The 144,179-nt window shown below is 41.3% G+C and overlaps 1 protein-coding gene across 1 annotated transcript; it reads left to right on the top strand.

The window, feature by feature from the left end:
• Positions 1–43,775: 43,775 nt before the first annotated feature.
• Positions 43,776–135,691, top strand: LOC145397150 (glutamate receptor ionotropic, delta-1-like). The gene is made up of 10 exons (XM_080270347.1): positions 43,776–43,936; positions 92,058–92,185; positions 92,602–92,776; positions 96,277–96,429; positions 106,715–106,800; positions 107,251–107,435; positions 111,286–111,522; positions 133,246–133,424; positions 133,656–133,812; positions 135,557–135,691. Exons 1-10 carry the CDS (start codon positions 43,776–43,778, stop codon positions 135,689–135,691), a joined length of 1,596 nt encoding a protein of 531 aa, XP_080126473.1.
• The last annotated feature ends 8,488 nt before the right edge of the window (positions 135,692–144,179 follow it).

Raw genomic sequence — 144,179 nt, 5'->3', positions numbered from 1 at the left:
GGTGGTACATGTGAATCATCTGTGGCAGCACCATGGGTCAGGAAAGTACAGCTGGGACCTTTCCAAGGAATCGTGTTCTCCCGCAACCGAGGATGTTGAGGAGAACCAACGAGCTGAAGTACAAGAGGATGGTGACAGTTTCCCAATGGAAGAAGTGCATCAAGAAGAGGAGCAAGACATTCCAGGAGTGGACTGTGTGGAGGAGCAGGGACATCGTCGAAAGTGGCATAGGAAAAGACCTGATAAGTTGAATGATTACTTTGTGTATAACTAAATGTTTAGTTTGGATTAGGGATTATGTTTGTATACGTTGTGCAGTGTTGTTGGGATGACAAAAGGAATAGGGAGGGTGTAGTGTTGAGAAGCGGGATTTGCCAGTTTGGTAGTGCTAGAATACTCCCAATATTTCTTGTATCGTAGTTCCATTACCAGTCAGAGTTGCCAGTTAGCCTGCTAATTGTGAGCATAGTTATTTTGTAAGTTGCATATTAAATATTATTTTCCTTTTCCCTTTAACGTTTTATTTATGTGACTTAAATTATGTAATCTTAGTTTGAATACAATATAATTTAGAGTGTTATGCACTGTCAGAAAACTCTGGATATTTTGGATATCTCCGATTTGGCAACTGTAACTTCTCCTAGAATGTAGATCATTCTTGAAAAATGCAAGCTTACATAAGGATGGGAGACACTAAATCAGTTTTCAATTCAGTCTGAGTGTAGTTCAGTGTCAGTGCAGTTTGTATATCTTTGGTACTTGTGAAAATAGTGAAGTGTTGTTGGCAAACTCTGAAGTATTTTTGCAGTTAGTGATGATCGTATATCTTCAGTATTTGTGAAAATAGTGGAGTTGGCAGGCATTAAGTGTAATTATTTGAAAATAAAGACAGTGAACTTAAGAAGCCAGTATTTATTTGTGATGCCTGAGCTGATCCTGTGTATTATACACCTAAAGGCTGCCGCTAAGAAGAATAACTCACTGGGCAACGGTCTTCCTATACTGAATTACTGCTGTTGAAGCCTGTGGCAGTATGAGATGGGGACGTAACAATAGTGATTATATTAATAATAGTAATAATAATAATTATTATTATTATACTGATAGTTATAATAATAATAATAATAATAATAATAATAATAACAGTAATAATAATAACCATATTAATACTAATTATAGGTATACTACTACTACTGATAATAATAATAATAATAATAATAATTACTATTATTATCATTTTTACAGCAGTTACATAAACACTCACCAGTGGGTGAAGATTGGAGTTCGTTTTGTATGCGTTATTCTTCCGATATCCATAAACAGGTCCAGGTCATCAACAGTAGAGGCATTCTTGTGTATGTGTAATCCATTCGTTATCCATTAAGAGATCCAGGTCGTCAACAGTAGGGCCAGATGTCATGGTGTTGGAAGCATGGCGCTATTCCACTGGCACCTAATCCATGAGAATATTGTCTGGATCTTCCAGTGCCTCTTCTGTGTCCTCCTCAGTGCCACCACCTGATTGCCTAGGGGTATCCAGGTGGTCAAGGAGGGCAGTAAACCAGCCTTTGGCCTGGTCAGCAAGAAGCCCAGTCAGAACACGTAGGTCTTGGCACTTCTCCCCTACAGCAGATGGATATGGGGGGATTAGCAGATGAGCTGCACAATGGAGAGGTTGAAACGTTGATGACTCCAGGCACCCCTCCCTTTCATCAGCCGGATTTTCTTGAGGTCTGCAGGAACATCGTCCAGGTTATAATGATTTCTGATTATGTGGCCTTCAGCGTAGGTGTTGGCCACAACCAGCTGACATGCCTAACCAAATCCTGGGGCACTTCATTGTGAAATGACTTCCTAGAGTGCCTTGACGTTCATGAAGTCGTTACATTGCATTGCAACAACTGGGAACCTCTTCTTCACGGCTGATCGAATAATCTCCATGTATTCCTCTGGTGTGACAATTTACTCCACCTTCCTGAATTTTTCTTCTTTTGAACCGAAGGCTCGGTCACAGGGCAGGTAAGAGTGGCCACTTTTCATGAAAATGAATTCTACCCTGAACAATCGGCTCCAGTGCACCTGCTGTAGTGCCAGGAGGACCATGTTAATATTCTTGTTTTGGCCAGTGCAATTAACACAGAATATGCATAGATACGAAAAGTTCTGCTTTTGTATGTCCGTTATCCAATATAGCCACTTCAGCATAGAACTTGCCATCTCGTTTGACCTTCGTCCTGCCGCGACCTCATCCCAAACATAGTGCCCTCCTTCTCACTGAGGTCGTATAAACAAAAGTTGTACACCCACATTTTCCTTTTATAATAGGCAATGCCAGTACAGACACGAGAGCATGGCAGAGTTTGCTGGAGGTCAGTGCAAACCACCTTGATGTTCTCGTTGCCACTATTTGCTGCAACTTGCTCTTGCTGGAGGAGTAAGTCCAGTGGCACCTGTGCAATGGCCTTGTGCTCCCTCAGACTTGCCTCCAGGTCTGCAGTTTTTTCCCTTGTCTCCTGCTGCATTTTTCATCATCATCTCATACTTTGCACAGATGTTGCAAACGTCGGTTCTAGGTGGCTGAAACACAATGTTGTAAAGCTTTGTGAAGATGTCATGATAAAACCTCTTAGACACCGTTTCATCACCTTTGTAGTTTTCATTCATCCACACCATGTACATTCAGTTCACCAATGTTGCCACAACCTTCCAGGTATTTGTGGTGTGGGGTACAACACCGAGAATAATGGCTAGCAGTGACAGGAAGAGTTTTGATGTGCTCGTGGAGACGTGCTAACCGATCACCTGTAACGGCCCTACCTAAGGGGTGATGGCCATGCTTATCAGGAAATGGATGTACTATGTACAAGCAGCCTCACATTCTTATCAGTGAGGCCATGGATGGAAATGAACACTTTCTAACACACAGGAAACTCCCTTTGGTTCACTTTTACACAATACACATAGTGCACTGGCCTCTGGCTGATTTCTGCCGCAGTACATTTAGGTTTCATAGTCTCCCTGCATATCAGATAGTGTAGATACGCATTTTGTGCATTGTAATCACTCACAGCCCTGGAACTTTTAACCCGCTGCATGCCAGTGCTGTTTTAAAATGGTCTGACATACTTCTGCGGCCAGTGCCCAGGCCGTTTTAAAACGGTCTAAAATAAAAAACTTCACTGTGACCACATTTTTCAAAATTCACGGGTAAAAATTGGCAGGCATGTAAGGTAACTGCTCCTCGACCATCCCCCAGGCTGTCAAGGTCATACACTGGCTCGCTCCCCCTCTCATGCTCACTCTGCCTGTGTGCCTCACCCAGTACTGTACATAGTGAAGGCATTTTGTAAATATTTTCATGTAAGTTGTAAATATTTTCTTGTATGTGTAAGGAATATATAATGAAGTCAAGTTGTAAATACCTTCTTGTAAGTGCCATGACTGTACATAATGAAGTCAGGTTGTACCTATCTTCAAGTAAGTGTAAGATAATGCATTCACATTGAGAAAGACATGCAAATTGTGATAGATGCTGAAGTAATAAGTAATCAGAAAAGTGTACGGAACATTGCTATACCTCCCCAGCATAAATAACTGAGTATACCTTACATAGAAAACGGCTTTCTCTCACGTTCGTGGTGAGCGTGAGAGAGCGGCTATACCTGTATACAAGTATGCTGGACTGAATAAAACCCATTTCCAAGCCTCAATAAGCATTTTAACGGCAAAATTCGTTGTTACCACATCAAAATCTATCATTTTTGTCAAAAAAAAAAAGGTCGAAAAATGGCCGGCATTGGGGTGACCCATAGGGCTAAAAACAGCTGGCATGAAGCGGGTTAAAAATGCTGTTAATGTTCTGCCTCCCCACCTTGTCAAAACCCCCATCAGGACGTGGAGCACTGAATTTTCTGGCCACTACACGTTTTTTCATGGAATGGCTAATGTACTCTTGGTCAAGATTGCAGTGTTATTTGCCACATTCTGCTGCCATGCCTCCACATTCCTCTTCCTCATTAGCCCTGTTTTCTCTTTATGCACCACACCTCTGCCACCCACACCACCAAGATTGCCCCTTGCTTCTACATGGCCACACTCACCACCAAGTTCACCAACACAACCATTATGTGTGACACCACCATAAACATTATCATCACCACCACCATCGCTTCATCACTCACTTTCATAGTAGATGGGACAACTACTACTAATATCAGTAAATCCTGGCACGTATGTGGGGTCGTCGGGGTCAGAATCACTGTACTCCACTATGCCATACAATACATGCTTGCTTAGGGTAGCACTGTCTTCACCACTCGAATCACTTGCTTTGGAAAGACCTGATGGCCCCGCAACACTTTCATCTTGATCGTGGTTCTGTTTGGACGTTTTTTGCAGAGATACAAACAGGTAGCACTCGTAATTAAAAAAAAACAATGTCAAAGTTCAGAGCATCCTTGCTGTGTCTGCAGTTGGAAACAAAACAGAAGGGACTGTCATGGTTGCCATATACTGGGCTCCCATTGGCTAAGGGCACTCATGTGATAAGAAGAGGAGTGGTCTCATTGGCTGGTACAGCCCTCACGCCAGGGAAGAGATGCTCATGGGATTGGCCACCTGTCTAATAAGGGGGATTACCTCAGAAAATTTCTGAATCATATGGGCACTCGTAATTCAAAGACAATAATGCCAAAGTTCAGAGCATCCTTGCTGTGTCTGAATCACATGGGCACTCATAATTCAAAGATAATAATGCCAGAGTTCAGAGCGTCCTTGCTGTGTCTGCAACTGGGAACAAAACAGAAGGGACTGTCATGGCTGCCATATACTGGGTTCCCATTGGCTGAAGGTAGTCACATGATGGGAAGAGGAGTGGTCTGATTGGTTGGTAGAGCCTTCATGCCAGGGAAGGGACATTCATGGGATAGGCCGCCTGTCTAATAAGGTTGATTGCCTTGGAAAATTTCTGAATCATATGGGTTGCTCATCACATATAGCACCTCTATTCTGACGGGATGAAGAGCCCTTCCAATATGTGTTTTTGTACTCCGTACGGAGAGCCGGCTGCATTGAAGGTGGAGAGTAATATTTTGTTTTTAGTGATTTTCACCCTTATATGCAGTGGGAGAATGGATGCTCATCCACTCCCAAGTGAAAGTAGATACCTCAATATAGTGCTATACAACATAAAAAACAGGTTCTGGCGGGGGTGGCTTCAGCCGCCCTTCTTATACACAAAGCCTCATATTGAATACAGCAACAATAATGGTAGGAAGGTCAGTTATGGGAAAAAAATATATAAAGGAGTCATGGCCATTAACAAGTAAACAAACTTTATCAATATTTTTAAAGTGAGGACAAAAGAGGACTAAGCCTAACTTCTGTATGTATCCTGCTTTTTCCTCGCAAATAATAATAATAAAAAAAAAAATCATAATGATAATAATAATAAAAATAAACAGCATAGTATACAAGATACCCTGTAGTGGTTGCAAAGCAGCCAACTATGGAGAAACCAGTAGGGGCATAGAAACGAGGCTGAGGGAGCATAAGGCTGTTGAAAGACATCATCGGATAACTAGTGCCGTGGTCAGATACATAGATGATAAAACATCATCTGCCAAAATAGGGTGAAGCAGAAATATTGGAGAAAAATCTTACAAAGGCACAAAGAAAAGCTCTGGAGGCAGTCTATGTAACAAACAGTATAAATAATAACAAAAGAGTAGGTAACATGGTGTGGTCTTACATAGCAGTGCAGATGTTCAGGTCAGAGAGGGAAAGGTAACGGACCAATTAACGACCACCAGACCAAAGATTAACCAACTGTGTGATACAGCAGCCAGCCAGCCATATACTGTAAGTCAGACTGACCTGGAAGAATTTCATTCCCCTGTAGAAGCCTCTGTGTGAAACTAGTTAGGAATAAACTTGTGTCTCAGACTCGTGTTTCTCTACATTATTCATATACATCTATCATAATGTCTCAATAATAATAATAATAATAATAATAATAATAATAAAAATAAAACTCACATTACGCAGGAAATTTCTTTAACTGGTTCACCATGTAAATGTCTCCTCTTGACTGACATGTACAGTAGATGACCAAGAAAAATGACACCCTGAGTCTCTGCTATGTTGATATATGGTATGGGATATATGAACTTTAACTTCATAAGTCACTCTTTCCGGTGGTCAGTTTCCTTCCCACGCAAAAATGTCATTTATATACTTTTGGAACAGCAATGAACCTCACATATTATAAGCTTTATTCATTTTTGTTATTCATATGATATCGTACGTCATATATAAAATTTATTCGAATAATTACTGAAGTACCTGTAATTGAAAAACTAAATATACAACATTATTTTTGATAAAGATTGGACTGTTAAAAGTTCAGGCAGTAGCGATGGACCATTTTATGGGAGTAGACTGTAGCACAAGTTGAACAGGGCGGTACTCCCGAGGTGGATGGCAAGCTGGTGACAGGGAGAGCTGGAGCTCCCGTTTCACCATCCTGCAGGATTTGTTCCTGACCATCTCTCTTTGCTGTACCTTTTCAGTATTTTCACTAACACAATGAGTAGGCCAGCATACTCTTATAAGCCTCTACCTCCAACTGTCTATACCACACTACATGGACACTAGATATCACACCTTCTGTTTCCATCACCTTATTTTTATCAATGGAGGACTCCTGTAATCTGGTGTATGGATTATTTTTTACTTGAATTGCATTTCCTAACTCTATCCATCTCCTGAAAGAAAGAAAGATAGGTGGAGAGCAACTCAATTTAGTTGAGATCGTTGAGGATGCAAATAACTAAACAATAATTAAGGTGATCATATTTTCACTGCTTTTGACAAAGATATACCCATGTATTTCAATCGATTTCCCTTTACTGATATTCAGTTGTTCCATTCTGTTGATGCATACAGGTGAAAGGTGATATCCTGTCCCAAATTACCCATTTTGAGGCTTAGAATTATGAGGTTTGACTGTGAAGAGGACATAAAAACGAAGATGGAAATGACACCAGTGAGCAATCAGATCCTTCCAGTTGAACGCGCCAAGATTTTGTGGTTGTGGCTGAATGGGTATTCCGCAAGAGACATCTCAAAGACATCTTGTGTGAGTGTATCAACAGTGTATCGGTGGATCAGGCGGTGGCAGGAGGAGGGCACGGTGGAGAACAGGCATTACCATGGCCGTCCCAGAACCAAAATAAACCATGGACTTCCATATCACCTTCTACAACATTTCTACCAGGCAGTACTTGGCAATGTATTCCTGCCACATACATATGTACGAGGTTTTGGAGCCACTGGCCACAGTGAACACTACTTGGATGCACCAGTCATGCTCCACTTACATCCTCCAGTTTGTTCTCAGCAATTTGTTCCTGATGACAGATTGGAAAGGTATGTGAATATCTACAGAAGACAGCGGTGGTCACTGCCAGTCTGAAATAGTTCCTCTATGATGACATATTTTACATCTTGTTATCCCTTCCTTGAAGTGATTTTATTCAACTGACAAACCTCTTCGTGGAGGGGATAACAGGATACATTGCTCCTGAGGGTGATTGTGTTGCAAGATCATAAAATGCTGTCAAAAAAAAAAAAAAAAAAAAATGAATATAGAATGTAATGCGAGGTAAGGAAAGTAGACATAGACATAATATGGTTCATTATCAATACTTAACATTTTCGGGATCTCCTCACAGTTACTGTAAAGGGCTGTTGCTCTGGCGTCAGTTCTTGGGGAACTAAACCTCCATAAATTATCAATAATCTTTTAATAATGGGTTCCATTCAGGAGTGTGATGCGACAAAACTAGGCTCTTAATCTGAAGTAAGTAAGCCAAAAACCTTTCAGTAAATTTATGAAGATGTCGCTATTCTTTCCAAAACTGAGACTATAAATGAAAGTCCCTGATAGTGTGTCAGACCTTAAAGTGTGTTAATTCTTGGGTAATAGCATTTCTGCTGTCTCTTTCCCACCGATATTTTTTTTTATATATCATTCTTACTAAAGGCAGATTACTTTATTCACGGTAGAAAAGATGTTTCAAATTGGATAGGTTGGAAATTGCTTCTATGGGACTCTTTACTTTGTAAGGGAATATAACAAGAAGTTTTATCATGTATATATATATATATATATATATATATATATATATATATATATATATATATATATATATATATATATATAATAGATAGATAGATCGATAGATATGAAGAGGATCACCAGACAGAACACAAACATCATGGCAAAGTTAGGGTCTTTATTTGCTGACGTTTCGGAAAATGCTTATTCCATCTTCAGAGCAAAATCTATAATCGAGAAATATACACAGTTAAGATTATTATATCTTATAACGATCAAAACAAGACTAAAAAAATATGAAAGTAATAAAAACGAAATCCATTAAAATACCGCATTCATAAACCAATAAGTAATAAAATCTAAAATGAATGGGGTAGGAGTAAGAAAGCAAAACGTATCTGTAAAATAGTAAGTGCAATACTGTAAAAAACTTACCTACTGTGGAAAACAAAACAGTTCACAGGAAGCCATGTCACTGATTGAAGGGTTAAAGCGATATTGGTACAAACCCAAAGAACCATCCAGAGTTTCTTCAAGGTAAAAGACACCATTCCCTCACACTTACAAGCATCCGTTGTTTGCCTCTTCACATGTGCTAGCTGTAGGGCGGCATATATAGATAAAAAGACACCTGAAGACACGAATCCATGAACATTTAGGTCGTTCAGTTCGAACAAGCCAGTTAATCACCAATCCACCATACTCAGCAATACGGGACCACTCACAACAACACGACCATCCTTTCTCTCATTTCCACTTCACAGTTCTTGGTTGTAGCAGCAATGACATGGACCTTCCCATTATGGAAGCTTTGTACCAATATCGTTTTAACCCTTCGATCAGTGATATGGCTTCCTGTGAACTGTTTTGTTTTCCACACTAGTAAGTTTTTTACAGTATTGCACTTACTATTTTACAGATACGTTTTGCTTTCATAGTCTTACCCCATTCATTTTAGGTTTAATTATTGGTTTATGAATGCGGTATTTGAATGGACTTCGTTTTTATTACTTTCATGTTTTTAGTCTTTTCATTGTTATAAGATATAAAAATCTTAACTATGTAGATTTTTCGATTGTAGATTTTGCTTTGAAGACGGAATATGCATTTTCTGAAACGTCAGCAAATAAAGACCCTAACTTCGCCACGATGTTTGTGTTCTGCCTGGTGATCTTCATATTACATCTGCGATTTCCACGCTCCAAGTCTATATCTATCTATCTATCTATCTATCTATATATATATATATATATATATATATATATATATATATGTATGTATTTCTTGTAGGCTGAATGCTAAGCTGTATTATAATATGTAATAAAATAATAAACGTAAAACAAAAATCTCTCCCAGTGATGTTTTTGTTATTATTACCCTTTCTGGAAACCATGAGCAGCATTAATGTCTCGTCTTTGAACTCTGAGTGTCCCATACAGGTGCTTCAAAAGTTAACCTTGAGCAATTACTTCTGGAAACTTTCCTGTAAGACTTGAATCAGTAACTTGAAAAACTAAGGTATGATGTATGATAACCTGTTTCTGCCTGAATCAGTGTGACATGAAAAACATCAGCTGATGTATCTTTAGAAAAGAAAGGGGGCAGTAGAGCTGACCTGATTCGATGTGTACTGAACAAAATCTACCTAATAAGATAAACGTTATGTGGGTTTTTGAGCATAACTATCAAGCCAGCTCTGAAAACAGTATCTTGGGACATGCAATTCTGTTACATTTCCTGTGGAGGGCAATTAGTCTGTTCCTGAAAATTTAAAAGATGAGGAATGGAATGACATAGGTTGTAGTATTAGAAGATTCGGTGACACATTCCAAAAATTATCTCGTATTATATTTTCACTTACACCTTCCTGTCTGGGTGTCATTTTTACATTTCCTCCTGGGATTGTCCAGCTGACACGTACTGTATACATGATCTAGTGTTTCACGGCATTGTGGGTTATTTCCACCATATGCAGCCACTGGCAATCCTCCAGCACCTATCTGAGTCATGATCCAGTCACTTGTGTACCTCCGTAATGGAAAGTCTTACACAAAAAATTTTCCTTGCGTCCAGATCCTTGGCAGAGTGCCTGCTGCCACCAACTTCAACACCAATGAAGTCCAAAAGCCAGAAAAGGAAAGGCCTTAGTGATAATGCGATAGGGAGAGAACTCGAGGTGACATTATTGCCAATTGTGAGTGGAGAGAGTGACTTTTCCTCACAGGCAAATGACCGCCATAATGAGTGTCAATATTTATACGTCATGTGAGGAGGGTGGAGGACGTGACTCCATTGTGCAACCATCATTTCCCCGTGTACGTTCATCTGCTACTTCCGATGATGATAATGGTTCAAAGAGCATTGACAAGGCTGGAGAGTGGGGTATTGGCATGGATGAAATGGAAGAGGTGGTAGGGAGTGGAGAAATGGAGGAGGTGAAAGAGGGAGGGAGATAGGAGGAGGATACGAGGTTTGTCGAGCCTCACGCCACCCCTCTCTATTTACGTGAATAATGGAATCAGAAAGATTGTTTCATGATGAAATCAGTGCTTTATTTTTTTTTACTGAAAGCTTCCGTATGTGTATATTTATTATGATGAAAAAGTCTAAATCACATGAAAAAATAATTCTGATGTAGTGGAAAAACTAGTATATCTGATTATGGACTACATGTATATCTATTTTGTTCACAATCTCTTTATTAGGTTCTGTGTAGTAGTATTAGTAGTAGTTGTAGTAGTAGTGGTATTATTTGTAGCAGTAGTTGTAGTAGTAGTAGTAGTATAGTAGTACTAGTTGTAGTAGTGGTAGTTTTTTTTTTTTTTTTTTTTTTTTATGTGTCCGACTCTGGGCAAAGGCTCAGGGCCTATTTCTTGGGGGCAGTTGCCTATCCCAAGGCCCAGTAGTCCTCCTACACCTCCACATAGTTGTAGTAGTAATAATAATAATAATGGTATTATTATTAGTTGTTGTAATACTCAGACTTCTAGTCGCACAACAGTGCCAAAATCGACAATGCAAGCCAAACATACGTCTCCTTGTGTGTGTGTGTGTGTGTGTGTGTGTAAGGCATCTGGGTATTATGCATAAGTTAGTGTTAGTTGTGTACATACCGATATGTCGATTTTTGTGTAATTCGAAAAAATGATTTTACTGCTCTATGAAAGTTTGTTCCAAGATAAAGTCGTTGCCTTATTTTATACTGAAAATATTTTTTATACATATTTGTTATGATGAAAAAGTACAAATCACAGGAAAGAAAAGGTCATAGTGGCAAGTATTTCCTATTATGGACAGTACGTAAATAACTACTTTGTTCACAATATATATATATATATATATATATATATATATATATATATATATATATATATATATATATATATATATATATATATATTTTAGTAGTACTTGTGGGAGAAGAAGTGGTAGTATGTGTAGTAGGTGTTGTAGTAACAGTAGCAGTTGTAGTTGTGGTAGTTGTAGTAATAGCAGTGGTCGTACAGTACTAGTGGTAGTTGTAGTATTAGTAGTAGTAGTAGCAGCAGCAGTGGTGGTAGTAGTTGCAGTAGTAGTAGTAGTAATAGTAGTTGTTCGAGCAGTGGTAGTTGTACCATTAGCAGTAGTTGTAGCAGTGGTAGTTGAAGTAGTAGCAGTAATAATAGTATTATTTGTAGTAGTAGTAGTAGTAGCAGTAGTAATAGTATCATTTGTTGTAGTTGTCCTAACCAGATTTCTAGTTGCACAGTGGTGCCAGAATCGAGCGACAATGCAAGCCAAACATATATATATATATATATATATATATATATATATATGTGTGTGTGTGTGTGTGTGTGTGTGTGTGAGAGAGAGAGAGAGAGAGAGAATGTCTGTCTGTCTGTCTTTCTGTCTGTAAGGCAGGGTGGTGGTGAGACGAGCAGGCAGCCTGTTTCAAGGTCGTTGCTATGGTTAGTGGCCTCCCAGCACCAAGTTCGACTGATTATGGAAAATTTTTCACGTAAATAGTGTTTGTGGTAGATTTTAGTCTTCTGGAAGTGTTATCGAAGTATTATTATTGTGGAGGGCTAGTCTAAGCCTTAGCTGTGTCACCGAACCTCTGCCATGCATATGGACATCGACAAAAAACAACAAAAATTGCCCCCACTCCCCACTCACTCTCCCTATGTGCACTTCATGGACCATCTGATGCAATCAGCTTGAAGGCAAAGGATTGATGAGTATTATGACACCTTGTTTCATATATCTGTTTAAGAATTAACTAAGATATGAAAGGTTAAAAATAGACGATTTTCACAATTTCTCTCGGGAATGCCCAGCTGTGGGAAGGATTCGCAGGAACATCTGCAGGACAGGATGGGTTAAAAGGCAAACAAGAAAAGTATGATCACAGTTTCTGTAGTATTATTTTAATTATAAATGAAAGCCTACAAATAACAAACAGATGAAGACAATCTAGATATACAATGCAACGCCACCAACTGATGGGTGAAAAACCATATTTTTCGTTTTGAGGACATAAGAATGTGTGTGTGTGTGTGTGTGTGTGTGTGTGTGTGTGTGTGTGTGTGTGAGAGAGAGAGAGAGAGAGAGAGAGAGAGGGAGGGGGAAAGGGACTGGAGTCATTTGTGAATAAATTGGCATGAATTCTGCTTAAGACATTGGGAGAGCTTTGGACACTAGGAATTAGAGTACAAACATTGAAATGCTACTATAATTTAAAAAAAAAAAAAGAATAAAGGAACCGTCTTATGGTGGTGAAAAACTTCTTCCAAAATAGAAAATGAAGGAATTCTATAGAGAAGTCAATGGCAAAACTAACAGTGTAGGGATCAGATCGGGAAGGAGCCAAATGGTAAAACTGTCTGACTATCTATTTATACCCAAACACCTTTATCCCGTAAAGGGTGGTCATAAACAAATCGCTTCCATGTCGCTCTGTCCCCTGCCTTTTCACTGAGATTTAACCCGCCCCGTCCCGTCAACGTATGGGTATTTTGCAACATTTTGCATATGCCAGTCCCAACGACGTACTGGTACGTTGTGCAATTGCAAGGTCCCTAATTTGCACAATTTTCAATTTTCGCGCGTGATTTTTTGTATGTATACACGGGACACCGTCCTCTATTCCTCTACAAGATGCCAAGCAGGTACAATGCCTTACACTGCATAACCTCCCCCCTCTCATTGTCTCGGCAATTCACCTGTTACCAGTGACCTGGCCAATAAAGACATTCAGGGCCAGAGTGATTCCCCAATCGATGACAATGTGGAGGACAAAGTTTACATAACATTAGAGGAAGAAACAGTCAGAAATGATGATCAGGTAATGTGGCAAAAGAAGGTCAGGAATGGTGATGAGTTAGTGAGTGAAACAATGCTTATAATGCCTATATTACTGTTTGAAAACCAATATACTCTCGTACTACATATAAATTTGTACCAAATAAATAAATAAATACCGTTTATGAGTGGTGTGGAATAGTTATCCTCCCATAGAACTCGTTTTCTTTGCAGCCAGCCTGATAGAAAACCCTGTAAGATAAGGAGGTACTCCTACCTGTATTGAGTATTTTAAACCTCAGGTGAGCGATTTCTCTATGAATTTTCGATGTTTCTCACCAAAAGTGGAGGTTTTAGCCAAAAAAAAAAAAAAATCCAAAAATGCTCGGGACTGGGGGGTGTCGGAGGTGCGAAAGTTCTTGGGACGTGATGGGTTAAAACTTTGTAACTTGGTCCACCTTCGGTTTGTCCTTTCAGTCATTGAAGGTCACATCTTATGGTGCCAACAGAATCTCACAATTGACTTCCTTTGTAGAGACCAATAGTAACCATGTGCCTATCTCTCACTGACTGGCTGATATAACCCTTAGCCGCCGGGGTGTTCACGGCCACAGCACACTTCTCCCTATGGGCGATTTCCGAGATTTTGGAAAAAATACCCTTACTTCAAACCCTTATATCTGCCAAACTATAATAGCTAGAGAATTCAATGAAAGTTCATAAGACTCACCAACTCTTCCTCTTTCCAATGAAGGTATCCTGAGATCTTTAGGTGGTCCCGTCGATGAGTAAGGATGAGTTGAAGATGAGTGGTTTTTCATGTTTTGGCGCCCGGCTCCGAGCGCGGGCCACTGGCCGTGGCATTGGCTCAGCCGGCTAGCATTGGCAGCACTGATTGGAGTGGTGATTGTAACACTACCCGAGTGTCCTTGGAATGCAGAATACTCCACTCGCTTTTTCTACTCCTTACTCACCACCGTGAAAATGAGTCCTCACTTGGTTCATGTGGCTCACCCATAGATTTACCGTCTACACCACCATGCCACTAAGCACCGAGGTATGTGGGAAAAGAAATATCTCATCGTTTTTCTGTACTTACTTCTTCCGTAAATAACCATATTTCTCCTTTACTAAGACACTTAGAAATGCACTTTACATCACGATTATGGGTAATTGCACTATGACAAGTAACTGCTGTTGCTCTTTCATGCATTATCGTAGAATATGAGGTAACTATTTGTACTGCAAATCAGACTGCTTTGTACTAATCAGGGTTATAGTGAAAATCATATAAATGTTTCACACAACTAACATTATTTGTACTTCACATCATAGATACACTGATGCTCATATTTGGCACAATCTCCCTGAGTACTGAGTGAGATAATTTCGGTATACCGAGGCAGGTATAGTTCATTGTGGCCCGCTCACAAGTGGTTTTCTTTCAGGTAACAGGTAGGCAAACTCAAGGTATATCCAATAATTTTCTAAACAATATCCAATAAACAGTATCAACTCCTGTACTGCACTTACTATGAATCACTTATATGCACTTGTAGAACTTATAAAAGACATATCTTAGCACTTTCTATAATTCACTTACAATATCACACATTTCACTCATTTATGAAAATACACAAACTTCTGCACTGCTGTACACTATTTACTCTTCCCCACACACCTGCTCAGTACTCATACCACTCCCGAAGGGCCTGGTTGTGGAGATTCTGCCCTTGAAGTGGTAGGCTGAGGTATGGGGGAGCGCAAGCAGGCGGCAAATAGTGTGGGGGAAACGGCTGCGGCGTTTTTTTCCGCAGATGACCGCCAGGTCTGTGTCACTTTCCCAATGTACTGGGTCATCTTACACCTCCTCATCACCGAAATCATCACTCTCATAGACTGTCCCTTCCTCCTGGAGAAGTCAGAGAGCCCTCTTTGGCGTCGGAGAGCGAGTAGGGGTTGGAGGGTGAGAGAGCTCACTCTCCACATGGGAGCTTTTTTTTCTCCTCAGAGGACATACTCACGCTGAGTATATGAGAGGAGACAGTATCGTCAAGGGCACATCCTATGGCACTATCACTAAGCCCTTTACCTGGCAAAAAGAGCTGAACTTTTGCGAGGATTCATGAGGCAATCGGCCCTTCATGCGGTGGGACAGAATCGGACAATGTCAAGGAAGATGACATGGCTCCTCTCGCTACCACTGCTGAGTACAAACTGAACAGCACAACCGCAGGGTACCTGGGGGTCCTACCTACCCCATAGGTATCACAGAAAATGGGCCCTTGCCCGTCATGTCCCGAGGTTTTCTGCACCTCCGACATCCCCCAATCCCTAGGTATTTTCGGAAAAATCTTTTTTGGCTAATACCTCCGCTTTTGGTGAGAAAAATCGAAAATTCATAGAGAAATCGCTCACCTGAGATTTAAAATACTCAATCCAGGTAGGAGTTCCTCCTTACCTGATTGGGCTTTCTAACATGCTGGCACCAAAGAAAACGAGTTCTATGGGAGGGTAACTATTTCACACAACTCATAAACGGTATTTATTTATTTACTTGGTACGAATTTCTATATAGTATGAGAGTATAGTGGTTTTCAAGCAGTAATATAGGCATTATAAGCATTGTTTCACTCACTAACTAATCACCATACCCGACCTTTTTTTGCCACATTACCTGATCATTATTTCTGACTGTTTCTTCTTCTAATGCTATGTAAACTTTGTCCTCCACATTGTCATCGATTGGGGAATCACTCTGGCCCTGAATATCTTTACTGGCCAGGTGACTGGTAACAGGTGAATTGCCGAGACAATGGCGTGAGGGGGGGAGGGGGGAGGTTATGAGGTGTAAGGCATTGTCCCTGCTTGGCATCTTGTAGAGGAATAGAGGAAGGTGTCCCGTGTATACATACGAAAAATCACACGCGAAAATTGAAAATTGTGCAAATTAGGTGCCTTGCAATTGCACGACATACCGGTACGTCGCTGGGACTGGCAAATGCAAATCATTGCAATGTACCATACGTCGACGGGACGGGGCGGGTTAAACAGTGGCGGGAAGGTGAGTGCGGTATATCAAGTCAACCGGCGGCCCTCCACTCCCTGAATCCTGTCGTGCATACACGTCAGACGGCGGATAGGGGTTAAGCAGTCAAAAAATGTGGCCTTGACACTGACCCTTCAAGGACACCCAAGGTCAAATGTAATGTTGCCAATAGAATCCTCATATATGATTTCCTATTAGTGATTATGAGTAACCATGTGCCTATCTCTCACCATTTTCCTCGTATGGCATTTTGAAAATTTTATTTCCTATCTTTATCGTTGGTCCCCAAATTTGGGGCACTCCACTCCCACCCTTACCCTTGGTGGATTTTCACCAAAGTCAAATCACTTCCTCAGTTCCACATACCCAAAACCTGAGCAAACTTTGAAGGTGACCTATTCATTGGTTCAAGAGATAATCGATGCAGACTCACAATAAAATAAGTAAATAAATGCCCACACCCCTTCCACAATGAACTGTGAGCAGGGTGAGTGAAATACAGCCTCTCAAGAACAGTAAACAAAGCACCTCAAAAAAAAAAAAGGTTGGCAACCCCAAAAGAGCTATAATACAATTCCAGAGAGTATAGATTTAACCTGCCGCATGCCAGTGCCATTTTAAAATGGTCTGACATAACTGCGTGGCCAGTGCCAGTGCCATTTTAAAACGGTCTAAAATAAAAAACTTCACTGTGACCGCATTTTTCAAGATTCGCAGGTAAAAATTGGCATGCATGTAAGGTAACTGCTCCTTTACCATCCCCCAAGCTGTCAAGGCCATACACTCACTCACTACCCCCCTCATGCTCGCTCTGCCTCACTCTGCCTGTGTGCCTCACCCAGTGCTGTACATAGTGAAGGCATTTCGTAAATATTTTCATGTAAGTGTAAGTTGTAAATATTTTCTTGTAAGTGTAAGGACTATACAGTGAAGTCAAGTTGTAAATACCTTCTTGTAAGTGCCAGGGCTGTACTTAATGAAGTCAGGTTGTACCTATCTTCAAGTAAGTGTAAGATAATGCATTCACAGTGAGAAAGACACGCAAATTGTGATAGATGCTGAAATAATAAGTAATCACAAAAGTGTACAGAACATTGCTATACCTTCCCAGCATAAATACCTGAGTATAACTTACATAGAAAACGACTTTCTCTCACGTACATGGTGAGCGTGAGAGAGCGACTATACCTGTATATGAGTATACCAGACTGAATAAAACCCATTTCCAAGCCTCGGACAGCATTTTAATGGCGAAATTCGTTGTTTCCACATCAAAATCTATCATTTTAGAAAAAAAAAAGTCGAAAAATAGCCAGCACTGGGGTGACCCATAGGGCTAAAAATAGCCAGCATGCGGTGGGTTAATGCTACAGAAGAGCAGGAATATAATCATGGGAGATATCAGACAAGCAGCAGAACTAAAGAAAACCATAAAAAAAATAAAAACACTGAAGTCTGAAATCTTCAAATGGTTTGAGGAGGTCTGATGGCAGCTATGTGCAAGGTTAATGCAGAAAGAAACTGGCAAACTAACAAACAAGACAACAGGTGATGATGGCCAGCTCTAAGCAGACCAAGCTTTGTCATCGACCAGAAGTGAGTTTCAGTACTAAAAGTAATTTGTATCTGGAGGTACTCCAGTGCAAAAGTCCACCGAAGAATCATGGCCCTGGCTTCATAACCTTCGGAGCTTTAGCATTTCTTGTGAGGAAGGTTGTTACTTTAGTGCTTTTCTCATTTTTTGCACTTGATGACCCTTGACCCCCTAACCTGGTGGATATAGGTCATGCATGTACGAACCACATTTGTAGTACTCATTAACGTCTATAAGCAAGCAAAGTTTCATTCGATTCCATCTACCCACTGTGGAACTAGGGAACTTGGCAGAATGGTCCACCAGAGGTGCAAATTCTAGGTGACACTGCCAGCAACTGGAAGTGAGTTTCGACATTTAATGTTAGTTTTGTATAGAGGTACTGCAGTGCAACATCCCATCCAAGAATCATGACCCTGGCCCAAAAATCTTAAGAGCCTAAGCATTCTGCCTGAGCATAGTCATGATTTTTACTGTTTTCACCATTATTGTATTAAATGACCTTAGACCCCTGACCTGGCCAATGTAGCACATAGTTGTACAACAGAAAGTTGTAATGCTAGTTGATGTCTATAAGTAAGCAAGGTTTCGTTCAATAGGAGGGACATTAAAAAAAAAAAAAAAACGGTATTGGTTGCTAGGGCTGTTGAGGCCAATCTTCCTAGGGTTGCCACTCGAAAGATAGAGGAAAGAGGGGAAATATGGATGGTACACTTCCAACAGGGAATGACCTCAAGATTACACCTAAAAAAGTCAGAGCTCTCTACACCCATTAGCAATACTTTTTCAGCTCATAACAGGAAAAGTACGAAAAATGCGCTTTTTCGGCTAATGTTAGGCAATGAGTGGTTGTCTAGCAACCAAAACCATTTGGACACAACTAGGCCATAGGCTGGTCATTGTGTCCAGGTTTGGTAAGAATTGATTAATTCTGAAGGGTAGAAGTGTCTGCAACAATTAAACAAGAATATATGAATACAAGACTACAAGATAGAAAGAGAGAAAAAATGCGACTAACAATAAAGGCAGGATGGAGCTGCTCAATAAAATGATAAAATAACAGACATATTCTAAGTAGGACTTTAGTCACAAGATTGCCCAATGAAATGATAAAATAACAGACAAATTCTAAGTAGGACTTTAGTCACAAGATCGTGTCCTAAGAATTAGCTCAGAATAAGGGATGGAGTTGAATAATGTGATTCCCAGCACTGTCACAGAACAGAATTATTTTTGGTAAAGAAGGAGGTGGAGATGGTCTCATCATCGACATTACTAACTCACTGTGTCCGGCATATATTTCTGCTGACCCTTCTCCCAGCCGGCATTTCTGTGAAAATCACCTTTTTTTAAACCTTCATATCTCAGTTAATACTTAACCTGGTGCCTTTTGGCAGATTTTTCACCAATGACCCTCCCCCAATCCTGGCAGACTTTTGAAAAGCCTTTTTGGACTGAAACCTCTGCTATTTATGAGAAATATTGGAAAATACCAAAAGAAGTCCTCAGCTGAGCTTGTATGATCATTATACAGGTGTCCCTCCGAACACCTGGTACCGTCTTTCCTGGAGCTGCACTACTGTTGTCATGTGTTCTGTAGTAGGAGTAACTATTGAAAACCACTTAGAATAGGTAGATTTTTGTTCATTTGGTACGAATTTATATGCAGTACAAGAATATCTTGGTTTTCACACAATAATATAGATGATATAAGCATTGTTTCACTCACCGAACCCATCAACATACCGCACCTTCCTTGGCGACGTTACCACATCATCACTTCTGCTCATTTCTTCCTTTGGTGCCAAATAATCATTGTCCTCCACATCATCATCGATTGGGGCATCACTCTTGCCCATGAGGGCATCAAGGGCGGCTTGAATTTCGTCGTTGCAGAGACCGCGGCACAACGTCTTTACTGGCCAGGTCACTGCTAACAGGTGAGTTGCAGGGGTCATGCAGGGTCGGGGAGTGTCCCCACCTAGTGACCGGTAGAGGAAGGTCTCCTACATATGCCTACCAAATATTACCCACAAAACTTGATAAATGAGCAAATGATGGACCTCACAATTGCAGAAGGTACCGGTACATCAACGGGTCTCAGTGTGAAAAATAGTTCTGATGTACCCATATGTTGATGGGATGCTGCGGGCTAACCAAAGATAAAAAACTATGTATCATAATACTCACCAATCCTTTAACTTCAAGCTGATTGCCTCACATTGTCTGTGAAGCTCATGTAGTCAGACAGAATGAGCTGGGAAAAGGGGCAACCTTTGTTGTTTTTTTGCTTGTGCCTGTATGCATGGCTGAGGTTTGGTGGCACAACTAAGGCTTATACTATCCCTCCACAATAATAACATTTCCAGAAGACCACAATCCACCACAAACACCATTTCCATGTAAGTTTCTCAAAAGTGTGGCGTGAGCGCTCCTGGGAGTCCGGTAACTATAGCAACGACCTTGAGGCTTGCTGGCTCAGCCCACCTATAGCCCAGTGCACCTTCTTGCCCCACCACCACTCCACCATCCCTCCACCAGTGCCTTAACCCCTACACCGCGGGCATGTTTACCAATGTTTTGCGTGTGCCGCTGGGTTATTCGGGCTCCGACACACACTCAAAAAATATTTGCCAAAAATCAGTTATTAGTCCTAGAATATTAAAATTATATATGCTTATGGCACATACCTTCAGCTTTCTCCTGGAATGTTTGTTGAGCCTTCGTCGTTACCGTAGGACTTGTGGAGACCTCTGAAGTTGGGTAACGAAGTCTCCACTTTACACTTCCCAATAACCCGTAATATGATTACCACAGCCAGATATTAACACTATAAACACTACTCTATGATTTTCAAGTAGTTTGGGATCCATACTCCAAAAAAAAAAAAAACTATGAAAGCAATGAAAATTACGAGCGCATCTGACCGTCGCACTTGCGCTAGTCCGCTCTTGGTACACTGTCATTTATTATTCATAAAACCCCTCACACTTTATATTTCTATCATTATATACCACTTATATATATCTACAGTCTTTATCCATAAGTTTCCTTCAGTAGTATTAGTTTATTGTCACTGTAGGGATTCAATTTCTTTCAGTAAAATACATAGCATTCACTTTCTCGTCCTGTATACTAGCATTGAGAGTGAATGTCACTTTCAATTTCCCTCTCATAACTCACAGTATTCAGACATGCTAGAGTGAAACTTTCACTTTCATTACTCCTAGGGTATTTACTCGTATTCTTATAATACTACTTATTTACATTTCTATTTACGTTCTCTATTTTATTTACGTTATTTACATTTCTATTTTATTTATACTGTGTTATGCACTGTCACTTGAAGTAACTTGTAAAACTATTTTCCACTGTTCACGTATATTTACATTCATTACTTTCACTTGCTGTTTACACATTATTTACAATTCCACTTGCACCGTTTTACTCAATAGAAAGATCGTAGTTACTCTTTTATCAAATGTCAGCCCTTTACCTCTTTCTACACGAGGTTTAGTAGGGGGTAAAGGTCACAGGGCCCTTTGCATGGGGGTGGAAAGGCCCTGAAGCTAGCAAGAGCGAACAGACGTACCCCCACACTGGAAGATGAGAGTGAACTGATAAGGGTGGGCCGGGGTGGAGGCCTACCTAGGGAAATCAGCACTGCCAACGTTTAGCCTCTTGACACAGCTATTTATAGCAATGAAATGATTGGCAGGAAATCTAGACAATACATTATAAATTAGGTAGTTCCAGGTGAATGTAAATATCACTTAGGCCTCTCCCTTCCCTCCTTATATGTATATTTATTACGAAAATAGATTATACGGCATATTTCAAGAGGGAATAGCGAAAATGAGCGAACGAGTGCACGTGAAGTGTTGTCAGGTGATAATTAGCCAATTCCAGGTGTATGGCACTCTCACTTACCTTATTTCTTTCTTGTATATATTATTTGGTATAAGAATAGGGCATAGGGCTTATTTCAATGGATGAAATCAGTGAAAAATTCCAGGGAAGATTTACTTAGCGTAGCACGGCCAGGCAGGCGAAAGGATAGGGTAATGGAGGGGGGGTAGGGAGGGGAGTCAAGAACAGGGAGAAATGGCTAAATCGTCAACAATGGATGGGAGTACAGATGACATTAGGAGTGCTGACTAGTGTTGGACATTGGCAGTACTGATAGATGATACAAGCCCCCACTTGGAAGCCCGAGTGAATTCAAAATAACACAGAATCACAAAAGCGATGCCCCGCGGTATGATCCCTTGCTCCCAAGCATCACGAAAGTGACACCCCACGGTTAAAGGGTTAACACACACACACACACAAACGAGGTGCCAAGCAGGGTGGATGCACGTCATCATCACTCCGAACTTGGCCAAACCTGGCCAGTGACCATACCTAAATTAGTATCTTTATATGAGTCAAGCTCTGTACCAGGTTAGACTAAATGGTGTCCTAATATAAAAAGAAGTTTTAAGTAAGACTGTTGTTCAATTAGTAAAGAAAACAAAGAATCGCAGGAATGCGCACTATCAGTCGATCAGTTGTTTTGTTTGCGACTCAGCGCCAGGGAATGTACTGTAAGTAGAATCTGTGCCCTTAGTACTGCATAATGCCCACCTTCTTTAGTAAAGCAAATTTGGAAAAGAAAAGGGATAAAGGTAGAAAGCAGGATGATGATTTATACCAAGAACTGGATGAAATGGAGAAACACAAAAAGCTAGTAGAACGAGTAAACAGACTAGAGATGGCTTTTCAGAATGAAATGGATGAAATTAAGAAACAGTTGCACTTGCAGAAGGAAGAAATAGAAAAATTAGGAAAGGAAGTCAACAAGAAAGACACAACATAGATGAGCTGACAGTAGAGGTGGGTTCACTTAGGAGGAAAATCAGTGAAATGGCAAGTACAGTAGTCAACCATGAGAGTATTATGGAAGAGTTCAAAAATGATACAGAGACAATTAGGCAAGTAAGCAATCTGACAGATCAGAGCAATGATATTGAGGAGAAGATAACTGGTGAATGAAGTGGTGCAAAGCCGCAAATATGATGTGGAAACCACTTACGCTGAAATGGTGAAAGTAAAGGAAGACCTCGAAACAAGGGTGGAAAGAAAAACCAGTAAAAAGGAGGTGAAAAGAATAAACCAAAACAATCCTAAATTGGTCAGAGATTCAGCAGATATCAACAAATCTATAGTAATCACTGGTATAGAAGAGGAAGAAATAAAAAACAAGATCTCGAGAGACAAAAAGAGATGGCAAATGTAATGAGCATATTGAAGGAAGTATCAAAGGAAATCTGTAATAAAGACATAGAGGAACACAAAAGATTAGGAAAATATGAGAGAAATAAGTCAGGGCCGCTAAAGGTAACCTTCCAGAGTGTAAACACTGTGGAGGAGATATTAAAAAATGCAAAGAAACTCATGGAAAAAAAGGAATTCAAAAATGTATGGATAAAAAATGCCTAACTCAAGACGAACCGCAATTACTAAAAGAGAAGAGGGAGGAAGCAAAAACAAAGAATGAGGGAAGATCAGAGGAGGAGAATACATCTTTTTTTTTTTTTACAAAGTAATCGCACTGCAGGTTCGAAAGTGGTACATAAACAGGAGGGAATAAAAAGGAGGAAGGTAGTAGAACCAAGTCACGACAAGTATGTAAAAGTAGATGAAATAGTATCTAAATTATTAGAGATGAACGATTATATCAGAGAAAATTAACCACATATAATATGTCTAATTGAAACAAAATTAACACCAAGGATATCAAATGACATCCTAAACTTAGAGGAATACCATATATGGAGAAGAAACAGGAGCTTTAAAAAGGGAGAAGGAATTATAATATTAACAAAGAAAAATCTAAAAGTCAAAGAAATAGAACTAGATACACCATTGCAAGTAGAACTGATTGCAGCAGAGATCAGTACATCTGAAGGGAAAGTAATTGTAGCAAATTTATACATGCCACCCAGGTCAAACACATAGGAAAGTGGCAAATATGAGGATCTGGCAGAGTACAATTCAAAGTGTAAGAGCATTACTACATACAATGGAAGAGAAATCGGAAAGAATTTTACTAAATGAAGATTTTAACACAAATATAAATTGAAATACTCTTGATATAATAAGCCAAGAAAGCTGTTGGGCCCAAAAGCCCCTGGATCTCGTGCTGGAGTTTTTCCTAACGCAACATGTAAGGGAAAGCACCGGGAAAAGAGGACTCGATGTACTCTCAGTGCTAGATCTTAGATTTACTAGGCAAGAAAACGATATTCACAATTTAATGTTTCACCCTCCATTCGGCAAAAGCGGCCATGCAGTACTAAATTGCAACTTCAGGAGTGCATGACATAGTTAACAGCAATGAAAGTTTCAAAAAGAGCCTAAATTATAAAAAGGGAAACTACCATGACCTAAAGAAGTACTTCTTAGAAATTGCTTGGGAAAAGGATCTTAGAGGACAAGATTTAAATGCCATATATAAAAAATTATGTGAACTTTATGAAATAGGAGTCCAGAAGTACATTCCACAACACAAAGAAGCAGAAAAGAAAATAAGGAAATGGTTTAATACAGAATGTAAAAATTCAAAAGAAAGAAGAGATTTGTTGTGGAATAGATACTGAAGACACAATAGTGAAAGGGCATATAATAATTGCAAACAGGCAAGAAACGATTATACAAGAATAAGGAGGGAAGCCCAAAAACAGTTTGAGGAGGATATCATAAACAAAAGTAGTGATCAACCGAAGCTATTTTACAGCTACATCAGAAGCAAAAACAAGGTAAAAGATAAAATACAATCCGTTACGGATGAGGGGATCACCTGTTCACAAGAGAAAGATATTTGTGAAGCACTAAATAAGAATTTCTAATCAGCTTTTACGGAAGAAAAAAATTTTGAGAGAGATGATATGGAACATGCATGCCCACAAATAATACCAGATAAACAAAAATAAAAAAAAAGAAATACAGGAGGAGTTAAGTAAATTAGGCAAAGGAAAAGCAAATGGTCCTAATGAAATTTCATGTTGGGTGCTACATGAATGTGCAAAGGAGTTAAGTAAACCATTATCTTTAATTCTCAAGAAATCCTTGAGACAAGGTAAACTACCTGATATTTGGAAGAAAGCAAACATTGTTCTCTTATTCAAGAAAGAGAATAGACAAAATCCACTGAACTACAGACCAGTGTTGTAAGCAAGATATTAGAATAGCTGATAAGAAAAGTTTGGGTAAATCATCTAGAAGAACACATTATGATAAGAGAAAGACAGTTTGGTTTCAGTAAAGGGAAATACTGTGTTACTGATCTGTTGAGCTACTATCATAGAGTAACAGAAACATTACAGAACAGAGAAGAATGGGTGGACAGTATCTATTTCGATTTCAAGAAAGCATTTGACAGAGTACCGCACCAAAGACTTTTATGAAAAATGTACCATCAAGGAGGAATCTGAGGCAAACTTTATTGTTGGATGCAAGATTTCCTCAAAAAAAGATAAATGAGAACAGTAGTAAGGGGAAATTACTTATCATGGAGGGAAGTGACAAGAGGAGTTCCACAGGGCTCAGTGTTGGCACCAGTCATGTTTTTAGTGTATATAAATGATATAGATGGCAACACTGGAAATGAAAGCTATCTAAACATGTTTGCTGATGATGAAAAAATACAAAGGACAATTACTAATGCAGACATCTGTAGAGCTACAAGTAGAATTAAACTTCATAAATGGAGCAATACATGGCAAATGGAATTCAATGTGGACAAGTGTCTTGTAATCAAGTTTGGTTAAAGTGGAAAAAGACCTGATTGGGATTATAAGTTAGGAAATAAAACTCTACACATATCAGAAAGAGAAAAAGACCTAGGTGTGATTAATAATAACAGACTATCTCCGGCTGACCACGTCAGTGAGAAGGTACGGAACATGTATACACTGCTTGCAAATATGAGAATAGCATTCACATACATAAATGAAGACATGCTACGAAAGATAATAACATCATTCATCAGACTAACCCTGGAGTAAGAATCAGTAGTCTGGAGTCCTCATCTCAAAAAAACAGATAGCTAAGATTGAAAAAGTTCAAAGGGCCGCTACGAGATGGATACCAAGGTTAAGGGATCTAAGCTACGAAGAAAGACTAGAAAAACAGAATCTGCCTACATTACAGGAGAGAAGGAAAAGAGAAGACATGATTATGCTATATAAATGCATATCAGGGAAGGAAAAAATAGACATAAATGATTACATATGGTTTTGCATCAGCAAGAGGACACTGAAAAAAACTGTATAAAAAGAGAGGTAATAAAGATGTAAGGAAATTTAGTTTCTCAAACAGAGCAATTGATCAGTGGAATGCACTATCGAATGAAATAGTGTGTGCCAACAATTAATAAATTTAAGGATAAGTACGATAAATATGGTTTAAGACACGGGACAGTACGAGCTTGACTCTTTCCTGTAAAGATACAAATAGGTAAGAACAGTTAGGTAAGAACAGTTAGGTAAGAACAAGGAAATGTATGAATGACTTGCATTGTCACTCGATCTTAGCACCGCTGTGCCACTAGAAGTCTGGGTATTACTACAACTACTACTACTGCTACTACTACTATTGCAACAACAACATCTACTACTACTGCTACTACTACTACTGCAACAACAACATCTACTACTACTGCTACTACTACTACTGCAACAACAACATCTACTACTACTGCTACTACTATTACTGCTACTACTACAGTACCACTACTACTACTACTACTACTACTTCTACTACTACTACAACTACCACCACTACTACCTACTACATGAAATCTAAATAATGATATTGTGAACAAAATAGTTATGCACATACTGTCTAAGATCCACTACATTTTCCATTATAACAATTTTTTTTCCTGTGATTTGTACTTTTTCTTCATAACAAATATACACACACAAAAACTTTCAATAAAAAATAAGGCACTGATTTCATCATGAAACAAATTTTCTCTCTCTCTATCTAGTCCCAGACGCCTTAATCCCTTATACGGGGTGGTCATAAACAAATCGCCTCCACGTCATCCTGTCCCCCGCCATTTCACTGCCCTGCTCCCAATTCACATCCCCCTCTCTCATATACCTCTCCACTCCATCCCTTCATCTCATCCTTGGCCTTCCCTTCCCTCTCTTCTCCTCCACCTCACTCACATACACTCTCCTCGTCAGTCACTTACTCTCCATCCTCTCCACATGGCCAAACCGCCTCAGTGTCTTTCTCCTAATGCTTCCTATCACATCCACATCCACACCACATCGCTCCTTCACATCCTTAATTGTCAGTCTGTCTCTCCACATGACTCCACAGGCTCCTCTCAAATAACTCATTTCCACTGCTGTCACTCTTGACTTGTTCCTCCAACAACGTCCAAGCTTCACTTCCATATGTCAGAGTTGGTATCACAACACTGTCATGTAATAACTTTTTCAATTCCATGCTCACTTCCCTGTTTCTTATCACTGCCTTCAAGGAACCAGCAACCTTTCTTCCTTGTTGTACCCTTTCAAGCACTTCACCCTCCAAACTTCCATCCTTACTCATCACACTACCCAAGTACTTAAATGTACTCACATTTTCCATTTCCTTATCATCCAACCTCACTGTACATTCACTGAATTCACCGCTCTCGAAAACGATCGCTTTACTCTTCATTCACCTTAAATTCCGTTTCTTACACACTCTCCCAAACTCATCCACCAAGCTTTGCAGCTCCCCTTCGTCTTCACTTAACAACACAGTATCATCTGCAAGCATCAGAACAGGGAGTTTCCAAACACTGCCCTCTCTCATTAGGGCCACTCCAACGTCCACTGCCCTACCTTGTATCCCTTTTATAACCCCATCCATATACAAATTGAACAACCACGAAGGCATGACACATCCCTGTTTCAGCCCAACCTTCAAAGAGAAACACTCACTCAGTTCACTATCCACACGCACTGCAGCCTTAGCACCCTCATACATACTCTTCGCAGCATTCAACAATTATATTCTTAATACTTTCCACAATCCTTGACTATCCACCCTGTCATATACCGTACTTTCTTTAAATCCATGAAGGCCGCATACAACTTCTTTCCCTTCTCTAGACACTTTTCCACTAAAGATCTAAGAATTAATATCTGATCTACATAACCCCTTCCCTTCCAAAAGCCTCCCTGTTCTTCTCCAAATAATTCCCCTGTTATTTCCCTAACTCTGTCAATAAGTATTCTACCGTATGCTTTTCCTATTACACTAAGAAGACAAATGCCCCTATGATTACCACACACTTCTTTTTCCCCTTTCCCTTTGTACAAGGGAATAATTATACCTGACTTCCAATCCTCCGGGACTTTACTTTCCTCCCAGGCCACTCTGCACATCTTCCACATCCATTCTACTACTATCTCTCCCCTATGTTTCAGCATTTCACCACACAATCCATCAATTCCTGGGGCTTTCCCAATTTTGACTTTATTGCTTCCACAACTTTCATCCTATTGATTTCTTCCTGTCTTCTCACCTCCCTCCTTCTCCCAGCCATTCCCCAACCACTAATACTTGCATTACTTTCATTCTTTATGTTCAACAATTCATTAAAGTGTTCTCTCCATCAGCTCACTTTTCCTCAACTAGTAATCTACACTTTTATCTTTCGCTCCCCTACTAACTTCATTGCCACCCTGTCTTACTCTCATCACCTCTTTCCAGAACATTTTCTTACATTCCCTCTACTTTACACTCAAATTCCTTCCAAATTCCTCATCCACTCTCTTCTTACTCTCTCTTACTTATCTTTTCAACTCTCTCTTCCTTTCTACATATAATACACTCTTCTGTCTCTTAACTTCTTCCACATCCCTATTTCTCATCCATTCATTATATGCTTTCTTCTTTTGTGCCATAGCCTGTTTTACCTCTTCATTCCAACATGCTGTTCCTTGCACCTCTTTTGTCTTCTCTTCACCCCACACACCACCTTACATGCTGCACATTATTCCTCTGTGAATATCTTGCACACCTCTTCCACGTCCCCCATCTGCTCCAATTCATATTTACCTAATCGTTCCTACACATCTCTCTTATATTCTACCTTTTTCTCATACTCCTGTAACCTTTCCACTCTCCTAACATCTACTCCTTCCTTCCGTCTTTCCCTTCTTCTCTTTCTCCATTTTACTTGGACCTTGATTCTGACCACCACTTGGTGGTGGTCAGAAAGTCCACTCCCCCAACCTCTGTATGCTCTTGCATCCATTACACATCTTCTCATCCTTTCATCCACACACACATAATCAATCATTGTCTTCCTTTCATTCAGTTCACCGTCCATCCTTCTCGTCACTCGCCATGTATACCTGTGGATCATTTTGTGCCTCAAGAGGGTATTAACTATCACCAATCCCCTCCCGGCTCAAATATACACTAAAGCACTGCAATTCTCATCTATCTCAGCAGGCACACCCCACTCACCAACTACTCCATCCACCTTCTTTTTCCCTACTTTACCATTCATATCACCAATCACAAACACTCTCTCATTCCTTTCAAACTTTTCCATGTACACTTCCACATTTGTCCAGAACTCTTCTCTCATTCTGCTTGCACGATCTTGGGTTGGTGCATACATGCATAAAATCACTCACATTTATAGTCCAACTTTCAGTGTTACCCATACAATCCTTGAACCAACTCATCCATACTCTCTTACATTCTCCTTCCATCTGTTACTCACAACAATGCACACTCCTTCTTTTTCCCTTTCATTCTCACCTACTCCTGCACATATACTCCATCCATACTCCCATTCTGTCACACTCTCTCCCCCCCTCCATTTAGTTTCAGTTAATCGACATGTATCCACTTTCGCACCCTCAAGCACCTGGACAATCTCTCTCTCTTTCACCTCATCATTTGCACCCCGTACATTCCAAGTCGCCATCCATGTCATGTCCTTTGTTCGGTCCTTAGTCATCATCTTTTGGTCAGTCCTGGTCAGAGGCTTCTTGTTCGTATTTTCTGCTTCCATTATTCACATAAATATACACAGTGCTGGTACAAGGCTTGCCCTACCCTGCGTCCTCCTCCCTCCGTCCTCCACCTCCTTCCATTCTACACTCCTTATCTCCTCTTCCATCTCCTCATCCATGCCAACAGGGGGAAACGATGGATGCACAGTGCAGGGCTCATGTGATCCATTCTCCTTATGTGATGCATAAATATAGAGACTCATCCTGGCAGTCGCTGTCCTTAGAGGAAGAGTCTCTTTCTCCACTTATATTTGGTGATAATGTTACCTCGAGTTCTCTCCCTATTGCACTATCACTAAGGCCTTTTCTGGCCTTTGGACTTCATAGGTGTTGAAGTCGGTGGCTGCGGGTGCTCAGCCGAGGATCTGGACACAAGGAAAACTTTTTGCATAGGTCTATCCATTACGGAGGTATGCAGGCAACTGGAGCATGACTCGAATGCATGCAGGAGAGTTGCCAGTGGCTGCGTGTCATGGAAATAACCTGTGGAATATTCAAACAACGCCCCGAAACACTAAATCATGTATATATGCCACCCGGATGTCCTCGGGTCATCATGTTTACATATCACCCGGAGGCGATGGGTTAAAGATGTGTGTGAGTTTGTAATTAGTAAACTAACAAAACTACTTACAGAGTACTTATAAGTCCAAACAGTATCCCAGCCATTGAAAACTATGTATATAATATGGGTTCCCTCCACCCAATGGAAGACGATTATACATTTTTAAAAAGCCTCGCCAATATGTCTTTTCCCACTGTGCACTTTTTTTTTTTCTTAAAAAACTAAAAAAATAATTAGTCATAAACTATATGGTAACCAGCAAAGATAGTCAATTTCTAAAATGGTAACAAGGCAACAGACCATCATCAAATTATTAGCCCCGTGACTGAGAAAATTTAATGGGTGTAAGAGACCTATGTCCATGATATTCACAGACTAAGAAACTTACGATTCAGAAGAAACAAAACCAGTTTCTGAGCAGCCAGAGTAGAAAGTGCAGAAAAAGTTATCCAGATATGATAGAAGACATTCAGTGAAGCAGAACTACTACCATAAAATTCTATCATCACCGTCAGAAAATGCGAATGCAGCAAGGTGTTAGAAAAGAAGGAACAATTTTAGCCCTCTTAATTAGTAAATGGGGAAAAGGACATTTTCGGAAGTTTAGAATGAGATGTCACATGTCTTCATATAACCTGTGAAAAACATCTAGAAAGGAATTAGAAAAAAATAATAGTTGAGCTGAACAGGGCCTGAAAAAATAATAAGATAAAAGTAATATGAAGAACATGAAAATTATGTTTAACAGATATTCAGTCCCTTCTACTGAATAGGGGTGAAGAACTGCTATTTATTATATAAAATATGCCTAGGGCAGGCAGTGCAGGAGGCTGAAGTTCTTTACGAGGGAGTTAAGTGAACTGTTGAAGTGGAATGTAGAGTAAATGGTAAACGAATGAACATTAAGAATGATAAAAAAAAAAAAAAATGCTGTATGTAAAGAATATGGGTACATAATGAGTGCTTCCTTCCTTTTCTGGCCTATGGAAGGAAATCTTTGAGTACAGCAAAAACCTTGGATATAAAATTATTAGAGAATTAGGCAGGATTATGTTACGTATGTTATGTGGCAATAAGAAAGCTTCTTAAACAATGGCACGGATAAAGATGAATTTAATCACCACAGTTAAAATGCAGGTGGGCAGGATAGAGTTTTTTCAGCTCAGACAATACATGGTCTACCAGAATAACCGAATGGAAACTTAAATAGGGAGTGGGAAGAAGGAGGCCAAAGGAATACCAAGTGAAGAAATTAAATCTGTTAATTCAGTGTGGTTGGCTGCAACAGGCTGGCAGCCATGAGGTTAGAGGATAGAGCGATGTGACAGGTCTTCGTCCGTCAGAATGCTTCTTTTAAACACACACACACACACACACACACACACACACACACACACACACACACACACACTGACCAAGCTCATATTCCCCACTTCCCTGCACACCTAACCAAGTGCATAACGTCCCACCCCCCAAATAACACAGAGACATTAAAACTTAAAATCAGTTATATGGAATAGGGAAGTACGACAGGAAGTAAAAAACCACCACCATCATTATCATCACCCCAACCACCACCTCCATCATCACTACCGACACCATTACGATCATCATCATCATCACCGCTACCATCATCACTACTGTCACCATCACCATCATCATCACCGCCACCACCACCACCATCATTATCACCATCATCATCATCATCATCATCATCACCACCACAACCATCATCATCATCATCATCATCACTACCACCATTACCATCATCACTACCACTGTCAATAAGGTATATATTGCCACCAGTGCCAATAATGTGGATTTGCCACCAGTGTCGGGATCATAGAGTATAGTAGATTACAGCTGCTGCCAAATGTAGATAATAGTCGTAGCTTAGGAGGCTGGGAATCTAGTTGTAGACTGGCGAGGCACCTATGTCACCAGTAGATGTAAAGAGCCATGAGACGTTGGATAGCGTGGAATTGTGTATTTGTGGGTTTTATCTCTCTTATCTCGGGGGAGGTCTTTCTCTGTCCCACTCCCCCCTTCTGTCTATCTTGTTTCATAAGTGAAGGTGAGGTAGAGATACTCTGGGGTTAAGGGGTTTTATTGTGACAGAGTTATAATGTTCATTGTCTACCCCTGCAGTTGTGTGATGGACAGTAACGTGACCCACTGATTGATAGGGTGACAGCTAATCTTTTACTCGCTGCCAACCTCGTGCTCAATCCCGTACTCTCCCCAGTCTCCTTCTCCTGATTCCTACACCTGATTTCTGGGTATATATTACTGCCTGGTTTCTAGCTGGCTGATGTGTGTGTCCGTAAAGTGTCTAGCATGCTTCCGTCACGTGGCTAACTGGCTTCCGTGAGCTGCATCGTGTGATTGACATACATATGTATTTTGACATTCTTGGTATTCTAGGACCAGGGGATGTTTGTGATTTTCTTCCTGATGCACCATACATCCACCTGCTTATTACATATTGTGCCAGTGTTACATACTGTGCTATTATTACTTTAATGCCTATAACTCTATAACTATTGCATATTGTTCTATGACTATAATTATTAATGCCTATATATCACTCATTCATGCCAGATTGTTGTACCTACGACCTATCTTTGTATTACGGTCTACACAGTGTACAGAAATATTGACAAAATTAAGCTAAATTCTAATGTAAATACATGGTATTCATCAAAATATTGTAAAATTAAATGTAATAATCGTACAGTAAAACATATCTATCTATCCATGTATCTATCTATCTATATCTATCTATCTATCTATCTATCTATCTATCTATATATATATATATATATATATATATATATATATATATATATATATATGTATATATATATATATATATATATATATATATATATATATATATATATATATATATCTATATATATATATATATATATATATATATATATATATATATATATATATATATATATACACACACACGCATGAGGTGCTACCCAAAACTTCCAGTAATTTGAACAGAGGGAGCCAACTGTTTCCAGTTTTGCCTTTTGCCGCTAGGAGGAGTCAGCAGCACCCTTGTGCATCGGTGTGACCCCAGCCGTGTCTGTGAGTGGACGTGTTGTTGAGCTACGCTTACTATTGTAACATGGTGTGTAGGTGGTTTGACGGTTTTGCAATGGCGGACCTCACGGAACAAAGAACCTGAATCAAATTCTGCTTCAAGATCAACAACACGGCTTCAGAAGCTCACCGGTTGCTTCAGCAAGCCTTTGGTGACAATGCCATGTCTCAAAGCAGAACATTTTTCTACAAGCAGTTCAAGGAAGGACGAACGTCCGTCGATGACGATGATCGTTCTGGACACCGTCAACAGCAACGACACCAAGAAAATTTCGGAAATGTTCATCAGGCTATCCTTGCAGATCATTGACGAACTTTCCATGATGTTAGTGATATCATTGGACTGTCATACGGGAGCATGCAATGCATTTTGTCAGATGTGTTACGCATGAGATGCATCACTGTTAAATTTGCGCCAAGACTGCTCAGTGACGAGCAGAAGGCACATTGCGTTGCAGTTTGCAGGGAGCTCAAGAGATGAAGCCACCTTCATCTCCAAGGACATGATTGGTGATGAATCATGGGTTTATGGTTATGACCCAGAGACAAAGCAGCAGTCATCACAATAGAAGTCCGCCTATTCACTAAAGTCGAAAAAAGCACGTCAAGTTCGCAGCAATGTCAAGTCAATGTTGATCGTTTTCTTCGATATCCAAGGGATTGTTCGCAAGGACTTTGTCCCACCCAGTCAATCTGTCAGCAGAAAGTTTCACTGTGAAATTTTGCAGCATCTGAGGGAGAACATCTGCCCCAAACAATGGAAGAACAAGGACTTGGTCCAGCATCATGACAACGCCCCCACCCACACATCAATTGTTGTCTGGCAGTTCCTGGCTTCCACTAACACGGTAGTCATTCCCCATCCACCCTATTCACCTGACCTTGCCCCCTGCGACTTTTTCCTGTTCCCCAAGCTGAAATTACGACTGAAAGGGCGTTGATTTGACTCGATTGAGGAGATCCAGACAGAATCGCAGGAGGTGCTCAAGACCATCATGCCTGAAGCCTTCAGGGAACGCATGGACTCGTGGAAAAAAAGCTGAGACCACCGAATGCATGCCCAAGGGGTCTACTTCGAAGAAGACAGTGAGAAGCAGGAGGTAAGGTAACTTGTTTTCTTACAATATTCAAATTATTGGAGCTTTTGGGTAGCACCTCGTGTGTGTATACTGTATATATATATATATATATATATATATATATATATATATATATATATATATATATATATATATATATATATATATATATATATATATATATATATATATATATATATATATATATATATATATATATATATATAACAAGACAATAGCAAGTATTCAATAGTAAATCGTATCAAGAATCGGTCATCTTTGATGTACACTACTTGCTATCCATTTATATGAGACATAGTAATTTGATTACATAATATAAAATGGATTCATGTATACTGGCTTCACTGTGTTGCACAGATTGTATTCAAATTAATACTATACTATTTGTAACCCCATATTTTTGTATATCGTCATCATCATCCGGATCTCCTTTCCCACCCTAGGACAGGGTGAGTAGCACGTCCAGACAACCTAAGTTTGCCCAATCCAATGGGTCACGCTTCCATCACTCATCATTCAAGTCCCCGGAATCCTGGCTCTTTCTGATATGCCAACAACATTCAGCACATTCTGTAGCTTCACATAAACGTATCCGATAGAGTAAATCCGGACGCTGTCACATTAAAAAGGGGTGCCAAATCCCTGATCATGCACATCTCACAACATTCATCCAGCCAGCTTGATGTCTTGTCAGTCCCCTAGCCTCACCGACTTCCATACCTCTCTTCCCCAAACACTCATCCACCATGTCCTTCCACCTTCTCCTTGGCCTACCACGCCTCCTTCCTCCTCCATATTTGTTCAGATATACCTTCTTCACCACTCTATTGTTATCCATTCTCTCCACATGTCCATACCATCTCAGTACACTCTCTTCGATTTTGATGTCCACAGGCTTCCTCATTCCACATCTTTCACGAATCACAATATTTCGTATCCTATCCACACTATACACCACATACAGTACATTCCTCAGCAGTTCCATCTCCACTGCTCTTACTCTTGACTATTCATGTTTATGCCACACCATGGTCGCACATCCATAATAAAGTTGGCACTAACACTCCTTCATGTAAGCCTCATGCTGCTGCAACACTGAAGCCTCTGTTTCTTATCAAGGTCTTCATAGCACCAGCTACTCTCCTTCCTTGTGTCACTCTACTTTCCAGTCCTTTTGCACATTTTCCTCTCTTTTATGTCACTGTATCCAGGTATTTCAACTCTCTCACCAATTCCCTGTCTCTCTTCATTCACTGTAACATCACACTGGAATTCCACCTTCTCTCGCAATAACCATCACTTTACTCTTTTTTTTTTTTTATATATATAAAATATATTTGCAACATTTACATCACTTACACAGTTGGTCTCATTTGTAATGCATAGTTTTTTTTACTATTGTTTCCAAGTTTTCAATCCTACTTGCATTCTGCGCACAGCCAATATTAATATATGAAATATGACGGAGAAAATTATAAGGATGACTGGAGCTTGGCTATAAACATATTATGGAATGAACATAATCGTATATTCCTCTCTTGATTGCATTCTTCGACTGATCAGTTGCGTGTTTTCAAACTCAGGTGGAGTTAATATGAGTACCCATATTTAAATTAATCGTAGGTAATGGGTGGATGAACTTACCTGTGTCGTTTAGAACAGCATAGTTGTTTCTAGTAAGTAAGGTGGACAAAGAATGAGTTAGTACTGAACAGTGATGCGGCGATATGTATGTTACAGTGAATTTGTGTAACCAGTGATTTCATGAAATTTGCAGGGAATTCGTGAAATGCGTTTACATTAGGATGGGTTAATTAAGGTTATGTTAATTTAGGCTGTGGTTAGGTTAAGCTGGGATAACCTAGGTTAAGTTTAGGTTACGTTAGGCTAGTTTGATTACTTTAGCTTAGGTTTGGTCAACTTATTGTTAAGTAAAGTGTGCATTTAAAATAACCTAACCTAATCTAACTACACTAGCCTAACCTAACCTAAACTTAACCTTGATTATCCCAGTCCAACCTAACCACAACCTAAATTAACCTAACCTTATTTAACCCATCCTAATTTAAAGTCATTTCACGAATTCCCTAGGACTTTCATAAAACCACTGGTTACACAAATTCCCGTAACAGGTGTAAACCAGATACTGATGTATGGGTCGGAGGTGTGTCTCCGAAAGTTACGAAAACTGATGAATATTGAGTGAAATAGAAAAACTGCGAATGTATCGAATGCGTTGATGATGGATGAACTTATCAACTTTATCTGCAGCAAATGGGAAGTTGCAATGATGATCGATGTTGTGATTCTTTATGATAGCCATTTCACAAGGGACTGTCTCAGCTGGCTGAAACGTGAAAATATGCGCAGGACAAAGGTGAAATGCATGTAATGATGTGCGACATTTATGCTCAATTGTTGTTTCACTAGCGAAGGTGACAGTGTCTGTTTTCTTGGAGACCATGATGACTTTTGTGATGGTGGTAATGGTGACTAATGAGTACTCATTTCTAGAGGGAAAAGGGTATATTTGGTAGACCGTGAAAAATTCATCTATCATGAATGAAAACTTCATCTATTATGAATAGGACATGAATTACCATTGATGTTGGTGTGGGTGTTGCTCTGAGTATTGAAAATATAACATCTGATTCCTTTCCTCAAACAAAGGCTTCAAATCATGCTTAATTACGCCTTGACTGATAATTTTTTTTTTTATAACAGAATGGAGGAAGGAAAAACAAATGAATAAAAAAATAACAATCCATACACCAGATTACTGGTGTCCTCTGTTCATAGAAAATCTGTAGCAGTTAGACTTGAACAGATGTGGGTTGAAATTTGGAAGGAAACAATTCTGGAGAAGCGAGTTCCAGAGAGATGCAGTTCGGGGAATGAAAGAATTCTGATAGGCAGAAGTTCTGCAATATGGCTGAGTGACATTCCAGTCATGAGCGCTACCAGATGCCCGAGTAGCACGAGGGAAGGCATGGAGAGGTGGCACCATGGACGCAACTTCGTCTGAGCATTTGGCAAAAAAATATCTGTAAAATAATGCAAGAGAGGCAACATTCCTTCTTACTTGCAGGGGAGGTAGTTTATTTGTAATGGCAGGGATGCTAATAATTCTAACAGCTTTGTTCTGAATTTTATCTAGTTGTTTTAATGCAACCTCTCCACGTCCATTCCACAAGGGTGAGCAATATTCAAGCTGAGAGCGCACATGACTCTTGTAAAATATAGCCAACAACTCATCAGCGAATAAGTTACGGACTCTGTACAATAATCCAAGAGTCGGTTTTAGCAAGTGATCGAACATGAGAGGTCCAGCTGAGGGCATTGTTAAGTGAGACGTCAAGAATTTCAGTTCTTTTAGAGATGGGAATATTAGTGGCACTAAAGGTAATGTACGAATCTGGCAATATCTGTCTATTAGTAAATTGTATATATTTAGTTTTACTAGCATTAAAAGAGACAAGGTTGTTTTGTCCCCATTCACTGATCGTAGATAGGTCTTGATTTATGGAGATGGCTGTACTGAGTTGAGAGGTAGAGATATTTGACTTTGTAAATGGGTGTCTGAGTGTGAATGAACAATGTAGTGTTGAGTCATCTGCGTATGAATGGATGGGATTGTGAGTGACAGATAAGAGATCATTAATATGAACCAGGAATAGGGTTGGCACCAGAACTGACCCCTGCAGCACACCGGCGTTAATTGAGTGGAAATTGGAATAGACATCATCTACTTTTACTCTTATTATCCTGTCACTAAGATATGAAGAAATCAAAGGAACAAAAGACGTTAGTCCATAGCAAGGGAGTTTGGACAGCAGGGAACGGTGCCATACTCTGTCGAAAGCTTTAGAAATATCAAGAGCTACTGCATGAGTTTCTCCATGTAGGTCAATTGACTTATGGATGGTATGAGTTAGGAGATTGAGTACCGTATGTCAATGGTGGATCTTTCGTGGCGAAAACCATATTGTCTATCACTAATTAAGCTGTTGGACTCAAGATGTTTAACAATTGCTTATTCATTAAAGTTTCAAATACCTTACCAGGAGAAGATGTGACAGCTATTGGTCTGTAATCAGAGGGGTCAGAGGGACTTCCTTCCTTCGGAACTGGGTGGACATTGGCCTCTTTCCATGAATTTGGGAATAAAGAAGTACGTATGCATAGTCTGAATAATTTGGCTAGAACAGAGGCAAGTTCAGGGGAACACTTTTTCAAAACAATTGGCGGAATTCCATCTGGGCCTGGAGCTTTGGTGGTAGGTAAATTGTCTAGGATGGATTTTACGTATCTTGTCTGTATTTTAAGTGGGGCAATTTCGGGAGAGTCAAGTTCCAGTACTGGGACTTTCTGGATGGTATCGTCTATGGTAGAGTTTCTGGCAAATGTACTGGCAAAAATATCTGCTTTCCCATGCGGGTCATTTGTAATGTTGCCATCTGAAGATTTTAGTGGGGGAATGGATGATGACTTGTTAAAGCTGTTATTGAAAGAATTAAGTGTTGACCAGAATACTCTATTGTCATTGGGGTTGTTAAGTAGTTTTGATGCTTGCTTTTGAAGAATGTGTGATTAAGCTAAATTTAATACAGCTTTTGCATGATTTCTAGCAATTTTAAATTGAGAGAGTGATTCAGATGTTTTTTATTTTAAGTAAGAGTTATATGCTAATGACATTTGGGCTGTTGCTCTGGCACAGTTGCCATCGATCTTTTAGTGAACTGTTGACTTGGTATGAATAAATCCATACCAGCTAGTATTAAGTCGCAAATGTGGGACTGGGTGGAACTGGGATCACTAGAGAAGAAAGACTGCCATGGAATGTCAGCAAGATAATTTCTAAATCCATCCCAGTTTGCCCTATCAAAGTGCCATCGGGTCACCCTGACAGGTTCAGAATGGGGAGGCGTGGGGTGGTTAACTAATGAGGCTTTGATGAGATTGTGGTCAGAGGATCCAAGTGGTGACAGTGCCTCTATCCTGTACTGATCTGAATTATTTGTCAAGAATAAATCCAAGAGATGGGCATTATGGTCAGGATTATCAGGTCTTCTGGTTGGTTGCTTTACCAGCTGGGTGAGATTAAATGATTCTGCAAACAGCTCGCACTGTAGACCAGCGTCGTCAGTCCTGACATAGATTATGAATGGTAAGTAAATTAATGGTGATCCTCCCATTACCATTATTAGCATTGCCTTTCATGAAAGCTTTATAACGAGATCCAGTATTGTCTGACTGAAGAATTATTAAATCAGTATGTTCTATGACCACTGAGAACTGTTGGAAAAGTATCTTATTCCCTTCCAGTGCATTTACTTTCTCCACAATTTCTTGAGTTGATTTCTCTGTCTTCCGTAGGTTCTTTACAATCGTCCTCATTACACTGTTTTGGGAATCAGCTAGCTAATGTTGATATGAAAGAATTTGTGCAATCATGTTAAATTTGTCATTTATTTCTTCTAGATCATATTCAATAGTCAATCCAAAAATGTTACCTAGAATTGCTCAACCTACATCGAACAAACCACGTTTATCACGTGTATGTGTGTTTCTTTCCCTGCTTATTATATATTGTGCTAGTGTTACATAGTGTGCTATGATTATATTTATACTTATAGCTATTACATATTGTGCTATGACGATACTAATGCTTATACCACCACCACCATCAGCAGCAGCAGCACAACCATCACCACCATCATCACTACCACCACAATCATCATCAACGTTGCACTATTGAAACTGCTCCATCTGACCAAGCACATACCCCCCCCCCACTCCCCTGCACACATAACCAAGGGCATAATGGCCCTCATCCCTCCTCCCCTTCTGTATAACACAACGACGTTAGAACTTAAAAATTTCAATAGTTTATCCATGGTAAAAATAGATTACTTGTGCAGGGCACACTGAAATCACATTTTTTTCATTATTTTCAAAAAAAGTACTTAAGGCACAGCATTCTGACTATCAAAAGGTACCGGTTCACTATAAGACATAACTATGTGAAAATGTCATGACTCTATAGTAAAAACTTCCTGAATTTTGCTCCAGAAACAAAATCTCTAAGCCTTTTTACTCTTTCATTATCAAAAATTAAAGAACACTTAAGTCACAGCATTCTACCTATCAAAAGGCACCAGTTCACTATAAGACACATAACTGTGTGAAATTTCATGACTCCGTAATTAATACTTTCTGAGATTTGCTCCTGAAAAAAAAACTCTACACCCGGCTAGCCGCCAAGCCGCCCTACTCTACAGACGGACACCAGTGATAACAATATCCTCCTCAGACTTTGTTAGATGGAGGGTAAAAAAGCCATGATATAAATCAGATTAGTCACATAATGCAAAGCACATCAAACACTCCTTTTTTATGATGGTGACAAGACTTCACCGTCCATTGCCACTGCTAAATGGCAAAGGTGTGTCCTTTTATACAAGGAATCAATGACGAACTTCTGGTTTTTACCAGGTTCAGCAGTAAGTTATTCTCTCTCTCCATATTCTCCATCTATATCTATTCTTAGTATTGCAATTATTTTTACACTCCACTTGACAAAGTCAGACGAGGGTATTGTTATCACTTGTGTCTATTTGTAGAATTAGGCAGCAAGATGGCTAGCAAGGCATAGAGATTTCGTTCCCGTAGCAAATCTGAGAAAGTATCAACTATAGAGTCATGAATTTTCACATAGTTATGTGCCTTTTACTGAACTGGTGCCTTTTGATAGAGAGAATGCTGTGTCTTTAGTAGTTTTTCTTTTTAAATAACGAAAAAGTAAAAAGGTATAGAGGTTTTGTTCCCGGAGAAAATACTCAGAAAGTATGAACTATAGAATCATGAAATATTCATAAATTTCTGTGCCTTATAGCGGACTACTGCCTTTTGATAGGTAGAATGCTGTGTCTTAAATAGTTTTACATATATATATATATATATATATATATATATATATATATATATATATATATATATATATATATATATGTATTATGATAATGAGACAGGGAAAATCTCAGAAATTTCAATGTGCACTATGCAAGGACTCTGAAGGGATTAGGTTCTGTTAACCTGGGATAAACTACTGAAACTTTTAAGTTTCAATGTCTCTGTGTTATATGGGGGGGAGGGGAGGTGATGGCCGTTATGTGTTGGGTTTGGTGTGAGGGGAGGTGGGGGGGGTATGTGCTTGGTCAGGTGGAGTGTTGCAACGATGATGATGGTGTTGTTCGTGGTGGTGATGATGATGATGATTATAATGATGGTAGTTGAGATGATGATGGCGATTATGATGTTGGTAGTGTTGCTGGTGGTAGTGACTGTAATGATGATGATGGTGATGGTGGTAGATAATGGTGGTGATGATGACAATGATGATAGTGGTGGTGATAGTTGAGGTGATGATGATGGAAGTGGTTGTGTTCATGGAGATAATGATGGATAGTGGTGGTAGTCGAGATAATGCTGATGATGATAGTGGTGGTAGTAGATGATGAGGATGACGATGATGATGATATTGGTGGTAGTAGATGGTGATATGAATGACGATGATGACGATAGTGGTGGTAGTAGAATATGATATGGATGACGATGATGATGATAGTGGTGGTAGTAGATGATGATGAGGATGACGATGATAAGGAGGATGAAAGTAGTGATGGTGATTTATTTAGATGATGATGACCATGACGACGATAATGGCGGTGGTGGTAGTAGAGTTGATGATGATGATAATGATGATGATGATTTTCTGTCATCTTTTTAAGTTTTAATATCTCTGTGAAACCATTTACTACGCTGGGTGGTAACCATATAACCTGGGTTTCTGGCAGAGTTAAGTGTCCCCCAGATTCCCCTATCCAAAGTCACTTAATCATGGCAGTCGTTTCAGAGAGCCTCGGAGGGCCCAATACCCGCCCAGGGCCCCAACCAAATGGGCAGACTCGTGTGGCCATGTGGAATGTGAGAGGTGTGAATGAGGAGAACAAGAAGGTGGAAGTGGTGAATGTGTTTTAGAGGTATGTATGTGGAGTACAGAGGGTGGACAGGATACGAAATGGTGTGGAGTGAGGAAGTCGGTGGACACCAGAATCGAAGAGTGTCCTGAGATGGTATGGTCATGTGGAAACAATGGATAACAATAGAGTGGTGAAAAAGGTTTACCTGAGCGAATTTGAAGGAGGGAGGAGACGAGGTAGGCCAAGGAGAAGGTGGAGAGATATGGTGGATGAGTGTTTGAGGAAGAGATGTTTGGAAGTCGGTGAGGCTATGGAACTGACAATATATTGAGCTGGCTGGATGAATGTTGTGAGGTGAAATGCATGATCAGGGATATTGGCACCCCTTGTGAGCATGGCAGCGTCCAGATTGACTCAACCAGATACGTTTGTGTGAAGCTGCAGAATGTGGTGAATGTTTTTTGGTGTATCCGGTGGAGACAGGATTCCGGGGGCTTGAATGATGAGTGAATGGAAGTGTGGCCTATTTGGCTTGGGCAAGTTTGTGATATCTGGACATAGCTACTCCTCACCCTGCCCTTGGGTGGGAAAGGAGGTCCGGATGATGATGATGATGATATCTCTGTTCTATACAGAAGGAAGGGGGATGAGGGCCGTTATGCATTTGCTTATTTGTCCAGGGAGGTGGTCAGATGGAGGGCTGCCTATGTTTTATATACTCGTATAGCCCCCCAAAATTGTTTGTGATTTATGTCCATTCATCTGTATCCTTCTCTGTGATATGTTTCTCCTCCCCCACCCTTTTTTTCAGACAAACATGGAATTCTGTTATAACGGAGTGTGGTGGTTAATGGTAGCGATATTTACAATGGTGGTGAACGCAATGACAGTGAGTGGGCAGGACGTGGTTGTGGGTGTTCATGAGCTGGGCGTGGAGCAAGTGAGGGAGGTGTTGGGTCAGGTAATGGAGCAGCACCTCACCGGCTGTCATCTGGTGCTCCTTACCACCACACCACATTCACCTGTTGTATCAGCAGTTGTCAGGTAAACAGTATGTTGCTGATAGTATAGTATAATGTTGGTTGGTTGTGATACTGCTCTGCCTGTAATCATATATAATGTAATCCTGGACGTGTGTGTGTGTGTGTGTGTGTGTGTGTGTGTGTGTGTGTGTGTGTGTGTGTGTGCAATAACTGACTGATTAATTAAACTAAATAATATACTGGTGGTGTAACTGCCAGTGTCGCATACCGCCCGACATCAAGGCAAAAGTTGACAACAAAAAGTATAATCAGAGAAGCATGTAAAACATGATTTTAAATATAATATAAAAAAACACCAAACTATGTAAAAACACCAAACAGAAACAATAAACGACTAAAACAAAACACCGAATACTAAATCTTATGAAGCAGTCCAGCTGCCTCCACAGAGCTGAACGTTTCCACTCCCATACAACAGGCAACCTCCCCAAGCACCAACAAAATATGGTACAAGCTAACACTCACCTGGTACTCAGAGAGGTTCTGATGGCATAAATTCTCAAGACTGCGGCACTCCACCAGCAAGTGCCCAACAGTAAGGAGAATCAAGCAATCCTCACATAAAAGAGAGGAAGTGCCCTCCATTAAAAATCCATGAGAAAACCGGATGTGGTTAATTTGCAACTGGCATAAGTCCGTCTCCCACTGGCGAGACAAACCTCAGTAGATGAAGAAGTTTACTGTGCCACAAAAAGCACATACTGTGTTAGCCCTCAACTCATCCCAGTGGTCTTACCCACAGCACCAAATCTGTCTTGAAATAAATGGGTAAATATCATATGCAGGCAGCCAATGCAGAGGAGGATGGGATCCCAAAGTAGCAGCGAGCGCGAGCCAATGCTTTGTTAACCAACAGATCAGCCCACTCATTCCAGGACATTTGCGCATGGGCAGGACCTCAAGAAAACTCCATTTGACTGCCACAACAGCCAAGGTAATAAAGCCATTCTAATCCAAAAGATGAGATGAATTAAAAGACTCCATAGCAGACACAGCATTGCAGGGGTCACTAAAAAAACTGTTGAGAAGAGTACACATAATTTGGACAGCAAATAAAATTGCAGGCACTTCCACCATAAAAACAGAAGCCATACCTGGAATGCTACCACCCCAACTGAAGGAAGACAACACCAAAACCTACTCAAGTATCAGTCTTAGATCCATTAGTATAGATATGGACAGAGCTCTCATGAGTAGAGGCATGGTCTAAAATGTGAGAGTGGGACACCTGAGGGAGAAGTGAGCTCTTTTTACCAACAAATGACGTATAGGCTGCCACACAAGTGAGTAGCCAAAAACCCACCCTCAGGATTCGATGCAGACAAACTACCAGCTTAGGAAGCAAGAAGGCTAACATAACACACCAGACCCAGTAACCAAAGGGCTTCGCTAAACCTGAACGAGTGTCATAAAAGAAGATTGGGAATTCTGGGAGATCAGGGCGCAAGACACTGAGTCTGGGAGACAGTGAAGATGATATCAACACATCATCAATGAATGATAAGGCAAATCCATAGGGAGGGTATCAGCATTCAACAACAAACTCAAAATCGGGGATGACAAGAATGCTCCAGTTGCTGGAACAACAGCATGATGCACCGAATCTCACATCTGGAGACAGGCATCTGTAGCAGAGTAGACCTCACATCTATATTTGAGTTTAAAATGAATAAGGGATCTATGCAAGTGTAGGAGGGTCACCACCCTAGAAGGCATGAGCAAAAACCTTTAGAAGGCTGAAGGCCTTAATAGAAGCTTCCTTAACATAACAAATATGAGGAACACAGGTCGGTCTTCTATAAAAAAAAAAAAAAAAAAGACCCAAATACCGAGTTTCATCCACACAGGAGATTCTGTGACCATGGAGATGCAGGTCAGGGCCTGGATGAACACCACAAAGATGAAGAAAAATGTATAACCACAGTCCCACATGTAACTTTATTAACAACCAGCTGCAACTTCTTTTCAACCAGAGACATTTAAGATGCAGGAACGGAAAATGAGAGGTCACCCACTTACTGTATAGTGAGCCAAGTAATCCATCTGGGAGTACAATGATTGGACTGTTGACGGACACAAATGAAAAAGTTACGTTAAGGATACTCCTCTGCTGCACCTCATCTTGAAGTTCACGGGCATTAGAAAGCAACCTGTTACCCCACTCGGACCCTTAACCCACTGTGTGCTGGCTATTTTTAACCCTATGGGTCACCCCAGTGCCGACCATTTTTTGACCTTATTTTTTAGGCTAAAATGATAGATTTTGATGTGGAAACAACGAATTTTGCCATTAAAATGCTCACCGAGGCTCGGAAATGAGTTTTATTGAGTCCTGCATACTTGTGTACAGGTATAGCCGCTTTCTCACACTCACCATGTACGTGAGAGAAAGCTGTTTTCTATGTAAGGTATACTCAGGTATTCATGCTGGGAAGGGAATAGCAATGTTCAGTACATTTCTCTAATTACTTATTACTTCAGCATCTATCACAATTTGCATGTCCTTCTCACTGTGAATGCATTATCTTACACTTACTTGAAGATAGGTACAACCTGACTTCATTAGGTACAGTCCTGGCACTTACAAGAAGTTATTTACAACTTGACTTCATTATATAGTCGTTACACTTACAAGAAAATATTTACAACTTACACTTACATGAAAACATTTACAAAATGCCTTCGCTATGTACAGCACTGAGTGAGGCACACAGGCAGAGTGAGGCAGACCGAGCATGAGGGGGGAAGAGAGTGAGTGTATGGCCTTGACAGCCTTGGGGATAGTAGAGAAACAGTTACCTTACAAGCCTGCCAAAATTTACCCACGATTCTTGAAAAATGACGTCACAGTGAAATTTTTATTTTTAACCGTTTAAAAACAGCACTGACACTGGCCGCGGGATTATGTTAGACCGTTTTAAAACGGCACTGGCACACGGCGGGTTAAAAATGGTCAGACAAAAACAGCTGAATAAAAATTGGCAAGTGCCATTAAAGACAAAACTCATGAAAAGACTGTAAAATGCCATGAAGCTGGGCAGTCATACGCCTACACCAGACTGAAGAAGACTGTGATCTGGTGTTGGTAATTGGAGGAAACCTCATGGACAGAAAATTCCAAGGATGGTAGGAAATCAGAGGTAGGCCACATTTTACAAAACCATGTTGGACAAGATATAAGAAATTTCCTTCCTCAAAAAACCATGCAAGCCAATCATTGACCACCTTTTACAAGACCTTACACATACAATAAGTCATAGAAATGGGCCAACAATTTGATGCTTGTTGTTGATCTTCACCTGGCTTGGAGATGGGGATAACTACAGCACCATCATAACAAGTCGGAAACTCGACAGTACACAAGATCTTGTGTAACAATGACAGCAAAAACAAAAGGGGCTCATCAAGCAGGTGACGTAAAAAGGCATAAGGAGTATCATCACAGCCATTAGAAGAATCCTGGCTCAGTGACAAAGCTGCCTTAGGTTCAGAAACAGAAAAAGGGATATTAAAAGTTTCTCCCCCAGAAGAGGCAAAACTGAGACCATGAGACTAGGTGTCGACAGTGGCATATTGAAGGTGAATCCCATCCTTCTGTGAAACACTGCCAAAATGATAGACAAGCAACCCTGCAATAGCAAAAGGATCAGTCACAGCCCTACCTGCTACAGATACAACAGCAGGGGAAGAAATGGCAAATTTCCCTCACCAGGTTCCACACATGAGTGAGGAAAGTCCTCGTGTTGATGGAGGAAACATAACCCTTCCAGGATAAATGTCTGGTCTCTTTTAAAACCCGATGCACATGAGCTTGCACCCTCTAATACGCCACCAAATACTGATGATCCCCATGGTAGCAACAAAGCCGAAAGAATGCAACTCGTTTGGCCCTCACTGTGAAACTGTATTTAGGGTTCCACCAAGGAAGTGGATGTTTAAGAAACTGACAGTTTAAGATATAGACTTCCACAAGGAAGTGGACATTTAACCCTTTCACTTCAAAGGTGGAGCGTAAATTCTGGCTGTGCATGTAACTCTTGCTCGAGAGCTTTCAGAACAGTCACATAGAGATACTTAACTTCTAATGCTCGTAGGAAAGTTACTATTCATCATAGAAAGGCCACTTTGGTCTCAATTTGAAGATGAAGACTTTTACTTTGTCGTACATTGTCCAAAAAGACAATATATATATACAAAATAAAATGCCAAAAAAGTGAGTAAAAGTTAGCTGACACGCTAAAGTTTTACCTTGTCCTTTAAAAAAAATATTTGCAAAAAAAAATATTCAAGAAGTAATTATACTTTTTGCCTCAAGTAGCAGAATAAATATCCTTTCCAAGAATGCATTATTTGTTGTTTTTTCTTAAATAATAATGTCGCATATATACGTGAGAAGAAGGAACATAAGTGTTCGGCGGGAGGTCAAGGGGTGTACATCCTACCTGTCAGGAACCTCACACCACACTGAGCCAAGCAAACCAAGTGAGCACACTCACACCAGCTGTGGCAGGCTTAGCTCTACCCACTTTTGCCTGTTACCCAAAAAAATTTACGACACCCTAAATATTTCTTTAGAGATTATATTGGATGACGGGCAAAGTCGTCACACTGACGTCAGAGGTTGACAAATGCATTGACGACGCAGGTTGTCATTGGTATGTTTATGGGTTAAGAAAGATAAGAGGGCTGCTGAGCACAACACATAAGTGAAATAAGACACTTTCTTATTAATCCTCCCTTTCTGGGTGACATGTATACATGTCCTCCCGGGGCCATCCGAGGGTCATGTATACATGATCTAGTAATTCACGCCCTTGTTTGAATATTCAGCTGATTATTTCCACCACATGCAGCCACTGGCAACCCTCTGGCAAGCATCCAAGTCATGCTCCAGTTGCCTGTGTGCCTCCATCATGGATAGGCCTACACAAAAAGATTTTCTTCTGTCCGGACCCTCAGGTGACCGTCCACAACCATTCACTTCAACACCGATGACGTCAAAAGGCCCTAAAAGGAAAGGCCTTAGTGATAGTGCAATAGGAAGGGAGTTGGATCTACCATTATCACAACTAATGAATGGGGAAAGTGATTCATCCTCTGAGGAAAGTGACATCGCCATGCTGAGGGTCGAAATATACGCGACAGAGGAGGAGAGTGACCGTGAATTTTCCACTGTGTAGTGATATTTTCCTTCTACACGATTATCAGTCTTTTCTGATGATGAAGAAAGGTCAGATTTATTGATGATCCTGCAGAAGGGGACAATCACACAGTGAAGAAGGTAGAAGGGGAGGTAGGGAGTCAAGAATGGTAGGAGGTGGAGGATGATGGGAGGAGGAAATGCCACAGGCTGAGCTATGCACCAGAGTGGCCTACCGTGGAAATTTCCACCCATCCTCCATCAACACTAGCCTCTCCCACATGGCCTGCATCTGTACAAACATCACCATGTGCCTCACCCTGCCAGCCTGCCTCACTACATGGCTTGCCATGCCAGCCTGCCTCACCACATGCCTCACACGCCGGCCTGCCTCACCATGTGCCTCACCACGCTGGCCTGCTTCACCACATGCCTCACCACACCTGCCTGCCTCACCACGTGCCTCACCATGCCGGCCGGCCTCACTACATGCCTCACCATGCTGACCTGTCTCATTATGTGGTTCACTATGCCGGCCTGCCTCACTATAGGTCTTGCCACACTGGCCTGCTCACCATGTACCTAATCACCACATCCAAGTATGTCGGGCTATGTTGTTGCATTCATTCATTCATTCAGTGAATGCAACAACATAGCCCGACATAATTGGATGTGGTGATTAGGTACATGGTGTAATGGAGATGAGGTGTCTGAGGAGTATGTGTGGAGTGACGCTATGGATCGGGTGCGAAATGATGAAGTGCGAAGGAGAACTGGAGTTGTTCAGGAGATGGCTGGTAGAGTTGAGCAGAGGTTGTTGCGATGGTTTGGGCATATGGAGAGAATGGATAATGAGCGATTGGTGAAAAAGATAACTAGATCTGATGTGAGAGGTGTAAGGCTGAGAGGAAGACCACGAATAGGATGGATGGATAGTGTGAAGAGAGCGCTGGATGCGAGAGGGATGTCTGTCGAGCAAGGAAGAGTGGCTGTGCGTGACAGAAATAAATGGAGAGAAATTGTGAATAAATAAGTGATGACGCAGCCCTGAGGGGATATTCTCCCGCATTTGGTCTGATCAGCTAGTCAGGTCAGGTGCGGGTAAGGGGATGGGTATGTTATGATGTGGCAGGGGTAAACCAGCTCTGCTGTCGGGCCCTGCTGCGGATGTCACTGATTGCATTGCGCAGTTGACCCTTGTGCGGTGTGGTGCGGTGAGGATCTGTCCGTTCTCCCCTTTGGGGCTAAGATGTGAATGAATGTGTTTAAATGGATGAGTGAATGGAGAGTGTGTCGTCCTGTCTCGGCTACCTCCCTTTCCTTGGGGGAAGCAGCCTAGGTATATAGATAGATAGATAGATGTTGTTGCAGGCGCACGCTGACAGGCACATGCCCACCCATGCCTATCATCATCACCATCACCATCACGATCACCATCACCTGCCTCATCTAGTGGTGAGTCACTGGACTCGCCACCACGCCGTCATGCTAGGGGTTATGGCAGGACATGGGGCAGGCCATGTGCACAGAGAAGGCAGGAATCACGGGTGGGTAGATTGGAAACTTTTCCCCGGGAGGAAGGGATGGGATTTCAGCCCAAGGTGCCTGTGTTTGATAACAAATGCAGGTATGCAGTCAGAATTCCCCTGTAATCAATCTTCTTCTGTAGTGGAATCCTTCCTTGCTTTTTTCAAAACATCAGTGATGGCCTTCATTGTGAAAGAAGTGACTGCTTTCAGGGAATTCTGCTGCAACTGGACTGAAACCACACACCTAAGAGAGAGTGCAAAGAAGAAAGAATGGACAGTGAGAAATGTCAGCGAGATGTTTAGCTAGCATTGACTATGTTGATGCCTCACGTAAGAAAGCACAATATACACGATTATTGGCTCATGGATGATATTGCAGCTACCCCCATATTTGGTAAGTTATGCCACGGGATCGGTATCTTGATGTCCTCAGGTACCTGCAATTCTCCACCAATATGGGCGCACATCTGAACGACAGGCTGTGGAAGATTCGCTCGATTCTGGAAATATTGAAGGAAAATTTTCAATCCTTTTTCATGCCATTCCAGAAGGTTGTTATTTATGAGTTGCTTGTTCTATTCAGGGGACGTCTTGCCTTCATTCAGTACACTTCCTAAAACAGACATCATTTAGGAATAAAGTTTTTTGTTTTGTATAATTACAAGACTGGGTACATGTTTGATTTCATTGTGTATACTCCAAGTGATATGGTGTTGTCAAAGGATGATCCCCATGGTTTATTGGCTCAGTTGTCAAGAAGCTGATTGACAGGTACTTTGGCGGCAACCATATCTTGTTCACCGATAATTATTATATAGCACCAAGTCTTGCAAAAGTACCTGCAAGAACACAAAACTGCATTGTGTGGCACTGTCTGTGCAAAGACGACGCATTGGCCACCCTTTCCTGAGAGCACCATGAAGGGGGAGTACAGGACCTTGAAATCAGGTAAACTCCTTGCAGTTCACTGGCATGGGGGTAGGGTTTTTTTTCAAGACTACTCCCCCAGTATCCCTGCTTGTCGTAAAAGGCGACTAAAAGGGTTGGCGGAGGGTTAGTGCCCCTCCCCGGAAAACAACTAAAAAAACAAGCAATAAGCCTCGGACAAGGACTGACCAAACGATGACGACCAAGGACCGGACAAAGGACATGATTATTGGAACATGGAATGTAAGGGGAGCAAATGATGAGGTGAAAGAGAGAGAGATTGTCCAGGTGCTTGAGGGTGCGAAAGTGGATGTATGTGGAATAACTGAAACAAAATGGAGAGGAGAAATTGTGAGAGAATGGGAGTATGGATGGGGTATATGTGCAGGAGTAGATGAGAATGAGAGGGCAAAGGAAGGAGTATGTATAGTTGTGAGTAAAAGATGGAAGAAGAGCATAAGACAGTATGGATCAGTTGGGTCTAGGATTGTGTGGGTAAAGTTGAAAGTTGGAATACAAATGTGGGCAATTGTGTGTGTGTATGTGCCAACGCAAGATCGTGCTAGAAGAATGAGAGAAGAGTTCTGGACAAATGTAGAAGTGTGCATGGAAAAGTTTGGAAGGAATGAGAGAGTGTTTTTGATTGGTGATATGAATGGTAAAGTTGGGAATGTGAAGTTGGATGGAATAGTTGGTGAGTGGGATGTGCCTGCTGAGATAGATGAGAATGGGAGTGTGTTAGTGGACATTTGTGCTGGGAGGGGGTTAGTGATAGCCAATACCCTCTTCAGGCATAAAATGATCCACAGGTATACATGGCGAGTGATGAGAAGGGTGGGTGGTGAACTGAATGAGAGGAAGGCAATGATTGATTATGTGTGTGTTGATGAAAGGATGCGAAGATGTATAATGGATGCAAGAGTTTATAGAGGATGGGGGATTGGACTTTCTGACCACTACTTGGTGGTGGCCAGAATTAGATTTCAAGTAAGATGGAGGAATAGAAAAAAGGAAAGACGAGAGGAAGGAGTAGTGGCAAGGAGAGTGGAAAGGTTACAAGAGGATGAGAAAAAGGCAGAGTATAAGAGAGAAATGGAGGAACGATTAGGCAAATATGAACTGGAGCAGATGGGAGACGTGGAAGGTGTGTGTAGGATATTTACAGAAGAAATATGTGCAGCATGTGATGTGGTGTGTGGAAGGAAGAGAAGACGGAGGGGGGTGCAAGGAACAGTGTGGTGGACTGAAGAGGTGAAACAGGCTGTGGCACAAAAGAAGAAAGCATACAATGAAAGGATGAGAAATAGGGGCGTGGAAGAAGTTGAGAGGCGGAAGAGAGAGTTATATGTAGAAAGAAAGAGAAAGAGAGAGGTGAAAAGATTAGTAAGAGAAAGTAAGAAGAGAGTGGATGAGGAATTTGGAAGGAATTTGAGTGTAAAGTGGAGGGACTGTAAGAAAATGTTCTGGAAAGAGGTGAAAAGAGTAAGACAGGGTGGAAGTGAAGTTACCAGGGGAGTGAAAGATAAAAATGGTATATTACTAGTGGAGAAGGGAGACAAAGTGAGCAGATGGAGAGAACACTTTAAGGAATTGCTGAACATAAAGGATGGAAGTAATGCGAGATAAGTGGCTGAGGAATGGCTGGGAGAAGGAGGGAGGTGAGAAGACAGGATGAAATCATTAGAACAGAAGTTGTGGAAGCAATGAAGAAAGTTAAACTGGGGAAAGCCTCAGGAACTGATGAAGTGTGTGGTGAAATGCTGAAGTATGTGGAAGAGATAGTAGTAGAATGGATGTGGAAGATGTGCAGATTGGCCTGGGAGGAAGGTAGAGTCCCGGAGGATTGGAAGTCAGGTATAATTATTCCCTTCTACAAAGGAAAAGGGGAAAAAGAAGTGTGTGGTAATCATAGGCACATTTGTCTTCTTAGTATAATAGGAAAGGTGTATGGTAGGATACTTATTGACAGAGTTAGAGAAAGTACAGAGAAATTAGTTGGAGAAGAACAGGGAGACTTTAGGAAGGGAAGAGGCTGTGTAGATCAGATATTCATTCTTAGATCTTTAGTGGAAAAGTTTCTAGAGAAGGGAAAGAAGTTGTATGCGGCTTTCATGGATTTGGAGAAAGCATATGACAGGGTGGATAGACAAGGATTGTGGAAAGTGTTAAGAATATATGGAGTAGATGGTAAGTTGTTGAATGCTGTGAAGAATATGTACGATGGTGCGAAGGCTGCAGTGCGTGTGGATGGTGAACTAAGTGAATTTTTCTCTTTGAAAGTTGGGTTGAAACAGGGATGTGTCATGTCTCCATGGTTGTTCAATCTGTACATGGATGGGGTAATAAAAGAGGTACAAGGTAGGGTAGTGGATGTTGGAATGTCCCTGGTGAGAGAGGATAGTGTTTGGAAACTCCCTGTACTGTTGTTTGTAGATGATACTGTGTTGTTGAGTGAAGACGAAGGGGAGCTGCAAGGCTTGGTGGATGAGTTTGGGAGAGTGTGTAAGAAACGGAATCTAAAGGTGAATGTAGGGAAGAGTAAAGTGATGGTCTTTGAGAGAGGTGAAGTCAGTAAATGTACAGTGAGGTTGGATGGTGAGGAATTGGAAAATGTGAGTACGTTTAAGTACTTGGGTAGTGTGATGAGTAAGGATGGAGGTTTGGAGGGTGAAGTGCTTGAAAGGGTACAGCAGGGAAGAAAGGTTGCTGGTTCTTTGAAAGCAGTGATAAGAAACAGGGAAGTGAGCATGGAAGTGAAAAAGTTACTACATGACAGTATTGTGATACCAACTCTAACGTATGGAAGTGAAGCTTGGACGTTGTTGGAAGGACACAAGTGAAGAGTGAGAGCAGTGGAAATGAGTTATTTAAGAGGAGCCTGTGGAGTCACATGGAGAGATAGGCTGACGAATGAGAATATAAAGGAGCGTTGTGGTGTTGATGTAGATGTGATAGGAAGCGTTATGAGGAACACACTGAGGTGGTTTGGCCATGTGGAGAGGATGGAGGGTGAAAGACTGACGAAGAGAGTGTATGTGAGTGAGGTGGAGGGGGGAAGAGGGAGAGGGAGGCCGAGGATGAGATGGAGGGATGGGGTGGAAAGGTATATGAGAGAGGGGGGTGTGAGTTGGGAGCAGGGCAGTGAAATGGCGGGGGACAGGGCGACTTGGAGGCGATTTGTTTGTGGCCACCCCAAACGGGATTGAGGCGTCTGGCAATAGATAGATAGATAGAGAAGAGAATGGTAAATGTCCTCTCCACGGTCCATGAAGGTAAGTTGATTGGACAAGGTCGATAGGACAACAAGGCAACCAGTCTTCAAGCTTGATGCCGTTATTCGACTATAACATGAACATTCGATTAATCGATAAATCTGATATGCCAATCGGCACCATCGACTGTCACCTCTACAGTTCCATTACAGGGCAACGTTTATGGAAGCAAGTATTGTTTATTACTTTAATCCATTAATAGGAGGATACTTGACCGACCTGGACGAAGACGTTTCGACACAGGCCGTATAGGTTGTTTGATAATACATATTCTGTTAGACTGGTTCTTTTACCAGAGCAAGCTAGATTGGCTCTTGGAGTGGGAGACACAAGAATGGGTACCAGTTTAGTGCTAAATGAAGTGGCAGATGATGCTGTGATCTCACACCAGCAACCTCCACCACATCCATGGTAAAGGAACCCTGAGAAGCTGCAGTGTTAAGGTGCCCCCAACTGGGTGTCCTGGTAAGGAGCTAACTTGGTGAATCCTCCACCAAAAGAGACTTGGAAGAGGCCCAGCAGACTTACTCTAAGCAGAGAGAGGCATGCGTGACCTGCAACGATGGGCAGACTTGGACACCACCCCTAATGGAGAGGCATTATCCCCCTATTCAAAAGAGAAAGAAGTTGGCTCAAGCTCTGGAGAAGATGAAGCACATAATGGACATGATGACATGAGAATTGCCTCAACTTGTTACAGTTACAACAGTTACAGATGGCTTAGAAGAAGCCGAGCCTTCAGAAAATGAGGAAGCAGCACATTCAGCAACCTAGGACGCTGTAGCAACATTGGGTATTGGGGAAGACTTTGATGACATTGCAGCAGTAAAAACTGGAGGATGCAGGCTTAGTGAGAGTGATGCATACGTAACCCTTTCCCAAGGCAACAAGGTCATAACCCTTGTCTGGGTCCCTTGAAATGAAATTTTCTCATTGGCACCAAGGGAAAGGCCTTCCATCTCAAGTTTGTATATGTCACAAGCCTTTGAAGAAGCAGGATGGAATTCACCACAGTGCACCCAGACAAGACGGATGAAACACTTGAAATCCTCGTGGACACCCACACAGTAGACATATTTTTGACAGGTGACTGTTTAGGTGCCTGGATGCATGGCTGACGTGACCAAAATGTTGACATTGATAACGCCTGGAGAGAGGTACATACTGCTTTACTTAGTAGTGATGCCATGCAGCAATCAAAACATTTGGCAAATAGACATTTCATATTACGTAAGAATGAGGGTAGATGGTGAAGACACAGTACCAATAATGTTCTTATGGATAAGCTCCACCTTCATCACACTCTGATCAGCTAATTCCTGCTGAGAGACTTTTATGCTATAGCTGAGAAGTTCCTTGCCATAAAGCAGTTCCATGGTACTTACTGAGAAAATCATAAGGCCAGCATGAGACTGGGAGAATATCAGTGTCTTTAACATACTGGAGGCATTCACTCTTGGTAGCATCTGCAATCTCTACCAGTAGAGTGCCTCCAGCCTCAAAGACAACCTTCAGAGTTGCATCACATGCCCAAATGAGAGTATAAAATATTTGAAAAATATCCTGCTGACACAGATCCTGGACAGCTGAACTATGGACAACAATATGCTTTGCAAAAAAAAGGGCCTCAAAAACACCACACATCATCTCAGTAACATAACTCGAGGAATGAGTAGGGCATCAGGCACGCCGATGGTTACCAGCTTGGCAGTGGTAGGCAGGGACATATGGCTCCAATGTGTCTACCATGGAGGAGCCAGAGCCAGAACATGCAGGGTTGTTAACTGGTGGACTGTTTATGGGTTTAGAAGTAGCCATATAGGAAAGAACACCTTCACTCCCATCCCCCACTCACCATGGAGCCCAAGAAGGGGAAGCCCAAGGGCAGGGTATTGAGCACCCGTCAGCCCTAGGAGTAGTGACGACGTACAGTAAATGCAGGTAACCACTAAACAAGAACACCTCCAGGACAATATGAGCCACCAGCACTCCCATTGCCCACTTGACCCTAACCAGCAGGTGACCAGCCGATTGACTTGGTCAGGTCCAAGCAGGCTATCTGTCTAGCCAGAATAAATCAAAGATGTGTGTTGCTAGCTACTGGGCACATAATGGAGGATCACTCAACCCCCAGAACTCCTGTTTCCCAGCATTACAGGATGCCATACACAGCAAACATTTGGGAAAGCAAAAGCCCTGCCAAAATGCAGGATGGGCAGGAATGAGCAACATCAGTAGAAGGCCTCCTCTACCAGTGATGCATGTGGGGGGTGGAAGAATGTGTGGTCCACGAGACTGACAGATGCCGAACCAAACTAAGGTAGGGACACATCAAGCCCCACCACCATGTCAAGGTGACCCCTCCTTAGCATGTGTGTGTGTGTGTGTGTGTGTGTGTGTGTGTGTGCGTGTGTGTGTGTAGTACAGCTAATACTGGGGGTAGGGTTTTTTTTCAAGACTACTCCCCCAGTATCCCTGCTTGTCGTACAAGGCTACTAAAAGGGTTGGCGGAGGGTTAGTGCCCCTCCCCCGAAAACAACTAACTAAAATGATGAACAAGAAGCCTCGGACAAGGACTAACCAAAAGATAACGACCAAGGACCGGACAAAGGACATGATAATCGCAACATGGAATGTAAGAGGTGTGAATGATGACGTGAAAGAGAGAGAGATTGTCCAGGTGCTTGATGGTGCGAAAGTTGATGTATGTGGAGTAAATGAAACTAAATGGCGAGGTGAGAGTGTGAGAGAATGGGAGTATGGATGGGGTATATGTGCAGGAGTAGGTGAGAATGAGAGGGCTAAAGAAGGAGTGTGTATAGTTGTGAGTAAAAGGTGCAAGAAGAACATAGGAGAGTGTGGATCAGTTGGGTCAAGGATTGTGTGGGTAAGATTGAAAGTTGGAATACAAATATGGGCGATTGTGTGCATGTATGTGCTGACGCAAGATCGTGCAACCAGAGTGAGATAAGAGTTCTGGACAAATGTGGAAGTGTACATGGAAAGTTTGGAAGGATTGAGAGAGTGTTTTTGAACGGTGATATAAATGGTAAAGTAGGGAATGTGAAGGTGGATGGAATAGCTGGTGAGTGGGGTGTGCCTGCTGAGATAGACGAGAATGGCAGTGCATTAGTGGACATTTTGTGCTTGTAGGAGGTTGGTGATAGCCAATACCCTCTTGAGGCACAAAATGATCCACAGGTATACATGGCGAGTGATGAGAAGGGTGGGTGGTGAACTGAATGAAATTAAGGCAATGATTGATTATGTGTGTGGATGAAAGGATGCGAAGATGTGTAATGGATGCAAGAGCTTATAGAGGCTGGAGGAGTGGATTTTCTGACCACTACGTGGTGATGACCAGAATCAAGAACAAAATAAGATGGAGAAATAGAAGAAGGGAAGGACGGGAAGAAGAAGTATTTGCAAGGAGAGTGGAAAGGTTACAAGAGGATGAGAAAAAGGCAGAATATAACAGAGAAGTGAAGGAACGATTGGGCAATTATGAATTGGAGCAGATGGGGGACGTGGAAGGTGTGTGCAGGATATTCACAGAAGGAATATGTGCAGCATGTGATGTGGTGTGTGGAAGGAAGAGAAGACGGAGGGGGGTGCAAGGAACAGCATGTTGGAATGAAGAGGTAAAACAGGCTGTGGCACAAAAGAAGAAAGCATACAATGAATGGATGAGAAATAGGGGCATGGAAGAAGTTGAGAGGTGGAATAGAGAGTTATATGTAGAAAGGAAGAGAGAGGTGAAAAGATTAGTAAGAGAGAGTAAGAAGAGACTGGATGAGGAATTTGGAAGGAATTTGAGTGTAAAGTGGAGGGACTGTAAGAAAATGTTCTGGAAATAGGTGAAGAGAGTAAGACAGGGTGGAAGTGAAGTTACCAGGGGAGTGAAAGATAAAAATGGTAGATTACTAGTGGAGAAGGAAGAAAAAGTGAGCATATAGAGAGAACACTTTAAGGAATTGTTGAACATAGAGGATGGAAGTAATGTGAGTATAAGTGGCTAGGGAATGGCTGGGAGAAGGAGGGAGGTGAGAAGACAGGAAGAAATCAGTAGGATAGAAGTTGTGGAAGCAAGAAAGTTAAATTGGGGAAAACCCCAGGAATTGATAGAGTGTGTGGTGAAATGCTGAAGCATGGGGGAGAGATAGTAGTAGTATGGATGTGGAAGATGTGCAGATTGGCCTGGGAGGAAGGTAGAGTCCCGGAGGATTGGAAGTCAGGTATAATTTTTCCCTTGTGCAAAGGAAAAGGGGAAAAAGAAGTGTGTGGTAATCATAGGGGTACTTGTCTTTTTAGTATAATAGGAAAAGTGTATGGTAGGATACTTATTGACAGAGTTAGAGAAATAACAGAGGAATTACTTGGAGAAGAACAGGGAGACTTTAGGAAGGGAAGAGGTTGTGTATCAGATATTCATTCTTAGATCTTCAGTGGAAATGTTTCTAGAGAAGGGAAGAAGTTGTATGTGGCTTTCATGGATCTGGAGAAAGCATATGACAGGGTGAAGAGACAAGGATTGTGGAAAGTATTAAGAATATATGGAGTAGATGGGAAGTTGTTGAATGCTGTGAAGAGTATGTATGATGGTGTTAAGGCTGCAGTGCGTGTGGATGGTGAACTGAGTGAATTTTTCTCTTTGAAGGTTGTGTTGAAACAGAGATGTGTCATGTCTCAATGGTTGTTCAACCTGTATATGGATGGGGTAAAAAAAGAGGTACAAGGTAGAGTAGTGGACGTTGGAGTGGCCCTGGTGAGAGAGCGTAGTGTTTGGAAACTCCCTGTACTGTTGTTTGCAGATGATACTGTGTTGTTGAGTGAAGACGAAGGGGAACTGCAAGGCTTGGTGGATGAGTTTGGGAGAGTGTGTAAGAAACGGAATCTAAAGGTGAATGTAGGGAAGAGTAAAGTGATGGTCTTTGAGAGAGGTGAAGTCAGTGAATGTACAGCGAGGGTGGATGGTGAGTAATTGGAAAATGTGAGTACGTTTACCTACTTGGGTAGTGTGATGAGTAAGGATGGAGGTTTGGAGGGTGAAATGCTTGAACGGGTACAGCAGGGAAGAAAGGTTGCTGGTTCCTTGAAAGCCGTGATAAGAAACAGGGATTAGGGAAGTGAGAATGGAAGTGAAAAAGTTACCACATGACAATATTGTGATACCAACTCTAACGTATGGAAGTGAAGCTTGGACGTTGTTGGGAGGACACAAGTCAAGAGTGAGAGCAGTGGAAATGAGTTATTTAAGAGGAGCCTGTGGAGTCACATGGAGAGAGACTGACAAGTGAGGATAAAAAGGAGCATTGTGCTGTGGATATGGATGTGATAGGAAGCGTTAGGAGGAATACACTGAGGTGGTTTGGCCATGTGGAGAGGATGGAGGATGAAAGACTGACGAAGAGAGTGTATGTAAGTGAGGTGGAGGGGAGGAGAGGGAGGGGGAGGTCGAGGATGAGATGGAGGGATGGGATGGAGAGGTATATGAGAGAGGGGGGTGTGAGTTGGGAGCAGGGCAGTGAAATGGCAGGGGACTGGGTGACGTGGAGGCGATTTGTTTGTGGCCACCCCGAACGGGATTGAGGCGTCTGGCAATATATAGATAGAATATTTTTCGATGATGTATATTCCAGTTTCCACTCAACTAATGCTGGCGTGCCGCAGCGATCAGTTCTTACGCCAACACTGTTCCTGTTTCATATTAATGATCTCTTAACTATCACCCACAATCCCATCCATTCATATGCAGATGACTCAACACTTCATAGTTCATTCACACTCAGACACCCATTTACAAAGTCTGATATCTCTAACTCTCATCTTAGAACAGCCATCTCCATAAATCAATGCTTATCTACAATCAGTGAATGGGGACAAAACAACCTTGTCTCATTTAATGCTAGTAAAACTAAATATATACAATTTACTAATAGACAGATATTGCCAGATTCGTATATTACCTTCACTGATACAAATATTTCCATCTCCAAAAGTATTGAAATTCTCGGTGTCTCACTTAACAATGCCCTCAGCTGGACCTCTCATGTCAGATCACTTGCTAAAATCGCCTCAGAGAAACTTGGATTATTGTACAGAGTCCGTAACTTCTTCGCTGACGAACAGTTAGCTATAATTTATATGAGTCATGTGCACTCTCAGCCTGAATACTACTCTCCTTGTGGAATGGGTGTGGAGAGGTTGAATTAAAACAACTAGAAAAAATTCAGAACAAAGCTGTTTGAATTGTTAATAACCCTGCCTTTTCAAATAAACTACTTCCTCTACAAGTAAGAAGGAATGTTGCCTCCCTTGCGTTATTTTACAGATATTTTTATGGCAAATGCTCAGACGAAGTTGCGTCTACGGTGCCACCTATCCATGCCTTCCCTCGTGCTACACGGGCATCTGGTAGCGCTCATGACTGGAATGTCACTCAGCCATATTGCAGAACTTCTGCCTATCAGAAATCTTTCATTCCCCGAAGTGCATCTCTTTGGAACTCGTTTCCCCAGAGTTGTTTCCCTCAAAACTTCATCCTATAGCTGTTCAAGGCTAACTGTTACAAATACTTTATGAACAGAGGACATCAGTAATCTGGGATATGGATTAGTTTTTTTTATTCATTTGTTTTTCCTTCCACTTTTCTGTTTAAAAAAAATGGGTCACGGATGGGCCCATTTCAAATTGATGTCAATTGAAATTTTTTAAAGGAGAGTTTTGGCCCCTAATAACTGTTCGCATTGGTGTTATATTAAACGGGAAATGCGACGAGCCATTTCTGTGGAGTTTCATGCATTTTTGCAGAAGCAATTTCTTTGTTTTAGTGCTTAAACCTTTAGTTTCGAGAAGAGCAAAGCACGGTTTAGAAACGACTCTAATTTTTCCAAGCATTGAACTGCCTGATAGGGTCTCATGTTCTTGTTGTCTCTAAACAGTAGCACTGTAACTACATTCTTAATCAGTCACAACTTTTTGCATGTGTAACTGCTCAGCTCTGTTAAGACTTTAGCAGTGCAGTGGGCTGGGAAAGAGTAATTTCTGGCTCCGAGTGAATGTAACTTTTGCAGTTTGGGGAAAAAAATACAGATAAAAATGAAAGAAACTATGTATTAAATTAAAGAATTTGAACAACAAAGGCGTTACATTAGCCTATTGCTGAAAGGAGAGTTGTGAGACTTTGTGTGAGCTGGTGCAAAGAAGCTGAGTGCAGACTTACGTAGACTAGGATAACAGTAATCAACGTGAGGTGGTATATTATCATTTCATCTGAACGATGCAGCAAAGAAAACATCAAAAAAAGAAAAAAAAATTGATGCATGAGGTTTTTGGAAGTGAACATAAAATGCTTTGACTAAAGAGGTGGTAATGGTTTGGAGGAGGTTGAATGCTAGGTGGGAGATAGGGCAATAAAAAGGGTGCCTGAGGTAAATGAAAGTATATGTGGCACAGGGAGTGGATGTGTAGTAGGCACTGCCTGATTTTGCGATGGTAGACAGGCACATAAAAGAATGGTTGCTTGAGATGATGCTCATAGAGGGACAGCAAAAGAGACTAAACCACTTCACGGAAGAAATAGTTTAAGTGCATAATGTCTTAAGCTGAAATGGAAGCATTGGGGAAGAGCAGTATAAGTAGGCAAACTTTCCAAAGGGATGGACATGTTGATATGCCCTGAAAATAATTAGATGAAAATGAATAAATATAAATATGTATAATTTTATCTGTCTGTTTCAGGCAAGCCGGTTTTGGAGTGGTGGTGATGGCAGGGTCAGTGGAGAAGAAGGGCCTCCCCCAGGGGATTTGGGGGGATACAAGGACCACCTGTCGGTCACTCATTATACAAATAAGCAATAATAATAACTCCACCAACATGGCTCTAGGGTAATAAACTTTAGCTGTATATAATGGTTGACAATGATGTAGGTGTGTGCCTAGTAATACTTCAACACACTTCATTGTACATTTGTATTATGTGAGATGATGTTGTTAATCCCCTCATATATATATATATATATATATATATATATATATATATATATATATATATATATATATATATATATATATATGTGTGTGTGTGTGTGTGTGTGTGTGTGTGTGTTGGTGATAAAAGAAGCCTGACTGATTATGTGTTCCTATAGAGGCCGATGCTCAGAAAGGTTGCTGATACGAGGCCCGTGAGAGGACGTTGTGCAGGTCTGTCAGATCTGTGGTATGTAGGATCAAGCTGAGAGGAGTGAGGTGGACCAGGAGAGAGAGGAGCAGTCAGAGAGAGAGACTGAAAGTCGAGAAACTGAGGATCAAAGAAATGGCAGGTGAATACAAAACCAAACTAGGAGAGGTATTAAAATCAGCGAATTGGAATTAAATGGATCTGGACACCCTGTGGCATGCATATAATGACTGCTTGGTTAGGAATGCTGAAGTGGTGTGTGGTGTGGCATGAATAACAACAAAGAAGAAAGGTACGGCATGGTGGGATAAAGAGGTTAAGAGAGCAGTGGAGGTAAACAGGAAGAAGTGGCTAGAGTGGTTACAGAATATGGGTTCAATTGAAATAAGAACTGGATATATTTAGAGCAAGAAGGATGTAAAGAGACTAGTGAAGTGGAAAAAGAAAGAGGTTAATGATGATCCAGGAAGAAAAATGAATGCAAATTACTCTGATAATGGGAAGTAATTCCGGAAAGATGTGCGGAAATGTAGAAGTGACAGCGAAAAGAAATGTGAAAGTGTGAGGGATGAAAGTGGTAGATTATTAATCCATGGGGATGAAGTAAGGACCACATGGAAGAATACTTTGAAAGTGTGATGAATGGGAATAGAGAGAGCAGAACCCCTGTAAACATGATTCGTTTTGGGGGTATGCAGAGAAGGAACGCAGTGCCAGGAAACGTGACACTCGCACAGGGGAAGAACGCTTTTAAACGGCTGAAAAATGGGAAAGCAGCTGGGGTTGATGAGGTGTATGCAGAGATGATTAAGTGTAGTGGAGAGTGGGGAATGAAGTGCCTGTTAGAGATATGTAAGAAGGTATGGATGATGGAAACTGTGCCAGCAGAGTGGAAATAGGTTATGATTGTACCCCTGTACAAAAATTAAGGTGAGGGAAGTAAGTGCAAGAATTATCGTGGCATAAACCTATTGAGGGTGGTAGAGAAGGTATATGGAGGAATTATTATTAAGTAATAGAGATATCAGAAGTCCTAGTGAGTGGTGGCTCCAGGAGTGGCAGAGGATGTGTGGATCAAATATCTGCAGTAAGACAGATAGTGGAGAGGGCTTGCGAGAAGGACTATAAGGCGTTTATGGCATTCATGGCAATGGAAAAAGCATACAACAAAGTACAGTAGACAGAGAAGGATTCTGGAAGGTTTTGCGCATGTACAGTGTAGATGATAAGCTGGTACGTGCCGTCAAGAGTTTTTATGATGGTAGTGAAGCATGTGTTGGGACAAATGGGCATCTAAGTGAATGGTTCGCGATTGGTGTGGGAGTGCAACAGTGTTGTGTGATGTCCCATTAGTTCAATATATATATATATATATATATATATATATATATATATATATATATATATATATATATATATATATATATATATATATATATATATATATATATATATATATATATATATATACATATATATATATGGATGGGGTGATGAGAGAAGTAAAAACACGAGTAGTGGAGAGGGGGATGGCGTTGAAAAATGAGTGGTGGTGAATGGAATATCTCGAACTTGTTGTATGCTGATGATGCAATACCGGACAAGAACTTAGTAGACTACTGCAGAGTATTGCTGTTGTCTGTGAGCGTCGTGCCTTGAGAGTAAATGTAGAAAAGAGTAAAGTGATGGTTATTGAGAGAAGGTGACTCCCAGTGTGATGTTACAATGTAGAGAGAGAGAGCCTGGAATTAGTGAGAGAGTTCAAATAACTGGGTGCACTGATTAAAAAGAGAGGCAAATGCACAAAAGAAGTGGCAAGTACAGCGACACAAGGGAGGAAAGTAACTGGTGCAATGAAGGCCTTGATAAGGAACAGAGGCTTGAGAATTGCAGCTGCGTGAGGCATACATGAAAGAGTGTTACTGCCAACTTTAACATAAGGATGTGAGGCTATGGCGTGGCATGAAAATGAAAAGTCAAGAGTGAGTGCAGTGGACATGGGACTGCTGAGGAATGTAAGTGGAGTACAGAGAGTGGATAGGATACGAAATAACGTGATTCGTGAAAGATGTGGAGTGAGGAAGTCTGTATCGAAGATAGTGTACTGAGATGATATGGTCATGTGAAGAGAATGGATAACAATAGAGTGGTGAAAAGGTATATCTGGACGAATTTGAAGGAGGGAGGAGACAAGGTAGGCCAAAGAGAAGGTGGAAGGATATGGTCAATAAGTGTGTGAGGAAGAGAGATTTGGAAGTCGGTGAGGCTAGGAGACTGACAAGAAATCGAGCTGGTTGGATGAATATTGGGAGGAGAAGTGCATGATCAGGGATTTGGCAACCGTTTTTAACGTGACAGCGTCCGGACTGACTCTTTCAGACACGTCTATGTGAAGCTACAGAACGTGGTGAATGTTTTTGATGTATGAGATACAGTCAAGATTCCGGGGGCTTGAATGGTGAGTGAATGGAAACGTGACCCATTGGACTGGGCAAATCAGAGTTATCTGGACATTGCTATATCTCACCTGTCCTAGAGTGGGCCTGGAGGTCCGGATGATGATGATGATTACATATATATATATTGTTACGCTGTCCGCCTTTCCGTTCCCACGGGTGCAGCCGTTACAGCTGGGCTAGGGGATTATGCAGTATGTATCCGTGTCATTCGCGGAGTTTACATTAGCGAGTGTTACAAGTTCTTTTGTTTCTTTCGTTCCTGCCACTGAGGGCAATTTTATTTAATACCATGCTGAGGATGCATTTGATTATTTTGATTGTCGTGTGTGAGCTACCAGTATATTTAATGATGTTTTGCTTGCATTTGAAGTACCAATTCATTGTAGAGAGAGAGAGGGGCACGAATATAAGTTCTTATTAATTAATTTGATTATGCGTTCGCGCTTGGCCGTGCGCGAGCCTTGATCAGAGTCAGTCTCTTCCCAGCCAGCTTTAGTATCGGGTGCTTGTACACTCTCTCTCTCTCCCCAGTCATTTTTATGCCGAGCTGGCGTTTTCATTTAAGTTTATTTTTATTCTTTTGTTGCTGACTGAGGGAAGTAGTTATTTTATTTTTGTAACCGTGTTGTCTTTGGAGGGCCAGTTTGGCTCACCGTGGTCTTCTCGCTGCCTTTGTTAACGTTCCCCAACACACGTACATACACACACACACCCCTACCCCCTACACAGTTAATCCCATCTCTTTGCTCAAGGCTAGTGAGAATCATCGTGAGCTATTAACTGCGTTCCCCCTTGGACACGGGTTAAGTAGAAAGTCGTCACCACCGGAAGTAAGTGGGAGGTGTTCCTGTAGGCTGTCTCGGGCGGTATTACTTCCGGTAGTGACGATAGTAGGCTAGATCTATAGGTAGGCTGTTCCGTTTATTATCAAAGTACAGAGTGTTGCGTTTTAGTTTTTCCGTTGCGCAGTTTTTCTCTAGTTTGCGGAGTGTCAGTGCCGGGGTCTGCGTTATTTTTGCAACGCAGTGGAGGCCGATCATCTAAGGCTGACTTGTTGTCTTTTTTGTAATAGCCCCGGGCTGGCGCTACCGTAACAGTGGCGACCTCGCATCAGGATATCCTAACAGTGCCTTCTTCTTGCTAGGATATCGTTACCTTGGCGTTCTCTGTGCTTTGAGGTGAAGTTGATGTGTGTGTAGTTTCTCAGTCAGCATTAGTATTTCATTATTTAGTACTGCCATTGATTTGTCGCCATGGAGTCACGCGTGTCTACACCAGATCGCGTACGTGCTGAGTCACCTGTGGATATGGAACAACGAGAGGCACATAGCAAAGGTACACCCCGTGTGAGCCCTGAGTTTGACTATGGTGCTGAAATGCCTCGTTTCGCTACCCCACTATTACCATCTATGATGCCGCCGAGCCAGTTTAGAGCAGTTCCCCCAGGGATGTCTGGTGCTTTCCCTGGAGTTGTTCATTCCACTCCCATATACCCTGGAGCCTTGTCACCGGAGGCTCAGTTGCAGTTGGAGTTGAAAAAGATGGAGATGGAAATGCAGCGTGCAAAAGAAGAGAGGGAGATGCAGCGTGCAAAAGAAGAGAGGGAGATGCAGCGTGCAAAAGAAGAGAGGGAGATGGAAATGCAGCGTGCCAGAGAGAAAGAAGAGAGGGAGATGGAGATGCAGCGTGAAAAAATGCGATTTGAGCTGGAGAAGACTCGCTTGGAGGTGACTGCTAATAGACCAACTTCAGATACCCAAACCTCAGGCCGTGCAGAGGATAGGGAGAGTTGGTTCTCAAGGAGTCTAAAATTAGTGCCAGCATTTGATGAGTTGAAGGTGACAGAATGGTTTGTCAGGTTTGAGAAGAAGGCTAGGGAGTTTGAGTGGCCAAGGCAGCGCTGGGTGGGGTTGGTATCTAATGTGCTGAAGGGAAAAGCCTTGGAAGTGTATAATAGGTTGAGCCCTGAGGATGTAGATGATTATGATGAATTTAAAACAACCATCCTGAAGGCATATGAACTTAGACCAGAGGCTTATCGGTTGTTGTTCCGTGGTGCTCGGAAAAGGCCTGCTGACACCTATATGGCCTACGCTAGGTATCTGGAGGAGAGGTTAGACGAGTGGTTGCTGAGTGAGAGCGCCACTTCGTATAACGAGGTGCGTGAACTGCTTTTGATGGAACATTTTACCAACATGGCTGACAAAGAAATTGGTGTTAAAATTAGGGAGAAGAGATTTAAGACCGTGAAGGAAGCAGCGACGTGGGCTGATGACCGGGTGTTTGCCTTGCGGAGTATGGGGGTCAAGTACGCTAATTTTCAGTATTCCAGGGAGAGGACTGTGGGTGGCCCTGCCTGGGATAAATCTCCCGTGAATCAGTCCAAGGGAAGTTCAGAGGAGAAAAAGAATTCAGGGAGAAAGAGCCCTGTATCCAGTTCGAAGCTAGTTTGTTACTTTTGCAAACAGAGTGGGCACATCAAGCCTAACTGCCCTAAGTGGAAGGCCTCCCAAAATGCCAAACCAGTGGCACTAATTGTAGGTTCGAGTCAGGTGAACGAGAGGAGTTGGGAGAGTGGTAACGGTGAGGGAGAAGTCTGTGGAAAGCTGGAGTGCAGCCGGCTGTGCTCGCTGCCAGCTCAGGCTGAAAAGGTTACCCAACATGCTACGCCACCTCCGGATGAACTGCCTCAGAAATCGTCCCTAGACTGGTGTAAACCTTTTATATGTCACGGCACAGTGAAAATTCATGGGATCAGTTATCCAGTTACTGTGGCTCGTGATACCTGTGCACAACAGTCTGTGTGCAGAAACGTGACTGGAGGGCCTGTAAACTCAGGGAAGTATGTGCTGTGTAGAGGCATGAACTCAGATGAATACTATGATTATGTTCATGTGGAACTCGATTGCCCCATTGTTCAGGCTGCAGCTCAAGTAGCTGTTGCTGATGTAATGCCAGTAGAGGGGATTGATTTTCTGCTGGGGAACGACCTGGCTGGGGAGAAAGTATTTCCATCTATTCCCCCACCAGTTGTTGTGGCAGAGAAGTGTTTTGACGCCCCAGAAATTGGTATTGAAGTTGATGCAGAAGTGGAAGCCATGTTCCCGGTCTGTGCAATTACACGATCTATGGCACAGGTTGCAGCCCGGGAGGAAGAACTGGTGAAGTCACAGGTTCTTGGGGTCGACTGTGGTGAGGCAGGGCCACCAATGGAGGAACCTAGTGAGCAGAGTGTTGCTGTGGTGGGTGAGGAGAGTGGGAATGCGTGCATGGGTGCCGCCCCACTTCCCACTCAGGACACTAGAGGTGGTGCTGAGTATGTCTGTGTGGAGACTGAACCCAGCCCACCGACTGAATTAGAATTTCAGGACGCTGGGGTCGACTGCGGGGATGCAGGACCTCCGTCAAACGCGCCTGAGGAACAGAGTGTCACTGTTGAGGGTAGAGGTGATGATGTCAGTGTGGAGTCTGACATTCCTACCCCTGTCGAGTGTACTAGAGGTGACGCTGAGATTGATCGCCCTTCGCAATCCAGTGTCCCGACCAGTCCCTTATCTCAGTCCTCAGTAGAGCTGGCGGGTGTTGGGCCAGCAGAATTGAGGGTGAAGCAACAGGAGGATGTAACATTAAAGCCCTTGTTTGCTCGAGTAGGGGAAGAAAGAAGTATGGAGTGTGGTAAGGAGGAGTTCCTGATTAAAGATAATGTTTTACATCGCCGATGGACGCCCACTGGCGCCACGGTAGATGGAGGAGTGAGTGAGTTAGTGCAGGTGGCGGTGCCTGTGCAGTATAGGGTGCCGTTAATACAGTTAGCACATGAGGGACCTTTAGCAGGTCACTTGGGAAACAGGAAGACAGTGCAGCGCTTAAGATATAATTTTTGGTGGCCAAGTATGCCGGGACAAGTTGCTGCGTACATCAAGAGCTGTCACACGTGTCAGATGGTGGGCAAGCCTAATCAAGTTCTTCCTGTGGCCCCTTTGACTCCCATTCCTGCAGTTGAACCTCCGTTTACCCGGGTAATCATTGATATTGTGGGCCCTTTACCTCCTACTTCTGCTGGAAACAAGTATTTGTTAACCATAATGGATGTTACAACGCGATACCCAGAGGCTATACCAATCAGAAGCATGCAGGCGAAGTCAGTAGTCAAGCAACTTATCCTGTTCTTTACTCATTTTGGCCTGCCCAAGGAGTTGCAGTCAGACCGTGGAGTAAATTTTACATCTAATTTATTTAAGCAGACAATGACAGAGTTGGGCATCAAACACATTTTGTCCAGTGCCTACCATCCGCAGTCACAAGGTGCCCTGGAGAGGCATCATCAGACCTTAAAGACCATGCTGCGCACCTTCTGCTATGATAGTGGAAAGGATTGGGACCTAGCGGTACCCTTTGTTATGTTTGCAGTGAGAGAGGTACCAACTGAGTCGTTAGGGTTTTCACCCAATGAGTTAGTGTTTGGGCACAGAGTTCGTGGTCCCTTGGATGTGGTGCGAGAGGCCTGGAGTAACAACAAATCTGGCAACCAGGAATCCATGCTTGACTATGTCTGCCGCACTCGGGAGAGACTGCATTGCGCTTTAGAGCTTGCCCGTGACCATCTAATCGGGGCTCAAGCGAAAATGAAGGCTCATTATGATAAGAAGGTCAGAAGTCGTGAGTTTAAGCAAGGAGATGAAGTTTTGGCACTGCTGCCCATGCAAGGAAAACCTCTGGCGGCTAGATTCAGTGGTCCTTATATTGTGAAGAAGAGAGTTGGGGAACTTGACTATCTAATTGTTACCCCAGATAGGCGGAAGAGTACTCAGTTGTGCCACATTAATATGTTGAAGCCATACTACCGCCCAGTTGATTCTCATTGTGGGATGACTGCTGATGTCTCTCACCTGGGATGTGAAGGACGGGGAAAGGAGGACGTGGCATCAAAGGAACGTGCTGTGGAGGGAGCTGTTGGTGCCGGTGATGTGAGTAGTGGACCAGGGTTACAGCCACAGTCCCTGGAAGGTGACTTTGGAGTGGACGTTGAGGGAACCAGGGATAAGAGCGCTCCTGTAGTTTTGGCGGTTGGTAGTGAGTTGGAGGAGCAGGAGGAAGTGCTTAGTCGTGGTGAGATGTTACCAGCTGACCTATGGGAGGGCAATGGTTATGCAGCTCTGGTGGAGAAATTGCGACACCTTGATCCAGTAAAGCGAGAAGAGCTCTGCAACAGATTATGGAAACATCCGAAAGTTTTTGGAGATTCACCGGGATTGACAACTTGGGCTACTCATGACATTGACGTTGGGGATAGTAAGCCTGTAAAATTAGCTCCCTACCGCATCAACCCTATCAGACAGAAAGCTCTCGATAATGAGATCAAGTATATGTTGGACCATGGATTGATCAAGAGGAGTTTCAGTGAGTGGAGTTCACCAGTTACCTTGCAGCCGAAGCCAGATGGGAAGGTTAGGTTGTGTGTGGACTTCCGGAAAGTTAACTCACTGTCTAAGAAAGATGCTTATCCCTTGCCTCGGGTCGATGACTCCGTGGACAAGGTGGGAAATGCCACTTATATCACCAAGCTTGACTTAGTAAAAGGATACTGGCAGGTCCCGCTGACGGAACGGGCTAAACAAGTGGCTAGCTTTGTTGTCAGTGGTGCAGTATATCAGTGCCAGGTGATGCCTTATGGATTGAAGAATGTTCCAGCCACTTTCCAGAGGCTTATGGATAAAGTGGTGGATGGCATACCTAATTGTGTCGTTTACATCGATGATGTCATTGTGTATGACACCAAGTGGGAGGAGCACCTTGATCATGTGGAAATGCTCATTAAGCGGTTGGAGGAAGCTGGCTTAGTAGTCAACTTGGACAAGTGCGAGTTCGTACGTGCTAAGGTCCAGTACCTTGGATTTGTTGTGGGACATGGGCAAGTGGCTCCACCTCGGGCTAAGGTGGATGCCATTTCCAACTTTGCAGCACCCCAGTGTCGCCGTGCCCTCCAGCGATTTTTGGGCATGATCGGCTATTACAGACGATTTATTGGGAATTACTCCACAGTGCTTGCCCCTCTTACTGACTTATTGCGCAAGGATAAGAAGTGGCAGTGGACAGCCGAGTGTGAGCAAGCTTTTACTACTGTTAAGTCTCTGCTGTGCCACCACCCTATATTGCGTGCACCAGATTTTGACAGATCTTTTGTGCTGGCAGTTGATGCTAGCCGAGTAGGGGTAGGAGCAGTGTTGATGCAGCCGGATGAGGGCCAGGTTGAACATCCCATATCATACTTCTCAAAGAAGTTTAATAGAGCCCAGAAAAACTACTCTGTCATAGAGCAGGAGTTATTAGCGATTATCCTGGCCCTGCAACACTTTGCTGTCTACCTGCCCCCTTTTGGCCCGGTGATCAAGATTTATTCAGACCATCATCCCCTGCAGTTTTTGAACAAGTTTAAATTTAAGAACCAGCGTTTGACCCGCTGGAGTTTGCTTTTGCAAGAGTACAATTTAGAAGTTAGGCATATTAAAGGGACTGATAACGTAATTGCTGATTGTTTGTCCAGGGAGGGGTCAGGGTCATGATTCGAAAATTTTGATCCAGGGCTCAAAATTTTCCTTTGGGGAAGGGCGTGTTACGCTGTCCGCCTTTCCGTTCCCACGGGTGCAGCCGTTACAGCTGGGCTAGGGGATTATGCAGTATGTATCCGTGTCATTCGCGGAGTTTACATTAGCGAGTGTTACAAGTTCTTTTGTTTCTTTCTGTTCCTGCCACTGAGGGCAATTTTATTTAATACCATGCTGAGGATGCATTTGATTATTTTGATTGTCGTGTGTGAGCTACCAGTATATTTAATGATGTTTTGCTTGCATTTGAAGTACCAATTCATTGTAGAGAGAGAGGGGCACGAATATAAGTTCTTATTAATTAATTTGATTATGCGTTCGCGCTTGGCCGTGCGCGAGCCTTGATCAGAGTCAGTATCTTCCCAGCCAGCTTTAGTATCGGGTGCTTGTACACTCTCTCTCTCCAGTCATTTTTATGCCGAGCTGGCGTTTTCATTTAAGTTTATTTTTATTCTTTTGTTGCTGACTGAGGGAAGTAGTTATTTTATTTTTGTAACCGTGTTGTCTTTGGAGGGCCAGTTTGGCTCACCGTGGTCTTCTCGCTGCCTTTGTTAACGTTCCCCAACACACGTACATACACACACACACCCCTACCCCCTACACAGTTAATCCCATCTCTTTGCTCAAGGCTAGTGAGAATCATCGTGAGCTATTAACTGCGTTCCCCCTTGGACACGGGTTAAGTAGAAAGTCGTCACCACCGGAAGTAAGTGGGAGGTGTTCCTGTAGGCTGTCTCGGGCGGTATTACTTCCGGTAGTGACGATAGTAGGCTAGATCTATAGGTAGGCTGTTCCGTTTATTATCAAAGTACAGAGTGTTGCGTTTTAGTTTTTCCGTTGCGCAGTTTTTCTCTAGTTTGCGGAGTGTCAGTGCCGGGGTCTGCGTTATTTTTGCAACGCAGTGGAGGCCGATCATCTAAGGCTGACTTGTTGTCTTTTTTGTAATAGCCCCGGGCTGGCGCTACCGTAACAATATATATATATATATATATATATATATATATATATATATATATATATATATATATATATATGTATATATCTATATCTATCTATCTATCTATCTATCTATATATATATATATATATATATATATATATATATACAGCCTTCTCTTTACACCCAATCTAAGCGAACGACATCTAAACATTTTTTTCATCCTTCCAGCACCTTTCCTACTTCATTCATTCTAAACTTCACTTCTGCATCTATTCTTCCATCCACAGCAACATGTGACCTTAAATACTTAAAACATTCTACCTCCTCAAGCAATTCACCATTCAAAACTATATTCATCCTCCTACCATCTACCAACCTCTCCTTGACGGGCTTCAGATGCCCGTGTTCATACTATTTTAAGAGATGGACGAATCTATACAACAAAAACATCTACCAACCTAGTACTCTTCATCACTTTACTCTTATTCTCATTTACTCTCAATTTCCTCCTTTCACACACCCAAACTCCTCTACCAACTGTCTCAATCTCTCCTCTGAATCAGCGACTAGTGCAGTATCATCCGCAAACAGCAGCTGATTCAGATTCCACTCTCTACCATTAGCATTCACAAGACTCAAATCTCCAACTAACACTCTTTCATTCACCTTGCTTACAACACCATCCATATAAGTATTATATAACCAAGGCGACATCACACATCCCTGCCATGGCCCCACTTTCACGGGAAACCAAACACAGTATTTCCCACTCTTACACACGACCTACTACATAAAAACTTTTCACTCCTTTTAGCAACCTACCATCAAGTCCAAACAATCTTAGAACAAGTCCACAAAGCCTCCCTATCAATTCTATCATACGTTTTCTCTAAATCCATGAAAGCCCAAAACATATCCTTACATTTCACTAAATATTTTTCACACTCCTGTCTCACAGCAAACACCTGATGCACACATCCCCTCCCTCTCCTAAAGCCACACTGCTCATCAACAATCACTCCCTCTGTACTCTCTAACTCTCTTAATTAACACTCTACTATACACCTTACCTACAACACTCAACAGACTTATACCCCTAAAGCTAGTATATATAATCAAACATATCACCCTTACCTTTATACAACAGAACCACACAAGTACTTGCCCGGTCAATTGCCACTATACCCCTCACAAAACACATTTAGCAATTTACTAACCACTGAACAAAAGTCGCTCCACCACCTTTCAGGCATTCCACAGTCCACCCATCTATAGCAGCAACTTTCCCTGTTTTCATCTCCTTTACTTCCTCCTGCACCTCCTCCATCGTGATCAAAGAATCATTCAACTCTCCCAACACATATATTCTTTACACCTTTCAATCTGCCACAAACTCAGCCTTCCTTTCCTCCTCTATATTTAACAATCTTTCTAAATACCCTGCCCATCTCTTCCTTACTGGATCCATCTCATTAACCCGCCCCGTCCCGACCACTTTTCCACCACTGACACCCCCCAATCCCAACCGTTTTGGAACAAAATTTTTTTGACCCAAACTTCCGCTTTTGCTGAGAAACAATGGCCAGTCACAAAGAAAGTGTTCACTGGGGTCCATAAGTGGCCTAAACAGGTATACCTTCGTTACACCTGGTACCGTGTTCTGTGGAGGTGGTCTGTTGCTCTCACGTTTTCTATGGTATTATAAGTCTGGAAAACCAATAAAAGTAGGTAGATATGTATTTATTACAAAAAAAAAATATGTGGTACAAGAGTAAATTGGATTTTATACAAAAATAGAGGTGAAATAAGCATTGTTCCATCGGGCGAACCTAGCGAAATCGCCCAAATTGTTAACCGATGAATTGCTAACATTGCTGATTCATCATACATATCATTTTTTCAACTTACATAATACATCTCCAATAGCATTATACCCTTTTCCACTTTAGAGAACTGTTTTTATGTATTTACAGGCCTTTCGATAATATTTACCATTATGTTAGCGGATATTTACATAGTGAGTGAACTCGCTGTGACTGTTATGTCAACTCGCATTCTCTTTTTTCAACCTACATAATACTTTTCCAATAACATTATACCCTTTTCCACTTTAGAGAACTGTTTTTAGATAGTTTCAGGCCTTAAGATAATATTTAGCGTAATAATAACGCATAATTACACAGCGAGTGAAGTCGCTATGACTATTGTTTCAACTTACAACCTATTTTCCTACTTATATAATACTTCTCCACTAACATTACACGTTTCAATTTTATATAATTGCTATCACATATTCGGAGACCTTACTATTCTACTGAGGATCATATTATCGCATATTTACACAGTGAGTGTGATCGCGATATCATTTGTTTCAACCTACACTATTTTTCGACTTATAAATTACTTTCCCACTAACATTACACCCGTTTCCACTTTTATATCATTGCTATCACATATTTACAGACCCGACTGTTCTACTGAGCGTCATATTTTCGCAGATTTACACAGTGGGTGTACTTGTGATATCACTTGTTTCAACTTACACTATTTCTCAACTTATATAATATTTTACCACTAACATTACACACGTTTCAACTTTATATAATTCTTATCACATACTTACTGGCCTTACCACTATACTGAGCATCATATTACCGCACACAGTATATACAAGCCTTACTTCTACAATGAGTGTCATATTATTGCTATCACACACAGTATCAGTAGTGTAGGTAGTTGTGATATTCTTTGAAACAGGGCTGAAGGCACAACGCAACATTGCACTCTGCACACTCGTACCTTGTGTCTTTTCTCTGAGTGGCTGGTCTTACCGTCGAGTGCTTGCATACATGGCAGCGTCGCTGGGGTTTACGACGGTTTGGTTGGGAAGGGATAGTGCTCGGGTAGTGGTGTCCTGCGAGGCATAGGGGAGTCTGGGCAGCCATGGGGGTGCGGGTGAGGTGTGGGGGCCTGTCTTGTGCGTACCTGGTGATAATTTCACAAGACAGCTCCCTCACAAACCCCTCAAAGGTCTCAGAGATTCCCGTTGTCATGGATTGGAGGTAGTGTGCGTTGAGGACCGTGATGTCAAGCAAGTGGAAGAAGAGCTTTTGTACCACTTCATCGTGGTCCTGTTACAGTCCACACTGGAAATCATGGAGTCTGACTGATCCATTTGCCTCATGTTGAGATTGTAGTCCAGTACTGACTCAGGTTTCCAGACGTGGCGCCTCCTCTCACTGCAGTGATCAACGGAGTCTGTGTGGTGCATCAGGGGGCTGTGTACAGTCGACAGGAGGCAAACTTCCCTGTTGTGGTTCCACAGGGTGGCAAGGATGTTATTTGCCTGGAAGAAAACCACCTCGTTCTTGTCAAGTTTCCTCCCTACCTTGACCGATGATTTCCCTTTACTGTACCACAGACTCCGGTGTCGTGTTGGTGGAGGAACTGAGCGAAAAGAGGGCTAGTGTGCCAATTGTCAAGGTACAATACATGACCACGATGAAGGTACTCCTCTATCATTGTCTTCACCACGGCCCCTGAGAGTCCAATACTACGATCTTCTGTTATGTCTGTCTGTGCGCCCGTGTACAAGACTATGTCTTGCACATAACCAGTCTTACAGTCACACATAACAAAGATCTTGAACCCGAAATGGTGTCTCTTGCTGGGTATGTACTGGCGAAAGGAGATATTGCCTCTCCACAACACAAGACTCTCATCTATGACGAGGTCTATGTAAGGATAAAATGCTCAGAAAGGTTGCTGATACGAGGCCCGTGAGAGGACGTTGTGCAGGTCTGTCAGATCTGTGGTATGTAGGATCAAGCTGAGAGGAGTGAGGTGGACCAGGAGAGAGAGGAGCAGTCAGGGAGAGAGACTGAAAGTCGAGAAACTGAGGATCAGAGAAATGGCAGGTGCATACAAGACCAAACTAGGAGAGGTATTAGAATCAGCGAATTGGAATTAAATGGATCTGGACACCCTGTGGTATGCATATAATGACTGCTTGGTTAGGAATGCTGAAGTGGTGTGTGGTGTGGCATGAATAACAACAAAGAAGAAAGGTACGGCATGGTGAGATAAAGAGGTTAAGAGAGCAGTGGAGGTAAACATGAAGAAGTGGCTAGAGTGGTTACAGAATATGGGTTCAATTGAAATAAGAACTGGATATATTTAGAGCAAGAAGGATGTAAAGAGACTAGTGAAGTGGAAAAAGAAAGAGGTTAATGATGATCCAGGAAGAAAAATGAATGCAAATTACTCTGATAATGGGAAGTAATTCCGGAAAGATGTGCGGAAATGTAGAAGTGACAGCGAAAAGAAATGTGAAAGTGTGAGGGATGAAAGTGGTAGATTATTAATCCATGGGGATGAAGTAAGGACCACATGGAAGAATACTTTGAAAGTGTGATGAATGGGAATAGAGAGAGCAGAACCCCTGTAAACATGATTCGTTTTGGGGGTATGCAGAGAAGGAACGCAGTGCCAGGAAACGTGACACTCGCACAGGGGAAGAACGCTTTTAAACGGCTGAAAAATGGGAAAGCAGCTGGGGTTGATGAGGTGTATGCAGAGATGATTAAGTGTAGTGGAGAGTGGGGAATGAAGTGCCTGTTAGAGATATGTAAGAAGGTATGGATGATGGAAACTGTGCCAGCAGAGTGGAAATAGGTTATGATTGTACCCCTGTACAAAAATTAAGGTGAGGGAAGTAAGTGCAAGAATTATCGTGGCATAAACCTATTGAGGGTGGTAGAGAAGGTATATGGAGGAATTATTATTAAGTAATAGAGATATCAGAAGTCCTAGTGAGTGGTGGCTCCAGGAGTGGCAGAGGATGTGTGGATCAAATATCTGCAGTAAGACAGATAGTGGAGAGGGCTTGCGAGAAGGACTATAAGGCGTTTATGGCATTCATGGCAATGGAAAAAGCATACAACAAAGTACAGTAGACAGAGAAGGATTCTGGAAGGTTTTGCGCATGTACAGTGTAGATGATAAGCTGGTACGTGCCGTCAAGAGTTTTTATGATGGTAGTGAAGCATGTGTTGGGACAAATGGGCATCTAAGTGAATGGTTCGCGATTGGTGTGGGAGTGCAACAGTATTGTGTGATGTCCCATTAGTTCAATATATATATATATATATATATATATATATATATATATATATATATATAAATATATATATATGGATGGGGTGATGAGAGAAGTAAAAACACGAGTAGTGGAGAGGGGGATGGCGTTGAAAAATGAGTGGTGGTGAATGGAATATCTCGAACTTGTTGTATGCTGATGATGCAATACCGGACAAGAACTTAGTAGACTACTGCAGAGTATTGCTGTTGTCTGTGAGCGTCGTGCCTTGAGAGTAAATGTAGGAAAGAGTAAAGTGATGGTTATTGAGAGAAGGTGACTCCCAGTGTGATGTTACAATGTAGGGAGAGAGACTGGAATTAGTGAGAGAGTTCAAATAACTGGGTGCACTGATTAAAAAGAGAGGCAAATGCACAAAAGAAGTGGCAAGTACAGCGACACAAGGGAGGAAAGTAACTGGTGCAATGAAGGCCTTGATAAGGAACAGAGGCTTGAGAATTGCAGCTGCGTGAGGCATACATGAAGGAGTGTTACTGCCAACTTTAACATAAGGATGTGAGGCTATGGCGTGGCATGAAAATGGAAAGTCAAGAGTGAGTGCAGTGGACATGGGACTGCTGAGGAATGTAAGTGGAGTACAGAGAGTGGATAGGATACGAAATAACGTGATTCGTGAAAGATGTGGAGTGAGGAAGTCTGTACCGAAGATAGTGTACTGAGATGATATGGTCATGTGAAGAGAATGGATAACAATAGAGTGGTGAAAAGGTATATCTGGACGAATTTGAAGGAGGGAGGAGACAAGGTAGGCCAAAGAGAAGGTGGAAGGATATGGTCAATAAGTGTGTGAGGAAGAGAGATTTGGAAGTCGGTGAGGCTAGGAGACTGACAAGAAATCGAGCTGGTTGGATGAATATTGGGAGGAGAAGTGCATGATCAGGGATTTGGCAACCGTTTTTAACGTGACAGCGTCCGGACTGACTCTTTCAGACACGTCTATGTGAAGCTACAGAACGTGGTGAATATTTTTGATGTATGAGATACAGTCAAGATTCCGGGGGCTTGAATGGTGAGTGAATGGAAACGTGACCCATTAGACTGGGCAAATCAGAGTTATCTGGACATTGCTATATCTCACCTGTCCTAGAGTGGGACTGGAGGTCCGGATGATGATGATTTTTACAGATATATATATATATATATATATATATATATATATATATATATATATATATATATATATATATATATTGTATATATCTATATCTATCTATCTATCTATATATATATATATATATATATATATATATATATATATATATATATATATATATACAGCCTTCACTTTACACCCAATCTAAGCGAACGACATCTAAACATTTTTTTCATCCTTCCAGCACCTTTCCTACTTCATTCATTCTAAACTTCACTTCTGAATCTATTCTTCCATCCACAGCAACATGTGACTTTAAATACTTAAAACACTCTACCTCCTCAAGCAACTCACCATTCAAAACTATATTCATCCTCCTACCATCTACTAACCTCTCCTTGACGGGCTTCAGATGCCCGTGTCCATACTATTTTAAGAGATGGACGAATCTATACAACAACAAAAACATCTACCAACCTAGTACTCTTCATCACTTTACTCTTATTCTCATTTACTCTCAATTTCCTCCTTTCACACACCCAAACTCCTCTACCAACTGTCTCAATCTCTCCTCTGAATCAGCGACAAGTGCAGTATCATCCGCAAACAGCAGCTGATTCAGATTCCACTCTCTACCATTAGCATTCACAAGACTCAAATCTCCAACTAACACTCTTTCATTCACCTTGCTTACAACACCATCCATATAAGTATTATATAACCAAGGCGACATCACACATCCCTGCCATGGCCCCACTTTCACGGGAAACCAAACACAGTATTTCCCACTCTTACACACGACCTACTACATAAAAACTTTTCACTCCTTTTAGCAACCTACCATCAAGTCCAAACAATCTTAGAACAAGTCCACAAAGCCTCCCTATCAATTCTATCATACGTTTTCTCTAAATCCATGAAAGCCCAAAACATATCCTTACATTTCACTAAATATTTTTCACACTCCTGTCTCACAGCAAACACCTGATGCACACATCCCCTCCCTCTCCTAAAGCCACACTGCTCATCAACAATCACTCCCTCTGTACTCTCTAACTCTCTTAATTAACACTCTACTATAAACCTTACCTTCAACACTCAACAGACTTATACCCCTAAAGCTAGTATATTCATACATATCACCCTTACCTTTATACAACAGAACCACACAAGTACTTGCCCGGTCAATTGCCACTATACCCCTCACAAAACACATTTAGCAATTTACTAACCACTGAACAAAAGTCGCTCCACCACCTTTCAGGCATTCCACAGTCCACCCATCTATAGCAGCAACTTTCCCTGTTTTCATCTCCTTTACTTCCTCCTGCACCTCCTCCATCGTGATCAAAGAATCATTCAACTCTCCCAACACATATATTCTTTACACCTTTCAATCTGCCACAAACTCAGCCTTCCTCTCCTCCTCTATATTTAACAATCTTTCTAAATACCCTGCCCATCTCTTCCTTACTGGATCCATCTCATTAACCCGCCCCGTCCCGACCACTTTTCCACCACTGACACCCCCCAATCCCAACCATTTTGGAACAAAATTTTTTTTACTCAAACTTCCGCTTTTGCTGAGAAACAATGGCCAGTCACAAAGAAAGTGTTCACCGGGGTCCATAAGTGGCCTAAACAGGTATACCTTCATTACACCTGGTACCGTGTTCTGTGGAGGTGGTCTGTTGCTCTCACGTTTTCTATGGTATTATAAGTCTGGGAAACCAATAAAAGTAGGTAGATATGTATTTATTACCAAAAAAAAAATATGTGGTACAAGAGTAAATTGGATTTTATACAAAAATAGAGGTGAAATAAGCATTGTTCCATCGGGCGAACCTAGCGAAATCGCCCAAATTGTTAACCGATGAATTGCTAACATTGCTGATTCATCATACATATCATTTTTTCAACTTACATAATACATCTCCAATAGCATTATACCCTTTTCCACTTTAGAGAACTGTTTTTATGTATTTACAGGCCTTTCGATAATATTTACCATTATGTTAGCGGATATTTACATAGTGAGTGAACTCGCTGTGACTGTTATGTCAACTCGCATTCTCTTTTTTCAACCTACATAATACTTTTCCAATAACATTATACCCTTTTCCACTTTAGAGAACTGTTTTTAGATAGTTTCAGGCCTTAAGATAATATTTAGCGTAATAATAACGCATAATTACACAGCGAGTGAAGTCGCTATGACTATTGTTTCAACTTACAACCTATTTTCCTACTTATATAATACTTCTCCACTAACATTACACGTTTCAATTTTATATAATTGCTATCACATATTCGGAGACCTTACTATTCTACTGAGGATCATATTATCGCATATTTACACAGTGAGTGTGATCGCGATATCATTTGTTTCAACCTACACTATTTTTCGACTTATAAATTACTTTCCCACTAACATTACACCCGTTTCCACTTTATATCATTGCTATCACATATTTACAGACCCGACTGTTCTACTGAGCGTCATATTTTCGCAGATTTACACAGTGGGTGTACTTGTGATATCACTTGTTTCAACTTACACTATTTCTCAACTTATATAATATTTTACCACTAACATTACACACGTTTCAACTTTATATAATTCTTATCACATACTTACTGGCCTTACCACTATACTGAGCATCATATTACCGCACACAGTATATACAAGCCTTACTTCTACAATGAGTGTCATATTATTGCTATCACACACAGTATCAGTAGTGTAGGTAGTTGTGATATTCTTTGAAACAGGGCTGAAGGCACAACGCAACATTGCACTCTGCACACTCGTACCTTGTGTCTTTTCTCTGAGTGGCTGGTCTTACCGTCGAGTGCTTGCATACATGGCAGCGTCGCTGGGGTTTACGACGGTTTGGTTGGGAAGGGATAGTGCTCGGGTAGTGGTGTCCTGCGAGGCATAGGGGAGTCTGGGCAGCCATGGGGGTGCGGGTGAGGTGTGGGGGCCTGTCTTGTGCGTACCTGGTGATAATTTCACAAGACAGCTCCCTCACAAACCCCTCAAAGGTCTCAGAGATTCCCGTTGTCATGGATTGGAGGTAGTGTGCGTTGAGGACCGTGATGTCAAGCAAGTGGAAGAAGAGCTTTTTGTACCACTTCATCGTGGTCCTGTTACAGTCCACACTGGAAATCATGGAGTCTGACTGATCCATTTGCCTCATGTTGAGATTGTAGTCCAGTACTGACTCAGGTTTCCAGACGTGGCGCCTCCTCTCACTGCAGTGATCAACGGAGTCTGTGTGGTGCATCAGGGGGCTGTGTACAGTCGACAGGAGGCAAACTTCCCTGTTGTGGTTCCACAGGGTGGCAAGGATGTTATTTGCCTGGAAGAAAACCACCTCGTTCTTGTCAAGTTTCCTCCCTACCTTGACCGATGATTTCCCTTTACTGTACCACAGACTCCGGTGTCGTGTTGGTGGAGGAACTGAGCGAAAAGAGGGCTAGTGTGCCAATTGTCAAGGTACAATACATGACCACGATGAAGGTACTCCTCTATCATTGTCTTCACCACGGCCCCTGAGAGTCCAATACTACGATCTTCTGTTATGTCTGTCTGTGCGCCCGTGTACAAGACTATGTCTTGCACATAACCAGTCTTACAGTCACACATAACAAAGATCTTGAACCCGAAATGGTGTCTCTTGCTGGGTATGTACTGGCGAAAGGAGATATTGCCTCTCCACAACACAAGACTCTCATCTATGACGAGGTCTATGTAAGGATAAAATGACGAGCAGAACATTTCCTGTAGGTGATCAAAGACAAGCCTAATCCTCCTCATTTTATCTGTGTTCTTGGCATTAGCAGGGTCGTCTGCATCATGAAAGTGGAGACGGCCGAGAATCTGCTGGAATCAATTACAATCCATTACCTTTCCAAAGAAAGGTGTGCTGGTCATTGGGTCCGTGGTCCAGTATTCAGGAATTTCATTTTTTCTTACAACACCCATCAAGAGAACCAGGGCAAAAAATAAGAACATCTCAGCAAGGGTTACAGGATAGTCATATTGCTGGGAGTGCCTGCTTGTTGTACCTAGATGTTCTCTTTCACGGCACTGGCTTCTTGCAAAGAGGTTTGTCTGCTCCACTATGCGGCCCACAAACTCCTCCCCAAAGAACAGATGGAAGAAATCCAAACTAGTGGAGCCCCCATGCATACCTCAAGCCATGCAACCAGACCCCCACTCCTCAGTGAAAGGGTGAATGATGGGAGTAAAATTACTCCCATCTTCCCAGTTCCATGACACACTACCGTCTCCAGCCTTGTCCCCATCATTGCCTTTGTCAGGGTGGGGAAGGGAGGGTGGTGGGGGAGGTTGGGGAGGTGGAGAGCGGCACCCTTCCTCACTCGCACTTCTCTTCCCTCTCCCTTTTCCTTTCCCCTTTCCCTTCCCTTTCCTTCCTTTCCCCACATCATGGGGCTGTGGGGAAGAAGTGAGGGAATATTGTGGGGCAAAAGACGTGCTAGGAAGCGGCTCCACCTCGCCTCCCTGATGCCCACGTACACCACGTGCTCGTGCTGCCTCCCTCACACCACTTTCCGTTTCACCGCTCACTCCCACCACACCACTTTCCCTTTCACCCCACACTCCTGCCACACCACTTTCTCTTTCACCCCGCACTCCCCCCACACCACTTTCCCTTTCACCCTTCACTTCCACCACACCACTTTCGCCTTCCCCAGACAATAAAGAAGGACCATACCTGATTTGCCTTCTCACCACACCTTCTGATCCTCGAGGTGAAATTTTCTCCCTCCCCAACCGCGAGGTTACATCACGTCCTACGCCACCGTCCTCGTCCTCATCCTCGTCCTCATCAGAATCTCTCTCTAGGGGCTAGAGAGAGGTCCGTGCATGTGTATGGGGTCCAGGCTGGCCTTCCCTCACCTCACAGTATGTAACATATCGATTTTTCCTCGGCGAAGGGACCTCCTCATCACTGCTGGTTGTTTCCTCCTCAGGCTGCACATAATCCCTATCCTCCACATCGTCATCCAGAGGAGAATCACTATCTCCAGTGAAGGCATCCAGGGCGGATTGTATTTCGTCCTCAGAGAGACCTTTACGCGCCATGTCTGACCTGGGTCACTGCTAACAGGTGAGTGACCGAGACAAGGGCGCGTGCGGGTCACACGGGGTCTGGGAGGCTGCCTGCCTGGTGGTAGTTAGAGGAGGCTTGCCTAGGCGGGCGAATCGAATGTCCAGCGCGAATTTTGAAAATTGTGCAAATTATGGACTTTGCAATTGCGGCGCGTTAAAGTACGTCGACGGGATTGGCAGTGACAAAACGTGTGGACGTTAATGAACGTCGACGGGACGCCGTGGGTTAAACATCCTTCCACCCTCTGCTTTTACTCGCTCTTCCTTTCCAGACTCTCCCTTTCACACCCTTTTCACCTCCTTCCAAAACACTTTCTTATTCTGTTGAAAATCCTCAGTCAACCACCTACCCCACCTCTCATCTGCTGCCACTTCAGCATCACGCTCAGCCCTTCTCGCCCTATTCCTCTTTTCCTTATACCTCTTATATGACACCTCATCCTTCCTCTGCAGCCACACTTCATATGCATGTCTCTTCTCAGCCACAGCCATACTTACTTCCTCGCACAACCATTCACATCCCTTTCTTAAACCACCACCCACTTGTCTCACATCATACACCTCCTCCACATGCCCTACCACAGCACTCTTAAACAACTGCCATTCCTCCTCCACACTGCCATTCTCCTGACCTGTCACTGCGTTCCACTTATCTTTCAATTTCTCCTGATACTCTATCATTTTCTCTCTTTTATCCTACTCATTCACATTCAAAACCTCCCTGCCACACCTAGCTCTCCTGGTTCTCACCCATCTCTTACCTAATCTCAACTTTCCCTCCACCAGGTAGTGGTCAGACATACCTCCACCCTCCCCTCCCAAAACTCTCACATCCAACAATCTTCCTCTTACATTCCTGGACACAACCACATAGTCCATTAATGCTCTATTAACAACCCTTCCACCCTCCTCTTTCACTCGTGTATACTTATAAATATCTGTTTTCTCAAACGAGGTATTTCCAATCACCATCTGTAGCTCAACACACATTCCTATCATTCGTTCCCCATGTTCATTTCTTCCGGGCACACCATACATACCAACTACACCTTTAACTGCTACATTTTCCACTCTAGCATTCAGATCATCCATCATTACCACATTCACATTTGCTCCAAAAGTCTGCAGACACTCATCATCATTCCAGAAAGACTCCCTCTCTTCTTCATCCCTTTCACTACCAGGCCCATATGCACTCAAAAATTCCCACAACTCACGTTCAAATTTCGCTTTCATCCACATCAGTCTCGATGACACCTTCTTCCATATATATATATATATATATATATATATATATATATATATATATAAGCATCTCATCTCATCAGCCGTTTGTGTGTCCACTGCAGGACCGGCCTATCCCGACCGAAGTGGCGACGATACAGCCAATGTATCTCTACCAAGTGGCTTAGGCTGTTTAGTATATATTGTATGTAGGGTGAGAAGTTTTTGCAAATGTAATTGTAGTTTTGGAGTGGCTTTGTTCTGTGAACAAAGTGTAATTGGCTCACGCAAGCCGACTGGGTGCAAGCATACTTTATAGTATGCGGCACTGGTTCAACCACAGCACCCCTTTTGTCCGCCAATGCAGTACGTGGCCTGAAGAACGCTCTCAAAGTTTATTACCCCGGCAGGGAGTGAACTCTCGTTCTTCAGTGTACGAAAATGCACACTTTACCACTGTACCACAGAGGCTTCATATATATATATATATATATATATATATATATATATATATATATATATATATATATATATATATATATATATATATAAACAACTATTGCAACTCCACTGCTGAACAAAGGTACCTCCTTACCTTTTCTGTGAATACCTTGACTTCCCAGTCTCTGCCATGTTTAGCCTGCAAACTTCTCCATCTCATCTCTCAACCTCCTGTCTGGTATTTTTCTGGTAGGCTTTAAGTCTCTAGGAGTCCAGTCAATTAAACTCTTGCTCCATCGGATATCCCTTGTTCTTGCTGCATGACTTGCCCATTTCCACTTCTGTTCTTTTATCACTTTTATAATGCCTTTGACTTCCGTCTGTTCTCTTACCCAAGTTGATCTTTTCCATTCTCTTAATCATATACACCGTACCCAACACTGAAATTTCCATTGCTAATTGAGCACGAATTAGTTGATATTCCATCAATATTTTCAGTGTTCAGGTCTCACAACTGTACGCCATAGCTGGGATTATATATTGAGAATATATTTTTCTTTTGATACATATTGGCAAGGTACTTCTCATGATGCCTCTGTGTTAACCGACCGCTTTCCATTCAAATGTAATGCACCATTTTATTTCGATATCATGGTCTTTCGCCAGTTTTATTATTTGTCCCAAGTAATTGTGCTCCTTGAATTCTTCAAGAATTTCTTCTTTTATTCTGATGACGCTCTTTGGTGTACTCTGATTAAACTTTAGTTTTACACGGGTTCATCTTTAGCCCTACTTTGAGCCTTTCTCTGTTGAGGTCATTGAACATTTCTTGTAATGTCTTTGCTGCTTGTGAGCGTAGGACAGTTTATCTGCAATATATCTTGAATGGTTTAGATTTTCTCCATCTATATTTACCCTTTTGTCTTCCCATTCAAGCTTTCTGAAAATACTTTCTAGGCATACTGTAAATAACTTTGGTGAAATTGTATGCCCTTCTCATTCTTATTTTTTTCCAAGTCTTTATGTAACTGAACTGCAGCAGTTCCCTCTTCATATATGATTTTGAGCAGTTTTTGCAGTGTTCTCATTTATTCATTGTTCCCCCAGTGAATTTAAAATTGCTATGTGTTCCACGAGTCTAATGCTTTTTCGTAATCAACAAAATCTAGGTACAGCGTTTTATTATAATATCCGGTAGTTTCCTCAATTCCCTGATTCATTGTGTGTCGATGATCACTAGTAGAATATCCACTTCGTAATCCTGCCTGCTCACGAGGTTGGTTTTCTTCCAGATTTGTTGTTATTCTGTTCGTTAGGACTTTGGTGAAGAGTTTGTAAATAACTGTTAATAAGCTAATGGGTCGAAAGTTATTAAGATCTACTGAGTCACCTTTTTTGTAACGCAAAAGAACTACTGCGTTGCACCATGATTTGCGAATGTTTTCCTCTTTTTTATACTCTGAAAAAATAAGTGGGCGAGCATTTTTTGTGTTACTGCTTCTGCATCCAACAGTAAATCTGCTACTATTCCATTTTCTCCTGGGGCCTTCACTCTATTCATATTTTTAAGAAAAACATTTACTTCGTCTGGTGTTACCTCAGGCATTTCATCTGTGTGAAATGAAAAGTTAGCTGTTGGCACTGTAATCTTTGATGCATACAGTTTTTAAAAATTTTGAACTCTCTTCACCACCCTATCTATGCATTTCATGAATTCACCGTTTGTCTTTCATTGACATAATTTGTTGGTTTCCGAGTGCCATTAAACTTTGGATTTGTTTCAGATTTTTTTTCCTTTTTTGATGGTCTCTGAGCTGATTCATATTTCTCTCACTTTTCTTCCCTTTGCCTCGTGTTGATAAGCTTATTTCATTCCACTCTTTCTATTTCATCTTTCTTTGTAGTTATTTTGATAGCCTTTCTTCCTATCATGAGCCCGAGGGTCATTTTTCAATACTTGTTGGCTTTGGTTGTATTAGCTTTCGCTACTACCCCGGTGATACTCTTAGCACTTTTGTATCAGTTAACCCATCAATGTCGCACACAGCATAACTTAAACCTGAAATTTGTTCGTTATTTCTAAGTGAAATGAAGTGTTCTTTTATCTTACATTTACTGACCAAATCTTTTTTAATCATCTTCCTCTCATTTCAAAAACTGAATCTGGCTGTGCAACCCAACATTCACTGGTCACTTCCTATATTTCATTCATTCTTTGCCAGATGCCATGTATCCCAGGCGGGGTGGCCAAGGGCTTAGAGTTAATTGTTTTACAGGGAGGGGCACTAATCCTCCACCAACCCCACTTGACACATAGGGATGCCAACAGCATCTGGTGTTCCCAGGCGGTCACCCATCCAAGTACTAACCAGACCCAACGTTGCTTATTTAATGGGTTGATAATTGTGACATTGATGATCGTGTTATTTTTATGTGCTATAATGAAGTCGATTTCATTCTGTGTTTCTCCTTATGGACTTCTCCAGGCCCATTTTCTCCCTGTTCTTTTGTGGACGAATGTGTTCATTGTTCTCATGTTATACATTTCTCCAAAATTTAGTACCATTTCACCTCTGTCATTACACACACACACACACACACACACATATATTATATATATATATATGTGTGTGTGTGTGTGTGTGTGTGTGTGTGTGTGTGTGTCTGTGTGTGTGTGTGTGTGTGCTGTTCTGTTTCCAATATTCCGTTATGTACTGTTGCCTGCTTTGTTTGACTGAAGATTGCCAGGTCTCAAGCACTTTCAGTGCTGAACTGTCATATGACATTATTGCTAAATGACTATTAATTTGGCAAAATTGGTATGGGAAGTTGGTAGAGTCTTAGAATTAAGTGAAACTGGCAAGGTATGGTGGAGAGCCTCTAGTTATTATTATTATTTTCTTTTAATGTATGAAGGGATAGTATTATGGTCACATATTTCGCACGAGCACAATAAACATTTGACTCTTGAAAATAGGCTATGGCCGCTTAGTTTGGAGTTGCGTCATGGAGCTGTGTTGTGGATGGGGTGGTATTTCCTGAAGCCAAAAACTTCCATTCACAAGCCCCACCAGACTAGATGCTATGATAACTGTGGCCTGCCTCCATTAACCCACTGCGTCCCGTTGATGTATATATACGTCCACACGTTTTGTCACTGTCAGTCCCGTTTATGTATAGAAATGCAAATCAATTGCAAGGTCCCTATTTTGCACAATTTTCAATTTTCGCGTGTGATTTTTGGTATGTAAACACGGAACACCTTCCTCTACAAGATGCCAGGCAGGGACAATGCCTTACCCCGCATGACCTCCCCCCCCCCCCGCACGCCATTGACTTGACAATTCACCTGTTACCAGTGACCTGGCCAGTAAAGACATGTCGTGCCATGGAACGAAATTTAAGGCCAGAGTGATTCCCCAATCGATGACAATATGGAGGACAAAGTTTATGTAGCATTAGAGGAAGAAACAGTCAGAAATGGTGATCAGGTAATGTCGCCAAAAAAAGTCCAGTATGTTGATGTGTTTGGTGAAACAATACTTATATTGCCTATATTACTATGTGAAAACCAATATACTCTCATACTACATATAAATTCGTACCAAATATATAAATAAATACAGTTTATGAGTGGTGTGGAATAGTTACCCTCCCATAGAACTCATATTCTTTGGAGCCAGCCTGATAGAAAAACCAGTAAGGTAAGGGGTACTGGTACCTGTATCGAGTTTTTTAAACCTCAGGTGAGCGATTTCTCTATGAATTTTCGATGTTTCTCACCAAAAGCAGAGGTTTGAGCCAAAAAAATTTTTTTTCCAAAATTGGTCGGGGCTGGGAGGAGTCAGTGGTGGGAAATAGGTCGGGACAGGGCAGATTAATATATTCATTTGCAGAAGCAATCTGGCCTGTGAGCTTGACTTTCAACTGCTTGTTCACAGAATTGGCCTACCACATTCCTAACCGACTCTCATCCTTTCCACAAACTTTCGTTCAGTTCGAAAAAAAAAAAAAAAACATGCCAGGTGACCTCGCGATGAGCCCTGATGTTCGACGGATTGTTGCTAAGTTTGGATCCCGTCGTCCTTGCATCATTAATGTGACTAAGAGTCCCGCTTTCAGGCGGGACAGTCCCGCTTTTTTTACGTCTGTCCCACTCTAATAATTGTGACTTAAATGTCCTGTTTATTAATTACCTTAAATGTTTCGCTTTTAGAAAATTACAGTTACATTAGATATAACACGGGCTTCTTTTATGAAATTATACTGAATTAGTAAAATTAAGCATAATCCAAACCAAATGAAATACCGAGTTGTTAATATAAAGTGTGTAATACTGACTGGTAACTTTGGTCGGCCCAGTCACCATACCGTACGGTGTGTTCGGAATTCGTGTGAGACGTTAGTGTTTGATGAGCAGCCCTGAGGTGCAGCGATATATATATATATATATATATATATATATATATATATATATATATATGTGTGTGTGTGTGTGTGTGTATCTCTATCTATCTGTCTATCTATATTTATTTATATCTATATCTATCTATCTATCTATCTATCTATATATATATCTATCTATATATATATTCTTTCCTTTACAGGTTGCTTTACATTGAGTGCCAAGCCAAATGGTCTCCTGTAAGCCAAGAAACCATTTACAAAGCTGGGTTGTAACAATATAATCAAACCATACGTGCTCCCTACGTGTCAGCAAGTGGGTTGGTGGAGGGTTAGTGCCCCTCCCCGTAAAACAAATAACTCAAAGTCAAATGGCCACCCCTTTCGGGATTATGGCGTCTGGCAATTGATAGATAGAAGTCTGGTCACCTTATGCATTATCCTAATCCCTTCCACAATCATTGATCTAAATTATATCAGAAATCTGTAAGCTGGAGTCTCAAGAGGACAGTACAAACCGAAATTTCCATGTGATCTTGATCTTTGACATGTTGTTATAGAAATCATATCCCTCCATTCTTACATTACCCTGAACCTTTCCAATAACTCTGGTCCAAACGAAGTAAAAATTATGTATATAACCTTGCCATGTGATTTTAAGCTTTGATGTATTGTTCTCGAAATTAATATGTCAGCACACTCTCTGACCTTCTGTCCCTCCACCAAGAATGGTCGAATTCAGATCATAACGTTTTTGACAATTGTTTCACACACACACACACACACACACACACACACACACACACATACACATAAAAGTTGGGATATGTGCAAAAATATCAATCACGGAGTTGCCCATAGATATCAATGGTTGGCCCACGCATCAGATTTTAGTGGAGCAATACGTTCGCGATACTTGTGTTTATTGCAATTACGGTTTCCCATTATTCACCCAGAAATAGTAGTGTCCCCATACACACATTATTTCCAGACAGAGATTCCCTTTGCTCTTTCATTTAGGCTGGTGGAGCGTAGTGGTTTGTGGAAGCTGCCTGAGATGCGGGTGGTGGTGGTGGGTGGGAGGGCAGGAGTGGAGGCCGTCCTGCTCCACCCAAGCCTCCGCAACACCATCCACGCCATATACCTCGCAATACACCTCCCATTTTATGAACCATACCCTTCCTTTCCTCTCCGAAACAGTCCTAAACCAGGTATGTTATTTTTTTGCAATTTATGGCTTACTGTATGTCTTATGCATAAAATGGCAGGGAAAAATTATGACGTACAGTCAGATAATAGCTTAACCCACACTTTATGGAGGTTTTACTCTTGTAACAATATCTTACTTAACTTTATGTTAATGTTAACTAGTGCACTTGCCAATTGTTACAGAATCTCCGTGACAGTTCATCTCAATACCATGGAAAGGAAGGGACCAAAAGCACGTGCAAATAAATATGCATTTTCTTAAAATCAATCCTAACAGACCTACCTACCTGACATCTGTCACATCTGGTTGGCATTGCGTGAAGTCATTATTTTATCTGAAGTACTTCAGACAATTTTTCAACACACTAAGGCTGGCTTGTTATAAGTTTTCGTTTTTACTTAGAACAGCACTGAGCCAGGATGTACTGGTGTACCGTAAGTGTCTGCACTGCCGCCGTGGAGATTCACGTGTGCAAATAACAGGCCACTGGAATGACTACACATCCAAAACCGTGTTCAACATTCCCAAAGGTATATATTATCACTGTTTTTTCCCATTTACTACAGTAAGATCCAAAGATAAATTACTCATCATTCTCAAGCTTCTATGCTGCTAAACGACATGGATATTGCAGTATACGAAGCTTATCTAAACCTTTTCAATTTGTGTACCCAAGACAAAATGTATCATACCCTACGCATCTCATTACTCTTATTCATAGCCAAGTTGGAATGAATTAACACCCAAATTATATTTCAATCATATTTTATTACATATGTGTAGAACTGCATATTCCATTTGGCTGTATTAAAGAAAATTTGACCATTACTTAATCTTACCACAGACAACTTTACCGAGATTTCCGACTTAGAATATTATTGAATAAACTGGTAATAATCTCAGTGGCTGACATATACGGTCATTGCAAAAAATCTGTTACTTCCAGCCAGGGCCGATGTGTGGAACCTAATGGGTCGAAGGCTTAGGGCTGTGATGGTATCTAACTTCCCTTACACGGATTTTGTCCGCAGACCAGACGTGAAGATGAACTCCAGTGTGGTCGCCAAAGACTCCTTGGACTGGAGGCTCATTACAGAATTTTCAAAGAGGCTCAACTTTACGTAGGTTATCTGTATATATTTTTGATGGGCACCACTCACTTTACAATGACAGACTGCTTAACGGTATGAAACCCCCAAATCAAACAATTTGGCACCTTAGAAGGTAAGTTTATCCTCCTTTGGAAATGCCATATCACGCTGGAACTTGAAGTGTACCAAAAATATCTTCAAAGCTTTAATGCAATTTTTAATATATTTTTTTTTTAAGTAATTCTTGATCGTTGTAATAGCTGTTCATATTAAATGTACTGCCCAGTGCTTCTTAAACTTATGAATAGTTTACCCATAAGTGAATGAAATTACTTTGGAGGGTGAATAAAATGGTGGGGAGGGTTATTGAAAGGTAAATGAAACATCACGAGTGAATGACAATTTAGTCAGATATTTAAATTTTTTCATTAACCCACCAGGTGCCAGTGCCATTTTAAAGCAGTCTGACAATTCCGCGGTCAGTGCCAGTGCCGTTTTAAAATGGTTTAAAATAATAACTTCACTGTGACCACATTTTTCAAGATTCACAGGTAAAAATTGGCAGGCATGTAAGGTAACTGTTCCTGTACCATCCCCCAGGCTGTCAAGGCCATACACTCACTCGCTCCCCCCCCTCACGCTCGCTCTGCCTCACTCTGCCTGTGTGCCTCACCCAGTGTCGTATGTAGTGAAGGCATTTTGTAAATATTTTCATTTAAGTGTAAGTTGTAAATATTTTCTTGTAAGTGTAAGGACTATATAGTGAAGTCAAGTTGTAAATACTTTCTTGTAAGTGCCAGGACTGTACATAATGAAGTCAGGTTGTACCTATCTTCAAGTAAGTGTAAGATAATGCATTCACAGTGAGAAAGACACACAAATTGTGATAGATGCTGAAGTAATAGGTAATCAGAAAAGTGTACTGAACATTGCTATACCTTCCCAGTGAAAATACCTGAGTATACCTTACATAGAAAACAGCTTTCTCTCATGTACGTGGTGAACGTGAGAGAGCAGCTATACCTGTACACGGTATGCAGGACTCAATAAAACTCATTTCCTAGCCTCAGTGAGCATTTTAATGGCAAAATTCGTTGTTTCCACATCAAAATCTATCATTTTAGCCAAAAATGAAAAAAGGTCAAAAAATGGCCAGCACTGGGGTGACCCATAGAGCTAAAAATAACCAGCACACGGTGGGTTAAAAAAAAAAAAAAAGGGCATTACAGTGATTAGTATGCACCCACGGCTTTTTAATGGCAGTGGAGTTGGAAAGTCCATAATGTTGCTTCAGTAACGCAGGTGGCTTTGGGAAAGGAAAGTGAACCTTGGTTTGAAAAGGTAGTCACAGGAATGCAGGAACATCCTAGTCACTGATGATCAAAAACATGCATTTAAGTGCAAAGGAAGTTTCCTTGTCATATGTGGTAGACATAAACAATTAGAAAATATCGTTTCTAAGAATCTAAGCCACAATATTGTTGCTTACATAAACTTGAAAGGCAGGAAGAAGTTATGTTAAAATTTTTGTTACTCCTAGATTTCTTTGCTTATTTTTAGGATGATCAAAAAGCTGAATAAAAAAAAAAACGCTCTGGAAATTAATTAATTTCTTTCCCTCGTGACAAAATAAATTACTAGTAAATGTTTATTGATACAAAAAGGATGTTTTAAGAATGAGCAAAAATATGGAATTTTTTCACAGGTGAATGAAATTTTGTGATAAAAACTCAAGGGTGTGTGATAATGAAATAGTTTAAGGAGCACAAATTACCCAAGGAAGTACTCAGGATCGTAGGCTGAGATGAGTGGGAGAGGGTCCAATAGGTAAACATCTTCGGCCAATGATATTAAGAAGACTGGGAGGGGGAGAGACAATATAAAAATGAAAATAAAGTAGTCTGATTCTGCGGGAAGCCTCTCTAAATCCTTGTTAATACTGTATGTGGGATCGACTGGAAAGTAGTATATTCGATTAGTTGTATGTTATTCTCACAGAGATGAAGCAGAAGGGGGATTTCTTGGCAATAAATATATATATAAATAAATAAGGAACCTAATAAATCCCTGCATTTTTTGGTGCAGCCAACAAAAAGTTTGCCACATGTTCAGTAAAGTTGAACCTGAACGATATTATTCTCAATATTGCTGTCATTTAGAAAATCAAAGTAACTGAATCAGATCTTTATTAGCTTCACTGAAATGCAACATACAGGGCAATAGGCTTTTCACAAGGTCTACATCCACGTTTTGTGTTTCCACTCCGTTTTCACATCAAAATTATAAAATAGACGCAGGGACACAGCTGGGATTTTATTTACTGTAGGTGTGGGAGGCTGAATTTTGATTGACATTGTTTTTAAGCTACAGCCGCATGGGATATGTTTTAACCGAGGTTAATATAAAGTTTTGGGTGTTAATAAAAGGGTTATTCACACTCTAAATGAATATATGTAAATAATAATAATAATTATTATTATTATTATTATTATTATTTATTATTATTATTATTATTATTATTATTATTATTTTATTATTAATATTTATTATTATTATTATTTTTATTATTATTATTATTATTTCCATTATTATTATTATTTCCATTATTATTATTATTATAAAAGCAATAATAAACTACGTGACTAGAGTTCACCTTACATTCTTAGAAATTTGAAGCCTGGGATTCTATTTCCCCCCCCCCCCACCCTCTGACTGTCCCTAGGAACAGAATGTATGTTATTCAAGTTATCTCGAGAGGCTTGTGTACGAAACATAAACCCCGACAAACGGTTGCTGGAGAATGTTTCTAATCCCTTTCCTGCGAGGTGTCTGTTACGCTGAACCAAATATTTTAGGTCTCCATCCAGCCGTGTGAAGACCTGTCGTATTTGTTTGGTTTCTTTCTTCATTTTTTCTTCCCAGCACTTTTCACTTAGGTGCCATAACACTATTTCCTCACGAAATCGATTCCAACTTGGCGCAATGTTGCTTGGGCAAATACCTGCAGACCATTATTTCTTAGTTATTTTAAAGGGATTTATAGAGTCAAAGGTCAAAGCACACAAATAAATAAATTTGCGTATATTATACTGTTGTTGTATGTTCATTAATCCTGTTAATTAATCCTCATGGATTTTCCACGTCATTTAACTGTGGCTCTGTGGAGACCTTCCTGAGTTTCTATGGCAGTCTATATCATGATTTAGGAAACTCGCCATACAGATGTGTTTATCAGGAATCACTTTAACCTCATTAAAAGGGTTGTATCCAAAGCAGAAAATCATTCATAGGTAGTATAAATCGACACAGGAGTTAGATTTTTTTTTTTTACAATGATTACTCATTCTTCCAATACCTAGAAACAGTTCATCACGCAGTGAGGGATCTAATCATTGATGAGGTTATGTACTATACAGTTAACAACTCCAGTTCAAAAAGAATTTCATTAGCTGAATATACTCATCTTGATACACAGTACCAAGAATAATATGATCATGCAACATCTGGTTGAGAGATTTCCTAACCCACAGTCCTGACCTTCACGCTGAGCCAAACGGGAAGTTTGGTGATGATAGAGGCGGCCAGTTCAATGGGATGGTCGGACAGCTGCAGCGGCAGGAGACTGACTTCAGCACCGTTATCGGTCCCACACCAGGCAGACTAAAAGTCATCAATTATCTTAGGTCAGGAGCTTGAAGGTGTAGTGGTTTAGGTACAGCACGTCAGTCGTGGTGACGTAACAACACGTCACACCATCATCCAGCTGACTCAGATTAAAACAACATCTACTGAGCACATTATAACTTAGGGACTTCACTAGGACTTCTGTTTGTACTTATTGATAAGGATAAAAGTGCATATATGCAAACAATGATTCATACTCACAGCACAAACTCAAATGACCCAGTAGCCTTGTCTGGTGGTGATTTCGAGTTAAATCCTATGATGGAATAGTGACATGGAGGCGATTTTTTATGGCTACCCCTTTCCGAATTATGCGTCTGGATATCTATATCTATCTATCTATCCATCTATCTATCTCTCTCTCTCTCTCTCTCTCTCTCTCTCTCTCTCTCTCTATATATATATATATATATATATATATATATATATATGTATATATACAGTATATACCTGTGAGAACCTACCATATAACTCCCAAAGCTTCAGTGGATTATTATAATAAAAACTTTTTTTTTTTAATAATAGAACAAAGGAAGGAAAAACAAATGAATAATAAAAAATAATCCAAACACCAGATTACTGGCGTCCTCCATTCATAAAATATCTGTAACAGTTGGAGTTGAACAGCTGTATGTTGAAGTTTTAGGGGAAACAACTTCGGGGAAGCGAGTTCGGGGAATACAAGAATTCTGATAGGCAGAAGTTCTGCATTATGGCTGTGTGGCATTCCTGTCATGAGCGCTACCAGATGCCCGTGTAGCACGAGGGAAGGCATGGAGAGGTGGCACTATTGATGCAACTTCGTCAGAGCATTTCCCATAAAAATATTTGGAAAATAATGCACGGGAGGCAACATTCCTTCTTACTTGTAGGGGAGGTAGTTTATTTATAATAGCAGGGTTACCAATAATTCCAACAGCTTTGTTCTGAATTTTGTCTAGTTGTTTTAGTGCAACCTCTCCACATCCAAGGTTAATACAAAAAAATAAATATTACACATAATATTCAAGTGAACAACTGTGAAGAAAATTATGTGTACAGGGTGTATACACGGTCAGACATATGATAATACGAGATGATGCATGTCCACTGACTGTCATTTTTAAGTGAATACTATTATGTGACTAATATGTAGGGTGGACAACTGGCTATCGAAAAGATTGGTTTATAGTACTGAATTCGTAAATAAAATTAGTATTTTAATAACATATTTAATAATGCAGCAAACAATATCTTAGGGAGAGATATTGTAAATTCATTAGTCATAAAAGTAAATAATTTAATCCTGCACTTTGTGCTTACCATTCTTCCGTATTACAGGTTTTATTCACGGCGAAGTATTGTAAAAACAACTAAATTTATATGTGTTCAAGTACAGAGGATGGTAGCTTTTTTCTTGTATAGTCCGTCCTGGACGATAAGAAACATTCAATACTGCTGTGTGTGTGTGTGAGTGTATATATATATATATATATATATATATATATATATATATATATATATATACACAGGGTGTTTCAGAATGACTGAAACCCATTCAACCAGGCTTTATTTAATAACCACACATGATACACTGATAATGATCGCATTTATTTAAAGCTGAGATGATGTCAACCATATATTTCAAACTGATTAAGCATAAACTTGAACCAAAAAATTATCCAGGGCGCTTAGAAAATATGCTCCAAATGACCGCCATCGAGCCGGAGGCATTCCTGAATGCGCTGTGCAAAGTTGTTGATAACACGCACACATTCATCCTGGCTAATGATCTGAATCTGCGCTGTGATGGCTGTCTTCAAAGCTGGGATGATCTGAGGATTGTTCTGATAGATGTTATCTTTGAGGAAACCCCAGAGGAAAAAGTCCTGGGGCTGAGATTCGGTGAATGTGGGGACCATTCTGTGTCGGCTTTGCGTCTGATGAGGCGTTCCCCAATATGTTCCTTTAACTAATCGATGGTGATGTTTCCTCTGGGGTTTCCTCAAAGATAACATCTACCAGAACAATCCTCAGACCATCCCAGCTTTGAGGACAGCCATCACAGCGAAGATTCAGATCATCAGCCAGGATGAATGTGTGCGTGTTATCAACAACTTTTCACGGCGCATTCAGGAATGCCTCCGGCTCGATGGCTGTCATCTGGATCATATTCTCTAAGCGCCCTGGAGAATTTTTTGGTTCAAGTTTATGCTTAATCAGTTTGAAATATATGATTATCATCATCTCAGCTTTAAATAAATGCAATCATTATCAGTCTATCATGTCTGGTTATTAAATAAAGCCTGGTTGAATGGGTTTCAGTCATTTTGAAACACCCTTGTATATTTATATGCAATGTTGCACGGTGCGTGGTATATTACTATGCATTTGCCATATAATTTTCAATCCTTCATATTCATTTTCCATAGTTTAATAATAATTGTTAGTTAGTGGAGAACTGTACAGTTATATGCAAAATGTTTTGCACCTAATCTGTTATGTTGGTTTAATTTGTCTTAATACCTTCGAGGAATATCGAAATGATCTGGAAAAGATGGAAACACAATCTTTCTGTTTCTGTATAAGACCATATTAGACCCACTACCAGACTGTAACTTCTCAGTGGAGGCGAGAGAGATCCAGAATGAACTTTTCCTTATTCTGGTGAAGTGAGGCTGCGGAATTATCATTAATCTCCACCTACTACGTAGATGGAGAATATTGTTTATGCTGGTAATATTAGTCTCCACCTACTACATAGGTGGAGACTATTGTTTTCAACGTTACTATTATTATTCCGGTCTCACGACGATTCTAGGAGAACCAGAGACTGCGCAAGGAATCTGAGGGCCCAGGTTATGTGTCCTGGCATGGGCCACTGCTGATAGAAAAACAAACCCAAATCTCCCCAGTGGGGTCACGGTCATTGTAAGAAACAGTAGATGGAGACTAGTGACCGTCTGCACGACAGTTACAGAGTTCTAGTTCTAGTATTTTTTTTTTTACTAAGTTATCCCCGTATCCTGAAGATTGGGTCTATGAATGTGAGTGGATGTAGTACGATTGAGGCTAAACGGGAAGAGATTGGGAGAATGTTTGTGAGAAGAAAGTTGGATGTGTTAGCTTTGAGTGAAACAAAGATGAAAGGGAAGGGTGAGTCTATGGAAGTGTGAATGGAAGATCGTCAGGTGTGGAGAGAGGAAGGGCAAGAGAAAGTGTGGCCTTGTTAGTGAGCCCGGAAGTGCAGCACTGTGTGATTGAATGGAAGGCGGTGTTATGAAGACTTATGTGGGTGAAAGCGAAATCTGAACGTGAGTTGTGGGTATTTGTGAGTGCATATGAGCCTGGTAGTGAAAGAGATGAAGAAGAGAGGGAGTCTTCCTGGAATGATGTTGATAAGAGTCTGCGGAGTTTCGGAGCGAATGTGAATGTGGTAATGATGGGAGATCTGAATGCGAGAATGGGAAATGTAGCAGTTGAAGGTGTATTTTTTATTTATTTATTTATTTATTTTTTTTTTTTGTGTCCAACTCTGGACATAGGCTTCACAGCCTACTCTCAAGGCTCAGTAGTCCTCCTACATACCATCCATCTTTCTACATGTCACCGCTAACACCCACCGTCCATATTGAATACATGCTAGGGCTGTCTCATACAGGACTGGTGTATTGGTATTAGCGGGGGTATTTTTACGACATGTCGGCGGATCTTCTAGTAGATCAGTAAAGTCTGATTTTATGAAATTCAAATCCCTAAACTGTTCCCTGCCCCAGCGTGGATTTGAACCTAGGTCCGGTAGGACTGCAGGCCACCTCATACCGATTGAGCTATCGCCTTGGTATGCATGGTCTGCCTGGAAGAAATGAAAATGGGGAATGAATGATAGGGATGTGCGCTGAGTGAGAGATGGTGATTGGAAGTACATTGTTTGAGAAGAAGGATATAAGTATACATGGTTGGGACAGGAGGATGGAAGGGTTGTTGATAGAGCATTGATAGACTATGTGGTTGTATCCAGGAATGTAAGAGGAGGATTGTTGGATGTGAGAGTTTTGAGAGGAGAGGGTAGAGGTATGTCTGACCACTACCTGGTGGAGGGAAACTTGAGAGTAGGCGAGAGATGGGTGAGAGCTAGGAAAGTTATGTGTGGCAGGGAGGTTTTGAATGTGAGTGACTTGGATAAAAGAGAGAAAATGATAGAGTATGAGGAAAAATTGAAAGATGAGTGGAACGCAGTGAAAGATCAGGAGAATGGCAGTGTAGAGGACGAATGGCAGTTGTTGAAGAGTGCTGTGGTGGGGCATGTGGAAAAGGTGTGTGGTGTGAGACGAGTGGGTGGTGGTATAAGAAAGGGAAGTGAATGGTGGTGCTAAGAAGTATGGCTGTGGCTGAGAAGAACCGTGCATATGCAGCATGGCTGCAGAGGAAGGATGAGGTGTCATATGAGAGGTATAAGGAAAAGAGTAATAGGGCAAGAAGGGCTGTGCATGATGCTAAAGTGGCAGCAGATGAGAGGTGGGGTAGGCGGTTAATTGAGAATTGTCAACAGAATAAGCAAATGTTTTGGAAGGAGGTGAAAAGGGTGTGAAAGGGAAAGTCTGGGAAGGAAGAGCAAGTAAAAGCAGAGGATGGAAGGATGTCAGAGGATGGAAGGATGTTAAATGAGAGGGATGCAGTAAGGAAGAGATGGGTGGAGTGTTTTGAAAGATTGTCAAATGTAGAGGAGGAAAAGGAGGCTGAGATTGTGGTAGATGGAAGGGTGCAAAGAATAAATGTGTTGGGAGAGTTGAATGATTCTTTGATCACGATGGAGGAAGTGCAGGAGGCAGTAAAAGGGAAAACAGGGAAAAGCTGCAGGTATGGATGGGTGTACTGTGGAATGCCTGAAAGATGGTGCAGCGACTTTTGCTGACTAGTTAGTAAGACTGTTGAATGTGTGCTTTGTGAAAGGAATGGTTCCAGTTGACTGGGCAAGTGCTTGTGTGGTCCCATTGTATAAAGGTAAGATACTAAAGTATGAATGTATTAGCTTTAGGGGTATAAGTCTGTTGTATGTTGTACGTAAAGTGTATGGCAGAGTGTTAATTAAGAGAGTTAGAAAAGGTACAGAGAGAGTGATTGGTGATGAGCAGTGTGGCTTTAGGAGAGGGAGGGGATGCGTGGATCAGGTGTTTGCTGTGGGACAGGTGTGTGAAAAGTATTTAGCAAAAGGTAAGGATGTGTTTTGGGCGTTCATGGATTTAGAGGAAGTGTATGATAGAACTGATAGGGAGGCTTTGTGGACTGTTTTATGATTGTATGGACGTGATGGTAGATTTCTAAAAGGAGTGAAAAGATTTTATGTGAATAGTAGAGCACGTGTAAGAGTGGGAAAAACTCTGAGTGATTGGTTTCCCACGAGAGTGGGGCTGCGGCAGGGATGTGTGATGTTGCCTTGGTTGTTAAATATTTATATGGATGGTGTTGTAAGGGAGGTGAATGAAAGAGTGTTAGATGGAGGTCTGAGTCAAGTGAATGTTGATGGCAGAGAGTGGAAACTGAAGCAGCTTCTGTTTGCAGATGATACTGCACTGTTGGCTGATTCAGAGGAGAGACTGAGACAGTTGGTAGAGGATTTGGAAGGGTGTGTGAAAGGAGGATATTGAAAGTAAATGAGAATAAGAGTAAAGTGATGATGTGTACGAGGTTGGAAGAAGGTAGGAGGATGAATATAGTTTTGAAAGGTGAGTTGCTTGTGGAGGTAGAGTGTTTTAAGTATTTAGGGTCACATGTTGCTCTGGATGGAAGAATAGATGCAGAAGTGAAGTTTAGAATGGATGAAGTAGGAAAGGTGTTGGGAGGAATGAAAAAAAGTGTTTAGATGTCATTTGCTTAGAATGGATGTAAAGAGAAGACTTTATGAGAGTGTTGTGGTGCCAACTGCTTTATATGGGTCTGAAACATGAAATATGGGTGTAGTAGAGAGGAAAGGTTTGAATGTAATGGGGATGAGGTGTCTGAGGAGTGTGTGTGGAGCGATGCGTATGGATCGAGTGAGAAATGGTGAAGTGCGAAGGAGAATTGGAGTTATGCAGGAGATGGCTGATCGAGTTGAGCAGAGGGTGTTGCGATGGTTTGGGCATATGGAGAGAATGGATAATAAGCGATGGGTGAAAAAGATAATTAGATCTAATGTGAGAGATGTAAGGCTGAGAGGAAGACCATGAATAGGATGGATGGACTGTGTGAAGAGAGCGTTGGATGTGAGAGGGATGTCTCTTGAACAAGGAAGAGTGGCTATGCATGACAGAAATGACTGGAGAGGAATTATGAATGAATAAATGATGACACAGCCCTGAGGGCATATTCTTCCCCATTTGGTCTGATAAGATGATCAGGTCAGGTGTAGGTAAGGGGATGGGTCCACTATGATGTGGCAGGTGTAAACAAGCTCTGCTGTTGGGCCCTGCTGCGGATGTCACTAATTGCACTGCGTAGTTGACCCTTGTGCAGTGTGGTGCAGTGAGGATATATCCATTCTCCCCTTGGGGCTAATATGGAATGAATATGTTTGAGTGGATGAGTAAATTGGGAGTGTGTCATCCTGTCTCGGCTACCTCCCTTTCTTTGGGGGAAGCAGCCTAGTATATAGAGAGACAGATGATTATTATGATGATGATGATGATGGTTATTATTAATGTTTTTATTAGTATTAGTTGTAGCAGAAGTAGTATTACGTGGAACAGTTCAAATGAACGTGGAAGTATTGTACTGGCTCATTTTATTTGTAATTATGTCATCTGGAGATCTGACAGGTGAGAACATATTAAGGCATATGAAAAGGCATATGTCCAGCATCCTGCCTGGGCTTTAAGCCTAAACTCTGGGCACACACATCACGAGACGAGTATGCTACCACGAAGCCACCGCTTGGTAATAATGACTATTTGGAATCTGTGTCCCATCCAGTCTTTTACTGTCCCATTGGGATAATAAAAGTCCGAAGCTGGGCTACTTAGTCCATGTATTTAAGGGATGATTTACGAGTTGTTATTCCCTCAGTGGCAATTATAAGCAATAAGCCAGAGTCAGCTTTCGGATATAACTCTTATGGGCAACATCTGGTTGAACTGTCAAAATATTATCAAATATATCTGTGTAGTCTACCACTCCACCAGTGCTTCTTCTGAACTCAGTGTATTTGATTCCATTTCCACACAGTTGAGTAACCTTAATCTTGCCCTTAGCACCGAAATTACCATTTTGGGTGATTTTAACATACATAATGTTGAATGGTTATTGCATTCTGCCAGGACTGACGATGCTGGTCTAGAGTGCGAGCTGTTTGCAGAATCGTTAATCTCACGCAACTGATAAAGCAACCAACCAGAATACCAGATAATCCTGACCATAATACCCATCTTTTGGATCTGTTCCTGACAAATAAACCAGATCAGTACAGGATAGAGGTATTATCTCCACTTGGATCCTCTGACCACAATCTCATCAAAGCCTCATTAGTTAGCTCCCCCAAACCTTCCCATTCTGAACCTACCAGGGTGACCCGATGGCACTTTGATAGGGCAAACTGGGATGAATTTAGAAATTATCTTGCTGACATTCCATGACAGTCTTTCTTCTCTAATGATGTCAATTCTACCCAGTCCCACATTTGTGACTTAATACCAGCTGGAATGGATTTATTCATACCAAGTCAACAATTCACTAAAAGATCGATCTCTCCAAAATGGTTTGATAGCAACTATGCCAGAGCAACAGCCCAAAAGTCATCAGTATATAACTATTACTTAAAATAAAAAACAGCAGAATCACTGTCTCAATTTAAAATCGCTAAAAACCATGTAAATGCTGTAATAAATCTAGCTAAATCAAACTTTATTCCAAAGCAAGCATCAAAACTACTTAACAACCCTAATGACAATAGAATATTCTTGTCAACTCTCAATTCTTTCAGTAATAACTTTAACAAGTCATCATCCATTCCCCCACTAAAATCTCCAGATGGCAACATTACAAATGACCCGTGTGGGAAAGCAGATATTTTTGCCAGTACATCTGCCAGAAATTCTACCTTACAGGAAGCCAGCCAGAACGTCCCAGCACTAGAACTTGACTCTCCCGAAATTGTTCCACGTAAAATACAGACAACGTACGTTAAATCCATCCTAGATCATTTACCTACCAACAAAGCTCCAGGCCCAGATGGATTTCCGCCAATTGTTTTGAAAAAGTGTTCCCCAGAACTTGCCTCTGTTCTTGCTAAATTATTCAGACTATGCATACGTACTTCTTCATTCCCTAATTCATGGAAAGAAGCCAATATCCACCCAATTCCAAAGAAAGGAAGTTCCTCTGACCCCTCTGAGTTCAGACCAATAGCTGTCACATCTTCTCTTTGTAAGGTTTTTGATACAGTAATTAATAAGGACATAGTTAAACATCTTGAATCCAACAACTTAAATAGTGATATACAGTATGTTTTCACCAAGAAAGATCCACCATTGACATACTCAATCTCCTGACTCATACCATCCGTCAGTCAGTTGACCTACATGGAGAAACTTACGCAGTAGCCCTGGATATTTCTAAAGCTTTCGATAGAGTGTGGCACCGTTCCCTGTTGTCCAAACTCCCTTGCTATGGACTAAAATAAACTCTTTTGTTCCTTTGATTTCCTCATATCTCAGCAACAGAAAAATAAGAGTAAAAGTAGATGATGTCTATTCCAATTTCCACTCAATTAACGCTGGCGTGCCGCAGGGATCAGTTCTGGCACCAACCCTGTTCCTCATTCATATTAATGATCTCTTATCTGTCACCCACAATCCCATCCATTCATATGCAGATGACTCAACACTTCATAGTTCATTCACACTCAGACATTCATTTACAAAGTCTGTTATCTCTACCTCTCAACTCAGTACAGCCATCTCTTTAAATCAAGACTTATCCACGATCAGTGAATGGGGACAAAATAACCTGGTCTCATTTAATGCTTGTAAAACTAAATATATACAATTTACTAGTAGACAGGTATTACCAGAATCGTATATTACCGTCAATGGTACAAATATTCCCATTTCCAAAAGTATTGAAATTCTCGGCATCTCGCTTAACAGTGCCCTCAGCTGGACCTCTCATGTCAGATCACTTGCTAAAACCACATCAAAGAAACTTGGATTATTGTACAGAGTCCGTAACTTCTTCACTGACGAGCATAAGCAATAATTTATAAGTCATGTGCGCTCCCAGCTTGAATACTGCTCACCCTTGTGGAATGGATGTGGAGAGGTTGCATAAAAACAACTAAACAAACTTCAGAACAAACCTGTTGGAATTATTAATAACTCTGCTATTACTAACAAACTACCTCCCCTACAAGTAAAAAGGAATATTGCCTCCCTTGCGTTATATTACAGATATTTTTATAACAAATGCTCAGACGAAGTTGCGTCCATTGTGCCACCTCTTCATGCCTTCCATCGTGCTACACGGGCATCTGGCAGCGCTCATGTCTGGAATGTCACTCAGCCATACTGCAGAACTTCTGCCTATCAGAAATCTTTCATTCCCCAAACTGCATCTCTCTGGAACTCGCTTCCTCAGAGTTGTTTCCCTCCAAACTTCAACCTACAGCGGTTCAAGTCTAACTGTTACAGATATTTTATGAACAGAGGACACCAGTAATCTGGTGCATGGATTTTTTTTAATTAATTTGTTTTTCCTTCCTCTGTTCTGTTATTAAAAAAAAAAAATGCTTTAGTCCACAGAATAGTTCTGTTAGCTATATGTTACTGTCCAGTGGAATAAATGGTTTCCTGGTCTACTAAAAACCATTTGGCTTATCATACAGTATGGAGTCATCTGAAGGTAACTCTATATCAAACGAGTGGATGACGATAGCCCCAGCTTATCAGCAGTTCTTTAGAATAATGAAAACAACACGATTTTTTTTTTCCAAATATCTATCTGTCTATATCCAGACGCCACAGTCTCGCAAGGGGTGGCCGTTTGTCTTTAAATTAGTTGTTTTACGGGGAGGGGCATTAACCCTCCGTCAATTCGCTTCCTTATACGCAGGGAATAAACAATGCAAAACCACCTGGAAAAGAACGACGAATAAAAAAAAGTGACAAGATGGGAGAAATAGGAATAGAGAGGATAAGAAACGTAAAAAGAATGGTAAAGGTGAAGGAAGAAGTAGGCAGAACTACATCAAGTGAGTGGATGGTTGTCGCCACCACCAATCACCAAATACAAGTGTAGCTCACAGTTATCATACTGTACTTCTTTCTTCCTCAGAGCTTATGCAGCAGACGTCTTGGTCATCACGTCACTGAAGCCTCCACTTCTGCCTGCACACCTCGCACTCCTAAGACCGTTCTCTGGTGAGTTAATCCACTCTTTGGATATTGGGCCACTGCATTACCCAGATACCAAGTTACTCCCCTACGTGTTACCATTGGTACTCATTTTACTAAACAAACTGTAAAGGATGGATGCCCACCAGTTGAGTGACGCCAGATGAATTCACCATTATTGAAACCCACACGCTATTAGGCCTGTAGTGTCATAGCTACCAGCGTTAACCACAGGGAAAGGGAAAACGGAAGCAGACATGCCATCGACAGTGTTCATTTAAAGTAAAACCATTCACCCATTAAATTCATCAAGGTTCTAGATTCCACCGTGTGTTTAAAAAATCATTGTTAAGATCTTAATTCATTACAGGTTTGCAACATGGTCTCTAAATAAATCTAAGCATTCGAATCTTGATTTCCCTTCTGTTACTTTATGTCTGAAACAAGTATTCTTTTATTTACCAAACCTACTCTTAGGAGAAGTGTGGTTGAGTTTACTGGTGGGCGTGGTGGCGTGGGGATTGACACTATGGGTGCTACAGCGAGCATGGAAGTGGGCAGCAGGTGAGCATGTCGCTGAGTTCAGCACTGCCCTCATGTATGGCTGGGGCGCCCTTCTGGAGCGGCCGCCACCAGACATTTCCATGGGTGCATCTGGGCAGGTAATGAACACATCACTGACAACCATATTCGTAATCATCATCATCATCAGCAGCAGCATATGACAATTCCAAGAGATCAGAATCGCCATTGCTGGATTAAATTTTTATTTTAGCTAAATTTTAAGTCAGGTTCGATAAAGTTGATATAACACTTTCTTAGCTATCCTGAATAGTTCATGGCAGAATGTCGATACTTAAGATTCTGATACCACCATTGTCCCACCATAATCCATAAATGAAGGATTACTGGCAATTCACCGAAGTAGTGTACAGAGAAAACATCTCGTACCGTAAGTCTCATATTTTTGTTGGTTAAGGAGGTTCCTTATGATCTTTTCCTTAGCTATGTCTTTAGATATGGCTGGTTAATCTCCTTGTGCCCGTTATGTATGTAAAGGGAGGTGATAATATATTAGATGAATGCGCATAGAACTAGACAGTAAGGTGCCATGAGCTTAAGTTTCTGCAGGGTTAATCAGCTCCTGAAGACAATTATGAGGCAATCCAGATTATTAATGTCTTCATCTCAGGGATCGTCTTGGTTCTTCCAGGCGATTTTTTTCAAATTAGGAGTGACCACCTTAGTCTTCATGTGTAGTGTAGTTTATAATTTCTGACAGTTTATGGCTTACCAGTCTTCCAATTATGGAACAAGAAGCTAAGTAAAAAGTAACTCATATAATGTGACTAAACAATGTAATTACTTAGTTTTTTTTTTTTTTTTTTTTAATGTGTCCGACTCTGGGCAAAGGCTTGGGCCATTTCTCTGGGGCAGCGGCCTATCCCAAGGCCCAGTAGTCCTCCTACACCTCCATATGTCACCACTTTAGCGCTAACACCCACTGTCCATACTGAATACATGCAAGGGCTGTCTCATATTGGACTGGTGCATTGGTATTAGCGGGGCTACTTTTCCGACATGTCCGCAGGTCTTCTAATAGATTAGGAAAGTCTGCTTTTATGAAATTCATATCCTTTAAACTGTTCCCTGAGCCAGCCGGGATTGGAACCTGGGTCCATTAGGACTGCAGGCCACCTCTACCTACCTGTGGTGGAGGAGGCATTAAATTATTGCTCTGCTCATCTGTTTGTGCTTGGGTGGGTGCATCTGTGTGTCCATAACACTGTTGTGGCCGCGATACCTCCTGAACCCATCAACGGATTTCCATCAAACTTTTGTCAGTGACGTAGTATAAGGAGATATTGAACTGCTTTGGTAAGGTCAAAGCATCACAGGTCAAGGTCATAATTTTGATGTTGACTTAGTAATCCTTGTGAGTGCAATATCTCCTGAAATCCTCAAGAATTACGACCAAGCTTTTGTTAGTGGTACAGTATAAAGGGACGATGTACTGATTAGGTCAACAAGATCATAGGTTATAGGGTGAAGGTCATATGGGGTCAACTTAGTTTACCCTTGTGAGCCTGATATCTCCTGAATCCCTTAACGGATTTCGACCAAACAAATGCCTGTGATACAGTACGAAGGGACAATGAATTGTTTAGATCAGCAAGGTTAAGGGATCAAAGGTCAGTCATAATGCATTTGACTTAGTTTATTATTTTGGGCATATTTCCTGAAGACTTTGATGGATTGTGGGAAAACTTTTGCCAATGATACATTTTGGAGGAAGGGAGGGAGGACAACTGATTAGGTCAGCAGTTGTATGACCAGTCCATGCACAAGGCTTGGGGGAGGCATATCGAGCGACACATTGCATTGATAGCTCAGGGCCCAAGTTCTCAGCATTTCATTACTTCTTGATGCTTAACTAATATTACCTTTACAATCCTTTATGTACTGGCTAACGGGAGTCTCTTTTAATCACGTTTGGTTTAAAGTAGATGATGAAGGGTACATTTCATCTGTCCTTTCAAAATCTCTCTTAACCCCCTCGTGCACCGTAAGTTTCCAGTAAGTTTTGGTTCCATGCACGGAATGAAAACCTCGCTCAGTCTGGCTCCACCCGCATGGCAAGGGAAAAATTTATATGGCTTAATTTACCCCCGGAAAGTGCTTATATTGTTATAAATCACTTCCTATCATATTCGTTGATGTTAATACTATAAGAAAAAAAACATAAAATAGATGAATAAAAGTACAGAAATGAAGCCTGAATAAACCTTTTTTACATGAAAACTAGCTTCTCATAACTTCCCAACATCACCGTGAAAATTTCTTCCTGTGATGAGCAGCTTCAAAGGACAAATCTAATTGTAGAATTTCATGATCTTTCATCTATGAAAGTTTCAAGTTGATACGTCTTTCGAGTAAATAAAAAAAAAAAAAAAATCACTTGAAAACGTCTGACTTGTATATTATTTCGTATGTTGTTAGTGACACTTTTACAAACACATATGTAAATTCTATCCAGTTTTGTAGCCCGAAGGTTAAGGAAACCAACGATATATTTCACAGTGTTATAACCATTATTGTTATGGAGAAAATGAATTTTGAAAAGTTACGATGGGTTGCACACAGTTTGTGCTGTGACAGCAGGTACGCCCAGGCCCGTAGACTCAGTATGTTCGTCTTTCGTAACTTTTCCCCATTTATTTTTATAGATATGTTACTTTGCTTTACAAAAGTATACATAGGAAATCATCAGCTTGATCAAGCTTTCTAAAGATATTGGAGGCGCCCTATACTTTATGAGTAAAATGACTGGAAGTATAGCAATGAAATGCACCACATTTTCCCTATGAGAAATATATAATAAACACACAATATACACCTTCCAATACTATAGTATAAAAACTTGACAAATAAGCTGGTTACTCACGTCCTCTAGCAGTGTTGTAGTGTTTCTTGAGAGGAGATGGATTTGCAGAGAGGAAGAGAGGTATGATCACAGCCTGAATGTGTGAGTATTTGTAATGTGTGAGTGTCTGTGTGTGTATGTGCGTGTGTGTGTGTGTGTGTGTGTGTGTGTGTGTGTGTGTGTGTGTGTGTGTGTGTGTGTTACTGCTGTATGCTTTCATCAGTATGGTGGTCTCTGGAAAGGTGAAAATTGTCATCTGAGTGATGGCAGTAGGAGTTGTAGTAACACCAGTCATGGCAGTGGTGAAAGGACCAGTGGTGCCAGTGGTGAAAGGAATTGTGGTAGTGATGGTGCTACTACCACTCTCTACAGTGCTTATCACAGCGGCCTTGACCGCATGTTTGCCCTTATCACTCGTAGGGTCATATTTCACCTTCACTCTCCTGCTCCTTACTCTCTCCTCCTCAATATATTCACTTTCCATTTCACTTTCGCTGCTTTCTTCACTTTCACTTCCACTGAATAAGTGTTTCATATAATCTTTCTCAGATAGGCCCTTGCGAGACATTTTTCAGGTTTAGTGTAATGTAAAAATAGCAAGGGAACAGTAAAAATCAGTTACAAATATTCAAATTTGGCTTCCTCTGAAAATATATAAGAAACACTTATAAATGTACTATATACAACACAATATCACTATACACACGTAAGGTATGGATGGTGCGGTAGTAGCCAAACATGGGTTTAAATGCCTGGCCGTGTGCTCACACACCCTTCCAGCCTGACTGACGGGACACTACTGAGCTAAATATAGGCCGCTTACCCTTCCAATAAGCTCCCGGCTGTTGCCATATATTTCCCTGGACCTGGCAACTCTCAGCTTTGACTCAACCAAATTTGACAGAAATCCATCCACAGGAAAAGTTTCTACAACCATTTATAGAGAAGTTGCATTATGTTGCATCATCGGTTACTCTTCAGATTGTAAGGCTTATGACTTGCGGAGCGTCATCTTGCACGAGGGGGTTAAAAAATGAACATAAATCCACTGAAGGTAGCATGAATAACACATCGCTTATGCTTTACAGATGCTGGTGGGTTGGTGGCTGGTGTTCTGTGTGATCATCTCCACGGGGTTCAAGTCCTCCCTCATTGCCCACCTCACCGTGCAAGGCAAATCCTCAACCCTGGATACCCTTCAAGACCTCGTGAACCAAAAAAACTGGAGGTGGGGTACAGAACCCTGGATCTACAACGGTGCGGCTATGGAGTACTTTGCCAAACATACCGACCCTGTGGTGAATGAAATTTACCGTGGAATGGAGGTAAGGCTGTACGAAGAAGCTATTTACAGTAGTGAGTCAAAAGTCAGCATTTTGTTAGTATAAAAGGTCTTTGGCACCTCACCACAGCAATTTGTTTTGAACTGAATTATTTGATAAAATTGTTTTTCTGCCACAACTCTGTTGTATGCTACCAAATAAACAATAAAACCTGCGCAACTAAACAAATTCAGTATCTTCTTCAGTGAATAAATGAAACTAAATATGGTAACAAAATAAATAAGTATCAATCAATTACAAAAGATGTAGGAAGCTATCATCCTTAACCCTCCGCGTGCTGGCTATTTTTAGCCCTATGGGTCACCCCAGTGCCGGCCATTTTTTGACCTTTATTTTTGGGCTAAAATGATAGATTTTGATGTGGGAACAGCAAATTTTCCCATTAAAATGCTCACCGAGGCTCGGAAATGGGTTTTATTGAGTCCGGGATACTTGTATACAGGTATAGCTGCTCTCTCACGCTCACCACGTACATGAGAGAAAGCCGTTTTCTATGTATGGTATACTCAGGTATTTATGCTGGAAAGTGTTCAGTACACTTTCTGATTACTTATTACTTCAGCATCTATCACAATTTGAGTGTCTTTCTCACTGTGAATGCATTATATTACACTAACTTGAAGATAGGTACACCCTGACTTCATTACATACAGTCCTGGCACTTACAAGAAGGTATTTACAACTTGACTTCACTATATAGTCCTTACACTTACAAGAAAATATTTACAAAATGCCTCCGCTATGTACAGCATTGGGTGAGGCACACAGACAGAGTGAGGCAGAGCGAGCGTGAGGGGGGAAGCGAGTGAGTGTATGGCCTTGACAGCCTGGGGGATGGTAGAGGAACAGGTACCTTACATGTTTGCCAATTTTTACCCGCGAATGTTGAAAAATGCAGTCACTGAATTTTTTTACTTTAAACCGTTTTAAAGCGGCACTGGCACTGGCCGCGGAATTATGTCAGACCATTTTAAAATGGCACTGGCAGGCGGTGGGTTAAGCAAATAAAAAATATCAGCTGGATAATCAGAAGCACCTCCATGCATAAAGGTCAGAGAGTAGGCACCATCCGTCACCCATTGGCAATGGAAAAACCTCAGGACAGGTCCTCCAGAATAGGACATTTGACAGACATATGATGAACAGTGAGGGGAACCAGGTAGTCAGTGTAATACAGCTGACTCCCACCACACATCAGGAACCCATGAGTTAGCAGTGAACGCCCAATATGAAGCCAGGCAACCTGCAATCACAGAGGTATGGAGGGGAGAGACCTTGGCTCAACCACTCTCTGAAAAATCTTCAATTTACTACTAATATCAACATCGCACTGGCTCTGATAAGCACGAGTTGCAGACTTCAAGGAAGGCGTCAAATCAGAAGCAGAAAATTGAAAATAGGCAGGGGGTCGTCGAGAAGATGCGGCTTTAGTTGATGTGTCTGCCCTCTCATTGTCCTGAACAACATGCAAAGGAGCCCAATACAACCAGAGTAACTTACCTATTCTCTGAATCAGGAAAGTCACACATAAATGGCAAGGACCAAAAGATGAGGTAAATTAAAGACTAGGGCCAAAATGATGCTTTAGGAATCACTAAAAACCAAAAAAGAGGGCTCCTCTTGTGTTCAAATCAGTATAAGAATTAAAACAACAGCAGTCAATTCTGCACTAAAAATAAAATGAATCTAGAGTAAGACTTCCTCCACTCACAAAATATGGGAACTCTGCCCCTAACCTGACATCAGCATCAGACTTTGGACCATCTGTAAATAATGGGATGGTATGTCTGTGAATGCACAAAAAAAAAAAAAAAAAAAAAAAAAAATGGAGAGCCAGGGACGAAACAGAAGCCCTGATAACCTCAAAACCCCTGCACACCTGCACCAATGAAAGATATCATGGAGTGATTCTTGGGAGATGGACAGAAAAGACAGGCTTCGCTGAGAGACCTACGTCTCTCATTATCTGCCTGACCTTGTGGCCAAAGGAATGTGAAGTGTGAGCATGAGAAACGTAACACTGAAAAAATGACTGCTGTGATACACAAACAACAGCAGAGTGAGGCTGGCATATGTCTCACATGGTTCCAGTAACAAATGATTATAAACTTGAGCTGTAAATCTAAAGGAGGCAAGCCAGCCTCCAACAATTAGTTTGGAATCAGGTAGGATCTGAAAATACCAGTAGCAAGACTTAAACAAGCATGATGCAGAGGATCAAGAACACTAAACCGCGGTATAGTGGCGGAAGAATACACTTTGTAATCATAGGCAAGTGTACTGTAGATCCCACTAAGGTTTGATACAGGTGTAGGAGTGTCCTCCAATAGGCACCCCAACAGGTATGAGATTGTATCCTAGACAAATTCGTTGCTTGCATGCAAGAACTTCATAGAATTTTCAAATGACAATCCCAGGTAAGCCAACAGTCAAACTTTAAGCCAAGAAACTTTGTCTCCTCCATGCACTGCAGTCAGTGTTGACTCAGAAGTAAGTCATGGTCTGCATTGTGAGTTGTGGGCTCATAAATATTCCACCAGGACTTCAGGTTATTCTTAAAGACTCTGTATTGCTACTGGATGCTTTACTGAGAGCTCAATTGTGTTACTCCTGAAGTCTAGTTGATCTCAGTTATCTCATACAGTCTTTCAGCGTTGAGGCAGAGAGTTTCTTTTGTGTGTGTTGCCCAATGTCATGGCTGCACTGCGTAAACACAGAGCAGTCTCCTTAGCAGATCTAGTAAGAAGGCAGCTGGTCGCTGCCGATTCATGACTTTCTTCCACGCCTGTCTCATGATAAATAAGCAACAAACATTCACTTGCTTACATTTGTCTCCCCCCAGATAAATAAGATGTCTCCCGACATGTTATAGGTGTAGAGATTAATAGAAGACAATTTAAATAGTAAAACAACACTGATATTATAAATGAATGAGAAGAAAATTAAATGACAATATATTACACTAATAATAAGAGTATACTGGTTAACAGGGAGAATATTTAAATACATCAGCGTACATACATAAGAGAATGATACAATGCTGATATATGGTATAATGATAAATAATAAAATTACATTAATATAACAGCTGGTTAAACAGGAATTGCGATGGTATAGCGAGAGAATAAGGTCTCGTAATAATTAAATATTGTTAATTTTAGAGGGAGGCGGTGGCTGAAAAGGTAGAGAGGCGGTCTGCAGTCCTAACGGACCCAGGATCGAATCCCGACTGGGGCAGGGAACAGCTTAAGGATTTGAATTTCCTAAAAGCAGACTTTCCGTATCTACCAGATGGCCAGCCGACATGTCGCAAATATACCCCCGCTAATAGCAACACACCAGTGCTGTATGAGACAGCCTTAGCATGTATTCAATATGGATGGTGGGTGTTAGCGCCGAAGTGGTGACATGTGGAGGTGTAGGGGGACTATTGGGCCTTGGGATAGGTCACTGCCACCAAGAAATAGGCCCTGAAGCCTTTGCCCAGAGTCGGACACGTAAAAAAAAAAAAATTAACTAGTCTGGTGTCCGCACGTCTTCCCACAAATTAGCACTGTAGAGTCGGGGTGGAGTAAGTAATTTGTCTTCCCCATTTCGTCTTACTCCCACTCAGATTTCTTGAGCTTCAGCATCAGTTCCAATATCTCGTCACTTTCGCATTTAACGACGTTCACTGTTTCCCTCGTTCCATTAAGTAACGTTATCTCATGGAGTCTTTTTTCCACTAGTTTAACACCGCAATGGACCAAAAATCACTGTGAATACAATAAAAAATTCTGCTATGGTGAATGCAAGAAGAGAATACACATATTTAATGAGAACTTAAAAAAAAAAAAAATGAAGTGAAATACCTATACTACAGCATTCTCGCAAGGAACAGTTGTGATGGAGACGATTTTAAAACACAGGACAAAGACGAAGGGTTTGAACGGCAGATGGACAGGGATGGCCCGACCACGGGAGGTGGTGGTTCCCCCCCTCCCCAGTGTTTGTTCCTGAGTTGGTCACAAAATTACTGAGTTTGTCAAAAATAGAGAGTAGAGAGTTTTCTTTTTTACATGAGACATCTCCGAGAGGAAAAAATATTTTTTACATAAGTTTTTTTCTCTCTCTCTCTCTCTCTCTCTCTCTCTCTCTCTCTCTCTCTCTCTCTCTCTCTCTCTCTCTCTCTCTCTCTCTCTCTCTCTCTATATATATATATATATATATATATATATATTTTATCCTATGGCTATTCTTTATTCTTAAAATAGTAGAAGTGCTGTATCTATTTCGTTGGTCAAATATATTCGAGTTGGTCAAATAACGGAGGAATTGGTCAAATATAACTTGAGTTGCTCAAATAAGAGGCGTGTTGGTCAAATATGCGGCGAGTTGGTCACAACTAAGGTAACTCCCCACACCCGAATCACAAACTCCTCAGGCCATCCATGCAGATGGACACGAATGTAAGAGATCAGACGGGACATGTCGTGATACAGAAGAAAAAATTCAGTGTACACAAATGCAGTTTAGAGAGTCATTGTGATATAGAGAGAAGTGAATTATTTGGATGTGACCAAGGAAGCCTGTAGAACGAACAGGATTATGGACCATGATAGACGTGGAAAGGAAAGTAGCTTCTAGTACAGGATAGTACAGTTCTAGTCTTGAGAAAGAGATACAGAATTAAGTTCGTGTGAGCTCATTCCAAAACTAAACTAAGGTCTGACACCGGAACAATATGACAATTGAGAAATTCTCTGCTTGCATCATAAATTATTGGATGGTGATATTTTCTGTGAATATTATTAATCTTATCATTTCACTGACACATTAAAACTGCCTATTTCATTCAACAATATAACCGTACTACATAGTAACAGAGATATCGTCCTCCACTAACATTACTTCCCCCGGGGTTTTACCAGTTGGCCCCCTGGTTGGAGAACCCCACCTCTATCCCTATCCCCCAGAGATGAACCAAGGATAGCTAGTGGAAGCAAGGCTGTCTACACTCTCTGCAACATCTTGCTTATGAAAGGAATCTGGATTAATGTTCAGATCATCTGAGTGGTCATGACAAGGCCAGTAGTAAAGGAAGGATCAAACTGGTTTGGATCCTTGAGCCGCCCGACATTCGTCTCTGTGGTGTTGACGGCTCAGAACTTTATGTGAAGGCAAGGTAACTCTTGAGATACAACTCGATGAATTAATAAAACCTTTCACGGATAAGTTTTATGTCGCAGACAAACTTCGGTATCCTGCACATGTTTTGATTGGCATTGGCACCATGGCTAAACATTCTATTGAACTGACACCTGCTTGTAGCAGTATTACAGTGAAGGGACTTTGTGTATCAGGCATGAATTGTCCACATCCTGTCCTTTCACAGGTAAATTCGATCACACAGTCTGCCGTAACCCCACGGCCACCAGTAGTGATTAATGAGGATAACTTAGTACCAGTATCTCGTGACACCCCCTTTAACAGAGACACAATGGCTGACTCATCAAGGTCGCATTTAACTACCTCAGAGAGTCTGAATGATATTTTGCAATAATGCAAAGATGAAACGAGCAGTGACAAAATGGTGCACAGTTTAGTTGTCGCATGAACACACGAAAGCCTCTGTCCGTGTTGAAGGGGCGAAAAAAGGAGTGAATGCATTAACCTTACCTGAGACGTGCTGTGTGAATGATCTAACATACGAGCCAGCACTGTGTTCCGTGTTGAAGGAAAATTTGTGTTATCTTTACATACTAAATGTTACCAAAGCTCTGCTAAAGCTTTAACGTGGTACAAAGATTGACGATTTCCTGGCGTACCCATCGGCTGTAAAGGTGTGCCAGGATATACCATTCTCTGTAACTGCTAAGGATACTGATGATAGTTTACCTGGTGCCTATACATCTGAAAACTCTATGGATTCTGCAATGATTCCTTCAGTTGATCTCACCTTTCAAGTAATAGTGGGCAACTTCCCTCAGTAAAAAGAACAATTAATTATTCTTGTGCAGACCTACAGAGATGTTGTGGCCTTACCTGGTTAACCTATGGGGAAGACAAGTTTGATAAAACACCACACTGAATTCATTCCCGGCACTCAACCAATTACATATCCCAGAATATAGCCTACATTACCCCATATCTTACGAAAAGCAACTGACGAGATAGGACAGGATATACTTAATCAGGACACCACTGAACACTCCGTCAGTTCGTGGAATACTCCACTTTTCCTGGTCCCCAAGATAGGAGAGCGAGTTTAGACCCGTAGTTGACTATCGTAAGGTAAACTCTGTCACTGTACCCAACCGATTCCCATTACCAGTGTTAACAGATTAACTGGAATAACTTCATGAAAATAACGTTGTTTTCACTTCCCTTGACTTACTTATTAGCTACCGGCAAGTGGAAAGGGAAGGGTCATCTGGCCTATAAGTGCATTCATTATTGCTCCTGGCCACTGTCATTTCAAACGGCTTCCCTTCGTCTTAGAAATGCTCCTTCAGCATTCATGAGGCTTATCCATTCTGAATTCTGTGGTATGATTGGCCATTCTCTTTTTGATTATCAAGATGACATCATCGTGGTGAGTAAATCAATTCCTGAACATTTTGCCAAACTACAGGAAGTTTTTGATCGCATTCAAATTGCAGATCTAAAGGTTAAGCTCAGTAAATGCAACTTTTGACATAAGAGAACGAAATTTCTTGGACATGTGGTTGACGCTGAAGGAGAGCATACCTCAGATGAGTAAGTTAAAGCTGATTCTAAGATCCCAGAACCTACTACTACTAATGATGTAGGGAGTTTCCTTGGACTGAGTGGCTACTATCGGCGATTCATTTTCAAGGTTATGCACAGATCGCTTCCCCTCGAACTATGTACCTGAAGACAAATAAACCTTATGTTTGGACTAATGACCAGTCTCATGCCTTTGAAACACTGAAGACAGCTATTAGTAGTGGCCCAATCCTAGCATTCCGTGATTATAAGAAACCTTTTCTTCTTTGTACACACGTGTCTGGGGTAGGACTAGGCACAGTACTGATGCAAACAGATAATCCAGAGAGGAAACGTGTAATACAAAATACTAGTCGTGTCGTCGATGCCACTGAAGGTAACTACAGTGTTACTGATTGGGATGATTTGGCAGTTGTTTGGTCTCAGAGTTTTCAGAGACATACTCTACGGATATCCAGTTTATATCCAAACAGATCATCTCCCACTTTGTGACTTATTCAAAGGAAGAAATCTTACCAGACGTCTAGCACGACGGTCAGTTATTATCCAAGACTTCAACCCAGCCTTTCAGTACATGCCTGGTAAAAACAAATGTAGTTGCAGATGCTCTTTCATGTCATGTAACCGCGGCAGTCACACGATTTCAACCAAATGAAGTTCCTTACTTCACTCTAACCTCAGACGTTGTTTATAACTGCCAGTGCACAAGCCCTCTGTGGTCTAAGGCCATTTACTTCCTAAAGTCTGGAGACGCTTTGATCTTACCTACTCTGCCAGTGTCATTAGATGACGGTGTTATTAGATGTTAGTCAATGATGTTTTCTACAGGAAGACATTCTTTACCGGTAGGGACATACCCAACAGAGAGGTACATCAACTTCTTGTCCCAACTGATCTAATACCTGCAGTACTCTGCATTGTCCATAACACACCTCATGCATCTCATCCAGGAAAAGATCGGTGTTTGATACAAGCACATCTTTCAGATTTTTGGCCTACTGTACGTAAGGAAATCAATGTTCACTGTCATTTCTGTGTTCCCTGTAATCGTCATAGACGGTCAACCGGATTATCTGTTCCACCCTTGCAATATCCAGTTCCACCACGTCCATGGGAAACTCTTTCTATTGACTTCCTTAAATTGCCTCTTACGGAGTCAGGTGAAGAGTATTTGTCTGTCGCAGATGATCATCTCTCACGTTAGTGTGTTCCTGTTGCTCTCCAAGACAAGACTGCTAAGAGTGTTGCACGTACCTTCACTAGTCATGATATTTGTCCATTCACTGTTATTGCCAATAATGACTCGGAGTTTAACAATTAATCATCTTGTTGAGGTTTATAGGTAGTGCAGCATCAATAAATATAATGTTATACCCAACCACCTGGCTTCCAATGGCCTTGTCGAAAGGCAAAATCGTACTTTGCTGGAGTACTTGAGGTACTTACGTTCTCAAAGCCCCTGTTGGGATCAGTGGATACCCCAAGCTGCGGCCTCAATTAATGGTTCCATCAATAGTTCCATGATTACCCGTTAATCCATTGACGAAACTCCATTCTTAGTCTTTCATGGATTCGATAAATATTTGCGCTGTTTAATGATATTAGCGAAACCTGGTCCACTCTATAATTTGGATGATTATGTGGAAGTGAAACTGACAGACTTCCAGAAACTACACTAGCATATAAAGGCTAATCTGGCCTTATCTAAAGAGAATATACATCGCCAGCATAAGTCTGCATCGCCTATCAACATTAACATTGGGGACTTGCTATTCGCTTGTTCGCACACACGCAGTTCTAAACTAGATGATAAATTTGCAGGCCCACACTGCGTGATATCTCTTAACGGTACAAATTTGATATTAGAGGCTTGCTGTCATCTGAGAGTACGTGGGTTCACATAGACGATCTTAAGGCAACTCCCAGGTAAGTTAAATGGGGAGGAAATCAGGAAAATAATGCATTTCTTCCTCCTACTGCTCCTCACCAACCGCCTTGGTATACAGGCGCGTTCCCCAGTGCTCTTCATTACCCAGTGTTTTAACTAAAAGTGTGAGTGAATATTGGGTGTGAAAGTGAATAGATCAGTGTATAAGAGCCCTATACATATTTCCCTCGTGAAAAGTATTAAAATAGCTTGCATGCAAAATTTTTTGAGAGTATTAGAAGTGTAAATCGTTCGCCTGTCCGGTTGTCTTTGTTGTCTTCCGGCCCTCTTTATCGTTTTCCCGCCCATATTTTTTATCTCAGTCATTTTATACTTAATTTTCCCACAGCTCAAGGTAATTTAGAACGATATGATAGCAAGTAGGTTGTCTTTCCTTACTGGTAAACGGTGTTAGTGTACTGAAAGTCTATTCACCAAACAGAGCTTTGTTTTGACTGTTTTTCCACCCTCAGCTGTGTACGTTATAGCACTGTAAAGTCTGACTACTGTTAAATAAGTTGCTTGCTGTTTTAGTGCAAGGAATTAGCAGTGTCTCGAGTATAGAGATAAAACTGTATGATGTTACACCAGTGAAATAGTTTATACACTATAAACAGTTGTTTGCTGAGTGAAGCTAATTTGTATATTGACTTTTTCTACCAATCTATTTTGATTATTTTTTCAGTGAAGCAGTCTATAGTGTATTCCAGCAATTCAAGGTAAGTTAGATATTATTATAGGAAGCAGATTTTCTATTCTTTTTACACTGGTAAAGGAAGATAGTAAGATAGTATATAGAAAGTGTATCTCCCCATAAATTCAATATTTCATTTATAGAGCAAATTATCAATTTGTAACAGCATCCCTCAGCCAGTTGTATTTTGTTTTTCCTGATTCTTTTCCTGGTATTTTGGAAATATCTCTGCAAATCGCCGTTAGTACTGAAGACATGCCAGGAGTGTACTGGTTGTTTTGCTTCTCAGTATTTTTCGAAGTACTTTTTGACACCTGTGTTCAAACTATGCATCATCAGGAAAGATCTAGAAAATGGATTTAAGGGCAATGAGCAGTTCATCTAACATAAACTCTTGATTGTACGGGGAGTCTACATCTTCTGTGGCAAAGTCTATTAACTGCAGCTCAGCCGTGCATTTATGATGGTGAAAAAGAGGATCATAGTTGGCTGAGCTACTTACATGAAAAAAACTCCTGGCGAGGATGTTAGCAACGTCCAAGGGGTCGTCATAGATGTTATTATCGACCTGCAGGGTGGTAATAGGGAAGTATGGGCCTTTATTATTTAATATTCTTACGGTGGACCGGACTTTACTTAATGGTGTTATACGAGTCACCGTGGACACAAAGGACCGCCAGGAGTCACGTTTGGCCCTTCTTATGATTCTCCTTGCTTCAGTCCGTGCCTGTTTGTATGCAATAAAATTTTTCTCAGTGGGCTGACTATCAAAAATCCTGTATCTCCTAGTGCATTTTCTTAATGCTTGTCGGCAATCCGGCGTCCACCAATGTGCTCTATGCTTCGCATGAACTGTAGAAGTCATGGGAATAGCAGCCTCAGCCGCGTGTAATATGAAAGTAGTTACATTTTCGACCTTAACATCTATGGTCTCCCCAGATATATCTAAATTGGCGATCCTTGAGAAGGATTCTCAATCTGCTTTCTTATAGTGAAATTTTGGAGGTGGAGGGTCCGAAACAATGTCGCGTGTATAAGAAAGACATAGGCAAATGATCACTTCCCAAGGAGTCGTCATAAGGGTCCCATGAGAAGTCTTGATGTATACCAGGGGAGGCCAGAGATAAGTCAATGGCCGAAAAGTTACCAGTACGATCATCTACACGAGTCGCTCTACCATCGTTCAGAAGACAGAGGTTGGAATGTATTATTAGGTCGGCTACTTGCTCCCCACAACCATCAGTCCTCAAGGGGATGGGTGTTAAAATCGCCCAATACTAATTTATTGTCAGGAAGATGTTAGAAAAGTGAATTTAAAGCATCACTATCAATGGGGCCATGTGGAGGACAGTACAGAGAGCAAATAGACAGATACGTGTTATTAAATTTTACTCTGCACGCGACAGCTTCCAGAGTAGAATTTAGAATCACTTCCATTTGTGGGTGTGATTTATTTGTGTAAACAGCAACTCCGTGACCTTCATATCTTCTATACGAGTGGTAGTGTTTGAACTGTGGAGGATCAGGATGATCCTCCAGGCGCGTCTCCTGTAAACAAACAACGTCTGGCCTGTGTAGTGAAAGCAAGATTACAATATTTGTAACTTATTCCCGACACCTCTACAATTCCACTGTAATAGAGTGAATGCTGCGGTTTAAGATTTTTGTTGGGGCCCAGTGTGATTTATCTTTTTCTGTCACCGACCGGCAGGCGAGCGACTACCGAGGGGACCTATCCCAGTGCTTGTTCATGGAAACCTCCATATTGTCATCAATTACTAGGTTCCCTGACTCCCCCGAGGAAGAGCTAACCTTCCTCTCCCTCGCTGGAGTGGGAACTGGAAGCACATGAGGACGAGATTGTTTTGTGAGGGTGGTCATGTTACTTTTACTAGAGTTGTCGGGCTTTGCTTTAGGGCGTACTGATGGAGAGGCAGCAGCAGCCTGAGAATAGGCTGAAACCTTAGGGATGTCAGTGAGAGAGTTGGAGCGGACGGGAGGTCAAGATGGAGAGGTACTGTGAGTTGCAGGAGGGAGAAGGACAAGAACAGTCTGCGTCTCTACAAAGCACATCACAGGATGGGACATTACCGCCGAAGCATAGGACCTATTTGGCGTGGGAGTTGCATGCAACTCCTTCACCTTTTTCCTAGCTTCGTAATAGGAAATGCCCTCAGTTGCCTTCACCGTGCAGACCTCCTTCTCCTCCTTCCACTTGGGACAGTCCCTAGAGGAAGTGGAGTGAGTGCCCTTGCAGTGAAAGCAACATACCGTCTCAGATGTACAATGGTCCGCATCATGACCCTGGCTTGCACACTTGCCGCACACTGGCTGGGAAGCCCGACAAGTCTTTGCACTATGCCCATACAGCTGGCATTTCAGGCAACGCAAAGGGTTAGGGATGTAAGGCCGAACATGAACAGTTTCGTATCCAACTTTGACAGAACTGGAAAGAGACACTTTGGCAAACGTCAAGACAATGTTTGACGTCTTCGTCCTTATGCCCTCTGAGTAGCGAGTAATAAATCTAGCCTCAATTACGTCTTGGTGCGCCAATTCACTTACGATTTCATCCTCACTCTCACCATGAGATCCCTGCAAGTGACAACACCCTTGCAAGAATTCACGGAGACTGGGATTTTCGGCTCGACATCATAAGTGTGGAATTAGCGCAGTTTCATCAAATCTCTTACCTGTGCCGAGTTAACTGTTTTGATTAGGAAATCTCCATTCACAAGTTTTTTTACTTGTTCGACTTCTGCGCAGTGGTCAGTCACCTTCTTGATAAGGAAGGGATTGAGATTGGACAGGGGAGTGGAACCTAGCGCATGGAGAGTTACATAGGTCGCATTGTCCACTGGGACGTCAAGTGGGGATTGGGTCTGGCGTTCGTCCGTCTGGGGGTGGTCAGTCCTCTCATGCCTACTTTCGTCAGGACCACCTCCACACCTGAAGGGGGGAGAGGCAGCAGGGGCGTCCGTCATAGTGACCACTCCCCCCGTGAGGGGGAAGTGGGAAGAAAGAGAAAAACGCACAAGGGGCAAAGTACCTGGGGAAGACCCACTTAGGCTGAGATTACCCTCTCAAACCACTTTCAGGAGGACGCTCCTGTGTGTGACTCACACCCCAGAGCGATCAGTGGGGGTACACACCAGAGGTGAGTATGCAAAGGCAATCTCAGGAACAGATATAGACACTTACTATATCTCTAAACGGCTGGGAGGAAAATTAGTACTAGCTAACCTAACTTTTAATCGATATATTTACAAAACTAATGCCAGTGAGGCAGTCCTGAAAGCTAGAGGAGAGCCAGAAAAACACGTCTTCACTCTCCGCGACCATGCATCAAAGTCCCTCTTTTTCCTTAAAATTTGGGAGGGAATTTTATTAGTTTGACTGGAGATGCGAGGGAGGCGTGGAGGGAAGGCCAACTGCTAGAGGGGGTGTGGTGGTAAAAAGGTTAAAAACCACTGGTGTAGACTGTGGTGGGTGAGCACTGCACAGCTGACAGCCGTGTGGCAGTGTATGAGTAGTGTGACTGTGTGGCAGGCTGCTCAGCAGATCTGATTACTGGCTAATTAAATTTTCAGGTATTAGTAACGTTTTCACTTCTCCCGGATCTTTTTCTTAAAGTTAATGCTTGGAGAGAGAGAGAGAGAGAGAGAGAGAGAGAGACTACAGTGAAGCCATAACATTTTATCTTACAGTGTACTTTACCAATATACCCATATAATATCTATTTTAAGGTAAAAGTAATCGAAAAGTAATCGATTACTAACCGATTGCTGACCACAAAAATAATCGAAATAATCGATTACAGAAAAAATCTAGTATCGCCCATCACTACTGTCAACAGTTGCCGCCTTCCGTCGCGCCGGCTCGCCTGGTGCCAGCTTTAGCTCGTCGGCAGTGAGGCCACGTCAACCAGTTACCATGCTACAAAACGTCTGGCTCTAGCCCTCTCGCGCCATCTCGCTGCCAGTGTGGCCGTACCTTACTCGCTTCCTCACACATTACTCATTGCACGTTACTCGTTTCACGTTACCCATTAACTTTATTCTTGCTTATTTTCTTCCTTACTTTACAAATGTAGTCTGTGTGAGTTGCTTGTAGGTTCTCATAAATCATAGCAATTAAATCGGAGATAGTTGTTGTAGATCAGATAGTTGATAGTAGCAGCTGTAGATCATATAGTTGATCGTAGCTGACTGTTGTTGCCTGCTTCGTAGGAACTTTTAATATTCGTCTTCTTTGCGGCTTCTATGTTCTTTCTTCTTTCACCGCTTCATCGTTTTTTTTTGTTTTTTTTAAGCTTCGTTTTTACTGCATACCATCAGTGTAATGTATTGGTGCTGTGATGGAGATGGGCAGATTGAGATGGTTTGGACATATTGAGACGATAGAGGGTATCTGAGCGCAGAAGTCGAAAAGTGTGAACATCGTGTCTTGAGTTGCGAGAGGCAGATCGTAAAAGACTTGGGATGAGATCATATATTGTGACCTCGCCATAGGAGACTGAATAGGGAGGCTGCCGAAGATGTAGCAGCGTTGAAGGCCGCCATTAGATTTCCAATACCGATGCATGCAATCATGTTGGTGTCTTTATAAGCGATAAGAAATACGATACGAAAGCGTTGGTCCCAGACACCTACACCCATGCCATATCCTAATAATATTTAAAAGATAAAGAATAATGAGTAAATTGTTTTCCTATGTGTTGACAGTCGTTCTTATATAATCTTTTCGTTATGACTACACATTCCATATAACATCTTTAATTTTCATGCCACATACAATGTCAAAAACAAACTCTGCAAAGAAAGTAGTGTTGTATAATTTTGCCGTTCATCCCCTCCCCCCAACTCCCCAGCTAGAAACTGCGGAAGTATTCAGTGTCAGTCATCTTTCCAGTATAATATCTGAAAAAATGTTTATAGGTGGATGGGCAGATTAGAATGAAATTTTGAAATCATGTATATTTAGCAGTGCGAAGTGTCACTAATAAAAAATAATTTGGCCCCTTGAAAAAGTAGGGCTATTATTTGATATGGAAGCCTCTGGTTTCCGTGTTAATGCCCTTTGTGTGGTGTGATGTGGGAGTTTGATTTGTTTGGTGTGGTGTGAGAAGTGATATGCTGTGGGGTGGTGTGTGGCTTCGCTAAAACCCATGGGAGTGAAGCAGCTCCTGTCTGAAAATCGTTAGTGAAAGACAGACGGATGGAGCCGTTCCTAGAGCTGCTCCTACATCTAAAAGTCATCGGAATTCAAAAATTTTTGCATGGAACTACAGGCATATTTGAATGACTATAGTTCCTATATATCGGGAAATATTGTCTTAGTCTTATATGCAAGAAATCTGGCGATCCTGTTGACAAGACAGAGAGTGAAGGTGTAGAAAAGCCACCAGTTTAGGACAGTCATTTCAGGACTCACCACTCATACAGTGTAGAGGATTCGATCAACATGAATCCCACATTACAAAGTCACCAGTGACAGAGGGAAGGTAAGGTTCATATTCATCATGTGCTTCAGAGAATATTGTCACAAAACTAGAGGTTAGCCTTCCCTTTCTTGATTTTAATCTTAAACCTGCGGCCGACAGTTCGAAGCCACATGTTCCTAAGTAACCACATCCAAAAATTATGACAGATAAAATTAAACTAGCATTTTTCTACCTCACTTACTCTGATTCTTTCTCTTTCACACACGCTTACACACGGTCATTCTAATAATCCATCCATCCATTGCCAGACGCCATGTATCCCAAATGGGGTGGCCAAGGGCTTAGAGTTAATTGTTTTACAGGGAGGGGCACTAATCCTCCACCAACCCCACTTGACGTAGGAATAATACTTTCAATAAAACACCCGCTCTCCCCCACCACCACTCTGATAAGATGCTAGTTCGAGCCCAGTCTGTCGCAGGGAATATTCTGAGGACTTTATTAATTATACATGTTCCATCCTCGCTAGTACCCTCGATCAAAAAAAAAAAAAAAAAAAAAACGGCAATTTTTCAGTGTGAGACATTATGCTACACCGACTAAGACATACGGGAAATGACACGATATGTTGGTACTGCGGTTGACAGAGTTGCCAGTTAGTAATATCTAAGCCCTCACTTTCCTACGGTATTGCATTATAATTTTTGTGAATTAAACAGACATGCCAACACTACCGACTGAACCAGAGACGGAGCATTTTACATCTTATCCAACCTCAGGGTGCCGATACTTTTTTTTATCGAGGGTACCATCACACCAATGACATACATAACATATATTCAACGTGCCCGATAACTTTTATGCAAGACGTTCTGGCAAGCAAACGAACGGGTGGACCTCGGGGAACGGACTATGAAGTCTGTGGCCGAAGTCAGGCAGAAAATGGCATGATGCGCCCATTCACTTCTCATTAACTTTCTCTAACCCACGACCAAGCTCTTTCATACATTTTGACACTTCATCTTAGTCGCACTCTGTGTTTTTTTTGTTTTTTTTCTAAGTCACATCCATTCTACAATCTCAGTCACATTTTTACAGACACTTGCTCGCACGAAATTATTCACTCACTTGTGCCTTTACCCTAGTAGTGACTCATTTTCATTTATACTCACTTTTTATCACACTGTCCTCTTCTCTTTCAGACCTTTCTTCACACTTTCTGCCGACTTTCTCTCACTCACTCTCACTTCCTTTTCCTGACACATGACTGGACCATTCACCCACTATACTGGGATACAAGGCAACGTAATTCAGCTTATCACAATTACCTCATCTACCTGGCCAAGCAAGCAACCCAACTACAAAAATACTACATGAAAACAACATTGCCATAACTAAGTAACTTTCCTGTAGCTTATGGACTGAAGGACAGAATACCATTAAACTCATACAGATTTTGCACTAGTCAGCAGAAGTAAGTTACATTCAAGATACATGCACAGGCTCCGTGAATTTTGAATAAAGTAAAGGAGTTGTTTACATGATCAGACGTCTGGTCAGAATAGCATACTAAACCCAGGAAAAAATAGATTTATGTGAGTGACTGAAAGTAAGTTAACCTGCGAGTAAATGTGCGAGAGTAAAGAAGGAAGAGCTCATACGAGTATGACTGAATGAGAGTACAAGAGCGAATTAAATTATTTTTTTGTTTGTACATGAAGGCATGAACCAATTCAACAATGGCTGTCACGAAATCTGACCCAATACGTAAAGTTTCGTGTAGGAAAATTAATATGTGTGAATAACTGAGAATTAGTGGAAATGACTGAGATAATTGTGAGTTCAAGACTAAGTATCAAAATTTGGAGAGTCAGTGAATGAGTGAGGATTTTAAGGAGACAGTGAATGACTAAGTGTGATGAGAGGAATTCATTGGTGAAGGAAAATTAATCACGGAACGTGGGGGTGAGTGAGTAACTGAAGAGATAAAAAAGAAAGTAGACTGTAAGTGACTGTTTGTGTGTGTGTGTGTGTGTGTGTGTGTGTGTGTGTGTTGCGAGGGAAAGTGTGAGACAGGGTGAGTTGTAGTAACAAATAAAAATTAATAAAACTTTGAAATTATGTGACTGCATATACTGTATAATAAATGTGAAATGACTGAACGTGAGTGAGAGTAAGAGTGTGAAAGGGAATTGTGAGGGAAACAGAAGAGTACAAGAGTGCGAGGCGCTAACAAAAAAAAATAAATAAATGCTTTGGAGTATAAGACTGCATATGAGTTATGTGAGATTGCAATGTAACAAATAAAGAAGTGAGAAGGAGCGGGAGAGAATGATCAGTTAAAGGCTGCATGAGGGAAGGAGTGTGTGTGCGTGTGTGTGTGTGTGTGTGTGTGTGTGTAATTCACCGGGTTGGTCAGGATCACTTGATGGTCGTGATCGTCAGCTTTTACCCTCCCGGAAGGGAGCTGAGAGCTCATATAGTCAGATCTAAGGGCAAGGCTGTAACCTTCACACACGCACACACCAGTCCCCTTGCTCGAGGGGGACGGTAACCACCCACTTCGTCAGTGAAACTTTTCGCAACCTGAACGAGGCGCGAACTCCCGTCCACCAGTTGGCAAGCGAGAGCGTTACCACTGCACCAGCGAGCGGTGTGTGTGTGTGTGTGTGTGTGTGTGTGTGTGTGTGTGTGTGTGTGTGTGTGTGTGTGTGTGAAAAAAGAATAAAAACAGCGAAATATAGGAGTGGAAAGTTGTGTGCAAGAGTGTGGGTCGTAACTGAATGAATGAGTGAGTGGGTGTATGAGTGGTAGGATAAGTAATTGGGTGGAAGTGTGAGTGAGTGAGTGAGTGGATGGGTCAATGGGTGGGTAAGAAAATGAATGAATGGGTGATTAAGTTCTTGGACGGGTAAGCGCGTGAGGTAGCGAGTAGGTGTGAATGATACGGTCAGCAGAAGAGCGACTGAGTGATAGTGTGAGTGCGTAACTGAGTGAGGGAGAGTGTGGGCAAGCGAGTGGGTGTGTTGATGGGTGGGTAGGTGGGTAAGTTACCAAGCCAGTTAATGGGTTTGAGAGATGGGAGATGATTAGAAAGATGAGAGGTTGGGTGAGTGAGGTGATGGGTCTGATTTAACAGGGGTGACTGCGAATTAGTGAGTGGGAGGGTGTGGAAGCTAGTGAGTGAAATGGTGTGGAAGTTAGTGAGTTAGTATGGGTGGTGGCTAGTAAGTGGGTGAGTGTGTGGATTAGTGAGTGGGTGGGTGGTTGAGTGCATGAATAAGTGAGAGGGTGACTGAGTACCACAGTGAGTGCGTCAGCGAGCAGTTAAATGAGATAGAGTTACTGGGTGTGTTAGCGGCTGAGAGAGTAAATAATTAACAGTCTGAGTGTGCAAGTGGGTGGCTGGGTTGGTGACTGAGTGCCCGAGCGAGAGAATATGAGTGGGCAGGTAATTGAGAATAGCTGAGCCTGAAAGTAAGTAGACGGGTGGGTTGAGTGATGATTGAAAGAGTGAGTGATGAGCTGGGTGAGTAACTTTTTACCACATAGTCCCCCCTCTCTCTTAGACCTTTCTTCGCTCTTTCTACCTGACTTTCCCTTTCTCACTTACTCTCACTTCCTTATTCTGACACATGAATCGACTATTCACCCACTATACTGGGGTACAAGACAACATAATTCACCTCATGACAGTTACTTTATCTACGTGGCCAACGAAACAACCCAACTACGATAATACTTCATGACAACAACATTGCCATAACAGAGTAACTTCCTTGCAGCTTATGGACTGAAGGACAGAATACCATTAATCACCCCGACAAAATCTTCCACAGGAGTACCCTCAAATTTTTAACAATATTCAGCTCAATCCTGCATCATCTTTAAACATACGTAGGGTTTCATTCTCTCGGGATTTATCTCGGAAAGAACATTTTACTTCTCCTGTAAAATCTGCTTCCAAGAGATTGGGTGTGCTAAGCCGACTCCGTGCTTTCTTTACCCCTGTACAGTTGTTGACTTTATACAAGGGTTATATTCGACCCTGTGTAGTGTACAACTCTCACGTGTGGAGAGGTTCCACACATACAGTTCTTCTAGACAAGGTGGAGTCAAAGGCTGTTCGTCTCATTAACCAACCCCTGTCTCTTCGCCGCACTGTTGCATCTTTATCCTTTTCTATCGTTACTTCAGTGGTTACTGCTCCTCTGAACTGTCCGCTTGCATCCCTTCACCACTTCGGCGGGCACGTAGCACCGGTCTAGCAACAAACTCTCATCCCCTTTCTGTTCAACTCTCTAATGCAAGAGTTAACTGTTACTCTCAGTCCTTCATGTATGCAACAGGCCAACTCTGGAACTGTCTCCCTCTGTCTTTATTTCCTACTGCCTATGATCTCCAGAGTTTCAAACGCAGCGTGTCCAGTCATCTCGAAATGAACGGATCTTGAATTTGGTTCTCTGTTATCTTGTTTTTGTTTTTATTTTGTAGGGAACAATTTGCGGGCTCCAGGCCTTTGGTTCATTCTTCTTTGCATTAAAAAAATAATAAAAAAAAAATGAGATGGCTTAATGCGTGAGTGGGTGAGTGGGTAAATGAGTAAGTGAATTATTTGTCGGGTGGGTGGTCGGGTGGGTAGTTGGGTGGATGAGTGAGTGCTTGGGTGAGTGGATGTGTGAAAAAATGGGTGATAGAGTGGGTGTAAAGATGGGTGATGGGTGCTTGGGTGAATGAGTGGGCAGGATATTAAATGAAAGAGTAACTGACTGACTGGGAGAGTGATTCTGATTGAGTAGGTGACAGATTGGGTGATTGAGTTTGTAAAAATATGGGGTGGGTGGGTGAGATAACCTGTGAGTGACCGGTTTGGTGGAGGAAGGAGTGAGAGAGTGATCGGTTCAGTGGAGGAAGGAGTGAGTGAGTGATTGGTTTGGTGGAGGATAGGGTTTAGAGAGTGAGAGAATCTAAGTGAATAGTGACAGACTGGGTGAGTAAGCGTGTAAAAAAATGTGTTGTTGGGTGGATGAGTGGGTGGGTAAGTGAGCTAGTGAGTGTGTGAGTGGAGGAATGAGTGAATGAGTGATCGGTTTAATGAGTTAATGATTGGCTTAGTAAGTGAGTGAGTAATTGATGGCTGGATGGTCCGTCTGTTGAAGGGTAAGAGTGAGTGTGTCAGTGAGTGTGTGAGTAATGGGTGAGTGAACTGTATAACTGAGTGAATGGGTGGATGGTTCAGTGAGCGAGCAGTTGAGTAGAGAATGGCGTGAGTGAGTGAAGGAGGGAGTGTGTGGATGTGTGAATGAGTGAGTGGGTTGATGGGTGGGTGAGTGAGTGGATGGTTGGGCAGGTGGCTGAGTGCGTGCGTGAATGAGTGATTGGGTAACCGGGTGAGTGAGAATGAGTGAGTGGGTGAGTAGATGTCTGAGCGACTGAGTGACTGGGTGGGAAAGTAGGTGGATATGTGAGAAGGAGGACGGTAGAGTGTCTGGGCGAGCCGAGGAGTGAGCGTTGTATTCAATGAGTGGATGACAGAAAGTGGTTGTGTTGAATGGTCGCGCGCGCGCGCGCGCGTGTGTGTGTGTGCGCATGTGCGTGTGTGTGTGTGTGTGTGTGTGTGTGTGTGTGTGTGTGTGTGTTTGTGTTTATTTTCTGTTCAGTCCGAGTACGTTGCTGGAAAATATCAGGGGAAATACCCATAAATGATCTGGCCATGTGGAGAGAATGGAGAATGATAGCTTGACTGGGAGGGTGCTTGTGAGTGAGATGGAGGGGCGAGAGAAGGGGGAAACCCAGGATGAGATTGATTTATGAGATGTGGAGGTATGTGAGAGAGTAGTGTGAAGTGGAGAGAGGGCAGCCTGGTGGCGGAACAAGGTAACATGGAGGCGATTCGTTTGTGGCCAACCATTCTGGAAATCATGCGTCTGGCTATTGATGGATACATTAAAATTACAGAAAAGTTACTTATTGAATCTCGTTTCCTACATATGCAGGACGTTTGCCAGATTTATCCATTTTGCAATAACACTAGTATGGAAAATGCTGTTATATATCAGAACACATCCCTGACATAACAGAGCTGCCAGTATTATTATCACATCATAATTCGGTGCTGGTGAGGGACGCCTTCGCTTGGTGGCATCGGTATAAACGGCCGGTGGGGCTGCCTTCTTGTAGTAACGCCCCTCATTCCCCACCCTGTCCTCTCAAAGATAGATGTTGGGTTACAGAAGAATGGCAGGTTTGGTCCCAGTCCACTGGGTTCACATTCAGATGGTCTTCAAGTTGCAGCTGATATTTTCATCATAAACCTAAATAAAGGTAGGGAGGTAAGGTTAAACAGTAAAGTCAACTGTTATAGTAACTCAGGCTCCTATGCCTCACCTTCAACTGAATCAAAATCATTTGTCATGAGCTGAAAAATAATACTAGATTTGTCACGACGGTGAAATAGACAATGGTGATTGTATTAATGGTATCACTTTGCTAGACTCACTTTTACATAAAGATCGTCTGGCGGTAGCTGGAATAGAGTAATATAAATTGTCTTGACTGTAAGATGGCATTATGGGGTCACGAATATACTGTAGATCAAGCGCCCCCCGCCCCCATTTCTATGCCTGTGGATGCGCCCCTGGTAATTAAGAAAATGGTGAAGAAAAAGTATCTAAAGAATCAGTTGGGTGGGAAAGGGGCGCAGGATGGAGCCTGGCCTAGTTGGGTGGGAAATCAACACAGGATAAAATTCGAATTCTTTATCTTCTCTTACACTTCGGACTAAGTAGATTGTATTAGAAACCTTAGAGAAAAGAAATACTTCAAGGTCCAGCTTGTGTCTCCCTCCCACCTAAAAGGTCCACACGTCACATTGGATCAGTGACAGTACCCAAAAAGTTTCTCCTTTTCCAGGTCATGGTAGCAGATAAAGCACTGGAAGAGGTCAAACGTGGTGGCTTTTCCCTGATCGACGGTAGGAATTACATTAAAATCCTCGTGGCCTCCAGATACACAGACTCCAAAGGCAACACTCCTTATTATTTCAGCAGCAAATATATATCAGTGTTTCCCGCCTTTGGATGGGGAATAAGGTAAGTACACATATCCCTTCGCCACCAGTCCCTCCTATAAAATCAACACAAAACAGATTTCATGGGCAAGCTAATCATATACAGTAGATCCATTTGCCACCTTTCCCTGCTACAAGGCCAACTCCAAACAGAACTCGTGGACAATTCACTATACCCACATTGTACTGCAACCCCGCACTCCCCCCCCCCCTACACACACACTAAGGCCACAGTGATTATACTGTTCCTCAGAAAAGGTGCGCCATTCTACTCTCCATTCCAAACACTGACACATCGACTGGAAGACGCTGGTATTATAGAGTACTGGACTGAGGAGGTGACTGGTCAGCGTGTGAAGGAGAACAGGCAGAGTGCTGACTTGGCCGCTATTGTTGCTGAAGATACTACAGTAAGCAATAAATATCTTTACCCTTTCAAAAAGTTACGATTTTCTTATGACATTCCCTCTGTACTTCTGTCTGTATTACCGGATGACCAGACGCCTCAATCCCGCAAAGGGTGACCAGAAATGAATCGCCTGTATGCCACCCTATCCTCTGCCATCGAACTGCCCTCACACATATCACCTTCATTTGACTTCACTCCATCCCTCCACCTCACCTTCAGTTTCCCAGTCCTCTACCCCCTTCATCTCACTCACATACTCTCTCCCAGTCAGTTTCTTATCTGCCATTATATCATCATGTCCATATCTCCCTTTCTGAATTTCATTCTTGGTACCACTTAACCATGACAAGTTTCTTGTTTTTTCTTGCTATCTCCTGACGATTGAATCTAGTTCTGACAAATCGTTATGGATTGGCAGGATCAGCTACAGCCATCATTAATCCCTTCAGAACCGAGATTGGGAGGTCTACTAAATAATTAAAATCCGTTTCTGTAGTAGTAAGAACAAACTACAAAATAATGGCGCCGTCTGGAAAGGGAATTGTTTTGCCCCTTATTAGAATGCTGGCTGACGTTATCGATCTGCGAGTGAAGGAAAACGGGCAAGGTGCTGCTGAGCCGTTTCCCTTTGTTGCAAAGAACTTTATAGTAAACAAAACATTATTAATTTAAGGTTACTATGCTGTGCTGGTAATGAGGTAGCTGTCCAGTGTTCGAGATTAGTATTTCATATCTCCATCACTGCAATGCCACCTTCCTTCTTGCTCCTTTCATATTTTGTTCTACAGAGAGCAGAGGTTTTTCAGTAGAGGTGTTAGATACAACCTTAATATGCCTTCAGTATAAAGAAGCCATTTCTGTAATATCATCGGGTAGGTACAAGAATAAACCAGTTCAATACATCAATTAATGCAATAGGCAAAAAAAAAACATCATTTCTGTGCAATATCACTGCAATTACTAAGCACCTACCCAAGTTTCGTTGATACCAAAATATAATATGACTACTGATAATATAACACTTTTACAAGTCGTTTGGATTCTTCATTGTATTGTTGCATCTAACATCATCATCCTGACCAATTTTGTTACAGTAGTGTCAGAAATAAGGGAAGAGAAAGTACGAATCTGCAGAATTATCAACAACAGATCCACTGAAAGGTGACAAACTTACATGCATTCACTGACAACCCTTACATCCTGGCTCCACCGATGAACCTTAACCATCTGCCCATAATTTGCTTAGAATATTGCTGTCACCTCTGCAGATGAAGTTTGTATTGTGTATGGATGCTATAACGTCTTGTAACTGCATAAGTACAAACTTCTTGTTCCTCAGTCCCAGTCTGTTTGGCCAAGCAGACCCGTCGACCAAAGGTCGACGGCGCCTAACCAGGGTGGGACCAGGGTCCATTCCACGGCGAGGTGCAGGAAACAATGAGGATGCCGTGCCCCAACGAGGGTACACAGTGCCACCACTTCTAGGCTCCTCATCAGCGCTGGTGGTTTCGAGCGCTAGTGAATTCCTCTAGATCTGGTACTTTTGTTAATGAAAAGACCAGATTATTATTATTATTATTATTATTATTATTATTATTATTATGATGATGATGATGATGATGATGATGATGATAATGATAATAATTATTACTACTACTACTACTACTACTACTATTGTTGTTGTAGTTGTTGTTTTGTTCATTTTTGTTCTTTTTGTTGTTGTTACTGGTATGTTCTATCCCCAGGCAGAATCTCGGGAGCTGCGATTGGGCCTGAACCACCTGCAGGGCGCCTTCCACCTGCTGCTCCTGGGCTCCACGCTGGCCACCCTCTCCCTGCTGGCTGAGATCCTGGCTCATATCCACAGGAGCCAACAGTGAAGCTGATTCATCTTTGCGTTCGTGCTGTCGTTCGGTTGACAGTGTGGATATACGGCTATCGATCTGTGACATGGATCTCCTACTTATCTATCTACGAGAACTGTCTGACGCAGCATCCTGTGAAGAGTGGCCTCCCAAAATGCACCTCTCAGTGTTTCTGTCCTGACTCAGTAACGACCTTTTATTTTATTTTATTTTTTTGATACACCACTCCAATATAATTCTCTTTAATTGTTTAAAAGAATACGCAAGATAAAATCTGTCCTGCTTTTATATGCTTTCAATTCTGACCTGATGCCTGGCTTATCTGTTTAGTTGATGTAGTGCTGCCTGCTTCTTTCTTCACCATAATAATCTTTATCTGTGTCTGTCCTTCTATCTTTGTATTTCTCCTATCCTTCCTGTCACCTTAGGTGGCTGTGCACTTAGTGACATGTCCAATGATTTCCTGAAACTCAGGAAACCGTTCACAACGCCGGGTGGCAACCATATTACCAAAAAACGCTGTGATGTGGGGCCTACTATGCTGCCCCTGTTACGTGTGTGTAGAGACGCAATTGTGGCGCCCATCCGGGAACCAAACCTGAACACTTTTCTTTGCGCATCGCTGTGGGGAGGCGCTGTCCACCGCAAAGGGTGATCGATTCACTGCACGGGATGGCCCGGCAGGGAGAAATGCTTGTCTGCTGTTGATGGGTCTGGTAGGCCAGGCATATGAGGATTACTCTACAACAGCAACAACTCTTGTAGAAACCCAGGCCATTAATTAACCCGAAGTGAGTTGGGGTGAAGGTGATCATGATGGTAATGGCAATATAAATATTTTATTGATCATTAGTTTAATAATGACGATGAGAACGAGGATGACGGCGACAACATAGCGGATGATGATGATGATGATGATGATGGCCTACAGATATAATGCCAAATAACTTTGTTCAAAACATGACGAAAAGGAAAATTATGTAAAATTATCCTAACAGTGATGACTACTACGATAGTTCATCGGGACTGACTAAAACCAGTTTCTTGGCTTTTCCTGTCTGATGATGCTGATGATGTGAAGAAAAAATCCTATGATGATGATGATATGAAATCTGAAAAAAGTAGTTGCTGTTGTTTTTCTATGGATGAAAAACTCGTTGTTTTGTTAAACCTCTACGTTATGGTATGTACTATGCTCGTATAGTAATGCCACACAGAGGCAAGGCATCGGTGATAATTGTTTAGAACTGCAAATGGACCAAACACCTGAAACTGAACATCTGAAGGCGTACCTGTGAGGTGAGATGGGTTTAAAGAGACAAATGGCAGGGTAAGAAAGAGGTGACGTAGTAGGATGGAAAGATAAAGGAATAAAGGTGATTTCTCATGCTTTCGGCCTCCATCCCGCAGGACCGTACAAGACTGAAGAGAAAAACAAATAAACACAAGTATAATTATAACCTAGACAAACACAAATACACACACAAACACAAACACACAGAAAATAAGCAGAAGCACAAACATAAACGCGAATAAACACAAACACACAAATAAACACAAACACATAAACACAAACACAAAAGACACAAACACAAATGAACACAAACACGCGCAAGTAAACACAAACACACCAAAACAAAAAAAACACAAATAAACATCAAAGCAAAAACAAACATTCACACACACACACACACACACACACACACACACACACAAATAAACAAAAAAGCACAAATAAATGCACAAGCACACACATAAACATACACAAATAAACACCTAAACACAAAGAAACACAAACGCACATACACTAAAATAAACACACACAAACTAATAACCAGAAACACAAGAATAAGCACAAACACTCACACAGATTAACAAAAACTCACGCAAATAAACACCAACACAGACACAAGTAAACTAAAACACAAACACAAATAAACACAAATGCACATTTATACACACAATTAAACATACATTTAAACACACACACACACACACACACACACACACACAGAGCTGAGGCGTCAGAAAGTCAACACGTCATATCACCTTGCTCCGATCTGACCATTCTTGGCTTCAACTTGCTATACCTGGCTTTATATGACTCAAGCTCTGTACAGGGTTTAATTAAATGGTATTATAAAATTATAGAGCAAGTTTAAGCAGAAGTGTTGGCCAAGTAACAGAACAGCCAAGTAGTGCAGGAATGTGTTGATCAAGTCCCAGCTGTTTCGACTACGGTACCACAGGCGAGTAAGATGCACGGTTGTAAGTAAAGGCTTTTCTTTCTTAGTACTAACACGAGAGGACTACTATATTAAGTGAAGTGAATATGGATGGAGCTGGGAAGAGGGAAAGGGTTAGAAAACAGGATGATTTCCACCAGGAACTGGTTGAAATGGAAATATTGAACAAATTACTATAAAAGGTGAACAGATTGGAAAGGGCATTTCAGAGTGAAATGGATGGAATTAAGAAGCAATTGGGCATGCAGAAGGAGGAAAACGAAAAATTAATAAAGAAATTAAAGAGGAAAGACACAACAATAGATGAGGTGTCAGTTGAGGTGGGTTCACATAGAAGGAAGATCGGTGAAATGGCAAGAACAGTTGTCAACCATGAGAGTATTATGGAGTTCAAAAATGATACAGAAACAATTAGGCAAGCAAGTAGTCTGATAGACCAAAATAGTGATACTGAAGAGAAGATAACCCAGGTGAATGAAGTGATGCAAAGCTATAAAGATGATATGGAAACTACGTATGCTGAAATGGTGAAAGTAAGGAAAGACTTGGAAACAAGAGCAGAAGAAAAAAGCATTAGAAAGGAGGTGAAACAGATAATCCAAAACAACCCCAAATTGGTCAAAGATTCAGAGTTATCAATAAATCTATAGTAATCACTGATATAGAGGAGGAAGAAATAAAAAACAAAATTTCGAGAGCCAAAAGGAGATGGCAAATATAATGAGCATATTAAAGGAAGTATCAGAGAATATCTGTACCAAAGACATAGAGGAACACAAAAGGGTTGGGAAATATGAGAGAAATAAGTCAAGGCCCTCGAAAGTAACCTTCCAGAGTGTGAACACTTTGCTAAAAAATGCAAACAAACTCATGGAAAAAGAGGAATTTTAAAAAGTATGGATAAAAAAATGCCTAACTCAAGAGAAACTGGGAACACTGAAATGGAAGAGGGAGGAGGCAAAAACAACAAACGAGGGAAGATCAGAAGAACAGTACTTTTTTTTACAAATTAATTGGATTGCAGGTAAGAAAGTGGTACATAACCAATAGGGAACAAAAAGAAGGAAGGTAGTTGACTCAAGTTATGGCAAGTATGTAAACAAGATGGTTAGGTTGATGTACCCGAATGTAGATGGAATGGTGTCTAAGTTATTAGAGACAGAAGATTATGTCAAAGAAAAGGAACTGCACATTATCTGCCTAACTGAAACAAAATTAATCCCAATGATATCAAATGATATCCTAAACTCAGTGGAATACAATATATGGAGAAGAGACGGAGATTTAAGAAAGGGAGGAGTAAGTATAATCTTTACAAAGAAAAGTCTACAAGTCAAAGAAATAAAACTAGATATACCCTCACAAGAATAACTGATTGCATTGGATATAATAACATATGAAGCGAAATTAATTGTGGCAAATTTATACATGCCACCTAAAACAAACACCTGGGAAACAGGCGAATATGAAGACCTGGCAGAAAGTACAATTCAAAGATTATGAACATTATTACAAAGATTGGAAGAGAAATCTGAAAGAATTATATTAACTGGAGACTTCAATTCAAATATAAATTGGAATACTCTAGATGTATAAAGCCATGAAAGCAGTTGGGATCAATATCTCCTAGATCTTGTGCAGGAGCTCTTCCTGACACAGCATGTAAAGGAAAACACCTGGAAACGAGGACCTGATGATCCATCAGTACTAGATCTTATATTTACCGGGCAAGAAAATGAAATTGACAGTATAATGTATCACCCCCATAACGGCAAAAGCGACCATGTATTATTAAATTGTAACTTCTGGATTGCATGTGAAGTTACCAGCAATGAGAGTTACAAAAATAGTCTAAATTACAGAGAGGGCAATAATTATGACCTGAAAAAGTACTTCTAATAAATCAATTGGAAAAAGGAACTTAGAGGAACAAATTTCAATACTATATATGGAAAATTCTGTGAACTTTATGATATATGAGCCCAAAATTACATCCCACAGCACAAAGCAACAGAAATGAAAATAAAGAAACGGTTTCATACAGAATGTAAAAAAGCAAGAGAAAAAAGAGACTTGCTGTGGAATAGATACAGAAGACACAATAGTGACAGAGCATATAACAACTATAAACATGTAAGAAATTATTACACAAAGATAAGGAGGGAGGCTTAGAGACAGTTTGAGAAGGATATTTCGAATAAAAGTAGTGATCAGCCTAAGCTTATTTACAGCTACATCCGAAGCAAAACCAAGGTTAAAGATAAAATACAGTCCATTACGGATGAAGGGATCATCAATACACAGGAGAAAGATATTTGTGAAGCACTTAATAAAAACTTTCAATCAGTTTTTACAAAAGAAAGAAATTTTGAGAGAGATCATATGAATATGCGTGCCCATACATATTGTCAGATATACAAATATCAGAAAAAGAAGTGCAGGAAGAGTTACGTAAATTGGACAAAAGAAAGGCAAATGGTCCTTACGGAATTTCAGGTTGGGTGTTGCATGAATGTACAGAAGAGCTAAGCAGACCATTGTATTCAATATTTAACCCGTCACGTCCCGAGGTTTTCCGCACCTCCGACATCCCCCAGTCCCGAGGTATTTTCGATTTTTTTTTTTTGGCTAAAACCTTCGCTTTTGGTGAGAAACATCGAAAATTCATAGAGAAATCGCTCACCTGAGGTTTAAAGTGCCCAATCCAGGTAGGAGTTCCTCCTTACCTGAGTGGGTTTTCTAACATGCTGGCACCAAAGAAAACGAGTTCTATGGGAGGGTAACTATTTTATCCACTCATAAACGGTATTTATTTATTTACTTGGTACGAATGTATATGTAGTATGACAGTATATTGGTTTTCAAGCAGTAATAAAGGCATTATAAGCATTGTTTCACTCACTAACTAATCACCATACCTGACCTATTTTTGCCACACTACCTGATCATTATTTCTGGCTGTTTCTTCTTCTAATGCTATGTAAACATTGTCCTCCACATTGTCATCGATTGGGGAATCACTCTGGCCCTGAATAACTTTACTAGCCAGGTCACTGGTAACAGGTCCTTTGCCAAGACAATGGCGTGAGGGGGGGAGGGGGGAGGTTATGCAGTGTAAGGCATTGTCCCTGCTTGGTATCTTGTACAGGAATAGAGGAAGGTGTCCCGTGTATACATACGAAAAATCACATGCGAAAATTGAAAATTGTGCAAATTAGGTACCTTGCAATTGCACGACGTACTGGTACGTCGCCGGGACTGGCAAATGCAAATCGTGGTGACGTACCCATACGTCGTCGGGACGGGGCGGGTTAAGGAATCTTTAGGTCAACGTAAACTTACCTAACATTTGGAAGAAAGCAAACATTGTTCCCCTATTCAAGAAAGGGAATAGACACAATCCACTCAGCTACCGATCAGTATCACTGGCCAGTGTTGTAAGATATATACTAGAAAAGCTGATAAGGAAAGTTTGGGAAAAACATCTACGAGTAGAAGAACACAGTATGATAACAGAGAGGCAGTTGGTTTTAGGAAGGGAAAATCATGTGTTACTAATCTGTTAAGCTACTATGATAGAATTACAGAAACATTACACAAAAAAGAAGGATGGATGGATAGTATCTATTTAGATTTTAAGAAAGCCTTTGACATAGTACCGCACCAAAGACTTTTATGGAAACTTTACCATCAAGGAGGTATCCAAGGCAATCTGTACTGTTGGATGCAGAATTTTCTTAGAAAAAGGGAAATGAGAGCAGTATTAAAGGGAAATTACTCATCACGGAGGGAAGTGACCAGCGTAGTGCCACAGGGCTCAGTGCTTGCACCAGTTATGTTTTTAGTATATATACATGACATAGACAGTAACTGGAAACTATCTAAATATGTTTGCTGATGATGCAAAAATTCAGAGGAAAATAACTAACACAGATTCTTTTAAAGAGCTGCAAGAGGACTTAAACAAGCTTTATGAATGGAGCAATAAATGGCAAATGGAATTTAATGTGGACGAGTGTCATGTAATTTAATTTGGTAAATATGAGAAAAGACCAGATTGGGATTATCAGTTAGGATGGTCATCGGAAAGGGAGAAGGACCTAGGAGCAATTATCAGTAACAGGCTGTCTCCAGATGATCACATCAGTGAAAAGGTATGTAACATGTATACATTACTTGCTAATATGGGAACAGCATTCACATATATAAATGAAGACATGCTGAGAAAGATAATAACATCATCCATCAGACCAACCCTGGAGTATGCATTAGTAGTCTGGAATCCTCATCTCAAAAAACACATAGATAAGTTTGAAAAAGTACAAAAGGCAGCCACAAGATGGGTACCAAGGTTAAGGGATCTAAGCTATGAAAAAAAGACTAGAAAAACTAAGTCTACCAACACTACAGGAGAGAAGGAAAAGAGGAGACATGATTATGCTATGTAAATGCATCTCATTGAAAGAGAAAATAGACATAAATTAATATATAACATATGGTGAAGCATCAGCAAGAGGACATTGCAAAAAACTGCATAAAAAGGAAGATGATAAAGACGTAAGGAAATTCAGTTTCCCAAATAGGGCAATGGACCAGTAGAATGCACTACCGAATGAAATAGTGTGTGCCAAAACTATTAATAAATTCAAGGATATGTGTGATAAAAATGGTTTAATACACAGGACAATACGAGCTTGACTCATTGCTATAAAGATACAATTAGGTAAGAACAATTAGGTAAGAAAACACACACACACACACACACACACACACGCACACAGGCACGCGCGCGCGCGCGCGCGCATTATACGTTCAGCCATTAATAATACTGCACCAGACTACACTCTCTTGCAAAACAACATCGACACTCCTCAGGACTGGACACGTGACAACCACATTATAATGAAGAGCAACAATACAACAGTCATGCATTTTGACTTAGCCATAGCACCAACACCACCCCAAACACTCAAACTCATTGATGATAGGCTTAGCAGGGACACCCACACATATTCAACAGTCGCTGTTACTTCCTGGAGACTACACATACTACCCACGCTGAAGACATGTAATGTCTCCGCGCTGGACCTTACATATCTGTACGCTACGTCTATTCTTCCCAAGCTGAGTTACGCCTCTCCATTGTGGTCCTCGTCCCTCAAGATTACACAACGAAACAAATTCACAAAAGTTCAGAAAAAAAACGATTAGAATCATCCTCATATATTCTCGAACTTCATCGACAACAGTGAAGTTCTCACTCAGCTGAATCGTTTGACTATCGTAGATCTTCATGCCCACCAACGCCAACAGTTCGGAAAAAATTAGTCAGTGACCCACGCCATAAACACATCCTTCCCCCTGAGGCTCCCAGTCACCACCGAGCCGTTCGTCACCACAATGTACTTGTACCCATCAGAGCCAGAACGGACCGTTATAAACACAGCACCATCCCAACATTAATTAACTTCCTTAATAACTAACTTATATATATATATATATATATATATATATATATATATATATATATATATATATATATATATATATATATATATATATATATATATATATATATATATATATATATATATATATATATATATATATATATATATATATATATATATATATATATATATATATATATATATATATATATATATATATATATATATATATATATATATATATATATATATATATATATAAAGTAGCTGCAGAAATCACCCTATCTATTTCACTTTTAATTAGTTCATTTTCTAGAAACACTTACTTTTACATCCTTAAGCATCAGCCTTTCGTAATTGTATAAACTGTATTTCTATTTATAATAACAGCCCCGGCCTGCATGTATTTATCAATTAACCGTTTATTATTACTATTATTAATTTGTTATTAAACACACACACAAAGAAACATAAACCCACACATAAATAAACACAAATACACACACATACACCAAAACACAAAATACACACACACACACACACACACACACACACACACACACACACACACGCACGCACAACTAAACGCAAAAAATATAAAAACAAACGCATAAACAAATAAACACAAATACAAACAAACTGTCAAAAAACACACACATACACAAACAAACAATGACAGACACAAATAAGCACAAACACACAGTACTAAACACACATACACATTGTCTTCTCCTTCATCGTCTTCCACTTCATGTCTTCTTCTTCTTCGGTTTCTTCAACATCATCATCATCAACTTCATCTTCATC

This window comes from Coenobita brevimanus, chromosome 40 (assembly GCF_032717465.1).
Source record: "Coenobita brevimanus isolate Jiangsu-jjx chromosome 40, ASM3271746v2, whole genome shotgun sequence".
Classification (NCBI taxonomy): Eukaryota; Metazoa; Arthropoda; class Malacostraca; order Decapoda; family Coenobitidae; genus Coenobita; species Coenobita brevimanus.
This window is presented reverse-complemented; position numbering and strand designations above follow the sequence as displayed.

Excerpts from the sequence above, each read along its gene's own strand:
- LOC145397150 (XM_080270347.1), top strand. The coding sequence starts at position 43,776 with ATGACAGTGAGTGGGCAGGACGTGGTTGTGGGTGTTCATGAGCTGGGC. Across the intron at positions 92,186-92,601 it reads CGTGTTCAACATTCCCAAAG|CCAGGGCCGATGTGTGGAAC; the intron begins GTATATATTATC and ends TGTTACTTCCAG. Across the intron at positions 92,777-96,276 it reads TCAAAGAGGCTCAACTTTAC|TCCTGACCTTCACGCTGAGC; the intron begins GTAGGTTATCTG and ends CCTAACCCACAG.